Source organism: Passer montanus, unplaced genomic scaffold, assembly GCF_014805655.1.
Source record: "Passer montanus isolate IOZ18808 unplaced genomic scaffold, ASM1480565v1 scaffold28, whole genome shotgun sequence".
Lineage (NCBI taxonomy): Eukaryota > Metazoa > Chordata > Aves > Passeriformes > Passeridae > Passer > Passer montanus.
Genome location: NW_024367483.1, coordinates 4,693,720 through 4,837,898, shown reverse-complemented (window position 1 = coordinate 4,837,898; position 144,179 = coordinate 4,693,720).

Here is a 144,179-nt window from a genome sequence, read left to right as displayed (position 1 = left end):
CATTGCCTCTTGCAATGGAGTACTATTTCCTATTCAATTGAAGGTTTGTAGTATGGGATCTGCATCATATCTTACTGAACTGGGACTAGGGTTCAAATCAAACATTAGTTAAAAGAGATCATGATGTACTGAAAGGAGCTAAAAATGCAGTTTGGAGGGAGTTTTTTGTGGTTGCTGTTTGGGTGTTTAAAGGTCTAAAAAAATCATTAGAAACAAATATGTGTTTTAATGACAAAGATAGTTTTGCCTTCAGTAAAAGCAAAGGAAAAGCTTTGCAAACTAGAATTTATGATGAATGAGTTTGTAAGCAATGACATTTAAATCTCTTGTGAGTGAATGATGTCTCTAATGTTAATAAGGGAGAGATCTTGGAGAAAGCCTGCTAGTAATAAGTAAAACTTAATGAGAAAAGTTATGGATGTGGTTCCTATCCCTGTATTTAGGCATCAGTCACAATAAATTCAGTTTAAAATTCTTTACTCAATGACCTGCAAAGCACAGTTTGGTGTACTCTGTATCTATGAACAAGAAGGTGAAGAGTAGAAACTGAATTATTGGAAGCAACTACACTTATCTTTCCTCTAACTGTAAGCACAATAAACAGTCATTATAGCCCTTCATTAACACATTAATATTATTTATTATTTCTATGTATCACTACACAAAAATATAGCTTGTTTTATATTGTTTTGCTAGTGCAATGTTTATTCCCTGTATCTTGAGTTACAAAATATAAGTGTATTTTAGTAGTACATTGTATTTTATCTATGCAGTAGAGGGATTTTATTGAAAGTATATATAAACTTTATTTCTTTTGTTGGTTATGGCTTTAGAAATTGTTGATATAAAGCTTGGAACCTGAATTTTACGTGCACATGCTAGTCCTTCCATTACTCTCCTTTCTAGTTAAACATTTTCACTTGTTCAATGTACTACAGGAGACAGATGAAATGAGACAATGCCAAAGTAAAAAGAAAGGAAGAAAATTAAAATTAATTAAGCAACAATTCATTGTCTGTTAAAGTAGCCACAAATGGGAATATTTTATTTCAAAGCAAAGTTTAAATTTATTTGCAAAGAGTTTCAGTCATTCAATAGCAGGAAATTAACAAAGAGGGAGCCTGGATGCACCTCTGAAGACTTCAACTGTTCTTTATATGTTTATAGTCTCATTTGAAAATTGACTTGCCGAAGTTCATAAGGAGTCACACATTGAAAATGTAAACCTTCAAGTGTGCCAGACGCACTGAGTAGTGCTGTAATGACAGATTGCATTTTCAAACTAATTTTTTTCTTTATCCTTACAAGTTAAACCTACTAGAGGTATGCAATTTCATAAAAGTTGAAAAAAATTTCAGTTGGGCAATTAGATTAATACAGAATAGTATTTACTTCTATTGAAATATACTGACAGCCTGAAGTTTAGCCTCTCAAATAATTTTGCTGATTCAGGAATTAGATATTGCATAATTTATCAGTTATAATTAAGATTTCCATAGCTGCTCAGGAGATTTAGTCACACTTATTTCCCTTCCATTGAGATGTAAGTCTGAAGTCCCTTAAATAGCATTACAAACTTTTAAAAAAATCTATCAATACCTAATTTATACATATGCAATAGTCCAAACAAGAAAATGCAAATAGATGAAAATATCACACTCATTTGCACTTTCATGCATAACTGTATCTATATTTGTACAAACACAATCTTTCTCAATACACTTGTATTTATTTTATGGTATAAAAGTTATGTACTATCTACCATAACACAATTAAATATTCCTGAATAGCTGGGCTATTTTTCAATTAAATCTCTTAACTATATGCACAGAGCAAGCAGAAATGTTTATTCTGATTCTACCCCTCTACTCAGCCCTAGTGAGGTCATGCCTCAAATATTGTGTCCAGTTCTGGTCTCCACAGTTCAAGAAAGACAAGGAGCTACTGGACTGGGTGCAGCAGAAGACACAAAATTATTAAAGGACTGGAGCACTTTTCTAATTAGGAGAGACTGTGGGAGCTGGGCCTGTTCAGTGTGGAGAAGTCAAGTCTGAGAGGGGATCTCATCAATGCATATAAATATCTCAAAATCAGAGGCCAAGAGGGTGGTGCCAGATTTCTCAGTTGTGCCCCGTGACAGGACAGGAGGTAAAAGCCATAAAAGAGAACTCAAGATGTTTCATGTCAACTTGAGGAAGAACTTTTTTATATTGAGAGCTGCAGAGCCCTGGAATAGCTGCCCAGGGAGGTCGTGGGGTCTCCCTCTCTGGAGACGTTCAAACCCACCTGGACACGTTCCTGTGTCGCTCACTTGAGGTGACCCTGCCTTGGCAGAGGGGTTGGGCTGGATGATCTCCAGAGTTCCCTTCCAGCCCCAACCATTCAGTGATCCACCTTCTGAGTGTTGAAGTGAGACAAAGATGGACTCAATTGGGAAGGCGCAAACCAGAATTTGCAAAATCAACAGAGTTTTACTGGCATGTGTGAATGAAGCTGTGAGGCCTCAGGTACCACTAGATCACAATTGAACTTTTGGAGTACTGACGCGTGAATTACTCTGAACAGACCATCATCAGAACAAAGTGGAGCTTGACTCTCCTGTGGATAAGTGGCATTTGTAGTAAAATCAATAAGAACACAGTGAGTTTCATTTTACATGAGGTGCTTTTGCAGTGCTATCAGCAACTGTTCAAGCACTGTGGTTTCCAGAAGGGCCACTTACAGGAAGGACAACCAGCTATGCTGCCATGAACAAAGAGAGAGAGTGCCTTTGACTTTCCAACTTAAAAGCAATTTGTCTAATGAATTATTCTAAATGGGAAACAATGAAATTACTCTAAATGAAGAGAATAAACAGAAAATTAATGTGACTTGCAATCTGCTGTTGCAAAACAAAGAATATGACTGATAAAATATAATTGTGCATGTAAATGGCATGTAATCTAGCTATATACACAAAATGTGTATAAATGTATAATGTTAAAATTTGTTATAAATTAGTTTAATTATGTTTTACTTGTTCTTCATATATTTTCACAGTTTGAAAACTAATCTTATTCCCTACCAGGATAAAGTCAAGACATTTTTACAAAGAAAATTTGCAGAAAATCCTATCCTAAAATATCTTCAAATTTAGCATATCACCAGAACCATATGTACTGAAACAGCGATGTTCATTTTTCCTAACTTTAATAATCAATATAAAATGTACAGTTTAAGCTACTTGGCCAGAATTCAGGTTTTCAGCAGAAAGACTGTGTTTGCACAACTCTCCCCACCCTTCAGAACTGAAGAAATACCTTTCTATTCTGATTGAAAAATAAACTCAAATTAAGCCATTTTAGTTCTTACATAAGTTTTACTTCTTAAGATTCCTTATTTACATTTTTCCTCATCACCAATTTCAGAGACATCCCTCAAATTTTAATTACTGTATACCTGGCTTTATATGTCACTAAAAATGATATATCTGAAAAAAAAATTGTTTCTGGACCTCTCAGATAAGCCAGAGGAATCAATGATTCTCCCTGCAAGTATGGACTGTGCTTGTGGATCCTCATTTTTATACATATCTTCAATTGTCACTCTCCAAGTTTCCATTAATGAGCCAAGACTTGTCATGTTAGCCAGAAAATGAGTTTTCATTTATTGCTTTGAAATCTTTGAAAGTACAATCATTGACTAATATTATGTACAGGTTTGGAGAATTAAATCTGCCCATTTCTTGAGACCATCCCTGCATTTCAGTTTAGTATTAGTTTCCAGGTATTACTGCTTATCTCATATTTATAACATTTTCTGCATGCATGAACCACTATAGAAATCCTTTTCTTTAGCATTGTTTCAAACATTTTTCTTTTTCCTAAATTAATTGACGATGAAATGACCATGGGTGTGCAAAGCCATGTTTCAAGAAAACAATAAAATTGAAGCTACAATAATAATCTTACAACAAATTTCCAATCAATAAACCACTTTTCTTCCAAGTAACCATTAGCACTAAACTGGCACAGCCTTTATAGTTTTTTATTATAGCTATAACCCTTTTAACTAAGGCTTATTATTTGTTCTTAGTTGACCATTTCTTCTTCCACATCAGTAGAGACAACCTTTTAGTGTGACCAGAAAATATCTCATATACAAGAAATACTGAATAAGAGAAGCTTTAGACACAGCTTGTTTTTAATTTAAAAAATATTCAGCTTTTCAGCTTAACAGATTCACTGGTATAATTTTCATAACTGGAAAAAATAACCTCAAAAACTGGCAGTTTTGAGGCATTGGCTGTTTCTCTCTCTCTCCTGGGAGCCTGTTCCAGTGTTTGACCATTTTCTCTCTGAAGAGATTTCCTCCTGTCCAGTCTGAGCCTCCCTTAAACAACTTTCAGGCTCAGCAACTAAGGCTTCTAACACAGAACATATCAGGAGACACTGATATTGGAAGTTTTCTCTGCATGGTTGATTGACTCTCAGTAGGGTTTGAGAAGGGGAGGGAGTGATGGTGACAATTTTTTGGGGGGAGGTTATTATTTGCTTTTAAAAAGGTGGCCATTAACAAAATTGTAGGGCAGATTTACTTGGCCTGAAATAAATGTGAAGGGATAGCACTTCTGTGAACAAGACTTTTAGCTAGCACATATTATTTGCCTTTGAATATGTGTTCAGTTAAATAAAAAGTAGAAGGTGGATGATAATGTGTCCTTGGTATTATTCAATAACCTTATTACTGGCCTGCAGTACATTAAAATAAAAAAGGCAAACAAAAACAGGGAGCACGTCTGCCTTTTTCATAACAGTGATCTTTTTTCCTCTGTGAGCCAACTTCCCTATCCTCCCCTCTCTGTCCTTCCCCAAAAGGGATAATATGAAAGAAATCATGATACCATAATTTTATTCCAAGTATGCTTTTTTTTTTTAGCACTTCTATGTGATTAGCCTAAGGGGTGTTTTCACACATGCCATGAAAGGCAAATCCTACAAGGACGGTAACAAAAATACTGCTGATTTTGAGGATTTCATTTCCTTCATCCTAAAAGACAAATCTCCACCCCAAATACCAGTCACGTATCCACACACCATTCTGAAAAGCCCCACAAAAGTGATTTGAAAAATCCACTAAATGTGTTATGCTAAAACAATGCAGTTCTATGCCATATCATTTACATCCCCCAATCAATTATAAGTAATAGAAAAGAAATGAAAGGGCAAGAGAAATCTTAAGCTCTCTAATGTTAAACATGTATATTTTTCCACCAAAAATATAAATTGACACATATTTTACTCTCCCATGCTAGGGCAGATGTGATTTCCCATAAGTAATACTGCTTGTCAGGTTTTCTTAATTAAAAAGATAAATTTATCTTTCCTTTACTGAGTTACTATTAAAAAGAAACCAAAACAACCACCCAACAAACAGCTATTCATGTTAATCTGAGTCTGTGTTATCATTTATTTATAAAAGATTTCATAATCTTATCATTCTCTAGCTGGATTTTATTACTTGTTTCCAATATATCTTGTTGAGATAAAAAGAGGGAAGCAGTTATAAGAAAAGTAAACAGCAATAGCAATGTCTTCCACAACTACCAATTTCCAAAAAAACTATGTCAATCTCAAAAGGTGTCCACTTTTTACTGTCAAAATCATCAAAATACATTCTGATTTCAAGCAGATTTTGATTTGGTTTTTAATTTTAAGCAAAACTTTTCTCTTTGTTGGAAGATTTGAGCTTGACAAAGTTGGTGCAGACAACAGGCTCTGATTCTCCAAATTCAGGATCATTCAAAAGAATGGGCACTGGATACAGAAATATTATTTTGCAGCATTTCAGCCCAAAAATTCTATAACAGCATGACCACATCTGTTTTTTATGACTGAAACTGTTTCCAATGAGATCCATACTTAAATAGTCCTGCACTACTCCAGGGAAAGGAGAATTGGATGATAAAGGAATGCCTGGAATTCAGGATGCTCACCTTCTTGGAAGTAAAGAATTTATTATTTATTACTATTATTTATTTAATATTCAATTAAATAAAGGGAAGAAAGCCTGATAGCATAGCTAATCACACATTATGCAACCTAGATAAATTTGATATAGAGATGTACACCTTGCTAAGGCTACTTTCCCATTCATTATCCAAGCCATTATGGCTTTATAGTTTCATCATGAGTAAAGGAGTCACTGATTGCTAGTTTTGGAGGAACACACTGAGTGAATATTCCCTGGCTAAAGCAGGAAGTAAATACTCAAGATACTTCAGGTGTATAAAGCAACGAGAACTTTCCAGGAGTGAATCATGGTTCAAACAATTTTAGCCTTTGTATTAAGGTTAGAGGAGGTAAGTTCAATTACTAGAATTTTAAGAAACAGAAAGCTGGAGTCTATCAGTCAAAAAGTAAAAATAGCATGGGTAAAATTCCCTGTATATTCAGAATTCCCCATAGCTGAAAATATAACTTTCATTATACAATTAAAAAAATTATAGTAGTGAGGCTCAAAAGACACAGTCTTTCTCCCCAATTTGTTTTTTGCCACAAAAAATTTCACCAAAGTAAGAGAAGCTTAATGTTATTTAAAATTATTGAAAGATTTTTTTTTTATCAGTATTAAACATTGGAAAACTCTGAAATATTTATTTTTTGAATGCTTGCCATGAAGCAGAAAGTGGAACAAATATTTTAGAGGCAACAAGCCTGTAGGAATTTACATGAGCTCCTGGACTGTATAATCATATAGATAAATAAATAACTTATGACAAGTTCTAGCAACGTGAAACCTGAGGGAATCTCCTCAGAGGGGAAAAAAACCAATCCAGAGACAGAATTAATTTAACACACAGTGAAAAAAATCCCCACTTTATATAAATAAAAGGTATGGGCTTTTTAGTTAATACAAATGCAGAAGTCTTGGGTTTAGATGCACTGCTCTTAAAACATGTTTATAAGAACTTTCAGTCTCAACAAGGACCATGATCCATTCACAGCATCTGCTACCCTGTTCTGTACTCACTTTAGCTGCTGTAAAGAGCTGACTGCACAGCAACAGACTAGGCATAAACTCTCCATTAATTCCACACCTCAAAGCTGGAAGCAGTTTCATGCCTCTCTTCTCCCTCTTCTTTCCACTGAGTGGAAAGGCAAACGACAGTAACCACTGTGATAAATTATTTTTTTGTTGGGCTCTCTGCACAAAATCTTTTAAAATCCTAAAGTACTGAAGCTCTTTGCTGTCTCTTGTCATGCACACCAAATTAGAAAATTTCCTTTATTAAAAGCTGCTATCATAACCATACTCTGACCTTGGAAATTAAATGAATAATATACTCATTAAAAAATGAGTTTCCTACATGGGTCATTCATTTTTACTGTAATCTTGCTATAATACTGGAGCTGACAAAGTTGCCTGACTTCAGATTACCAGTCCTGTTAATGCTCAACCTCTTGTACACAATTATAAAACTTAATATTAGTAATGAAAGAATATACTTAATATAGATTTTATATGATCATTTTAGTTCCATTAGGAAGCACTCAAAAAATACACTTTCCTAGGAAAATTAGCATACAAAAAGCCTAAACCATGAAGACCTGTTTTAAGTCAGAAAGCTATCAAAATACTGAGGAATAGTTCCTACAAAAAATTTTCATCTAAATCTATACTGACATATTTAAAATTGCATGCCACAAATTCACCTAAAAAATTTAATGTGTTATTCATTAGCCCAGGTATCAACAAGCAATAATTTCAGAAAAAATAATGTAGGAGTCTCAGTAGAACTTCTGTCAGTATCTGAGCTTTCTGGCATCCTAGAGATAGAGGGGGGAAAAAAATTGAAAGACATTCTGTCTAACCATGAAGAAATTTGATCTAATATAGAAGTGCTTGGGTACAACTGAAGAACAATTCCATTCATCCTGCTAATAGAAACAGACTAGATTTTCATCCATATCTGTGGTAAGGACAAGATATAGATGAAAAAATCATAGAGAAGGTCATAGTCATGAACAGAGCGCAAAGAAAAACTGCTGTCTTCTGAGGGCTGAGGCTTTCTGTAATGAAAAACTGGCAGGACTGGTGCTATGAGAGACAAAAGGTTTTGTTGGGATGCAAATAAAAATGGGGAACAAAGGCATGAAAGCAAAAGTTTGCCAAATACTGATTTAAAGTAACCTAATCACTTACATAGTTGCCTCAAGACTCTCCACCTACAATACATTTAGTATTTACTGAAGCGATAGTCTTCACCACAGGAGACATTAATTCACAAACTCTCTTTAAAAAAACCAAAACAAACACAAAATCAAAAAAACCCAAACAAACAAACAAAAAACCCCAACCAAACAAACAAAAAAAGGACCCAATATTCAGCTGTTCAGGTGTGCTGGAAACTATTTACCCCTTCCTCATATGAAATAAGAGGAGTGTCTAGAGTTGCCTACATAATTTTTTCAGTGTTTTCAGAAAACTCCAACTGTATTTTTGTGGTGGCTAAGTCCTGTTGGAAAAATGTGCCGTATCCCACTGGTCAATAAAAAAAAAAAAGAAGGTTACAGAACAGAATCTAAACTAACACAGGAAAGATAGAGAGTGAGCTTTGAATTTTATCAATATAAATCATTATATATATCAATAGATGCTACACTGAGAGGAGAAAAAAATAAAGGAAGTTTATTTATTTATGGGCAAGGACAAAGGGAAATAATACAGATTTGGTTTATAGAAAAGACAAAAGGGAATAGAAATAATTATTTCATTGAATGCAAGCTGAAGAGGTTTTATTCGCAATAAGTAAGCAACATGCAGGATGAGTTGATAAAGAGGATATAGAAGTCCTTGATTAGAAAGAAAAAAAAAGAAGTGAAAAGAAAGAAACAGCGTGATCTCTTCTCCTCTCATTTCTTGAGGACATTTTGTGCTATCAGTTTACATCTTCTGCTGCCTATTTTTCCTTCAAATACAAAGCCCTGAATTAAAGAAGAATGATATTTCAACACTTAAATTATTCATAATCAAGGTGAAGAGAGGATAAGTACAATAGGCATGGGTGATATTTTGCTTGAGAGATGATGAAAAGAACTTAGAACAAACAGCCCCAATTCAGAGAATCTGGTAGGCACATATTTATTAAATTCTTTCAGAATCCAAGAAACTCTTCCATATTTATTTATAATTGCTTCATATTTTGTGCATGCTTGTACATACTTCAGGAAGTTCAGAATTAAGTTTGAATTCTTAAATGATGTAGGCACTTAAAAAACCTTCTGATGGGTTTGACACTTCTAGATTTACAAGGCTGTCTATAAAAATTACAGAAATGAGAGTAATCTTAGAAGCACAAATATGAAGAAATGAAGGGAGCTACATTTGGTGTGTACGACATGGACAAAAGTTCTAACCTTTTTTCTTTTTATAACTAACCAATATTTAAATAATATTTTAATACCATCTCAAATCCATTGCTTTACTTGAACCTCTAGAACCTTCGAGATCTGCTAGAGCAATGTTACACAATTTGAGCTTTATTAGATACCTGAAAAATATATATATTATTTGCAGGATCACAAAGTAAGGGAAGGGGGAAAAAAGTACAATACGAAAACTGCAAAATAAGTAATTTGAAAAAATGCCCATATTATTTGGAATATTATACTTTAGGAGAAAATCCACACCTATACACTGGATTCCAAAAATCTGTATTTGCCACCAGGCCTCAAATCTTATATAACAAAGGGTCTTAAAAATTACACCTAAATCCTACAAATGGCACAGAAGACTGACAACATGCCTAAATTGCCAATAGTCTCCCTATTTTAAATAATGTATAGGATATGCTGCCTTGCACAAGCTGTCTGATAACTGTTAGGGCATGACAACTTGATTACTATTTAATAATATTTATTCTCACTATTTTGGTTCACTTTGAAGAAACCTGATCTGCAATAGCAAAGTATACTTCTCACAGAGGTCAGGGTGGTGACAATGGACTTTTCAACATCCAGGTAGAACAGGGAGAGCCTATAAACTCCATCTACAAGGTGGGGTGGCTACTCAAATGCATGTCAAAAAGGAGTAATCAGGAGTACAAGGATCAGCTGCTGTCAGGAAACCACCAATCCTCAGCCAGCCTTTATTAAACATGCCAGGTCAAAGTTTAGACCTAGTAAAAGAGTTCTGATCAGGAAAAAAAGGGCATTCACTATTAACTTGGTTTTCAATAAGTAAAGGACTTGCAGAGCTCGGTAACAGATGAAGGTTTATTAAAATTAGGATTGGGACATGGCAGACAGGTTGAATTTCTTGTACGGAATGCATGCCTGATTCTTACCATTGTATATAATCTCCAAAACTGGACCCTGGGGGCATGAGTACCATGCATAAATAATGGAGATTTTTTTTTCCCCCCCTTCTCATTTATAAATATGCAAACACTTCTGCCTCAAGAGAAACTGAATAGTAAGTATTAAGAAGACAGACAAAACCAAAAATTATTAAGGAAATGTCTATAGTACAAACCATATCTAAAATGCTCTATTAAATAATGAAATCAGAAATAAACCCCAAAATAATATTATTTGACAAATTATCAGTCCAAGAAAACTTTAAGTGTGTTTGGCATAGACTTGGATAAAAATTTCCTTATTGGTTTGCAAAAATATTTACATCCAGGAGTTTCTTGTCCAGAGTTGATTCCAACAACTCTCCAGGACATTTTAATGACTATTAATCAGCTATTCTGGGACATTTGTAATCAGGGGATTATTCTGTATTTTAAAAAGTTGGGATAAATCCATCAAATGTACTAAAATAAAATGCATAACTTTGGTGTGTTAAGTCCTTTGTAGAGGTCCTAACTAGAAAATAACTTAGTTCATGCTGCATGCATTTGTTCACTGGTCTCAACTTTCACACATTTCAGATTCTTCTCCTTACTGAAGAGGTAAAAGAGAAGTAATTTCTATCACTATAAACAGATTTTTAAGGCAGAACAGTCTAAAACTTTCCCTTAATGAAGAAAATAAATAATGTTTGCAACTTACAACATACCTGTGATATGTATTCCAGGATTTCAATAAATGCAGGAACAGTGAAAGAGAAATCACCACATTTATAAATTCATTGGATATTACCACCAGAATAAGTCTTGAAATTGTTACTTTAACCTTTTTTTAAAAAATGACATTTCTGAACCTTTTGTAAGCCAACAAACCACAGTTTGGGGGTGAAGGGGGAATAATAAAAACCCAAAAGGGTTGGGGCAAGGGGGACATGTAATTTAAGGAAATATATTGAAGACATAAGCATTCACAATTTTCACTCATTGGAAATCAGTGGTTTCACACTGAATCTGAAGATGTATTTAAAAATTAAATATCCCAAGCAAGAATAAATGGCATTAGGCAGTTTTTGCCAATATAGGCTTTTCTAAATTGATTGTGTTATACTCTGAAGTGAAATTTCTCCAGATCTTTACAGAAGTTCACCCATTTCTGAACACTTTAGTAGACAAACTTAGATAAAAAAAGAGAAACATCAAAGCCTAACTTTCACAAAAAAGAAAAAAAATTCAAGGAGTTGGGGAGAGAATTCGCCTTCATTCTTCACACTGTATGAATGATACTGATGCGTTACACAGTTGACAAAATAAAAGAAAGGGAGAAGAAAAGAGAGAGAAAAGAATAAAGCAGAATAAATTCTAAGGAACCTCTAATGTTTAAAAGCCATAAATCAGTTGGAGAGCCATTGATTCTGTGCAGAACCCATCATGTGCCCCTCCACATCTGCTGGACTGATTTAAGAGTTAGATAACAGCTCGATGTTTTACCCCACCAGTGCAGAGTCTTAGGCTGTAAAAATTCTTAGATTCCTTGAAGTCATTAGGTTTGTTATGTTTAAATCCTACTGCAAAGCCATCTACTATTCTTCCATGTAACAGCTGTAACAGAAAACAGAGAAGGTGTCTAGCTCCAATTGTAAGGGGAAATGGGGTTTAGGTCACTAATTCCTTTGAGTTTTTCCACAGTATCAATATGCTGAACAAACTTGTACTAACTAATCAAACAAAACTCTTAAATTATGTGAGCATAGGCCACATCTTCTATTTCAGGCATTGGTACTTCCTCAGTTTGGCTTAAGCCAAAGCCAATGAGGATAAGAGCAATGAAGCAAAATCTGAGGAGTTGCAAATCTTGCAATATGCAGAGATATTTTAAATTTTTAGGTATTTTTAAAGACCTAATTCCAGAAATCACTTTACTCAAAATGTCTCACTTCTTCCATGGCACTGGTTTGCTGTGGGCCCCAGGTACATGAGAGTGATTAGAGACCAACACTGCTGCACCTCAGGTAAGACACCCACCCCCTCAGAGGGAGCTTCATTAAAAGTCAAGAAAAAAATCATGAGGAGTCTGTGCCAAGCCCCACCTTTTCAAAACTGCCATTTTTTTTCAAGTTCTTCACAGAGTTATGAATGAAAAATAAAGATTGAAAATTAGAAATCAAAGTTTTGCTGAAATACATTAAGCAGAACAGTCAGACTTCCAATAAAGGCCTACAGCTATGTGGTACTGAGGCTCTGATTTGATAACATTTTACATGACTAACATAGAAAAAGGTGAGAAATTGCAAAGTGTTCATTTGTAGAGAAAGGTCCACACTTTTCTGTTAATGTTGTGGACATATGTAGGATGTGCAGTAACATTAACACAGAAGGATTTTTTTTTTTTCTTCTTGCAAGAAGGAGTAACCAATAGATTTTCAAAACTCAAACTGTAGACAAGTATCTTCTACAATAAATAATCATCTGTTGTTTGAGATCTACAGTTAACTAGATGTACAACACTTGGTACAAAATGCAAATTTTTACAAAGAAAAATATTTTGATAAATGGAATGTTTAAATGTAAATTATTTTTGTTCAAAAAGCACAGTCTGTTCCCCTGCTTAGTTTCAGAGTTTCACTAAAGAAACAATAACCTTGAACACAAAGTGTGAGCATCAGAGATGGCCTTCATGTGTCTGCTATCCTTTCCTGACATTACAAATAAAAACATACCACATTTACATTTTTTTGTCTTGCCATGCTTCTGAAGAAGAAATGTACACTCAGGCAAAAATTAAATGCAGAAAAAATCCATTGGATACACTGCTGAAAGAAGTCAAGCTGAAGAAATTAGACACTTTGCTTAGGGAGGGTTCTCCCTTAGCATCTTTAAACTGGCCTAACTTTAGCCTTTCTAGAGCTGTTAGACTTACCTGAAAATTATACCTTGAAGAAAAAAATGGTGCCATAACATCCCTGTGAAGTAAGAATTCCTTTTTAAAAATATTAAATACCACAGATATGAGCAATTTGTGGTTCAGTTTCCGTGCTTCAAGGTCCATTTTATTTATTGGAAGAAATATTTTGTGAATATCTGAGTTTTAGAAGAGTAAAATGAAGAAAACATTCTTTTTCTGCAACAAGAATTCTCCTGCTTTCTCTCCGAGAGATTTTTTGTGAAGCACCTCAAGTGCTGTTACAAAGGTGCCAAGTTTGATCAAGCATTTGACACAACTTAAACAAATGGTGTTATGGATTCATAGAGAGTTGAAATGGTTTGCCTCCTTTGAAGGAAAAAGGGTGTGTCTCTGTTGGTAGCAAGATACTTCTAGGTATTGCGAAAATAAACACATAAAAAATATGCTGGTACTCACATGAGTGTTATTTACTGTTCAACTATAGTGAAGAACTGAAATACCCACACAGAAAATACTCCAAAAATGCGAAGGAGTAAATGTATCTACATTTATATATTTATAAAAATAATTAATAGATGGACATATTTCAAAGACAATACATTTCACTGTCAATAAAAACATTTTCACTTCCCACAAATATGTGCTCTACAATCCTTTTGGTGCTTTTTTTGTGGTTGCTGTTGGTCCTTTGGCCATCAAAACAATTCCCCATAGCCTCCAAACACAAAGATAGATTAATTGTACTAATCAATGTTACAAAATGCGCATAGCCTAAACTAAAAAAATATCTTTAAAGTTCTTTTTCCCACACAGATGTATTCTCTGGGTATTCCAGGGGAAGTGCTAAATATTTCACATGCTTGATAGCCAGCCAGTCCCTTTTCTATTGTACTGAAGTATAAAGAAATTCACATTCCTGGGAGGCAAATTGCTATAGAGTCACTACATTTTTTGCTTTTTGAACCTTTTTTCCTAAATGTTTTATGCATATTGTATTTGTTAATGGTGTTGATCTGATAGAGGAGATCCGTTTTATTTATAGAAACATAAAGTTTCAATCATGGCAGTGTTCTCTCTCCTAATTTATTATTACACATCAGTCCAGGTGACCTGAGGTATTAGTTTTATCTCCAAAATCTGTTCCGTTGTTTTGCCTGATGCTGCCATCTCTGATGCTGTACAGTGCCACTTGTGCTGCTGAAAAATTTATGCAATGCCATTGCCTAGAACTAAGCCTACTGTATTTTCGAGAATGAACAATAAATGTTCAAAAGACATCTGAACATGGCACTTCGATACATAGGTTGGAACTGAAGATCTGAGATGTTTTTTCTAACTTTAATGATTGAGTGATTCTAATAAACTTTTTAGTTCTGATAGTTGTTACTTACCATTTTGTGGTCAATCATACCTGAAGCAACTGCAGTACTTACCACCTTATACATATGCACACCAGTTAAAGACCACACAGCTCCAAAAAACAACCTTTCCATGGAATTTTGGCCAGCAGATAAACTGAAAATTATCTATAAGACACTTGGCATTCCAATATTTCACCAGTGCATCTGGAATAAATTTTACCAAACTCAACCCTATGGACTGATTTTGCCAGTGACAGCTTCAGACTGTGGAATTTTAGAAAACATAACTCAAACCAGTTTGGCAGTTCCTCAAAAGAAGAAACCAAGTCCTGCTGCATGTGTTAAATAATTCACTGTCTGCTCATTTTCCTCACAAATTCAGTGGGAAGTGTTTCCATGCTGGAGAAATAGACTTTGCAGTTTAAACCACTAGAACGGAAGACTGTGGTTTGCACTTCATCCATCCACTTAAATATTTTACCAGAACAAGAGAGAGTTTCTGAAGCATCTCTCCCTGTCACCCACGTACTGTGCCTCGTGTCAGTCTGTGGAGAGGCCTGGGAGTAAACAAACTGGATTTCTTACAGACAAAAATAAATTTTTAGATGTGTTACAGGAATACATCAAATATGCTCCAAATGCTAATAGTCCCTCAGTCTACATTCCTGACTATAGATGGTTTGAAGAAAAACTCCTGAAATATATATGAAATTGTCATTAAATTCAGCTCCCCAAAAAATCTGCCATCCTGCTCTGTGTGACTCCGAATCAAGTATTTGCTTTTAGCATTCACAGACTTTTTTCTAAGTCATGAGCTGACTTTTTGAACATGAGCTGGCTAAGAATCTGAAGGTAACAGGAACTAGCAAGAGACTTGCAGAGAAGAAAATAAATATCATAATGGGTCTTCTTCCCCTTAGAGATTCAGCAAGCTAACAAACATAACTTCCAAAAAAAAATGAGGGAGGTACCTTTTTTCCTGCTCCCCATGATGTGACAATGATACTCAAAAGGTAAGAAAGAAACATTCTAACTTTAGTCAGGCCCCACCACAGAAAAAAGAAAAAGGAGAAATCATTCTTTGCATCCTGCAGGAAGTTTGCTGTCTCTCCAAAAAGCTACTCATTTCTAAAAATGGCAGAATGCAACCAGTCATGAGGCAAGGAAACAGCTACAGTTATAGCAGCTATAGCCCAAATTGTAAAGCTTTGTTTGCTTTGTTTCATTTTTATTTGAACAGACTGTTTTAACCAAAATCCTGTATGCATAATGACAGCTGCATAGGCACCATGGACTAAAACAGAGAATAAACAAAAATAAAATTTAACAAGATTGCCCAGCCAGCTCTTTATGTGAACTGAGAATTTTGCGGAGGGAAGAGAATCCTGGAAGACAGAGATTACCACCGAAAAACTGTATCCAAAATTCATATGAGCCAGAAATTTAATTATGTAGGCTATCTCAGTTGTGGCTTACAATATTTCACAAGAATTTCAAGTGGACGCTTCTTTTAATGGATCTGTCCTGACCATGGAAAACCCCTTGATCATTTCACTCTGCATAATTGCTTTTCCTCTACTTGATGAACTGATAAAGTATACATTTCTTTGATAGAGATTTTGTTACACCTTTTTATAAAGCATGTTTAAAATATTGCCATATTTCATAATAATGCTTTTTAGTTTCTTCTTTACAATATTACATTCTTTACAAATTTACAATATTAACATTTCTGAGCACGGAGCCTCTATTGAGATCAGCTGAACCTGTTATCTGCCACTTAACTTTACTAAAGGCTTTTTCTCTGCTTTTGCACCACACTAAAAATCAGTGATTTCTATAAATGCTCAGCTTAGATTTGCAATGTCAGCAAGTAGTCTGTTTTCTTCTTCTTTTTTTTTTCTTTTAACACTTGAGTGAAGGATAGTGTATATTTACACATTTCTTAATTTGTGGTAGGTTTTCTACTCCTCCTGTCTCTCATATCATCTTGCTCCCTGAGGAAGGGGGAATAAATGAGTAAATTAAAACCCTTCAGTAGGGTAAAATACATCCATGCTAGGAATCATTTGGATTTTCACATCTGTCAGGAAAGCTGACAGGACTTTTAACACATTTGTTCATTATCAATAAAAAAAAGAGTTTTATCACTCAAAAATAAGAAAAGAAGGGGGGAAAACCCAATATAAGCTGTTTTCTGACAGGCTTTGACAACTATGAAGAGATAAAAACCTAAAAAGTGAGAAGAGTATTTAGCAACAAAAATAAACATACCAGTTTGAGAAAATTTCACATAAAATTTTCAGTTTAGAAAAAAGTGAAAAGTTATTACTTAAACTGGGAAGCAAAAGGTAAAAAGAAAAGCAGAATGTAATTTGTAACCCTTTCCATAAAAAATTACAGAAATCATCATCAAAATAAACCTATTGAGGTACTACAGATAAAACTAGATCTATCTCTGGAAGGAAAATATCTTCTATTTTATCAAGTTAATGTTCTAAGGCATTATCATCTAAATTAATTATAACAGTTCTGAACACCAACCAGTATAAAATCATGGAGCAATCAAGTTCTTCACATTTCCAAGGCCTCTACTTTTTATGTCACTGCCTATCCAAAAGAACAGCTACAAGTTGTCCCCTCTGGGCTTCTCCTAATTGCAGCATTTCATTCAATGAAACAATAACACAGATGACAGAGGGAACCTCACATTCCAAAGTCAAAAATGCCACATGTCAGCTTCCTTCCTATCCCACTGATTTTTTTATTCTTCTTGTTACTTTTATGAAATACTTCCATAGACTTTTGAATACTTGATCCATCTGAGACCAATGTTTTTACATGAAGTCGAAGCACACATTTATATGCACTTATATATTTTATATGCATTGTATATTAATATAAAATTCAAAAGATATATATTATGCACAAATATATCAAGTATATAATAAAGAGAAACCTGTTGGTTTGTAAAAAAAACAGGGACATAGGCCTTTGCAACATCTTAAACATTCAAGAGGTTTTCTCACAACAGGGGTTTGTTTTTGTAGCTCTTTTCTTCTAATATTATCCATGAGGGAAGATTAATATGGTCACATAGTGTTTCTTAAAAGATCAATTATTATATTTACTAAAAAGAACCCTCAAATCTTGTCGTTGCAAAATTTTACTCTTTCCCAGGTTAACATAAAAAGTAGAAATTTCAAAATATGAACGAATCTAAAGCAGTTATTCTAACTTTACCTTTGTTATGTTACTCAAAATATTTCTGTCACATTGGGAAAAACAGAAAAATAGCAATCTTACGATCTCTAAATTATTATTCAGACGTGGAACTGTCAGATATATCATTGCTTTGGTTAGTCTGTTTGGAGTTTGTTTTTTGGGGGTTTTTTTGGTTTTTTTTTGGTTTTTTTTTCCATGCTGAAACAGGTCTATAGTTATGCACACTGCAAGAAAATTGAAAAAGTGTTCATGTAAAAACTTACTTCTTCCTTTCTTCTGCTCCTACTTGCCCCATTTAAGAACACTCCTAGCCACGATGTTGATTTTCCTTTTACCTTTGATTTCTTGGGTTGCTTGTACTGTACTTGTAGAACCAGTGCTATTACTTCAACTTGTCTTATGATTGAAAGACTTCCATAATAACTTAAAACACCTGTTTTAAACCACCTCTGAAGAAAATATCAACACGATTCATTCTTTGATCAATGATACCAATTATATCCCAAACACAAAAGGCATAAGGGAAATAATTTCTTCACTGGGAGATGTTAAGTTCCTGAAGGTGTTATTCCTGCTGCTGGGACTATTGGGGTAAAGAGGCAAGGAAATGAGAAATAGCTGCTCCTGTAAGCATTACAGCACGAGTAATTGCTCCTTTATTGCTGCTTCACTTGCAGTATATATCCCAAAACATCATTCTCTGAACAGCTGTTTTCACCCTGGGTTTTGATCTATTTAACAATAAAGTATTGTCTAAGATATTAGACACCGTCATTTTTACTATGTTCCTGTTGCACCTAGTTCCAGTTGGCCTAATTCTATTTACATTTAGTAGTCAGGCAGTCTTATTCTCCCCTCTGTAATCTTCTCTTTGAGAAACTTAATGAATTGCAGCTCTTTCAAATCTTTTCAAAAGACTTTGACATTTCTTTTGCAACATTTGACCCTGAAGTAGTGAATACTTTTCATCTCTTCTGACAAAAACAGACTTCTGCATGTTGAAAGATGGGTATAACAAACTGATGTTTGGTTGTTTGATTTAATCCTATTTTTCTAATAAGCAACAAAAAAGGGGAAGACAGCCTTTTTACTCAGCCTAAAGAGTCAAAAAGCAACAATATGTCAAAGCTACAGTGGAAAAGAATTGAGAAGGTAGGTGACATCTAATTAAAGCCAAATCCAACCACAACACAAGTCTGTAACAAACCCTTTCATCAGTAAAATGAAGCTGAGTGAACACATTTAAATGGTGCTCACGGTGGTGGCAGCAAACACATAAAGAGCTTTCCATAGCTAGAAAGGAAAAGGAGACTACTGGGGAGGTTATCAGACAGTCTACCACAGCTGTGGGGCACATGAGAAATGCCAGGAAAGTGTCTGTCCAGAGGCTTAGCAGGGAAGAGATGGCAAATAATATTACTTACAAGCTGGGAACCAAAAATGATTTCTCAGAACTGGTAAACAAGTTTATAGGAGGAGAAGAAAGAGTCTTAAGGAGTCTTGAAAGTAGAATCAAAACACATGACATGTTAAAAAGGAGGGAGACAGAGTGGAAGAGATGTAAGAGTTCTCACAACTAATCCAATCAAAATTATAAACTAGGAAAGGGAGCCTTGTTGTGGAAGTCAGAAAGAATATGAGTGACGCAAAAGTGCCCTTTACAGGGTCAAAAAGAATACAATTACTAAGGTAATTTACATTGTTTTAGTGGATGTTTCTGTTACTGTGTGAACAGTAGTTGTTCGATGCATTCAAAATTCACTTCTGTGAGTGCAGGTAAGCTGAGAGTTTGAAACCAATGGCAGAAAAAAACAATCCTGATTTTTTTGTGCTTGGCTGTGCTCCTCTTTCAGAGCAGCCACAGCTCGTGCCTGTCACTGCACACGCCTCCACGCGCTCGTGCTTTCATACCAGCACATCCAACTCTCAGAGCTGAAGCTCTGCAAAGTTCTCTTTTGTTACTCAGATCTCTTCCCACTCCTCAGCTTTCTGCCTCCTTGGGTGGCACGGACAAATGCGTCGCTCTCTCGGCAATTAGGAGCGCGCAGACGCGGTTTTCATTGGCTGCTATTTTTCACTTCTGCTCTAAAAAAGGTATTAGCCTTTTTTTTCTGCTGGGTAGTTTGGTTTATGTTTATGCATGAGCTCGTACATAGCCGCATATGCTGAGCTAAAAAAGTTAACTCGGTGCTTGTCACTCCCTAATTGAAGCTTAGCAAGAATTGCTAGAATTGGAATATCTGAAAACAGAATACATCTGAAATAAACATGCGTGTATAAAAAAGGACAATAAATGGATGCAGGAGGGCAGTTGCTCTGCTGTTCCATTAACTTGTTCAAAATTTCAATTTTTTTTTTTCTGTGACACAAATGTTGAAAACTTCTAACACTTTTTCTTAAATCTTGAGGCGATGAAGAGGAGTATTTCCCACTCCGCAATAACCAAGAACTATAAAATATTTACTGGCCAGGTGAAAAATCTTTCTTCAGTCCATTTCCTGACTCACTGTGAGCAAAATCAATGCTTAACCTTCATAAAAATTCTAGCACTAAATTTACCGTGAATTGGAAGAAAGTTTTCATAACCACATTACACAACTTATGAAAACCACTTGGTGTGTATGAAGTTGAGGTTCAGTTCCAGTTTTGAATTAGAATGAAGAAATTGTCTCTCTTTTTCCAAATCTTGTAGCAGTATATAGGAATTATTCTTTGGAATTAGTTCAGATCAATGATATTTACCAACTAAGGTGTATAGGCCACAGGAAAAGAATTCAGGTAACTCTGCTCTAGAAACCTCTTAGCCTGGGCAGTGTAATGTCCACCTGAACTTTCAAAGTCATTATCCTAAACTTGCTCAGTTCTGCAATACCTCTGTCTCTGCTTCTCTATCAGTATGAGCAGAAATTCCACCTTGAATGTGAGAAACTACCACTACTCCCATTTGATCTGTACAAATATTTTTTCCCCAAAAGCAGCTTTGCATTCATTAAATAACATTTCCCATTTAAAAAAATGTTGTGAAGAAAAAAAGTCATAGAACATATTATGACTGAGAATGTGTGAAGTATGGTTGATCTAACTTTTGAAACAAAGGTTATTTCTGTTCTATTTGCTTTACATAAAATCCACAATACTTTTGATGCATAGAATCAAATTATGTCTTTCATGTGCTAGAGGAATTACTAGAGCTGTAAGAAGTAGCTAATTGGCAGCTACTGTCTCTGTTACCAAGATCACTAACTGTTGCCTGTACACAAAGAGACATCATGTCCAATGATCCTTATGGCTTCAATGTTATGTTTGTCCAAGAACTCAAAAAAACCCTAAAACAAAACAAAAAAAACCACAACTGCTTTTGGCTCTGTTGTGCTTTGTAGCACAGAACAGAGCTCCAGCAAGATGGGCTTCCCTGCTGTCCCCACCCACAATGGGTAAGACAGCAGTTGCTCTCAGAGCCTGCCCTAAAAATCACTCCCTGCTCCAAGAACAACACTTGATCTTGCCATCCCAGTGTTCCTTCCCCTGTTCTTTCTCTCCTCTCCTCTGTCATTTATTTCTGAATCTTTAAATAATTTTTTGGAAATGAAGACATTTCAAGGAGAGGCTCTGAAACTGTTTTCCCATATGCAAGACTTGTCTTAACCTGGCCATTAACACAGGCTATAATAAGAGATTTAAGTGAGCAAACATTCAGCAAAAAACAGTGTAAAAACATCCAGAGATCCCACTGGCATTAAGGATGAAGGGAAAGGGTTGGAAAAAGGTATCACATACTGTTCTGGCCATGTTTTGCAGCAAACATGACAGCTGCCATGCTGTTTTGTGAGAGCTGTGCCCTTGTCGTGGTATGTTCTACATGCTCTGACTGCACCTCCAGGACTCCATCCCTCAGGGGAAGCTCATGCAGGAAATGCAATATTGTTGAGTCTCGTGATGTTTGAGTGTGAGACAGCAGTCTGTCTCAGCTGGGTATTTGATTCCCTAGGCTCAGATATTTCTGAGATGCTATCTTTACATCTTGTGCAGAGAGGAGAAAGCATGAGCTTGTTCTGCCATGCAGATTAAAGCCCAAAACACTCAACTTCCACTCCAGAATACATCAAACCAGGTGGGGCCTTGACAAGTTAACTGCAGCAACAAAGAACATGCATTCAACGCAAGTAATACCCGTGTCACAGAGGGTAAAGAACAGCTTGCTTGGAAGGCAAAAAGCGATGTGGAGCTGTGTAGGGGATATCTGTTTAATAAACTGCACTGTGCTGATTACTTCAGGGCAATATGGAAGAGGTTGAGGATAGCATAAAGCAAGTCAGGGGACTGTAGTCTCCAGGATTACACCCTCTGGGACAACAGGAAAGAATGGGGAAGGGTAGAAAGGAAACTTACACTATTTCTGTTTCCATTCCTTCTCTTTTGCTTCCTATTTCATGGAAGTGTAGCTGTGCAGTGCCATCTTTGTATTATGGCTGTCATCATACAACAATATTTCCTGAAGGACAAATGTCCTTTTTGAAATTCCAGGGAGTTCTGTAGTCTGTGTTTCAATGATAAAACATACAGCAAACTACTTTCAGACTTTTCACCCAACATATACCTGTCCAGCAAACAGAAACCCCGAACTGCTTGTGGACTTCGTGAATTTGCAACAAAATTTGAATTCTTCCTCACTAATTTTTTTTTCCAAATTCTTTTTAAAAATATAAATCTTCCAGCAAAAAATGACTTTTATATCATATACTCAGTCAGAGTTTAACAATCCACTTGAAATGCCAAGAACTGAGATTTGACTGTCAGACTAAAAAACTGTGTGACTGAAAGAGAGAACATTTCATAGGCAAATTTCTGTTTTTATCTTGAGGGCTAGTTATATCAAAAAAATATAATTAGGACACACCAGGAAACTTTAGAAATCTTATTCTGTGGTCAAGTCTTAAAAAAAAAAAGTTAAGAATCTATGTCCTTGACAGCAGCCCACTCATCACAGTTATCTTAGTGATAATATTTCTCCTGCATTGGTCATTGTCACAGACATCTTTCTTTTGAAATGAGAAATAGAAACCATTCCCCACCTGTTCCATCTCCAGCTCCTTTGGCCAGCTGCAGAAGCAGGTTGGTGGTTTAGCTCCCAGACCAGGAACCTGTCCCACATCTTGTACTGCTGGATGAGATTTTGGAAAAACAGGCATTAGAAACATGCAGTGTCATCATAGTTTGAGGTGTTTTGGTGACTGTACATTTTTGGTTCAACATTTGAGTAGGAACATTTGCAGCCTAGGAAATAAAACCCCAAAGCTCTCTCGGCACTAACCACAAAGATTATTTCACACAAGAATGCCCTCTGTAGCTACTGCTAAAGCTGGCCTGAATGATGGTACTTAAAATACTTGAGGTTTTTCTTAAGCTGAAGCCACCCAGGCCAAGAAAGTATGAAATAACAATTCATTCTCTTCTTGTATGTCTCCCATTGCTAACATATCAGTTCAACAACTTTCTTCACTATGCATGAAGTGAAATGTCTCTCCATACATTTTGGCATCATCATACTCCCTGTCATTGCTGGCGGATTTGTACTGTGCCACAATAAAATCAATAAATGCAACAATAAAATAATGTATCACCACCTGTGATGCGTGTTCAAAACAATTTTATAGTAGATTTACTGCGTAGATTCTGGGTTGAGGAATTTTGCTGAAATATCAAAAAAATGTAGGTGTATTATTATTACACATGACAATTACCAGCATATATTATACATTAATTACATACCTATATGGTATATTACACATGAATTACAAATTATATAGGCAGATATATATACTTTAGTCTTTATTATTTATAAAAAACAGAAAGGTTTTTTTTTCCTATTTTCAAGACTCGAGAAATTACTCTATTGATGGCCTAAGTTTTGTCTGTACTCTGAATAAACAGACCTTATCCATGAGAAAAAACTTATATACATGACCAAGCACGCAAAACATTTAAAATTAATTTAATTCTTAATATCCTTAGACTTATGATCAATATAGTACCTAAAATTACCTAAATATTATTTTTTCTTACATATAACTTCTGAAGATTACCAGAAATTACTTTATTAACTAACATGAAGAACCCTAATATAATTTTAACATAAAGTTATTACCAATTTATTTGTGATTTTGCCAGGTGTTAAGACGTGATTGCAGTAAATTTTTTGTCTGAGATGGCTACTCAAGATAAAATAGTCTTATCTTTTGAGGAGGCTGTTTGATTAACAGGAGTCATTGAGCTAATTACAGTAATTTTGGGGGCCTTCTTTCTTTTATTCTGGATGATTTCCTTATTTTAAAGAGAAATAAACTCCCTTTGGGCATTAAACTGTATTTGCTTTGATGTAAATGTGTTTATAAAGGAAATAAAAGACATTTTATAGTCTGCATGGTGCTCTAACAATAATTTGTTTGTCGTGTTTTGAAATACATATAAAAGTAAAGATCACGTTAATTTTTATTAATATTTTACATGGAATCTTTAAATGAAAATGATAAATGGTATAAATAACAGCATACAATCCTAAAAGCCTTTTATGAAAAGAGATGCTCCACTTAGATTACCTTCTGCAACACTAATAATTTATTTTTCCTTATCATATATATTCAGTAGTTCTATTTTAAGTAAAAGTAGTTGTTCAAATTCAAGCAAATTTTAGCATGAATAATTCAGAAATATAAAATTTGGGGAATATGCTAACAAAAGCTATAAACATTACTGTAAAAACAGAGTGTTTTCACCATACATTTCAACTAAAATAATCCTAAAACAATCATATGAATCATTATATTTCAGAGAATGTCTTATATGAAAGCATTGAAAGCATCCACTTATTTAACATTAAATGATTATTTGATCTTTGGAAGATATTTAGGTTATTGCAATCACTTGTTCTTTCTTAATGGTGAAAAAAATGCAAATACTTAAATATTCAAAGCATAAACCTCTCAAGTGTTACACTTAGAAACATTTTGTATGTAAATTCAGATAACTGGTAATAACATCTTAATATTAGTGCTATGCAAACAATAAAATATTTTATATTCCAGTATGTAGGGCAGTGGCTGCATTACAACTGGTTATGAGTTTAAAGAAGCCATTTGAGTATAAAGCATTTATCTTAATTATGAAGTTAATTAGGTATTTAGAAATGTGTAAGTAGCTTAGTGCAAAAGCAAAAAGAACAGAAGACAATGATCTAAATATTATTAAGGAAAAGAAGGGCTTCCTGAATGACTCTGTGCAGTTTATGACTTGTTTTATAAGTTAAGTTCAAAAAGTTTATTTTCAGATCAGGTAATCTTTTCAAATTAATAAAATTTTCTTGAGTTCTGACAAATACTGAAGGGTTTCCTCATTAAATGTGCCTACCAAGATTATGAAACAAACTGTAAACATTTGAGGTGTTCCTGCAGATTCGTCCCAAAAAAGAAAAAAATACTGATGGTTTAGTTGTTCCTGAGCTGATCCTTCTAATGCCACATCACATACTGTCATTTTATTGCATTTTTCCATTTCCTTTTTTTTCTTCTAATAACTTGCTCCTTCCAAACCAAATCTGAAGCAATTTCTTATTGACCCTTGAAAGTATACATTAAATAAGTGATTCTGCTTTTATTTATTTCATGTTGGTTGGTCTAAAAAGGTAATTTTTGTTGAGTTTGGTGAGGGGAGAGGAGCATTACTGGTTTTCTAGACTAAAGCACTAAAATTTTATGCAAAAATCAATATCCTTCCCACCTAATAACCCTAACATTGTACACAGTAAGAGAGTCTCGAGGGCTCAATGGCAATAAACCCCAAATCTGATCCAAACTTTTATTAAGAATAATACCAAAGTTACACAACTGCAAGTTACAGATACTGCAGAAAAGTACCGCTTGCATAAGTCGTCACAGGAGGTCAATATTCACAAAATTAAAATGACTCTAATGTTCAGCATTAGCTCTGAAGAAATAACTTCCAGATTTCCCTTCTCACCAGTAACAAAATCACCTGTACTAGAGCACCTACCAGTGAAACAAAAATTACTAAAGCATTGCTAAAGACAAGAAACATCTTTTGTTCTTATAACATAATGTATTCAATACAAAATCTAAATTCTGTTGTGTTTAGAAATTTAGGATTATAATTGTGTCTTACATAACAGTGTCAAATTACAAATCTTCAAGTTAGGTTATGCTGACAAGGAGGCATGAATTAATTCTGGTAAACAGAGAGAAACATTTGAACTTAATTGCATTTCAAGGCTATTTTCTACTCCGTAATTGTTTGTTGCAAGAATACACCTTTAATGACTTCTTTTAATTAACTGGTCTAAATTCTTTATTTGGTTACATGGACTTGATAAGATGGCTCAGTAGTCCACTATACATTTTCTAGGCTATTCTTTATAAATGGAAGAGAATTCTCCAACCATTAAACAAAGTTCTTTAGCCCATGAAGAATTTGCATTAAATTGTCTGACGCATAAGAAGACAGGATACATTGATTTCAGAGAAAAATTTTCTTTTTATTTAATTTACTTACAAAGGAGATACTCGACTCAATGTATTCTTGCCTCTAAAGATGATCTATCCATGTTGATATAGAAACACAGCTACGTGAAGAAAACAGCATTTACTCCTTGTGTTCCCTGTTGCTCTCCTTTTTCCTGCTTTTATTGGAAGTCATTACAGCTATTTTGCTTGTCTTCAATTAGATTGTTCTCTAAGACAGCAAACATTAATCTAATGTGAATAAAATACTGAGACACATCCTCTGTGTGACTCAAGGACACTATTGTTGAGCTTTGCCCTGTGTATTCCCTGATATTTTAGGACCGTGCATATTAGTAATGTCAGAGCAAATCCTTTGGAAAAAAGCTTGCTTGTAATGGATTTGACCATGTATCCATAGCCTCTTTGCAACTTATTGTTCAGTGCTCTTATTTTTTTCCTGCTGCAGCACAAAACATAAATACACCAATATGTTGTTCAGTTCACAATGAAGAATCCTTCAAAAAGGTTCAGGGAATTTAATATTGCTTGCAGGAGGCAGAATAAGTGTTGGAAAAGAGCAACTCTAGACATCATTCAAGGAAGAGTTCAACAAGTTCTTTCTAAAGACTCAGATGTACAGCCTTAGAAATATGGTTATTTTGTGCTCTTCTGCCATAGTTCACCCAGGAGGGTCCCATAGGAGGCATTTCTTCACAGGGATGTTTTGTTTTTGGTAGCAAAATCTTTTCACCATACCTTCGCTAACTTTTTCCTGATGAGAAAATGTGAAAATCTCTCGTTCTCAACAAAGTGGGTGTTATGGTGGTGAATTAAATTAGTATTTCTGAGTACATTTTACTTTCAATACCTCAGTAAAGTGCACAGCTGGAATTTTACTTTACTTATTATATCATGTCCCAGTATAACTAATGCTGAACAAAGCTCAAGGACTCAGTCTTTTGAAAAGAATAAGGTCTTCAACTCCTTCATTAGTGTAAAAGAATGTGGAGTGCTGACTCCAAAATGGTAAAATTAACTTTCTAAATGTCATTTCCACTGGGTCTGGGTCACCCCCTTCCTGTGGCTCTTATCCAGAATATTTCTCCTATATGTTTCAATATCCAGCTTTTCTTCACCTTAAATTTCTAGAGGTCAGATTGTACTCATTATACTGCAAAATATATATTACAAAAGAAATTCTCCAAAACCTACAGAAGAGACACCCAAAAACCCCAAAAAAACCCAAAAAACCTCCAAAACCCCAACCAAACAAAAAAAAAAATCCCACATATGTACAACCCAGTTCCCAGTGCTTTTTCTTGTAGAAAAATACCTGATAGCGATACTACAAATTTATTGAAAAATAAGTTTAAGTACCTGTCTTTCAAAGGTAACGGCATTTTGTGTTTATTTCACAGGAAAATCTCCTGCGCAAAAACAAACTCCAAAATTCAAAATCCCAAGTATTAATTCATGTTTGTGTGTAACATATGTAATTATGCAAAACTGTTCTCTAGGATTCATATGTAAGAGAAAAAAATTAATTTAAATTGAAATAAAAAATGTTTTAAAATAAAGAATTTTCCTCATAGTTGTTTCCTAAGTACTTACATGTATCTGGGTGGTGAGCTAGTTTTTAAAAAGTAACAGAATTCATTTTTCACATTTTTAATGTTGTCTCCCTGCTTGAAATGCCATATCCCAAAATTTTCATCTGAATTAGGAAAAAAGCAAAAGAGAGAAGACAGACATTTATTATAACTACTGTGGGACAAGCTAAAATTATCTGAGAACCACTGGTGGTGATCGTACGTTAAAATTCTGTCCTACTGCATTGTAACTCAGCATCGACATGAGAAATTTACTACATGTGAAAATTAGAATGACTTTCAAAACCATATTTCTTCTTTTAATATTAAAATGAAGTTTATCATTGTAGGAGGCACTCTATGTCACTTTAAAGCACTAACTGACAGGTATTAAAAAGAAGCTAGTAAAAATTGCAAGCAAGCAGGAGATGACAAAATATTTTCACAAAACACTGTTTAAAGATTTGAAAGTTCAAAAGCAAAACAAAATTGGTACTGAAAATGACTAAGAGTGACACATAAGGTAAATTTTAAAATAAAGGTAAATTAAAAAATAAAACCTAAGGTAAATAAATAGAATCCGATTAGTTTTGTGATACAGACCCAAAAATAAAACCAACAGTAAATAGATTGCGTTGGAAAAAGGTAAAGAGGGAAATAAATCATCTTTAGAAAACATTTTCGAGGAAAGAAAAGCTGTTAGGAAATATAACAAACAATTGAAAAAATCAGCATTACTTTTAAAGTAACATATGTTGAACTGGTTTGTTTTTTTTTAAAAAGGATGTTGAATTGATAACACAGTCTAGAGAAAAAAAAAATCTTTTTACAGTCATTCATGCTTTTATGCCCATGCTTGTCTTAATCATCCCTGTGAAGAAATCTTTCACCCTCTGCTTGCAAAGAAGTGTTCCCAGATTTCTAATAATCTATCCCAAAGCCATCTTTACTTTTGAAGTAGAGAAAATGGAAACTGCACAACATCATGTCTACACGCAAAGAGTGCATGATAGAATTATAACACTGTTATTTTCTATGCTATTTTAAAAAATATTTTGATGTTTTCATATATTTGTTTTGTGCGATAGCATCACCATACACCAAGGAGACTTTTTACTGAAGTAAATGCAATCATTTTGCTTATCTGTTTGCTGTTTGTGGTTTTTCCCACTCAGTTCCCCTAAGCTATTTTTCTAGTACAAAAATTTGTATGAATAGATTAAATTATTCCTGTGCTTGGGTATTTTCATGCTTGTATCAAAATCCAATTGACAATTATTTTTATTAAATATTGCAGTTATGTTTGTGATTCTTCCAACAGTACACAAAATTTATTCTAATTTCACTTATCTAAAATGTTATCATATTTTCCAGTCCTTATATTATACATCTTGTAAAATATATTAAATGACATCAAATTTTAAATATTGGGCAATTTTCCATCATCATGCTGTATTAAAGCAAAAAAAAATCACACAAAAAAACCCTTCCCCAGAAAAACAATCCACTTTTCTTATTATTTCAATTTTGCAATACTTTACAGATTTAGTTTTTTTGGTCTTAAACAACAGTTAACTCTTATTTTAGAAATTTAGGCCAAATTTCACACCTACATAATTTATCACCTATTAATGCCACAGTGATATATTCACACTACAGAACATTAAAAACAGCCTTTGAGGGATAAGAAGTAAAGTTTCTATGATAGAGTTTTGTGGAACTTTTTGCCAGATTCTTTCATCCATGTGGATTACTATTAATACCTTTGAATATACCAATATATTTTTTGTTGATATATTCACAATATTTTGGCATGTTGAGGGTACCTCTTCACTTTTAGATAGAAACACTGATTTATTCCTATAAAATTTCCCTGGATCAAATTAAACCAACTTTCCTTTTTCAACTAAGTAGTTTTACACTTTGATTAGGGCTAAATAGCCTGAAGTTACCCAAGCGCCAAACATGGTAATTAATTAGAAATATTGATTATAGAGCAAATTTCTTTACATCCAAGAGAAGTCTTTTATTCTGATACAAAATTTGGAGAAGTCTTTTGAAAAAGTTGGTTGAAACATCATGTATTGCATAGCCATGACTTATCTGTGTGAGCTTTGCAACATCCTCTGTAACAGCTTTGTAACAGGATGTGTAACATCCCCACACCTGGGGGAAACCAGCAGTTTTCATGGTATGGAATAAGAGCTTTACAGTGGACATTTGTGGACATTTGCCACATGAGCCAAGCATTTTGACTCCTCTTATGGTTTCCTCTTACTCCCTTGGATATAGTCAGAGAGGTGATTCCTGACCCAGACCAAGGTCACTTGGCTTCCCAATTTCATATGCAGCTGTCCCTGCAAGAAAGTGTCAGCCAAAAATCTACAGAAAGATATTTTGTAAAATTAAAAAAAATTAAAAAAATCAAACATACTAAATATTTTCTCCTGGTTTACTATCTTGAGTGCAGGCTCTGTTCTCACAGCACTGGGAGGGGCACAATTGCATGGCCAGGGGTGAGGAGTGAGGAGCAGAATTCTTCCTTCCAGCAGCTGTTAGCCACCATTTTAGCTGGTGAAATCAAACAGCACCATAAATTAATTCCAATAAGGAATCATTTTGCCTTTCAGATTGATTTTCTATTGCTTCCGTCTGGAAAACCTTTTATTTTATGCAAAACAGGTGTTAAATGCTACCAAATGTAATCGTACTTGTACTGTTACACTCACTATGAAATGGAATAAGCACCTATACAGGATGCAAGGAAGTGGAGATCTGAATTAGTTTAAATTAAATGTATGTGAACAGAATGTATCCTGCATCCATGTCTGCAGCTCATCTTTACAAAACACCACCATATTCTTTCAAGTATGCCAGTTTGTTGTTTATTTTTTTTCACTCATGTGAAACACTTATAGAATAAAGCTCTCCTTTAGAATTGTTGAGCAGTTCTTAAATATTTACTACAATATACTCTCACATTTAGGAGCCCAGGGTTTTTCTGGGCTCTGTCAGATTATCTGACTCTGGGCTCTGTCAGCTATCTGACTCTTGATAGTGACTTCAGTACTGCCTTGCTGCAATTATTGTGGATGACAACCGTGCAAGGATTGTTTACACTGAAGCCATTGCACTGGATATGTCCATTGCTTTGATTTGCTGCCTTGGAAGAAAAAGGGACATACATTGCTTCCTTGCTGAAATTAAAAACTATCGCACTAACTTTTCCATTAGCATTGTGACTTCATTTGTCGCAGAATTGTTTTGCCTCACATTTCCTCCAACAGTTATATACCATATCAGAGAAATGAAATAAATATGAGCCAAAAAAAAAAAAAAAGAGTTGAGGAATTAAATGTTAGCAAGGAATAGCTCAATGTTTGTGTTAAAAATAGTTAAGGCTTAAAAAAAATTGTTTTCTGTTGATATTTTCTGGTAAAATGATTGTTTCCCTCTAAAACTGAATTTTTCTCTATTCACTGAGCTGACAACTGCTGCAGCTTTTATAAGTGGGCAAGTCCTACATTTATAGCCAAAGAACTTCAGGTTCTTGCTTTCATGACACCAGAATTCAGTTAGGACACACAGTTGATCCTCTGACTCTCTAATATATTTTTCTTAATAATTTCTTTGAATAGGCTTTCTATGCACCTGTTTGGTTTCTTTATTTGATGTAGGTATATCTGTAAACTCACATAGCGCAGCTACATCCTGCACTACAAGATGGAAATGAAATAGTGAAATATATATTAAGAAATGTTAATAAACTCTGTATCTATGTGTTATCTTCCATTCCAAACAATTATTGTACAGGCACTGTGGCTTACTGAAATTGCCAAAATAAATAGAATATTTTGAGAAAATAAACAAACAAACCAATCAAAAAACCAACCCCCAGCAAATCAAACAAGACCCTACAGACATTGTTCAGTGCAACACTGTGATTAGCAAATATAGTTGAAAAATAAAACCACAATTTTGATTATCTGTAATTTGAAAATTAAATACGATGTGGAAGTTGTGAAATACAAATTTTTATACATTGTTAGCTCTAATTGTAATTTAGCATCCAAAATAGATTAAAATTGGATTTGTCTGTAATAAAAAGTGATAATTTCATACTGTGTTCACTTCAGAGCCTGTTCTGCAATGTAAATCTTGTTTGTCAGGTCCATACAAATATTCTGGGCTATAGGATGCAGTTACCATCATAAGATAATGGACAGAATGATGAAGGGAGACCTGCAGCCTCAATAACAGAAAGCATGGAAATTCCAGGAATTTATTCCATGAATTTATTCCATGAATTGAACATAAGGAATGAGAGGAAACTGCTTCATACAAGCAGAAAATTTGAGCTGTGAGAGAAGTTTGGTTCTGCTCTGTGAGAACTGTTAGCAAATTCTGTACCAGCCCTGCTCTGCCAGCACTTCACAAGAGAGAAGCTGCTCTTGCTGTGGTGCTCCCCTGTGCACAGCCACAACCACCAATTCCATGCAGACTTTTAGATCTAGCAGGCAGAGATGTAGCATACAACAAATTTCCTCCAAGGACACATTTAGCCCTTGTTTTCAGAAACTCCCCAAGCAACACAGAGTTATTTTCAGTATATTGTCAAACACTGATACGAAGTTTGTTGATTTTCATGTTCCATGCAGCATAAAGGATGCTTCTCAAAAGAGACTTTCCTCTCTGGTAGTGGAGCTGTTATCTGTCACAACAAGGCTGAAATTCAAGTCTGGATACGACACTTTCCTTCTCCGGCATTGCACAAAACACACTCAAGGATCATACATACCCATCTGTGGCTGATTCCAGACCAGATGCCCTGATTCTTCTTGGATATGGTGCTACAATTTTTCCCACATGTAATTGCATGGAAGTTCACTACACACAGTAAATGGAAACAGCAGCAGGGATTAGACCTAATCTTAGCACAACCACTGAAATATAAAATACATTTCTACTTCTGTAACATTGTCTAAAGACACAGACACATCTGAGATTAGAACTAAACTTCAAAAAAGAATGGGGAAAGAGATGGAGCTAATCCTCAGTTATCTTTTTATAATAACTGCTAGGAGAAATGATTTTCTGGAACATTCATACGAGATATGTGTGAAAGAACATTATACATTTTTAAAGTCTCATGGACTATAACATCTTATGGCAGATGCATTGTACCTAACAGCAGTTATTATGGACTGTGAATTAGTTTGTATGGTGAACCTAGTCAAAAAAGTGTATGAATTTTAATACATGAAAGAAATACAGTTTACAGTCTAGGAAGCTATAGCTTGCAAACCAAGAAACACAATTTTGAAACTTAAATTTCAAGCAAAAAAAATTGTTGGCAAAAATTATGAACTAATACTATTTTTAAATGCATAAACAGTTAAATGATGACCAGGCTTAATCCAGTAATTTTATCTTCATTAATAGTAGTGGTAAAGGTGACAATGGAAGATGACATCCAGCTGCACCTGCCTAGATTTTAAAATGGACTTTTAAAACATGGAGTGTGGATCACACTAATCACTAGAGGAAAAAAAAATAATGTCTTGCATACACTGCAAAGCTTTATACTTTTTGTGAAATAATACAGTGATGAAAACTTTGAAAGACTTGTGACAGATCATAATTGTTTACTGAGGAAAAATGATGCCTAGCCATAAGCTTTTTACTGCAGCAAAGAGTCAGGCCAAGAAGCTGTGGATATTAGGGTTAGGCACATATAACTGATGTTTAAATAGTTATCCATCAGAAGAAGCTGCTCTGCAATATTATGGATTTTGCCTGTTGTGATGACATCCAATCAAGTTTAGAAATAGTTCTAGAAAACCTGGGTTTGCTGTGTACAAATAATTGAACCTAATATTGTGTTAATTACATGAAAACAGATGGCTTTTTTCTACAGTCACACTAGTCCTCCAGTAAATCTATATATCTCTCATTTTTTATGAATTCAAAACAGAAAGAACAAAATTATCAAGGAATGCTGTATGAGGGAATATTTTTATTGACATGAGTAAGTAGTGTTATCTGGTTAATTAATATTATTAAAACTATTTCTTTGGCTAATTGCTTTCTCTGTAAAGGATACAGTAAGACACAGTAAGTGCAACTGCTAAGTTGCTAAACTATTTCCAGTTTAAATATATCTTCATTTAATTTGGACAAACTATTGCAGGTAAAAGATATTAAAACTCTAGAACTACTATCTCCCTAGCTCTGGATAATATCTGAAATCATATTTTATAGCAGCTTGCTCAAACAGGTCTAATTTAGTTCTATGTAGTTGTTTCAGGCAGACTATATGTACTTTTCACAGGCCAAAAAACCTGATGTTGTTAAAATTGCCACCTTCTAAATCAATATTCCTCATTCTGCATTCTAACACTTTATAAAAATTAGAGATAGCAACTATTGCTTCTTTTAATGAATGGGAGATATAACTGACTAAAAAAGAGTATTTCAGTCCTCTATTAAAAGCATTATTCCTACAATCTCCTTTTACATCATGTATCATAATTCTGCTAAAACCCCACATGATTTACATGGAGTTTCTATAATTAAACTTGCTGTTGGTTTCATTTCTAGTCTTATATCTTCTGCCAGTCACTGCAATTTAAATTGAAGCTCTAGGTGATGGTTTGGTTTTTTGAGTTTTTTTTTCTTTTTTTTTTTCTTTTTTTGTTGTTTTTTAAATGTGAGCAGGATAGGAAGGTTAATGACACATGGAGTTTTATTCTCTCGGGTACTGGGCCAGGTACCAAGCCTGGATTCTGAAAGCTCATAAGCCCATGCTTGAATCCACTCCTATGCAGAACATTAAGCAAATGTTTTAAGAGTTGTTCCAGCTGGGAATGTTTTCATGTGTCAGTGCCCAGACCATTTATTTTACAGGGAAGGGTGTTATCTACAAGGAAAAAATCTTAGACATGTCATATTAAGTCAAAAATACAGTATGTCTGGAAAGAAGCCTCCCAGTGCTCTACAAGCAGCAACTTAAAGGTAAAGAGCTCCTAAAAAGTAAAGAATATCAAATTAGACATTTTTTACTGATGCTATCAGAAAGGTCCTGTGCTACCAAATGATTTATTTTGAATGTGTATCAGTAGGATTTTTTTAGTTGAATTATATAGCTAGAGTTCAAATTGAACTCTTCTAGTTAAAAGACTAGCAAAATACATTATTACAGCCCTTCTCTCTTAGGCTGGCTCTTCTGCCCAAAGTCAAAGTGAATTTTAAGAAGGTTAATTAAGGCTAAATTCTGACACTCCCCTGATTCCCGGGGCATAAGTTACTAATCAACTTATTATTTTGTTTTCGAATAAAAAATACTACTTCTCTGTGCTCACAGTTCCTGGGAGCAGACATTTAGGACACCCCACACTAGGGTGACACTGAAGGAAAGGAGCTGGTTTTCAGATGTGGAAACTTTAAAAAGTAATACACAATATTACTACAATTATCTAAGTGTAGAATCAGTACTTTATTCTGCAAGCACCAGAAAAAAAACACCTGTCACTATTTTTCTGATAAATATTAAATGACTGCTAAAACAGGCTGAATTTTAATTTTACTATGTTTTCCTATTAAGCACTGGACTTTAAAAGTACAGTTGATAGAATAAGAAGATATACAATTTCAGAATTTTGTCTGTCCAAAGTTTTTTTAAAAAGAATAATACCTCTTAGGTAAGCTAAACAATTTATTTTGTGTTTACAATCCAATAAAGATACTTAAAAATTGTATTCTTCAATATTTATCAAGATCAGATTCATTGGGACTCTGAGCCCTTTGTGAGTTTTTGGGAAAGATATACAAGCTATAAGGGTTTTTTAAAAAGTTACGTAGAAGCCTAGAGCTCATCTTTGTTGCATTTATTAATCTCTAATCCGTACAATTTTGTTAATATTAGCCAGAGACACTTGTTTTTCATTTCTTAATTAATTAATATCCCCTTACATCTTTATCCTGGTTATCATACAATACTTGTTCTCCATTTTAGATGCCCAGTCTGGTCTTCTCTAATCTCCAGAAGAAGTGATTCCAAATGAATCAGGATTTTTATTAGCATCTCTGTTCTTTTGAAGGGCCTCATGGGAAGATTTGGGCTTTGCTGTTCCTACAACCTGCAGTTCTACTGAGGGAAAAGAAATCTCTTGTATGACTGCATAAACACTCAATTCAGAAGAAATTTGACATGCATGCTCTAATTCCCCTGATCAGGGCTGTGATTTTTTACAAACTATCTGATTTCAGTGCTTTCTGACTTGATAGGTGCACAAGTTCCCTCATTGTCAAAGATATTTGCCTGATCTGGCATAATATGGGGCTGTTGTAGTGTCCATATCCAAAGTTCATGATGGATTATCTGTCATCATTAATTTCCTGAGGGTCAGAGTTAGAATCAGGCTTTTTATGTGGTGCTAGTTTTAAAAATCCTGTCACCCTACTTGAGAAAATGAAGAATAATAATTTTGATAACATATGAGAACTGAAAGACCTATTCCAGTTTTCAGTGTGTGAACTCATTGGATGCATGGGTGTAAATTTGTGCAGCAGTTATATTAGAAATGTCTGCGTAGGAATCCTGTTATTATTTAACACCCACATTTCTTGTAAACTAATAACAGGATTTGTGTTGTCTTCTGTACACTGTTCAGAAAATTTACCCTACATCCTCCACTTTACCCTTTAAAAATTTAATCGAGCATCTGTCATTTCATAGCCTTCTCAAAACCCTCTGTGTTGCTGCAAGGAGTCCAGATTATTCCATGATTATCAGGAGGAATGGGTTGCATCTCAGTTTAGTTTGCCTCAACATGAATAATCTCTCATCTAACATCTGAAAATACAATAAATGCACCATGTGTGTATCTGTTTAAGGGGGTAGGTGAAAAGGAAAGAAGAGATAAAACCTATAAATATTTTTTTCTATAATTTCTTATGGTTTGTGGTGGTTTTGTTTTTGTTTTTGTTTTTGTTTTATTTTTTTTTTTCTGTGTATAAAACAAGCATCATCAGAACCTGGATTAATTTTTTCTCCCCAGTGGGCAAGTCTGGATAGGCTTGATCATATGACTAAACATTAACCAGATGAGTGATCTGAAGTTATTTTCTTGCATAATCTAGAGGATTTTCATACTTCCCTTCCAAAATGCTCTCTATCTTTTCACATGTCAAGGATGCCTGAGTTGGCATGGCTGCACAGCCTCTCATTCCTACTATATTGCATATAGCCATAAGTCCTCTCCATGCATATTTCCAGGGTTCTCAAAACAAAAGTCATATAAGAAAGGGCTTCCACTTCTCAACACACTGTGGAGAGGATGTGGGAAAATTATCTGCTGAAAACCATGATGATAATTTAGAAGTCAATGAGACTTAAGTAGAAGCAGCTGTACTACTAGGGTTGGTGACAGGATCCAGAGAGATGAGCAGACACCTGCTACCCACCTCGCAAGATATTGTTAGACTTAATTAGTCAGTGTTGAAAAGCACTTTAAAATCTACTGAAAAAAGGGCAAGTATTATTAATTTTTATTGTAATTACCATAATTATCTCTATTATTGTTATGCGAAATGCACTGTGTGAGAAGGCACAAGATTACAACAAGTGCTTTTCATAGGAGATACAAAATATTGGTTTCAAAATTCTCCAAATTATAGCCATGTCTACGCTGTCAATTTGGCTAATGTCTCATTTTAGTCTTTGGTCCCACTTCTCTGATACTCTCATTCATGAGAATTTGCTCCTGGGCTGGTGTTTGAAGCAAATCTTGTGAAAACACATTGCCAGCCACATCAACTCAAAACTCAGAAGTCCCTGAAGATGAGATCATTAATGACAACTGCCAGCCAGAGGTCTGGAGCAGTCTGGCATGCACAACCAGAGCAGGACCTTGGGGACCATCACAAAAAAGGTTTTGTGGCAAATGCTCGGCCTTCCTTATGTCTGCCTGAGGGTAGAGAGCAAGGAGGGAAGGGGCAGGGGGCACTGACTGTGTTTGGGGAAGTCAAGGCATGACAGGGGGCAGGGTAAAACAAGCAGGGCACAGGTGACACAAGGGAAGAACAGCTTCTGTACCTGGCAGCCTCCCATCACCAGCTTACCTCTCTGCCTCCAGACAACAGGGTCTGCATGACAGAAAGCTGCATCACAGCTCTGGCCAGGAACAGAGAGTGAGACTGATAAACCACAGCCATACACATTTCTGAACATCAAGAACAAAGAGACATCTATAAACAGTGCAAAAACATAAGCTGCCAGGCATCAGGCATCCCCTCTGCACAGGTCAGAGAGTAAGTGCAACTTTGACAGTGACAGTCAGCTACCCAGATGAAAAAAAAACAAAACAACACCCCCCCCCCCAAAAAAAAAAATATATAAAAATAGGCACACCAAATTTCAGAGGAAGGCAAAATCAGCCCCAAAAAAGTGCCCCCCCCACCCCCAAAAGGGGCATTCATTGAGTTTTGAAGTAAAGGACTATGCTGCCTGAGAGTATGCTCACTGGTTTTACAGAGCACCATCCTGCTAGAGAAACATTCACACCTAACATCTGCCCCACACAATCTTCCCTCTCTCCCTATTTTCCCCTGGTGATACTCCAGGCTGACTAAGATATTGTATGATGACATCTCTTCTCTGTTCCCCTGCCTCATAAACAACCCACTGAGGTGCAGGTACACCTCTGCGGCTATCCCATTCTGTGTTCTTTTCCTCTCAGAGCTTGGAATGGTTAGTAAAAAGTCACAAAAGGATCTCTGATTTGCCAAAACACAGGGGAAATTGTATGTTGCGGCACCCAAGCATCAAATACCAGGGCAGCCAGTTATTCCGCTCATGACCTTCCCTGGCAGTCTCTGACTTCCTGCTTCATATAAAGGGAGGGTGAGATCTTTGAACTCTTTATAGGGATGCCACATGCGAATGTAAATCCCCTAGACAGCCACTGTTCTTCAAATCCCTGAAAGGCACCAGGAGAAATTGCTGATGAATTCTACTCATAGATCAGGCGGTCTGGTGGAGCTTTCCAGGCCTCCACTCTGGTCACACCTGTGAAGAAATGATTTCACAGTAGCCAGTAAAATCTGTGGCTGACAAGCATCACAGGTTCAGCAGTGAGCCTTTGTCATTACGGCCTAAGAGAAGGATGCACTCCACCTTGATTGTGATGCTCATCCAGACACAGATTCTTAAATGTGATCCTCTGCACATAAAAAATGCACACACAATTTAACTCTCCCTAGAGTTATGTCCTAGTGTCTGTAAGCAGGATTTCCTCCCATTTTGGAAGGTCTCCAGAGCAGAGGAGGAAGCAGCACACACAGTGATGTGCTCAAAATGATGCCCTGACCACTTGAGCAACAACAGCAGCAAATAAAACAATGGAGTGGCAGCACAGAGTAACATTCAGGACTCTGAATTAAACAGGTTTGGGAAGGGTACTGATTTCTCTTATAGTCCCTGACAATGCAGAGTGGGAGGAGGAAGAGCAAGTCCAACACTGTGTGCCTGTTATCCCACACAGGGACACCCCTAGTGAGCTGCACAGGGCTGTGCAGCAGCTGCTGAGCCAGCCAGGATTAGGGAGAGGAGGCAAGGCCTGCCTGTCAGAGGATTTGTCTTGAGCAGTGTGAACACAAGCTGTTCCATATCTATCACTACAGCAAGGGAAATCTCTCTTGTACAAATTCCATCCCTATGGCCTAAATCCCCTTAAATATCACTGTTTTTCTCCTTATCTAATGCCTCTTTCGCTCAGATTTTAATGTTATTTGATAAAGTTATCAAATAATCAAATATTTCCAACTGGCCAACATATCATAACTTCATGACTCATGCATAAAATTTTCTAACAATTACAAATGAGGGAGTTTCAGCAAAAAAATTCTATTCTTTTTCTAAAAATGAACCAAAAATACCTCTTTGCAGAGGTCTGTATTTTTTATTGTGCTAGTTAATAAACAGCAATGTATATATGCAGAATATATATATATTTATTTATTGTGGGAGGATCTACCTCAGCAATCAATCAAAATGTTAAGTACCCACTGTACCTAAATGGAGTGTTTGTTAAAACCTACCTGTCATTTTCTCCCTGAGCTGAATGAGAACAGGTGCATCTAGGAAGCTCTCCAAATTATCATCTTTTTAAATGTACCTATTGGCTTTCATTACATGTCAAATTCCCATCTGAATTTATATGCCACATTACAGTTTAAATACTATTTAAAATTAAGGTAAGCCAAATAATCAATTTTCTTTAGTTTCTCCTTCCAAACAAGCAGCTAGTCAGGCTTACCAGCAGACTAGTCCTTGCCAGCTAAGGCTAATCCTTACTAGCAGGCTTTCCACACCATCTCATTCCCTTAGGAACTGCGATCATCAAAATGTCAGTGTTCCAGGCTCTCACAGTTGGATTGCCTCCTGCCTGATAAAGTCTTGATTTTTTTCCTCCTGTCTAAAGACTGAGATAGAATTATGAAAACTTACTTATAAGTCAAACAGTTACCAAATATTTAGGCCTGAAATACACAGATTCAAAATTCATTTTTGGGATAAGCTGAGAGAGAACATGGAAACACATCATCATCCTACAAAGTCATTCAGGGTCTTAGGTCTGCCTGCAACATCACACTGTAAAGCACACTGGGCTCCGGGTATGAACTTTCACTTGGACAGTCTGGGGCACAAAAAGCAGCACAAATCAGTCTAACTGCTACTTTTTAATTAAAAAATGGAAAATACCCTTTAGCATCTGCATAGTTGAAACAAGGAAACAGACTTTCTTTAACAAAATAGACAAAGAATCTGAACTGTCTGGTCCTTTACAGGATGATAAGTGAATATTGTCCATATTCCATACCTAGACAGAATTACAAGCAAGGACATCTGTGGCTGAACTTTGTCCATGTAGTCTATGATAATGTCTCTGGAAATGACTGACAGTGATGATTTAACCAGTGAAGATTATTTAGAGAATCAAAACAGGATAGAGTGATAGTTCCAATATTGGCAGCCTTGCACCCTAACTACCTGAGACAAGGATTTTTCTGAGCTAGAAGAATAACTTCACCATGTGTTTGAATTTTCAAAAAGCATTTTATTCCACTAGTTAATTTCATCATTTTTAAAGTGCACTTTGACATATATTACATTCTGGGGCAAATGTTCTGGGATTAATTCTTACATTATGCAAAAAGAAATTATCTCAATTCTGTTTTAATAAAATTATAGAAACTGCAAATTGTCTTTGCTCAAAACTAGGATTCAGGTATGAATTTCCAAGCAGAGAGTGTAACATACTGGAACAGTTAAAAATTAAGTACAAGAACTTGTCAGGACCTTTCAGTCACAGACACATACCAACAAACTACTTCTAGTGTCTCTTTAGGTTATGATTCTCATAGATCAGTCTACACTTCTGTAAATCCTTTACTGTGATAGACATTTAAGAAAGATATAATTGAGGAGTTTTTGCCTTAAAACAATAAAGAATATTTAAGATTTCCTTTTATTTCAATGTACTTATCCAAACAATGTATCTGATTTTGCAAACAGCTATTTTGACTCTGAGGCTACAAGAACTGCATATAAATTTAGTAAATTATATAAAATATTAGGAGTATGTGTCATGTCATAATGCATATTATAACCAGGCTAAACTTTGATAATACATTAAAACAATATTATTAACTTGACAATTAAGAGGTTTTGAAAAAAAAATCCAACTCCATCACATGTTCAACTGTCCTCCTTCTTTGAAGTATTTTCTGACAAGACAAAGTCAGTATAGATGTGCTTTCTGTAACTCTTTGCCATAATTTAAAAAAAAAGTACAAGACTGTCAAAAATTATTTATAGAAGTTTTTCATATTCCCCCAGACTAGTTCTGCAAAGTGAAACTTCAAGGCTCTTTATCATGAAATGAGGTTTCAAGGGGATGGGATGTCACATGTGTTGGCGAATGAAGGCAGGAAAAATCAGTGTGCACCCTAATCTCTGAACTCTTCCTCCTACATTTCCCATATCAGAGTCCCACCAGCCAGGGCAAGTGACAATCCTCACCCCAAAGTCTTTTCTTGTTGAGTTCTGCAGCTGCTTTTCCTCCTGGGTGCAAATCTGTGAAAACCAAAATCCCCTGACTGCTCCTGCCTTGCCAGTCCTGTTTCCACCAGAAGGAAAAGAGAGGAGTGAAACAGCATCTCTGAGGAATTGCTGCACCACACATCTGGAGAGAACAATAAAGAAGCAAGACACTTTCATCTGTACTTTAGCTATTTATATCAATGCTTGACATGTATCTTAGAGCTTGATAATACCCATGTAATATTTAAGAGATTTATTGATACCTTTCCTTATTGCAAATGTCAGTCTATCCTAGAGTACTTCATTAGAGCTTGATTTTTACCACACTTCCTTTGTGTACCCTCACAGATGCAAGAAAGACTGCTTATAACAAAATTCTGGAAGTACAGGCAGGAAAACATGTTATTAAGACTTTTCCTCTTAAACATGTCATTTTAAGCCCATGTTTTACTATTGCATGACTTTGTAGTTTAATTTCTGATTTGGACTTTGTAGAAATATTTATTTTGCCTTTTTAGGTACTAATCTCATGATCTGAAATTTAAAAAAAAATTATGCATTTTTTTTCTTATGGAATTCTGAGAGAAAAGGGAACTATTTATTTGAAATTAAACTGCCAGTGCTTCAAATTAATTATTCCAGCTGTCTATACTAAGTTAGAAATGGTAGTCTGGAATCCTTCAAGGCAGCAAAGCCAATCCACACTCTAAACACTGAACTGAATAGATTGCTAAAAATCAAACCAAATCAAAACATGCTACTCATCAGAGCTGATGCTCATGAAGCATTAGCTGTTCGTGCTCTTGTAAGGTTCACAGACACTCACGTTGTCATGTCTATGAACATCTCTCAGATCCAAGGCTTTGGATTTAATCTCACCATACTTTGAAGAAATTCAGATTTTCAAAGCTTGCCACTTTCAGGGTTGTATGACCTAGTTATGTTCAAGTGACTAAAAACATGCTGCTCATGAACAATTTAGAAGCTTCTGTTGAAAGAATCACTGGAACTCTTGGCTTTGCCTCTAATTTTATTTGCTACAGGGGACCACAAATCTCAACTGCAGCTATATTTGCATACACAGCTTTCTGCCTTGGAAGGGTGCTAAAAATTGTGTCTATAACAACAGCTGACATCCTTGGAAGTTGAGTTAGATTTTGGGTTCTGTTGGTGAGTTAATTCAGGCCATGTGAACAGAAATTTTCTAGTGCTTATATCAGCTTTTGACATACTTGACATTTACTGTTGTACACCAATCTCAAAAAAAAAATTAAAAATTCAGGTTTTGGTCACTTCCAAGAATAGGCCATTGAGACATTGTTCTAGGAGAGGTTTTTTTTTTCCAAAACTTTTTGACAGTTTCAAAATGAACACCAATATAAGCGTAGGCATGGGGTTGTTTTATTACTGCTGTTGTGGCTTTTTTACTCTAAATGCATTCCAAAATATATTTCCCTTTCTAAGACTCCACTTCTTGCATTGCTGATTCAAGTCACGGAGTTATTGTTAGGTTTTTTGGGTTTGGGTGTAGGGTTTTGTGGGTTTGGGTTTTTGTTCAAAAATTCAAAACTGTCCATTTTCATTTGGTGTCTAATCCATTTCTCTCTCCAGAAATAGAAGGTAATATTTGTTGCAATATGGACCTTGTTGTTAGAAAAAGAAAAGCGAAGTAAATCATGTAAAGAAATCAACTTCACTCTTTCTTAAACTGATTTTACAGTTGAATGGCTTCAAATGTAGTGTAAACAAAGCTCCATGACAAATCTATCATCTGCTATAATGCTTTATACAAGTCAATGTACAGTAAATGTAAGTTATGTGGGAAAAGTAGCAACTATTTTTTTTTCTGGAGAAATGACAGGTACAGATGTTAAAATTAACAAATTTATAAGGAAGATGTTTTTCTATTGCCTTGTGCTCTTTGATGAACATCAAAAAGGAATAATACCTGATATTGGTACTTAAACAGAACATGACTAAGTCCTTGTGCAGAAGACTCTAAACTTCTAGCCTGTCCTTATGAAACTGCATCATAACAAAACATGTACATTTTGTGATACTGTTTCAGTAAAAAACTTCTTAATATCCCAACATACAAATCAAGAAAATACTATTTCGAAGAGTAAAATTGAAATAAATTTTAAAAAATAAATAAATGAGATAGCGTAGTATGAAAAAGATAAAATTAACTCAATAGGTATTTCCCTTTTAAAATTTACAGTTAGACCCTAAGATCCTTCAAACCTTATTTAATTTGCATTTCATTCATTGCCCATCTGCTGTATTTCCAATTTCTTCTATGCCATCTGGTTTTCTAATGCTGTATCTACCACATAAATTTTTCTGCATGTGAGACCTCTAAATTGTAGCTGATTGATTAAAACATATTAGAAAATAAATATGTTTAGGCTTCTTCTAAGAGCTAGCTCACTACTTAAAATTAATTACACACCCTAAATCACCCTTGGTAGCTGATAAGGTGAATAATGACTATAGAGTTGACTCCTACAAAGAACAGAAGAAAAGAAGAAGCCACAGCAAAAGACATAACCAGAGAAATCAAAGGAGAGGTCCTAGAAAGGTTATGAAAAGAAAAGATAAATCCCAAAGCAGTCCAGCAGAATGGAGATATTGATGAGAATACATGACTGGGAGGAAATTTGACAGTCCCAGAATGTGTCCTGCAGTGTGATAAGAGAAGCAGAAGCAGCTGGTGCATGTTAAACAGCACTTTACTCTGCAACTGGTCCCACTAATTTTAATAGGATAGATTTCTATTCACTGATGTCTCATAATCTCTCCTTTGTGATGAATCCAATAATTTTGCCTCTTCATACACCCCAGGACTCTTAGACTGTTTTAGTTGTCTGTCTCAGCTGCTGTGATTTTTGTCTAACTGTTGCATGCTTTCCCCAGCAGACACTCCAACTCATTCAATCCAACAGCTGCTACAAACACTTCTATTTTTGGCACAGCAGCCCAACAGTTTCAAGAGGTTTACTCATAGAGTAGGTGGGTCAGAATCTATATTTCTGTAAAATGTGCTACACATCTGATCTTACACATTACTTGGGGTGGGACACAAATGACTCTTCTGTTTTGTAAGGGTCCTGAAAACATTTTAGTTTTGGCTGTTATATTTTCATTTCTGTGAAGGTACTCATCCAAAAATGGGTAAGTCATTGCAAAGTGGCATAAATACATTATTTGCCTGACTGGGCATGTAAATAGGTAATGGGATAGTGAACAGACTTTCTGTGAAGGTACTCATCCAAAAATGGGTAAGTCATTGCAAAGTGGCATAAATACACTATCCCATTGCCTATTTACATGCCCTGACTGGGCATGTAAATAGGCAATGGGATAGTGAACAGACTGTCAGCTTGCTTTCTAGGAGTGTTAAATGAAAATAAAGCTCTGAATTGAGAGAAACACAGTACCACACCAGTAGTTACCCATTGTAAAGATATTTAGGAAGTAAAGGAGCATTACAAAGGTTGAAGAGTCCAGAGATGACATGGAAAAACTTTTAAGGGAGACATTCAGAAGAAGCACTTAATGTAAACATCAACAAAGGGTTTTCTTTCCCAGAATTAGGCCAGTTGCTCTAGAAGGACATATTCAGATCTCTGATTTCTACCTCTATCACTTGAAAAGTACTAAAGCAAAACTCAAAATCTCCTCCTGTTCCTCATCGCAACACTTCACTAACAAATTCCATTTAGCTGTCTCAAAAATGAAGTTAAAACTGCTCATTTCAAACAATTTGCACTCCTAAAGAACATCTTTCTGACAAGAAATGCTAATTACAAAGTGACTCCATTCAGCTACCTTTTCTCATGTTACTTAGCACTTTGTCAACAATCTCTGCTGGAAGTTTTTTCATGGAGAGTATGAGGACTGTTTTTAAGAGCTTTTATTTCCTCCTGATTTCTTCTGTGAAAAAAATACATACAGCTTACAGCAATGCAGAAGTCCACAAAAAATATTAAACAGGATTTTTTTTCACTAAATCTCAAAAAAGTTTAGATATTTTCTTACTTGCAGATCCTAAGCAAGAAAAAGAGATAACGATCTAAATTGCTCCAGGAAAACAGCAATCATCATATGACACCTACTGTACTCATCCTAAAGTATTTTTTTCTACAGCAATCAGTTCATGCAAGGATGCTGACATCAGAGGAGATGCTCATTTACACTGGAACAGCACTCTAAGGCAGATACACTAAAAGCACAATAATTCTGGTTTGGAATGGGAAAATTAGTCAAAAAAGGAAGGAAATATTTCTGCTCAGTGACAGCATAAATTTGCATCATGATGCAACAGAGCTCAGTGTTTCTCAGAGTTTCAACCTATCCAGCTGACATGCACTGGAGATCTTCCCATTATCTGGAATGGAAAAGGGGCAAATTGAAATACCTCAGTGATGCTAAGCTGCATCCTTCAGACAGAATTACATCTGATATTAGGAGACCTTTCCAAAAACTTTAATCATGCTGAGGTGTGTTTTCATTAACGTACACACACAGCTGAAAGTTTCTTTTAATTGTCCCTTGAAATTCAAGTATTAAGTCACAACATAATTTATTATGTAGATTAAATTAAAATACTTTCAGCAAAATAACATGCAAAAGTTGCCAGGCTACTCCATAGTCCATGGATTACAAACCAGCAGTATATTATTATTTTTATTTGCAAAGAAACACCTTGCTTGCAGAGCAACTATTTATACACTGTTACTAAGTGCTTCTTTCAAATTCAAAGCATAAATTTTAGAACACAATTGCTGAGTTAGGTACACAACACTTTCCTATTGGGCTGTGGAGAGACTGACTCTTTTTGATGTCAATAAACTTCAGTTTAATGACTTGGCATTTGCCAAACATTCACCAAATATATTCAGGAGTGGAAGAAAGCAAAAAAAAATTCAGATAAAAACCAAGTTGCAAAGAGATGCATAATTCTATAGGAATTTCACACCTTGGAGACTTGATGTAATAAATACACTTTTGGATTACATTCTTGATTAGATTAATTAAGTATCCCAAACTTTCTTGCACATGTATGAAAATAAGAGGCTTTCTCTTGATGTATTTGTTTCCTTACTCAGAATCATTTACCCAGTACACAGGAACTCTATTTACCCAGTACACAGGAACCCAGTACATATTCATCCTCATCTAAAATCACACACAAATTTAACTTTCACATTCATGTTCCAGGTCAGTTCTGTCCTGATTAATTGTCAGAAACAAATGGAAAGAGGTGCAAGTACAACAACTAGAATATTATATATATTTCTACAGACTTCTACTGCCATTTCCAGAAACACATTCTTTCAAAAACTTCACTCTCTTTTCCAATTTCTATAATAAAATAGACTGGTACAGACTGGAAAACTGAACTTCACTGTCCCACTGGCTCACAGTTTATGATAAAGAGTTCCCAGGACACTGATTAATTGTCAGATGAATCTGATCACTGCATCTGCTGGACTGCAGACTCTTGTCCTGTACAACTGAAAGCAGAAAATACAGGTTGGGGGAAAAAAAAAAAAGCCTTGTTTGGGTTCTCTTCCATCCAATGATATGGATGTGTCATCCAGAACAATTTGCTACTTGCTCACGACTCTTGTCTTGTACAACTGAAAGCAGAAAATACAGGTTGGGGGAAAAAAATGCCTTGTTTGGGTTCTCTTCCATGCAAAGATATGGATGTGTCATGCAGAACAATTTGCTACTTACTCAACTCTACTGATATCTTGATACAGGTCTACAATTTTTACAGGCCCTTGATATGTGAACTAATTTATAAATAATAAATCATATTAAAATACATTCAGTTAATAAATGTACATTTATACATAGAAAATGCTTGCTAAAAACCACTAAATATTAGCAATAAAATTCTATTTTATCATTTTTTGACAATATCTGGATCAAAGAAAATTCACACTATGACTAAACTCCTAATTTTGAAGGCTGAAATGGATTTGACAGTAAGGGCAAATGACACCTGGCACTTGTTTACTCCTGAAATCTCTTTAACAAGATGCAATCTCTGCTGCCTCTAACTTCTTCACTTTTAGAAACTCCTGCACTGCCACAGTGACTACAACATGTTCATAGTTTGTTGGGACCTAAAATCTCTCAGTTGTTGTTCTTCTCACTACATTGATTTTTTTTCTCCCCATATTTTCAATGTCTGTCCCCTCATTACATGAAAATGTCTGCTGTCCTAAAATCTGGGTGATCTTTATAATGGCCAGATTACTCCAGGGGGATGGAAATTTCACTCCTAGCTATCACCAAAATTCAGAAAAAAAAATTTCTGACTCCCTTGAACTGCCTATAACTTCACTGTTATTGATTAGTTGGAATCCTCATGGCAAAGGTTAATTTAACAAGGACACAGAGAGCAGGACTGCATCTTCATTGCCTAGACTAGAAAATAACTGGATTTTCCTGGTTATCACAATTAGATCACACTGACAGAGGCTGCCTTAAACTGGCTTTGTTATCAAAATATGAAGAAATAGGGAGAATGATTGCATGAAAACAGAGGACAAAAATCAAAACATGTTAAACTCAGTGTAAACAGACAGTGCAGTTCACATCAACTCCCTGGCTAGAGGTGCTGAGGGACAGATGTCTGGATTTGGCTGATCAGAATGAAGGAAATTGGCACGAAGAGCAAAATGTCTGAAAAGTATAATGGATCTAGGAGAAGAATTCTGTGCATTAAAGGCATCTATTGGAGGACATCAAGGCCCTCTTTCTTTCTGTCATTGCTCCACCTTATAATCCCAGCTGATATTTAGCAAAGTGCTGCTATTAAAAATTAACTAATTTATTCTGAACATATTCCTTCCTTCATCTTTGTTTTTAACTTTGCTATTAAAAGCTTTAACATACTTTTTCACTTGACATTAAGCTTCCATTTCTTCCCTCCAGGCTTATGGCAGGTCCCCATGTGATGCACAGATATGTTCAAGTCGGTGCACGTTTTGAAACTGCAAATCACAGAATGCAATGCTCTTAGCACATGCTTTCCTTGACACTCGGCTCTTGCACATGAACCAGAAAGCTCCCAGGGCTATTTTTGCCATTGAATACCAAAAAGGTTACTGCTACGAGGGAAAAAACACCAAACCAAAAAAACAACACAACCACCCCCCCGAATTATTAAGTTACAGACAACATAAAACAGAAAACAGTGTCATATGTCGTGGAATGATCACAACTTGTGTGGGAAAACTGTCAAAGCAGTTTACTGAATTTACTGAAAATTTCAGTACAGTTTATACTAAATTTCAAACTTCAAGCATTTCATTTAGTTATTTAAAAGATACATTAAAATGAAAATCATTCAGTAGCAACAAAGACAAAACTATAGTATTCACTGAATAATAAATTTCCTTGGGTGGTTTTCACTAACTTATAGATTTTTTTAATCTTTCTTTAAAATATATTGAAATAAAAATTAAAACCCCCTCAAATATCTCTGAAATCCAGTACCTAAAAATTTATATATACCTGTGCTCTTCCACACAAAAAGATGTTCAAATTCATTTGCTGCTATAATTGAGTTACATCATGCTTCATAAAATCTTGTGATCACTTCAATAACTTTTTCATTTTATTTTAGAAGCATTGAAACAGAATCCCTACAGTACAAAAATTTGGGTTTCACTTTCATGCAGAGGATCCAATACAAAGATAAAAATTAGAAAATTAGCATATTAACAAATTAGCTACTTTGCAGAGTGATTGCACAAATCACTAGAGGATCAAGTTCCATTGAACAATTCATTTTCAATTTGGTGACAAATCATGATATACAATTCCTTTTATATCACATTTTTCTTTCAATCTACCTACACACACAGAGAAATATTCTTGCTAGAAATATGTAGGATCAAGGTTTAGTTGTGCAAGTTGGTACAGGAATAATTTGATACATATGTTTATTAGAGGAAAAAAATGCATATGTTTGTAGTACTGATGGCAAACAATGTGCTTTTGTAGAAAATTCTTGCCATCTGGAAGGGTGTTAAATGAATTCTCTGTTAGGTTATTGTTTTGTTGATAGCCAGAGCACTTATTTTCTATCTTTGGCATTTATTGTTCTTTGCAAATTGCTTTCCTCAGCCACTATAACAATAAAATTTAACACTATTTAAAATATATTCTCACTTGTGATTGGAAAACATTGACAAAAATGAATAAATTAATCATCACAAATTCCCAAAAATCATTAGGATGGAATTTAGTCTCCTATATCAAGGGTTCAGTTGTCTACTAGAAATAGAGCAAGCAAAATTTAGCACAAACAACGTGAAATGTTTATCTTTTGCTTAATAATAATCTTTACAACAGGTGACACACTGTTAATATGATAAGTGAGCCATTGTATTGATTGCAAAATAAAACACAGAAGATTCTATACACTTGCACAGATTTGTTACAGATACCGGTATTTACAGTCACTCTTAAATATTTCCATGGAAATTAAGAAATTATTAGGGAAAATAATCCTATTAAGGAAAAATTAATAAGTTAGATAAAAAAAACAAGTCATGATATATGGCACACACACCAAAGTTTTTCACATGGGCACACTTCAGACCTGAATGTGAGCTTTGACCCAGCACAGCTTGGTAGAACAGGCCAAATTTGGGATCTCAAGGAAAATGACAACCAGGTATATTTTTATTCTTTATTTTCTGTACAGAACACACAAACTACGCTGCTTTACCATTTTCCCTCACAGATAAGCATGGTTATTTAGCTCTTTGTGGAATGATACAACTTCAACAGCAGCCCCTTACCTAAGCCCTTAATTTTAAGCACACCATTGATCTAATTGGAACCAAATGAACATCAGCACATTTTAGCCTAAATGTTTTAATAAATCCTTTGTTGCTAAACAGAGAGTTTCTGCAATGAAGTAGACTACCAGGAAAGGAGCAATATAAATTTACATCCATCTATCTGTAGATTTGGTCCAACTTAAGTCGGACCAGCAAGAGCTGGATTTAGTTTTCCACCCCTCCTGTTAAGTTTTCCACCCAATTATGCAAGGCGTTCTGATGTCTCAAATCTTAGTGTAATAAATCAGATTTGCAGTTTGATTACAATAGAGTGGCTTCAAATATAATAAATTATTTCACAATTAACAGAGTTCATTAAACTTGGTGTGTATTTCACCTAAATTTATCTGTCCATGCATAGGCATTCTCACCTCAGGGATTCACTGTAATATCATACTCATAGTATAACCAGTTCACATACAATTCTTTCTTTTATTAAGTCAGATTAAAAGCACGTGTACCATTTACAGTTGCGGCTTCTGTACACTTAGGATTTAAAATAGATTATGTTCTCCTTCAATGACAAGTAGTTATTTTCTAAGGCTGTTTCCTACTCTGAAGTGAAAATGCTGTAAAATACAAGTGGACCAATAAAACCCAAAGATACAGTACTCCTGCATGTTTTCAGGTGAAGAGTAGCATGTGCAATATCAGCAGTAAAAATATCTATAATTCTACTATGTAATGCTATTATATGTATTCAAGATATAAATGATGTCCTACTTATCTCTTTTAAATTAAGACAAAAATTGTTAATGTTCTAAAAAATATTTATAGACTGCTAAAATTTAGAAAGTTATACAACAAAAAATGGGGTTTAATGAAATTATTTTATGTAGTTTTTAATTATATTCTGAAATGGTATAGCTCTTACTCTGAGAAGAAGGATAATCTGCTATGCAGCTACAGTAATTTTATATCTGTCACTAGATATAAGAGAACTATTCAAATCTGTCTGGAAAAAATTCCCTTTTGGCAAAATTCTAACTCTGCTCTATTCCTATTCATGCTGTGAAATACATGAGAAAGTAGAATAAGGCAAGAAATTATAAAACAAACCACACAACCTTGTATTTTGAAGTTCTTGGTCACTCCTGTATCTGTACAATTTGTTCCTTGAATTTATAAAAATTTATATTCAAAATACTTTTAATAAAGATTAATCAAAAAACCCAAATCTTCTACTATCCTGAAATAAATTCTGAAATATTTTTGGGGGGATTATTAGTTCTTAAAATTGTCTTGATTTAAACTATTCATTAGCATGAGCTTGAAGAGCTAAAAAATGGGTCTATAAACAGCCTGTAATTGTTTTACATGAAATATCTTTGGGGCTACAGAGTTTTCCTCTAAAAAATGACATGCCCAGATCTTATTACTATTCAAAATATATTGCTCATATAAGTAAATATTAACTCTATTGAATATTTTCTGTCCCAAGGTGATAAACTCTGAGTAACCATTACTACTTGGGACACTCGATTTTTCTCCCCTCTTTAAAGCAGGCAATATGGTTTTCAGTCTTCTGTGTTTCCCAGTTGAGTATTGAACATTCAGCCTGGCCATGTAAAAACAGACAATACTGTAGTCCATGAGCAAATCAATATGGCTGGTCTAATACGGAAGAAAAAATGCTTTTTCAGCAAGGACTGAGAAAGAGGGCAGCCTTCACACATCCAGAAGAATGGAGGATGTGGTCAAGTCACTGCCATGGATTACCTGTCCAGAAATTAAAATCAGTTTCAGTCATCCCAAGATTAACACACATCATCATCATCCTATTGTTAGTTACCTGATTTTCCATAAACCGTGTCTATTTTGGACCAGGAATTCCAGTCTGAAGTGAAACACTGAGTTTTATTTTCTTATTGAATTTCTTTAGTGTTTTGATGTTGTTAATTTGCATGTGAGAATGAATATTTTCTGTTACAGTTGAAGCATAAAATCTATTGCAGGACAATTTCACTAACTCTCAAAACTGAAAGCAAATTTTCATTTAATTTAGCTTGAACACTAGCTATGATCTGAGCAACTAGGGGCCAGATTCTGCCTAGATTCTCCGTAAATCATCATCAAGGCAAGGTTCCAACTTTTCTATGTTAATTCAAGGTAGTTGAACATCTATTCAAACATTTTGTGAGTTAGCAGAAGTTGCCGTTGTAATAGGCATGTGCTAGAGATTTACACATCTGAGCTGCAGAGAAAAAAAATATTTATATTTTAAAGCAAAGATTGTCAAATTTTCATGTCCTATTAAAAATGAACATTTTGGCCATAAAATAATGAAAAAAGTTTTATTTAAACTAGGCAACTGAAGAATGGGGAGTTACTTTCTTATCTCTGACTGTGGCTGATACCATATGCTTCAGATACCTGATAAGAAGAAAATTTGTTTGTGCAGTTTTGATTTCATTCAGTTGTTTAAACTTCAGTGCCAATAGGATTTATTTCCTCAGTGGTGATAATAACATTTTCATACCAGAGGTATGAAAAAATCCAGTCACTCCTTCCAGTTAGGATTTTCTTATATCTGTAATGTGAATTACATTACCTGTCCATCTGCCTATTCATCTAACCTTGTTATTACTTCAGAATGTTTTCAGGATTCATTATACTTGACTACTCTCAACAATTTAGTGTCAACTAAATTTTTTCTTATCTGAAGGCCTTTCTTCACTTTTCACATGTCATATAATTATCTAGAAAAAATGTGACATGAGAAATATCCTAACAAATGTTAGCCTTTAGATGAACTAAAGGTGTGATTTACACTCACATTTTCTGGTGTCTGCTTTCTATTTCGCATTTTTAATCATCACCATTAATTTAGTTCCAGTATTTGACAGCCTTTCCCAAATTAACCCATAGAAAGATTTAGCTCTGAAACAGTTAGATTATTTGATTTTTTTTAAACACAATATATGGTCATCCTGTAAGAGTTTTAAAGACACCATATCTGTATCTAAACACAAACACAAGACATTTCTTACGTTTTAAAAATGATAGATTTACCTCTCCTTCCTTGGAAACTTCTCACCTTTCATGTATATGTACAAGTATACACATGTACACACATACAAAAATTCAGCTTTGCATACTTCAGATCAAGGTCACACAGTGCTTCTGACAGGAAGCATGCAAGTCCCGTCCTCTCCCAAGTTTTTTAAGATGAACCAAAATCATACTACCCAATAGGAACTCCTGACCATCTCCAATTTAATGTAATATTTTACTTATCCTTATTGACATGGACTCAAATATGCCTGTCCAACAATACACAAGGCAGATTGAATTATTATAGCCATATAGTGGACTGAAACATGAATTATTGATGATAATTGAATGTTTTAGTGGGTGTTGAACTTCTGAAGGTAGTTATTTAATCACCTTGTGAGGCAGGTTTTTAGGTGTTTTTACATTTTCTATTCAGTCTCAATTTTCTTGACTTTCACTTCATCCAGTGTACCATAGCAAGCTAAAGTTTTGTTATGTCTGAATATTTCCTACAATGCAACTACAATTCCTGCCCAACCTTTTGCTACATACTATTTGTACGATACTTCTGAAGGAAATCCTCGTTTGAAACTTGTCATTTAACCATTTAGTCTCTCAAGTTTTAATCATGTCTGTATGCTTTTGCTAATAGACTTAATCTTCCCAAATCTAAGAATTTCTAGTTTTGCATTTCACTTTGACGCTTATTTATTAAGGGTTAAATTTAACCTGTTATTTACTCATTTTTTCTACTTGAACATCCAGTGTTGCATTTCCAGGTTGTTTTTATACGTGCACAGTTTATCCACCAGTAAGATAAACTTAATTCTATTGTGGCCATCTCAACTGCTACAGGCAAGCGTTCTTTGAACTTTCATGAGCATTTCTTTATAATGCTATAAAATTTAAGGAGTTGTTTCCTTATATAACTTGATAAGAAAACTGAATAATTTCCTTTTAGTCAGAGCTTTCTAGGAATGATAATCAAGTGACATTTGAAGCGTTTTTAATGTTTTTTCAAGTTCCTTATTGATATTGACTTGTATTCTCTTGAGCAAAATTCAAGCTAGACAGGACCCTCTGTGCTTTGGAAGCTACTCAATATGCAGTACACAGATGGAAATATTAGAACATTTGACATACAGTGCTCTAGATGGAATGATTTAAGTCATGCAATCTTCAGAATGCAGTGGAAAAAGCAAACCTTGGAATATCTAATTTGGTTTATACTGCTGGTAGAACAGCCAAAGTGATGAAATCCTTTCTTTGTTTGCAATCACCTTAAGCCCAGGAAAAAACTACAAAAAAAAAGGGTGATTTTATAAATTCTATAGTATGGTCAAATGAGATTTGTTATTAGTATGTGAAAAGCCTTGTAGGCCATCCTACACTCAGACCTTGAGATGAATGAGCAGTTCCACACATACTAAACCTGAGGGATGTCTGAGCTCACCCAACATAACACACACACGAACACCCCCACATTTCCACTGCAGGGTATGCCATACAAATATCTATAGGTGCCACAGAATTCTGTTCTCATTACAAAAAGTTCTTTGGATTACTACAGCTGCACTAAGGGAGCACTTCAGACAAAATTTGAAAATAGCAGAGGTCACAGTACATTAACAAAGATAAGCCCCATGAGGTTATTATCTTTTTTTTTGAACTGCAGCCTAACAGGACATACACGAAGCTTAGATCCATTTCATAATGAAATAACAAGGTTGTGTTATAGCTGCTCAGAGGGAACACTTCAAATGTGACCAAACTGCTAATTCTGCTATAACTGCCCAAAGTGCCTAAAGGGCCATTTAATAAAAATAAAAAATAAATTGCTTCTGCCACTGAATAAATCCCCAAACATACAAGGTCTGAGGGCAGCATTTTGAAGGAGAAATATTTAAATGTTAGAAGCAAAATTTACTTAATAAGATACATTGGATTTTCATTTGTTTATAACAGAGCTACACATGCCCATCTCAAATTATGATATTATGCAGTTAAAGTAAAAAGTTAGTATCATAAAGATAAAATCCACAGTACATCAAAACACAGTACATAGACACACTCCATTTGGAAATCACTTTATTTATTACAGCTAGTGATAATCCCTATTGCCAAAGGAGAAAAGATGCTTTCCATTGAAAAATTTAATTCTGTCAGTTCCACATTGCAGTTAAAGCATAAGATAATAAGAATGATTACTTGGAAATTTAAACAATCAAACTAAGTTGGTTCACTTTTTTTTTTTGAATATTGGAAAACTACAAAACCTTCTAATGATCATTCCACTGCTGTCATCTGACACAGTTTCTTACATGGTAAAAGGCTACTTAGTGCAGGACAAGTGTAGGCCAGATTCTGCTTTGATTCCAAGTTAATGCAATTTTAAAGTACTTACACATAACTGATTAAACATGCACAATATTTGTGCTAAAAATTCTAGAATTTTATAAATGAATCCCTGTCCTTCTCTGTAGCTGCACTGACATTTATCAAAATTAGTAATAATAGATTAAACACAACCTGGTGATAAACATCTTACAAGTGTCTATAAAGAAAGTAGTAAATAAAAAGAATGCTTTAAACATGCAACAGTGTTGTTCAGTGTTCCCATGAAATACACACAGATGTGTTCATCCCTTCCTCTTATTTTCAGTGTCATAAATACTATACAGTGGTATTTTATTATGTTATAGTAGCACTTCTGCTTTTGACAAAAGAGATTATGTGTTGTGAATACATGTGGAAAGACAGCAGCCACTCCAAAATCACCTCATATATTAAAAGCTATGTTTTGAAAACTTATTCTCAAGTCCCAGTTCAGTCATCCAGCAAAAATGTTTGCCTTTTTTTCCTTTTGACTGTTTTAATTATAAGGTATTACAAATATACTCACAAAAAATAGTCACAATTATGTTCCCTTCCAAAACAAAAGGCAATGTGATTAATATGAGCACATAGAGAAGAGGAAAACACAGACTAAAGCATCTTTTGATGTAGCAGTCCTAGGGTCTGTACACTGCATGCTGAGGAGCTCTTAAATTCAAAGAAAGGAAGAAATACCATTCTATTTCTCAAAGATTTTGATAAACCACATTTTGCCCTCTCTCAGTTCCTTCCCTTTTACTGCTTCTTCCTACAGAAAAACATTATGCTGGATTTGTGACACAATTTTCATGACTGCAATGCCACACATAGGATTATGATTTAACCAAAGGATCAGGGAGAAAATAAGCTGTGAGGGGAGGCTGTGAGCTTTTCTGCTGGATTAAAGCACAAATCTTCAACAGTAGTGCAAAGAACATGAACACTCCTAACCAAGATTGTTGCTTTTACTATGAACATTCTCACCCAGACTTGCTCCACTATGACAGCTCACTTGATCACCAGACAGACAGATAAAATTATAAATACCACAGACAGCCTGAACTCACCTATGTTTGTTTTTTTTTTTTTCCCTTGCTACATTTTTTTGACCCATCTGACAAAGGATTGTTCCTGCTCTGAAGGACAGAGAGACTCCTTCACCTGCTAGTTCTTACTTTATCTTGATATCAATGTACAGCTGGGATCTTCAAGCACCTCCCATCCTTGTACTTCACTGCAGATTATAATCTGGATTTCAGCACTGGATAACTAATAAAGAAACCATAACAAATTACCTGTCTGCTTGTATCATTTGTCAAAAAGTAACAATCACACAGAGATTTAAATATTTGCCTCTGTCTTCTTTTTAAGAAAAAAATAAATCTGAAGTCTTCATTTGAAAGTGAAAGTAAGCTGTTCTCACAGAAAAGAACATTCTGTGTTATGAATACCTGTGCAAGTGGTTAGAGAGATTTACACATCTCTTATTCTCTTTTTCAGGATCGAGAACAGAGGAGCTGTGGGTTCAGAGACACTTTCCCAGGCTGTTACAAGAAAGAATAGATGCTGACACTGAAAACTAGTGCTTTATAAACTACAGCATTTAGGTTTAGTATGAGTTCCCAGAACCTGCTTTGTCAGTGTCTCATGCAGAAAGGACAGCACAGTTCCACTTTTACTGGTATAATCTTCATGTGCAAATGGCTGCTTATCACTATGAAATAGTCTGCAATACTGAGAATTTAAAAGGTGATGTCCAATAACAAGCTGAGGGGTTTTTGCCATGTAGGATTACAGGTGCAATGGAGTAGAGGAGGCTGAGCAAGGTGATAAAAAGGAGAAAAGAACCTATGCAGAAAAATGGAGATACAATGCAAAGTTAGATTTCATAACTCATATTCTGAAGGCTCCACAGTGATCCCATCCCAAAACATTTCTGCAGTGTCAAGTCAACAGCTGGAGGGCATTTGTTTGGGGTATTTTTATTAGATTTAAGAGGCAAAATTTAAAGTAGCTGCTTTGTAAACTTTCAAGACTTCAAACCACCCAAAGAAGGTAATATCAATATGGCACAAAACTGTCTGCTTTTTACTAAACTGCTATGGGAAACTTTTTTGGGGAAGTCACCATCATTAGGCAGAGCAACAGTACGAAAAATTAACAACCCTTTTGTTAAATTCACATTTGGAAGAAATTGCAGTTCCAAGGTAATAGAGTCAGTTGGAAATCATCAGAAACTGTGAATTGCAGGAAAGGAGAAGAGGGTTTTTTTTCTACCCCTTACCTAGTACCAAGGAAAGTAAGGTCTCCCCAAAGAGATATTCATAGACTAGTGCTGTGAAATGAGTCTTGTTTGAAAGGAGGTAAACTACTGTTAGAGCTCCTAGGGACATTCTAAAAACCTCAGACAAAAAAACTCACAGTTAATTCTAAAGGAACCACCAGCAGAAATACTAACCTCATTTCAAGTATCATGCAGTGCATGGGTGAGTAGGAAGGAAAAATGGAGAAAGAGTAAATTATTACCCCTTGAAAATTATTGTGAGCAAGATACACAAGTTGACCTCCTCTAAAAAGATTCATTGCTTCTACATGGGGACAGATATTAGAACAATAATCCTGAGTTTATGCACCTCAGAATTCCAAGATCTTAAGAATTTACTAAAAAAACCCAAACAAACTGCAACAACAACAACAAGACATAAGAAATGAAAACTTTCCTGTGAATAGGAATCCATGCTTTATAGGAATTTTTCATTTTGGTTTCAAGGATTTGACTTACTCCCAAATGAAGAGTCCACAGCAGCTTTCCTCCAGAAAGAATCTCAAAGTTATCCTGTATAAACATTTAATCACAAGGGGTTCTAGAAGTCCAGCTACAGTAGCTCAAAACAGCAGCTAATTTGCTCCAATCATGACCTTTTCCATCTTATTGTACACAGATATAACATAAATGCACAGCCTAAAGGCTTTTACTGCATCTTCCTCTTCCCAAAGGTTTTGGCAGCCCCAGCTCAGGACTAAAAGGGGGGAAAAAAAAAAAAGGCACAAGAGAAAACAAGTGAACATTAACAAAGTCCACATTCCTTCCCTGTGGTCTGCTTTTAAACTGAGGCTCTCAAGATTGGCTTCACCTGTAGGCAATACATTACATCTGTGTTGCAGACTTACCACACCCCAGAATTTCCCCATCCATCCATCCATCCATCCATCCATCCATCCATCCATCCATCCATCCATCCATCCATCCATCCATCCATCCATCCCTGACCCACAGAGTGGCTTGTCCTTGGATCTGTTTCATTCATTTATTCATTTCATTCTAACCTTGCACTCCACCCTGGAAAGGTGTCTGACCATTCCCTCCCCTGATGCTGTCCCAGCCCAGGGGCTGCTTTTGGAGCTGAGCTCAGGCCATCAGCAGTCCTGGCCCAGCCCGGCCCAGGCCCCCTCCCTTGACTGGGGAGGGTGGGCACTGCACTGTCCCCAGGCTTGGCACAGCAGCCCATGATGTGGACCTGGCACAATCTGAGCACTGTTCGTCCCCAAATCATCTTCTGTCATGGTCTGAAAGTGCACCTAAATGACAACATAAAAATTGAAAATAAGAATCTGTCAAATATCAGATTTATCCCTTTAAATTTCAGATTTATCCCTTAAAATGAGGAAAGGTCTAATGTCCCAAAAATATTGCTCCGTAAATCCCTATGGATATGTATCTGCCTCATTCAGCAGCTGGACTGACAGGAAACAATTTTTCCACTTTCTTTGGCATAGTGCCACTGTCATAAAACTGATAAACCAGGATTTCTTTTGTTTTATTTTATACTGAACCAAAATTGCAGACCTAATAAAAGCCACACAGATGTACTTCACAGGACGATAGTGAGCCAGTGCACCATTCTCCTACCTCCAGGACCTTGAGGGAATGCCACAAGCTTAAGCTGCAAGTTAAATGAGGACAGTGAATTCATCCTTGTCTACTCTAACTCACGTGATGCATTTCTCCTTGTACAGCTATTTAAACTCCTGTACATCCATTGACTTCAGTAGATTTCCTCCAGAATCACAGTGGAGAAAGGCATATCTGGGCTTTAGGATTGAATGGAAATATCAACAAATGCAGTCACTGTAGCCAGTATATGATGAAAGATTTCCCAAGGACAGTGTTCAAAAATGGGCTGCAATGGTTCATTTCATTGTGGTGTAAACTAGAGGGCATTCAGCTGGCATTAGGGTTGAATTTGTCTGTCAGATTTAGAAAATTATTCAAAGAAAGATGACGTGCAATTGCTGAAAGACATTGCTTGTAACTCCTGAGAAATGGAGTGATGCTGATCTCACAACAATTTATCTGAAAGAAGAATCTGATCTGTAACTTCCACAGATAATAAGAAAAGCATCACCAGTAGCTATTATATTGCAGCATTTGTTCCCATTAATTTGATGAAACAATTCATTATAGCATATCAAATAAAAAAATATACCAAAAACTCATATTTTAAAGCTTAAATACTTCTAAATAGACTTACAATTCAATTCATGGGAAGAAATTGTAGGCAGATTTGACGTGCTAGTTAAAAGGTAATTCCATACAGACAGCCTAATATGCCATTTAAAACACATGCTCTATAGGCTTCAGTAAGACTGGGTTTTGAAACAGAGCACAGGTATTTTGTTTTTCTTCCAATTAACCTTTCATGTAGATATTTGGTTGCAAAGCTCAATATGTTAGAAGAGTTTCATGTCTAGACCAGGGTAAAATAAAATGGCAGCTAATGTATATTTATATATTTAGAAATCAGTCTGGGTGAATCTTATGTCAAATCAGTTGAGGAAAATATTGTGCTGCTTTTGGGGCTAATAAGATTGATTCCAGGCAATCATGTCTTATGTTTCATTGTAGAATGAGTTGTTTGTCCATGCTGAGTCTTTGCACAAAGTGTATGAGATGCTGACACAATCAATAGTCTTTTCCCTACAAAATATAGTTCAAAGGCTCCATGCGAATAAAATTATCCTATTTTCTCAAAATCCTTCCTAGCGTCAAGTAGTATAGCCACAAAGGGATTCCAGCTGATTTTTAACATTGAAAAAAAACAATTTATGAGGGCTCAGCAGACCAGCAGGTAGCAGAGAAATGACACGCTTTTTCCTGAAACCAAATTGATTAAAGTCAATAGTCTCAGATAATTTAGGGTAACTAAGCCCTAACTTCTTAGCAATAATTCTTGAACAGGTCTTCACTCCTGAAAGACCAAGTAACATCTGTCATCACCAATAAAATGAGAAGGAGGGAAATCTGTTTCTTTTTGTTGGTTTTATTGTGGGTTTATGGGTATTTTTGTTTGTTTGTTTTCTGATGGCAAAATAAATAATAAAATAGCATAAAAATAAATTTCCTCTAGTCAGTTATTTTTAATGTATGCGCTCACTTTTTTCTGTCTATACTTTGTACTTAATATTTTATTTTGCTGTAGTATTTTTTAATTACCATTTTGCTATAATTTTTAATTAGACATGTTGTAGAGTAACTTTTGATCTGAAGCAAACAAGGGCTTGCTGATATACCCCCGTGTGCATCTGGGCTTTACTCCTTTGTGAACATACATGGGCTGATATTCCAAATTAAACAGGTCAATATTTAGTCTAAGTCTAAATCCATATGCTCCTTTTAATGAATATATTTTTGTCATCTTAATTACTAAAGCATGACATGATTTGTCCAATGAATTTTTTTATTGATTTCATTAAAAAAAAAGGTGATAAAGAATCATCTAAAGAAAGTTTCAAAGCTATTTAAAAAATAATACAGTTATTTAGGAAGAAAAGGAAAGAAGGAAATTTCTACCTATGGAAGATTTGATTTGTTTGAAATTTTTTCTTTCCCTCCTAAATAAATTTTTCATATTTTCAGTTCAACAGAAACATAAAATTAGACACATGAGTTCATTTTTATACATAGAAATTATACAATTTTTCACTGCACATAGTGATGATTGTCAGTAACAAATGGCAATTATGTCTACAGCTGAAACTATTTTAATGATTATGGGATGGATACTGTATTTGGGAATTTAATTTTGTGCACAGGTATAGCTACTCCTTCTGTATTCTTATATTTTTCTAAATAAATAGCAAGACAACCTGGACTGAGTTTGCTCAGGGAGAGAATATTTCAGAGACCAAACGATTGAGCAGGCTCATATCAAGATGCTTTTACTAATAGAGCCTTGAATGGGACATGAAGAACTTCTTAGAATTAAAAGGGAAATGGGAACTCTTTGTTGGAGCTTAAAAATCATTGATTTCCTGAAAGCGAGGACTCATTGGGCAGGGGAAAATTGTACATAATCCATTATTACTCCAGTTTTCTCTTCCGCAAAAGATGAACATTCTCAGTTGAAAAGGCTAAATAGTCAAACTAATCTTCTAGTAAAAATTTTTAAAATATTTAGCAAGCCTTTGATTTTCCAGGGAACTGGAGACATAACTTTCTCAAAGCTTTGACTTGCGTATTACAGGAGTTGCAAAATCATATTAGAAAAAAAAAAATCATTAACATTTTAGAAGCTCTTTCCAAATGAATTCCAAGGCCCCAAACAAATTCCAAGGTCCCGGGATAGTTTCAAACTTAAAATAGGCTTTCTCAGTAGGTGATGTCATGGTTTAGCCCCAGCCAGCTGCTTCTTCACTCCTCCCTGGTGGGATGGGGGATAGAATCAGAAGAGTTAAAATGAGAAAACTTGTGTGTTGAGAAAAAGACAGCTCAACTGTCAGATCAAAATCCATGCGTGCAAGTGAAGGAAAACAAGGAATTCATTCACCACTTCCCATGGGTGGGCAAGTGTTCAGCCATCCCCATCACTGGGAAGACAAATGCCATCACTCTGAGCCTCTCCCCTGCTTTCCTCTTGTTCCCCCACCTGTATACCCTGAACACAATGCCATTATGGTCTGGGACATCCCTTGGGTCAGTTGGGGTCACATGTCCCTTCTGTGTCCCTTTCCACCTCCCTGTGCTTCCCCACCCCATTCGCTGGTGTGGTAGAGTGAGAGGCAGAGAAGGCCTTGGCACTGTGTAAATGCTCCCCAGCAGAAACAAAAATATCCCTGAATTATCCATGCTGTTTCAATTAAAAATCCAAAGCACAACCCCATACTAGCTACTGTGAAGAAAATGAACTCTATCCCAGCAAAACCAGCACAGATGATGAGTACTAGAACTAATATGCATTAAAAAAAAATCACCAAAACTCAAACAAACATAAAAAGACCAAGCAGAGCTAACACTACTTTTCATATCCAAGCTACAAAAGCTGTGTCACTTCACTTTCAAAAACAAAATTACACAAGACAGCTTGAGCCAATCTAACACCTTGTCACTGCTCCCTACTGCATGCTGTCTCTGTTTACCTTGCTTTAGCTGCAACATATATCAGGCCTCTCCATGAGGCAATTTCAGATGGTTTTCTGCTGGGATAACGCAATCAGTCTTTTGAGCAATGATCTTGGGTAGAGCCTAAAAAGGAGCAGAATGACACCATGTGAGGGAGGGAGGAAGAGCTGCTCCTGCAACCACAGAAGAGGAATCCTCCCCATCTGGCAGTGGTGGGACCAACTTGGGATCTCACATGACTCCAGATGGAGAGGTTTTGGCAACTTTAGTGCTTAGGATTTGCAAGCTTGAGAGAGACGTAAATAGGTATAATGATATTGATATAAATAGTGATGTAATGCTATAGATATAATAGATATATTGTTCATTCTGATGACTAAATTATGTAGGATTTGTCAATTTACTGGCTGATCCTAGCGTACAGAAAGACCATCAGATATCAGTTTACAATGCCAAAATTTCAAGAACTCCTGAAGACTGCTGCTGGTTAGGAGTAACATGGCACTGCTGAACTCAGAAGTATAAATTGTTATTTCTTATGAGAGTATAGTAGAAATTGTGCTGCCTCTTCCATCAGCAAATCTCAAAGGGCAGGAGCCTCCTCTGTTTTGTAACCATCAGGCTGTCTCAGGTGCACAAACAGTAGGTTGAACTATACTCTTGCAATGCCACAATTTACAACCTCTGCTATCTTCCCACAGATCTATGAGACCCAGCAGTGGAGAAATCATGGGAGGAATTAAATTTAAAAATGTGCTAGTAGAAAAAAAATATTGAAGAAAGGAGTATCTATCTGTATATATTTATGTCTAAAGAAGTCTTTAATTGCTAAATTGCCAACATTATTTTTTAAGATTATCTAGAGTTTATGTAAGTGAAAACGAAAATAATTTATAAGATGTTATGCAAATACTGTATTTATTATTAGTGAAATCACAGTTTTATTGAAGTTCTATTGGTACAGGGAAGGTGAAATCACTAAATTCATATGACATTATTTAAAAGCTCTTAAAAGATATATGAAGGATTTCACGGGAGTTTAGTTTCAGAATTTTAAAATGTTCTTACAGTATAGAAAAGCTGCAACAAGCCAAGATAGAAGATTATACCAAAATTGATTTCACTGAAGAGGTTAAATCACAGGTTCCCATATTAATTTATTTACCTCATATCAGCACAGCTGAGGGTATACCTCTTTAGATTATGTCAGATCTTGCATATCACAAGAGCAAAGCCTCTCTCATAGACCAGAGGACTGATCTTTTCAAAAATGCAAAATAAAGTAACGTGAATATGCCTGGGCATAGAGTGGGATAACGAAGGCAGCAACTGATGATGGAAAAAGTAATTGTAACTATGCATTTTTTCACTTTCTCAATGGCTCCCTATTAAGATATTTGCATGCTGAAATGAAAGTAATGGAAATAAAGATACTGAAATACAGTCAGATTCTCTAATGCGTCCTCATTTTCTGAATCTCTTTTTTTGGGATGCATACACAACATTCTAGAAAGAAAAAAACAACAGCCCAAATACTTGATTTATAAAAAAAAGAAAATCTAATTTTCTTTATGCATAATGGCCTTGGTCCCATATAAATCCAAATAATGTCCCCTGGAGTATAGTGCAGAAATATTTCAGAGGGAAGGTCACCTTTCATATGTGAGTCTTGGAGATATACATAAAAAAAGACATGAAGAAATCTCCAAATCCACTGCCTAATCAACCATTTTGCTTCACAGGAACAATCGTGTCTGAAAATCACCATGTCTATTTCAGTCACCAGGTGGATGTGGCAGTTACCAAAGGCAGAGCCACTTCTCTTTCCCTCCATGGAGCTCCATAACATGCAGCACAGTTTCCTGGCATAAAACTCCAGAACATTATGACACAGACATATTTGTAAAAATGAAGTAAACCCCACTTTCCAGCTGGGAAAAACAATTTCAACGTTTTCAGAATTCTACAAAGGCTTTTTTCCTCATTTAAAGCTGTAAATAACTAAGTACACATCCATCTTGGCAAGTGGAGGCTTTTGCATTTTTTTAACAACACCTGCAAAATGAAAGAGAAGAATGACAAACTAAAGTATGTGTGGGTAGATCACATGTTAGAGGAATGGTTTTACATCCACTATATGATTTTTAAGAATTGCATTCATTTTGATTTAAAATGATAAACATTTCTTTCAAAGAAAACTTTGACAGAAAATATCATTTAGATTTCCGTGTTCTAAAGTTATTTTACTCTGAGCTACTTCTCTGCAAAGTTGCTGCATTGTACAGTAACGTAAACTAAAATATTTATTATATGCAACTGATAGTTTGTGACCTATTTCTATATAGGTCTTCACTTTGTTCACCTATCACCTTAAGGTATATCAACTTTTTTTTTCCTTTTATCTTTCACTGAACATGCCCTAAACTAAAAGGCACTTATATAAATCAGAATGATCAAGAAATGTGCTTGAAGTTCAACATTTTTAGCATCTCTGACATAGTTTGTCCATATTAATATTAAAATGAAACTGTCTCGATGAACTACAATTCAATTCATGGAATAATTTAACTCCATAAATATTTTAGCAGACACATTATTAGGTCCCATATGTAGCTTGTGTATTTGTGTAATCAAAATAATTGTAATGCTCTAGGAAAATCTGTGTCCTCCTGAACTGAATGATTGGTCCTACTTAATGATATATTTTATGTTATGGATATATAATCATATTATTTTGTCCCTTAAAAGCAAGGTAAGAATTCACTGCCAATATGCAATTCCTTTGATATTTCAGTAACCAAAATCTGAAACATAAATTGTTCCAGATGTTTAGCCCACAAAGTTGCTCTAAATCTAGAGCATGAAGTATTAAATATTCAAATGGAAAATTTCTGATGTACTAGACTGGGAGTTGAGAGATTCGGGTTCTGCCTGTTTCTGTGTCACTTCAGATGCTTTCCTGATTTTTTATGTTGTTTGCCTGACATGTCCTCTAAACATATATGATGAGTCATGCTAGCTCATCAGCAAGGAACCCTAATGTGATTTATTATTTCTTATTCCAAAATGAGCTCCACATCCGAATGTTACACAAGCATCTCAGATATAAAAAAAAGCAAACAGCCAACATTCAAAAAAAAAATGCTGCAAATGTAAATCAAAATGTGATGTCTGTTCAGATATCACATTTTATTTTACGTTGTCATATTTACCTTTCTTCCATCATCCAGCATGCAATCAATAATTAAAGTGATACATAGACAGTATTTTTTTGTAAGTGAAGCATTAGCCCATTACACTATTTAAACTTAATTTTAAAGTCTGCCACCACTTGGCAGACCTGCTTCTTTCTTTCACTAACTTCAGGCTCCTAAAAGTGATTTACTTCATTTACTTCATTTACTCATCTATGAACAAATATAAACTGTGATAATTGCGAGGATACTCCAAGGAAAGAGCATGAATTCCAGAACAAAACAGCAGGGTAACAACTCCTAAGTATCTGTCCTGCTTAATGTCTTTGGCCATAAAAAGAAAACATTACAAACCAGAAAATGTTGATATGGGATTCCTTGGTTTTTGCGCAATCCTTTTGGTTTTACTCACATTCCACATCCTTTCCTAAATCTATCCTCAACTATTTAACACTTACAAGTGCCACAGTCCAGTTCCAGACAGCCTACATAGTCATAGGGACATAGAATGCTTTAGGTTGGAAAGAACTTTAGAAATCCTCCACTCCCAACCCCTCTGCATGGGCAGGGACACCTTCCACTAGACCAGGTTGCTCAGAGCTCCATCCATCCTGTCCTTGAACACTTCCAGGGATAGAGCAGCCGCAGCTTCCCTGGACAACCTGTTCCAGTGTCTCACTGCCCTCTCTACAAATACCTTTTTTCCTAATATCTAATCTAAACCAACCCTCTTTCTGTTTAAAATCATTCACCCCTTCCCTTACCACTGCAGGATGCTATAAAAAGTCCCTGTTCAGCTCCCTTTTGAGTCCACTTCAGATACTGGAGTGCTGCCATAAGGTCTCCTCTGAGCCTTCTCTTTTCCAGGATGAACAGCTCTAAGTGTCTCAGCCTTTTCTCGCAGGAGAGATTCTTGAGCTCTCTGATCATCTCTATGGCTTCCTCTGGACTCACTCCAGCAGGTCCACATCCTTCCTATGCCAAGGATCTCAGAGTTGGATGCAGCATTGCACCCAGGCTACTCATGAGAGCAGAGTAGAGGGACAGAGAACTGCTGGTCACACTTCTTTCAGTGCCCTAAAAAAGTCTCTTCAGAACAGGAAAACCTTCAGCAGTGACAACCACCCGAAATATATCATCTTCAGATGAAACCTCAAGGGCAGAAGGGAGGGACAGCTGCAGTTCTACCGTTCCTTCAATCATTGTGGAAGATTCTCCTCACCTAATTTATAGTCATTCCAAACCTCCTTTGACTTATTACCTTTGTGGGGTTTTTCTCAGGGGCTGCCTAAGAAAGGTCAATTCCTGCATCTGACAACCAGCTGTTCAGCAACAGACAACAAATGAGATGGGCTTAGCTGGCTCTTGCATGAGTTATCCTGGATGTAAACCAGAAGGGAAGAAAAATGGCTGTAATTGGTGTGCATAAAGCACTTCTGCCCATCTATCCTGAGTGGTGGAAAAGGAGGGAGGAAAAGTCTGTCCGTCCTGCAAGGCTGAATTGTTCTCCCACCTCCTTTGCCCAGCTGAGGAACATCTCAGTGCTGCCAGTGCTGCATTGCAGATGGCAAGGGGAATATTAAGCTGCCCACTTCTCCTCCACATGTTGGATAGTGAACTTAAGCCTAGACCACCTCAAAGTACCTCAGCAAGACTGTGTGTTGCACCCATTGCTGTAGGCTCCCTCAGAATGGATTTTAACAAAAAATGCTGCAGTCACTGCTGCACTCCCATCCTGGAAATATTCATACTGGATCTGTGGCAATGAGAGGTTTCTCAGAAGCTCTAACAATTGTTTTCTTTATGTACAGCAGCTGATGGCTCGCCTAATCAATTCCCTGTCAAACACAGCTCTGTGAATGGGATCTTACTTCAAAAGTCACCAGGAAAAATCTCTCTTACTTGGCTTTAAAGTTTCTCTGACAGTGAAGGCTTTTCTCTGCATAGTATCTCCAGCACTTGTTACACAAACAGAAAGTCACTGATTGATAAGACTTGACTTATTAATTGTGCAAAGGGACCAATTATAACAGATTATTAGGATGAACTTCGTCCCCGAAGATGTTAAGACTAGAATCACAGGAAGTCAAATATTATGACAACTATTCTTTTGGGTTTCGATAGGAGCTTGAAATTTATTGAAATAAAATATCGATGGCTAGACATGCATATAATATAATTAAACGTATTAAAATAATGCAGAAGTTCCCAAAATATGAGTCACACTTCCGAGCTACTAACAAAAGAAAAGAACTGCTGCTGCTGGAAGGAGCAGTTGGCAAAAAGAGTTGGTATACAAAAGCAACCCAAATAAATAGATAATCTTCTCAAACAAGAAAGCATGCAGCTGGATTCTTCTATCACTTTATGACTAAGTAGCATAATAGGGATGAGGAATGTGATACAGAATTCTTTGCTTATACTTCAAAATCTTAGGAATTATTTCAAATACTGAAAAGATGTTGCTGAGATGAAAGAAACCCGTGTTCTGTATTACCATAATGTATCAAATTAAAAAGTTATAGGTTATTACATGTCGTAATTAAAGTGAAACCAATCCAACAGCTCATCTGACAACTTGTAATTGGATAAAATATCACTAATGTAAACTGATTTCTCTACATGTAAATCTTAAGTGTGCCAGAGTCACAAAGCAGTGTGGTTCCAGAAAGCATGTTCAGTCTGCAACACTGTGACCACCTAATGTCAAGGAATATACAAAATATTACTCAGAGTACCATGCTGTTCTGATGCAGAGTGTGCATTCACACATTTTTTAAATTAATGAAATAATATTAGTGCATATGCCTTGCCAGTGCTGGTGTTTCAATGGCTCAATATGCATTTTTCTTTCTTTGTTGCTGCATTGCTTCTATTTAGGTGACACTTCATGGGCACACAAGTCCAAAAAGTAAAAGTTTTTATGCATAGAACTCTGTGATGGACAACCAAAAATATATTATCTCTAGGGGAAAATACAAAATGAAAGCTAGAAGGATGGAAATATAGTCAGAATGTGGCAGAAATTTATTGAATCTTGCCATGTAATTCCTGTCAACAATTTGAACATACATTCCAATGGTATAAATGGTCCAGTAGCAGCATCTGGTTTTAGCTGTTTTACTCAATAGGCACATAAATGCATTTCTGAATACGAAATTATGAATTTTTTCCTCTTATCTTTTCTCATATGCAAATAGTTCTGAGAAACAGGCTGCATTCTGAAAATAAAATTTATTTAGTACCTTGTAAAAATTCTCTATAAAATGTGAAGAGTTTAATTAATCTTAAGAGGATTTATTAATATTTTATTAAGTATTTTTCTTTCTCATTGCTGAATGTAAGCTTTAGTGACCATAAACCATTCATCTGAAAGAAAAGCCTTAAGGTTGCATATCCCCAGTTTTACTCTGACTTACAATTTTATCAAAATTGAATTTGAAGATTTCTGAAGAAATTGCATGGAGACAAATATAGCACAAACTTTTATTATAAAATGATAATGGATATAGGATAATCTTATCTCATTCATCTTGACGTTCTTGTACCTTTTTTATGTTCCCATGTATGTGACAATTCCCTTTTGTTATTGCTGTTGCTGTGAGTAAGACAATAGAGGTCACTGCTGACGGTGTAAGTTGAGAGTTGGCCTGAGGTTCCTTTCTTGAGGAGACACTATCATCTGTCCTTTTCAGAAAAAAGGAAATGCTGACATTTTGTAAACAAAATCAACTGGCTAAGCTGACAGCCCCTACAGTGCTCTGTATTCAAAGATGCTTAAAAGCTATTATCTGATGAACATTTGTGAAAAAATGAATATTACGATATGTAGCATTGTTTTACCGTTTCAGTGAGGGTATTTGCATGTGGCAGAGATGGGGAGGTTTGTACACAATGTGAAGCTGACATGTTGGCATCACTGAAAAGATAGGGACTAGTCACTTTTGAAAGGTCATTCTTCAAAGGAAATTATTTTTCTCTGTTATCTCACACAAAATTGTTTAGTTTTCAAACTTTCCAAAGGCATTCAGATTTCAGTATAATCACAACAGTGCATTCCATTAACTATGAAAAAGATTAAGAATGACCTTTCATCAGGCAAAAGACACAGAAAAACTGGCAGCTTTATGTATTTATTTTCAATTAGATATAAAAATGCAGCAATGTTCCAATTTTCAGCTACATTCTTGCACAAAGGCAGGCATTTCAGACTATGCAGGTACTAAGAATGTGTGAACACAGAATGAAAAATAAATGCATAGGAAAAAGTGAGAAAAATTTAAAGAAAGAAATGAAAAATTATTGTGCCAGCAGTAAGAAGATATAGTGTATTTAAACAAACAAACAAATCAAAGAAAGTAAACATCTATTTATGGTCACTGCCTACAGAACTTTCCCTTTTTTCATCAAGGTGTTTCCCGGTTTATGCCTTTTTTAGGTACATGTAGTATTCAAGTAAGAAAAGCCAAGCCTGACCCACAAATACCCTTTATTCGTGTTCCATCAGAACACAGGCTGGATTAGTCATGGTATCTTCACAAAGTTTATCAGCTGGTCATAAAATAGAGATTTGGTGAGGTGTGGGCTGAGGGTTCCCATCTTGGCACCTTGATCTGGATGACCTCTTCTTGCCCCCCAGGGTTTCTTTGCAGTTGATGCCTGTGGTACAGTTGCAGTTGATGCCCTTGTGTTCAAGGGTCCCCAGGACAAGGGAAGAGATGAGAATCTTGACTCCATCTTTCAGAAGGCTGATTTATTAAATTATGATATTATATTATATGAAAATGCTATACTAAAACTACACTAAAAAATAGAGATATAAAGGATCCATCAGAAAGCTGGAAAGGAATGGAAGGGAATGAATCATAAAAACCAGTGACTGTCAGAGAGTCCACATAGCTGGACTGTGGTTGGTCATGAATCATAAAAACCAGTGACTCTCAGAGAGTCCACATAACTGGACCATGCTTGATCGTTGAGTAGAAACAATTCACATGGACCAATCACAGATGCACCTGTTGGTAAACAACCTCCAGACCACATTCCACAGCCATCAGATTGTTACTGTTTACATTTCTTCTCTGAGGCTTCTCAGCTAGAATAGGAGAAAAATCCTAGCAAAGGATTTTGGTAAAAATATCATGGTGACAGATGTCTGTCTGGGAGAGGATAGGAACAGAGTGGGAAAATGGAGGAAATGGTGCACACCCAGCTTTTGTCACACAGCTGGCTGGTCACAGCTTCCAATTTCAATAGTTGCTCTCAGCCTGCTCCAAAACCTCTCAGATAGCACTGGGTACTCAGGCAATTAGCTGTGGTGGCATGAAGTTCCTCCTTGGCAATATTCAAAACTTCATTATGCTCTACAATCAGCTATCACTGCAGCAAAGACATACTAAAGGGTTTGGTTATGAAATCCATCTGGATCCCATCAGATTCACCTCATCCAGTGTGCAGCTTTCTCTTCCTTGTTAAAGAGTTCAGCCATAGGCAGGGTAAGGAAATTCCTTGATTAAAATATTTTGGGTTGGTTTGTAGATCCAAGCTTTTCTGGAAGAGACTATACAGACATTCAAAGAGAGTATTATTATTAAATAAATTTCAGTGAAGCAGTGGTCAAATTGAATCTTGAGGCACAAAAGGGTCACGTACCATGATCTGAACGGCAGGAATGACCCTAAATCTGATCTTGTTTGATGAATACCCCCCTGAAGACCATCAATGGCCTGTGAAAGGGGCTCTGTTCATTGTCTTTGGGTTCATGCAAAAGAGTGATGATCACACTCTGTGACAGGGGAGCCAATGCCAGCCAGGTGGGACTTGTTCACTGTTTCACTTAATCCTGCAACAGGCTGAGATTTACCTCATGATAGAATCATTCATCTGAAGTCGTCATTCTTTATCAAATTCTAAAAAATCAACTGTGATATACTGTGAGTATTTTTCATTATTATTATCATAATACCAGTTTGGGCAGAAATATAGGATTACAGCTGATTCAAAAAGCAGGAAAAATTCATCTCATCTTGAGGGATTTGTTTTATAATAACTTCCCTTCTTTTCTGACAGATATCCAACAGAGAGGAATTCAAGTACTTTTTAAAGGATGTCTGTCAAAATTAAACTGATAAAAGCAATACTGAATTAGCCTGTTTCCTGGATGACCTAACTTTATTTTTTCTTTTGTCAACTCTGCCTATTTGTAGAGTACTGAAAAGCTGTTCTGACACTGTGGTTGTGTTAGTATTGTTAGACACATGCAAAAATATGTGATTTTCTTTGTAAGAACATTCTAACTTGAAGGACTGGAATTCAACCTGTTTATACAACACAGAATTCTAAAGGAGATTGGTCCCTGGAGTATTATAACCAATGTCAATATCCTCATTATATTATCATCCAGCACTAACACAAATTAATTGTGATTTATCAGAAAAAAACCACAGATATACAAATCCTATATCAGACTTTGGAAAATTTGGTTTTTGCATATAACCGTAGAATTTCAGAACTCGTATTCTAAAAGTTTCTGCATCAACAAGTGTACTCAGTAGAAAAGAATAGCTTAAAAAGAGCACAAACATTAAAAAAAATTCCCAATGTCACTATCCCAGCAGTAGCCAGACACCTTCTATATAAAAGGAACATCTGAAACAGATGCTGGTTTTCAGTCTGGCTTTTCACAATTTAAACATAAGAGCTTTACTTCAAGGAAGCTTTTGTTAGAGACTTTTTTTTTTTAATTTAGTTAGCTTATTTGGTGGAGAAAGGGGGGGAAATTGCTTGAAATTTGCAGGTTGAAGTGAGTGACAGTGCTAGCAGCAGCAAGGCCTCATAGAAGGTTTTGTGTGTGCTCCAAAAACAAGTCAGAGTGGATTCATGTAGGGTCCTGGCAGAGTGTGTTCCCTGGCAACTTCTCTTTGACTACAAAATAAATAAAGAAAACAAAATGCAGTGAAAGCCTTTATATTTTTAAATTCCAAATCAGTTTTAAACTAAATTTCTATTGTTGTATCAGTCTGCTTTCTCCCTCTGCATACATCAGCATTAGGTGTACTACTTAGGATAAACAAAATAATGTGTTCAGCCATTTCAGAAACTCTGTAGAAAACTTTTTCTGTTAAAAATACAGGTAATAATGAATGGACTCTGATGTGCCCTAGAGACAAATTCCTTGCTTTGTGCCAGACCTTTTGCTGTAACAGTTTGATATTTCCTCTAGTGGCACAAAGCTGGCAGGGCTGGATGGCTCCCTGCCCTGGGCTGTGCACTTTGGGGCACAGTAACCAGGACAGAACATAGCTCTGCTCTGCCAAGGCAGCCTTGGTGGGGTGTGAAACATATCCACTGGAGGTCTCAGTGGTCTGGGAGTGTCAATAATAGCAATAGTAGTAATAATAATAATAATAATAATAATAATAATAATACATTCTATCTGAAAAGACAGTTGAAATGAAGGCCAGCTTCTTGCGTGACCCCCAGCTCTAGCCAGACAAGAAATTATCTCATAGCACATTTTGCAGCGTTCAAACATTTTTATGCTTATTGGTAAAAGTGTAGCATAAAATGCTCTTGCAGCACTGCCTAATCTTTTGTGTATATGTTAAGGTACAGAGACTTCTGCCCAGACATTTATCAGTTCTCCCCTTTTTCCTGTCTTCCTTTCTTTCTTTGTCCAGTTGAACTGGAATTTGATGATTCTTTAAGAATCCATGTCCCCAGTCAGGATTTTGGAAATGTGGCTTAATCTTATCATAACACCAAATTTTTTATTTCTATGTCCTTGAAATACACTTTTTCCATATTACCAATTGGAGAACTCCTAGTTAATTCCATATTGTGCTCCACCAAAATGATTCTGGAAATATTACAACTTCTACCTATGTAAAAATTTTATTTATATTTATGCAATATTACCATTTCTACTTATACACAATTTCCAAATATTCTGAAACCTTTCCCTCTTCTAATCATGGCTTCTTTTCCATTAAAACAGGATTGACGTGCCAAATTTCCCTCAAAATGCCTATTCTATTGATCTTTTATTCAGAAATCAAATAGTTATGTTCTACATATACATTCACACACACACAAGGGATTCAATTACTCACTCTTGCTCCTAGTTTACATATTTGTGCAAAATAAGTGGTACATATGAATGAGTACAATTGGCAACACTGATTTTCATACAAATAGATGCACACACACACAAACACACACACAAAAAAAGGAGGATCAAAAAGACAATACTTACAAAAAATGCAGGAAGATATTACCAAGGACACAGCCACCTTATCTAGACTGATATGAAATGACCCACCAGAATTAGCTAACAAACACATTTATAACAGTAATCCTAGTCTAGACAAGGTCTTATAATTTAAAAGAAGATTTTCAGAATCATCTAAGAGCTATTAGTGCTCTTAAGTCTCAAGATGGGATCCCACAGGCACCAGTTTCAGGTAAGAGCAAAACATGACAAAATAGTTTAAAGAGGTCAGTCATGAGCAGACAAAATGAATATGATACTTTTAGCTTTGTGCTAAACTCAGTAACACAGAAAAACCCCACCCAAACCCAAGCCAAAAACTGAAAGATTTAAATATCATTAGGAAATTGGATTTTTAGAAAATTCTTGATATGTGTAAAAACTTGTACCTGTATTGAAGACAATTGAAAACAAAAAAACCCCAAAATTCTTATAGGAGATTTTTTTCCCTAAAATAGATTAAAGCAAAAATCCACCTGTCTAAATCAAGTTAAGACTAAAGAAATTATGAAAGACAATTTTTTTCCTATAAGTAAGTTGCCAGTGCCTGACAGCTTTCCTATTGATTTTTATTTTAGAAACTGCTTAGTTCTCCTCTAGCAGTCACAGGTAGAGAGAGATCTTATTCTCAGGATGCTTCCTAGATGATTTTTGCTTCTACATTATTTTTTAAAAAGGAAAATGTATCAAGGAAAGCAATTCCTATAGGCTGACACCCACACTTACAAGAAAATCTGCATTCTTGCTAAAGTAAATGACACCATCAGAGATTTCTGTTTCTGACATGACCAGGAGAGATAAAAATTACTTTATTTAAAAAGAGACTACTCACATTAGATGGACATAGAAGATGATTCAATCTCCCCTCTATAAATGCATCCCCAGACACACTTGATTTAAATCTTACAGAGGATGAAAGAGTTATTGAAAGTTATGTTAACCACGAGGTTTTCTTCAACACCTGAGGTAAAATGTACAAAGCACTGTTGAGTTTCAGAAAATCTGGTAATTTTAATAGTAACTGAGACTAACAAGTGCTGTGGTTAAGGATGGGTACAAACAATGCGCAAAAGGAAGGAACCAAGACAGAGTTTGGTCAGGGTTTATATCTCATCTTTTTGCTGATCTCATGAAAAATGAGCATACTAGACCATTTTTTTCTGTCAGAAGTTTCTTGCTGCCACCTTGCTTTATAAAAGTACATTTATTTAGTCAGGCAGCTGACCTCAGGAGAAGGAGAAAAGACTTGTATAAATCCAAGTGTGAGGCAAATATTCCTTCTTATATTCCATAAAATATTTTCAACAAAATATTAAGTGGGTGAACTTCCTCTCAAATTATATTTTGGATAACACACTAATTTCATTGTGGTGCCCTTCACATTCCATCAGTTTATGCTATGTTGAATAGTAAAACATTAGGCACAGGTCATTTATTTCAACAATAATCATCTGTGTAGCAGCTGAAGAGAATGTTACTTCTCTAACAATAGCACCAGGATAACACATCCCACTTCCCTTTCATTTGGCTACTGAATTGTTGCTCTGCACTAAAAGGATTAAGCATTGCATAATAATTGCAATATCAAGATAAATGTGGCTAAGGCAAAGCACATTAAGGCCGTTTCAAGGCACATTTTCTCATTTAATCCTTATACAGAGACTCAGAAGCTTGGCTCTCGTAACACATAAAAAAACTGGGAAAGATTTTGGTGCAGAAGATATAAATGTAAAACTTGCACTATTGCATGTTAATTCCAGACATGCAAGCAACCTAAAAATAATTTTTGAAAAAAAAGAAGGATTAATAAAAAAATATTATATCTTATTTTATTTTATATTTGGGCATCATGTGTAATTTGAATATAGTATCTAATTTGACAGAACTGGAGTATTAATTGCAAACTTTTTGATCAGTCATCGGTTCCCAGAGAAAAGCACTAGTAAAGTCAGAGGCTTATATATTCCAAAATTTTGGATCTTGCGTAGCTTATTTTACAAAATATTTTCCTGTGGCTATTTTTGCTCAAAAAAACAGGCCTTTGAATTTTATTTAAGTTTTTATTTGAGCAAAAATTACTCCTGCATCTGAGATTTTCAGTAGCGTCAATATAATGATTATATCATTGATAGGTTATTGCATTACCTTTCCAACACCTTTTTACCTGAAAAATCCAAATTTTCTCATGTTGGCCCAAGAGCTACATGTTGTATTGTTGAAAAAATTGATTGTGGTGTTTTTGTGACAGAAAACCCCACTTTTTTCTTGCAATCACATCATGCAAATAGAAAACCAAAAATGAGGAACCTGTTGAATCAGAATTTTTGCAACTGGATACATGACATTTGATTCAAATTTTCTTTAATTAAAATGACTGTAATCTTAACTTACTTAATCCAGTATATGTTTGAACAAAAGTATAAAACACAAATGTAGCAAAAATTGTCAAATGAATGATACATTAATAAGAGAATATTAGCAAGGTGACAAACTTGTAAAAATCACAATCAGTGTAATTCTGAACTATTTTTTTCAATTTTTTTATTCAAAATGCTAGATTAAAACTTTAAAAATCTACCACATAGGAATACAACATATGGGAATGCTGGTCTTTTTGGTCTTTTTTTTACCTGTTAACTATTTCGTTTTATACACTCGTGAATATTGTTTTTTGCTGCTTTTTTATTTCTTTCTGAAGAGGGAGAATTCTTTAGAACCTGGGGAATTTCATTGATACAAAATTACAAATTTGGTATGACTTTGGAACTGTGATAAAATCCAATAGAGACCAACACTTCTGTTAGCTAGGAACTTTGAATGTTTGATATTGTTGCCAGGTCTTTGGAAAATATATTTCTCTTAGATCAAAAAATTCCTCTCCCTGTAATGCATCAGCGCTGAATAGCTTCACTTAAAATATTTGCCAGGTGCTTCAAATATAACCATGAGCCTTTTATTTTCAATACCTCTGCAATACCAAAACCTTCCATAGCCAGTGCTGCATAATTTATTTCCTTGTATGTCAGTTCTGAAGAAAAAAAAATGTTGATAGCAGACGTGCTAAGTCACCTGTAGGAATTTTAGGGGGTTTTGAGGAGGTTGTGGTGTGGAGAACTTGAGAGTGAGAAGACAAAAACAGCACCTGATGACAAGACCATGGTGAGGAGCCCAACAACAGCAGGGGACCCAGGAAGGACTTGCCATCAAGAGAACTCATGGACATTGGGGAGTTTGCTACAGTGCAGAAAAGAACAGCACTGAAGGACTAAAATGAAGTCCAGGACTTGCAAGAAGACACAGTGGGTAGAAAGAGAGGAGTGTATGAGCCCATTTTACTCTGATCTGGTCAACTTTAAATTTGATATCTTACTTATTTTTATAGGAACAGTTGACTTGCTGATTTTAAAATCTCTTTTTTCTTCCTTGGGGATCCAGGACATCTAGTTCTGTTCATCTCAAAACAGGGACAAGTTTCCCATCTCAGCAGGTTGCATGTTTGACAATTTCTGGAGTTTTATTTCTATAATATTTTAGCCTTACTTTCCACTTTATCAAGGAGACTATCTCCTTCATAATATAAATCCAGGAAGCAAAATACTCTTAAGCTGTTTGCCAGGACTTTCAGAAAACTGTTCTAATGGTGCAAGATGGCACAGAGACATTCTTCTGCTAATTATTAACTGTAAATTCTTTGGGGAGGTGGGAAGGAAGATGCTAATATTAAACTATATCCATCTATGATATTTAAATATATATGCTGAATGTGGGCTAGCCTTTTATTTGGTGTGGTCAGCATAATTCTTCTGACTTCCCTCCAATCCATCCAACATGTACAAGTTGATTTGCTTGTTCATTAGTTTTCTTTTCCATGATTACATCTGCCAAAGACAAACTCCAACCAGCTTCCATGTACTGCATGCTGGGTTATTCCCTATTCTCCAAGACTGGCCATGTAAACCTCTAAGCTTATATATCCATCAGTTTTGATGAGAAGTCACACAGACATAGAGGTCCTTGTGCCCAAATGTCTTTCTGGAGCTGGAAGAGATTGTGTGTTTATTCTTATCGAAGTCAATACTTACCAAACTCTACAGATTGAGACAATTTTTTTTTCAGAGCAGCCCTTGTCACATTCGTCAAAGTAACCAACTACTTCTTCACTCTTTCATTCATCTTTTTCTGTTTTCCAGACTTTTCATTCCATTGTAGCAGTTGCAGTGGATCAGAGCCATATGGCTCTGACTTTTAACTGCTGCAGCAAGCTGCTCTACCACCTGGCAAAGGAGTGATACAGACTCTGCTCCTTATTTCCAGAAATTCCGTGTCTCCTTTCACAGTGACTAGGCGTCTCACAAAGCAGTGAAAGGAAAGAATTCATCTGAACCCACTTAACAGAAAACATACACATTTTTATATTGATATTTATTGAAAATATGTATCTTTGAAGACTGCATGCAGTACAGGAATTAATTTCCTTTTAATGTCTTAACAGTGCAAAAGTCAAGGATAAATGTAATGATGACCAGAATGTGCTTTGTAGATTTTTCAAGTAATCTTGCATCCAAAAGCAGATGTGCCATTTGATCTTCAAATACCACATATTTCAGAAGATCAATAGCAATGTCTTAAAAAAAAAAAAGCCCTCTTCATTTTATTTTTTTTTATTTCTAAGACAGTGTAATAGAACCAATGTTTATCCCTTCACATCCCTTTAGCTACATTCCCGTATAGCATGCAAAGGTTAGACCATGTGGTCTATCTCAAAATATTCAGTAACGTTTACACATTTTTTCTCCCTTTACTACTTCTAAGTGAAATGCATGTGTCATTAACATTTGTACTGTAACTGAGGAGCAGCTTGAAGATCCATATGAAAAAAGAAACCCACCAAAAAAGACCACAAGAGATCTTAAAAAAAAAAAGTAATTAAATATAAGCTCAGTATCTTTACTTGAGGGTGCACTTTGCTGCACATGGAGCAGTGGTAAGCTTCACAAACATCTTAAAATATATAAAGTTTCTCTACATGTGTTATGATACCAAAGCTTCAAATTCATCAACACCAGCATTTTGTGGAATTGCATTTTCACCCTTGGAAAATCTGGCTGATCCTTGTTTTTATATTATGCAGATGCCTTGGGGCTTATATATTTTGAAATTCATTGGTCATAACCTAAAGTAACTGAGTAACAATCTTATTGATTGAAATGCATGCCACATGAAGAGGAACTATTTGTTTGTTCTCAAAGATTCAACACAACTGTCATTGCTTGTGTGTGCAAGAATACTTGGTGAGGACATCTTCAAGGAGTTGAAGGTGAGGGTGAAAAAGTTCAGTTAAGATAATTCCCCACATTAGACCATAAGTCACTGACTGCATATGTTTTATAACAAGCCATTTGGGGAAAGGAGTTAAAAAAAAAAAGAAAGATGAAACATGGAAAGACAGAAAAAGCACTATGGAACAGAAGGAGTGTGAGGATAAATAAGGAAGGCAGGAAGGAAAGAGTACAGTTTCAAGAAATGGAGAATGTTGGCTTGCCTGTCAGAAAGGGAACTGTTTATGTTCTAGAGTCGTGGTGAAGGAACAGAATATGGACTCTGCTACAAGCAGTTTCATATAACCACATAAAAATGACATTACAGTGACTTCTTACCTCTCCAAGAACCTGGAGGTCCCTAAAAGAAAACCTAGTGAGATTGGAGTAGGGGTGCCGGGCAAGTTAAACTTCTAAGAAAATTATGAGCCCCAATGATTCTGATTAACAACCCATCTTTCATTACTGCTTTACCATGTGCTACTAAAGGCCTTTTTAAATTTCAGCTCATTGGATTGCTGCCAAGTTATAGCATGTTTTAAAGGGGACTTTGACTTGAGTGAAGCCAAACAAACTGAGAAATGTAGAACCCTCTTTAAGGTACAAGGGAGTTGCATTACATGCTGCTGCACAGTGAATTTCATCAGCTCCTCACGATGTGCTAGTGTTAAAGGACACAAAAAGAACTCAGGGGCCTTTTATCCTCTGGAATCCAAGCTAAAATCCAGTATCTTCATGACACCAAATAGAAATAATTCAGTAGCATTTAGGAAGTGGATACTTTTATCTGCTGTTCTGACACCTTCTGGTCATAAGTAGCCTTGACTTTCAGTCCTTGTTGATTTGAAGGGGTTAGACACTGTCCATTTCCACTGTGACAGAGGACGAGCTTTTTAGAACTTGGTATTAGTCTTCAGCACTGAAAAATGCCTATTTTAATGATGTCTCAATGGAATGGACTAGGCAATTAAAAGTTTTTGCTGAAAATCCGGCTATTAAATTATTAACACATGGAATTCACAAGGAACAGTGTTATAAATTACCCTGTCCAGCACCTGACATTGACTTCATATGCGCAACAAGTTATTGTACTGTATCACTCTTGACTCTGATGCTTTCATTGTTAAGGAAGACAACTCACAAAACAAAGATTTCCCTCTTTTGCTCCACTTCAAATTTCTTCCCTCCCCCATCCTACTCCCCTTTTCCAGAAGCATCAGATTGATCCAGTGTACAAATGCAACACACAAAAGATGAAGAGAGCTCAGGAGCAAATACTAAATACCTGACTCATTTACACTTACTTATTAGCTATTTAATTGGCAATTTAATAACTATTTAGCTAATTTCAGTATTTGTGATTTCTGTTGTGAACCAAATCATTGTCATGGTTACCATGCAGTTGATACACTACACGCACACCCCTTGATTTTTTACAAATTTTTACCACATCTGGGAAAGAATATCAACAATAATAGATTGGTGTTCCAGTTCAACATACAGAAAATCCCCCAATACAGAAATGCTTCTCAGGTGGATTATCTTCTAGAATCTGGTAACTACCCCACTTGCCATATTCAATAAGCAAATTATACATAACAGATGATTTTTCAAAGCATTGTATAGGTTCCTTCAAATGAATAGGCCAGATATATGTTTGAAAATAATGGGGAAAAAATGCAGTATGCCCAAATGACAGAAGAGGCTATTTGTATATTAAAAGGCAAGAATAAAGTACTTATGGGAAGCAAATGAAAGTTCTGCCATAACTGGGCAAAAGTGGGCAATGATAAACTAAGTGTTTTTTGTAACATCTTGGCACTATTATCAAAAGGAGGAAAAAAGATGCAGTAACATAAGTTAAGGATGCATGATGGTCACTGAACTCTAATTATGGTGTGCTTTTTTTTCCCTCCTTTTTTCTCCTATTTAGGCAGAGAGAAATGCACATTACAAAGGAGAAGAATATACATTTAGAGGATAGAAGTTAGAAAATACATGTCTAAACATGCTGATGCAGGCAAAATATTAGGTGCTCATGCACCTCTCTGTTAGCATAAGAGTTTGGTTTGGATTTTAAGAACAGATTAGTGTAAGTATTTTAAAGGAGACATACATTATTTACTCCATTCAACTACAGCTTTAAATTGTAGAACATGAAAGCCAAATGATTTTTTAACATCTCGATGTCACTATAGCACTGACTTATGGTAGCAAACTGACAGATGAAAAATATACCCACTTGCCTGAGTCAGTGAAATAAGGATATGATAAATATTAAAAACTGTAGCAACTTCACATAGGCATGCGTTTATGGGTCCTTGATCAGAAGGGAGGAGAGGAAGTAAAATCACCCATTTGATTATTAATATGATGTTTCTATGACAATACACATTTTGAAATATAAAAGGAATAAAACCTTCACATTCAGAGATGGCTTCAAAGTGAACCTTATTCTTGTGTGTCCAATAAAAAGCAGATGCAATATAATTTAAAACATAAGCTTGTGGTCTTGCATTATTATCATAATCAGCTGCCTTAAGAGACTGTGAAGGGTTTTAATCATCCAACATGAAACAAATTGGCTCCTTTATTTTCTTGCTGATCAGTGCTTTTCCTTCCAGTGTCACTACCTCAAATGTTTAAAATTTCTCCTTGCTATTGCTTAGATTAGTGCACAAACCAAAAAGACAAACCATCGCTTTCTGAGAGGCTTTCTGCTGGTTTATGAGTTCCAGGTTCATACTTTGATGTAAGGAGATGCTTGACTGTCATTTTCTGGAGGTATCCCACTCTTTTTTCCTGGTATCATTGTTCAGCTGCAAATGCAGTTAAAGAATTTTTTTTACACTCCTTCCTCAGACAGCAAAAATTTGCTTCAGTACAGCCACTGTCTTGTGATTTTTTTCTAAATTTCTCAGCATTTCTTCATACTATGTTGTTTCTAAGCTATGGTTTAGTTTTGTGGCCTGTGTTCTCATAGCAGTGGAGCTCTGAACTGGAAGTCTAGGAAGGTTCATAGATGGAAGATATGCCTGTCTTCTGAGATAACTTCTATATCCTTCATTCATGTCCACAAAGATCCCAACACCATTTTATTGGATGGTCATATCCTCAATCTTCTTTTTTTTAACTCTTAAATTTTCTCAGTGTTTTCAACTTTTTTTTTCAGGGGTCTTGCTAAGTTACCTTTCAAAAATCCTGAGGCAGACTTTTACAAAATAATCCATTGGGCAGCTTTGTCAACAATGTGCTTCTTTTTCCGGACAGTCTTTCTTTGAATCTACTGATTACTCAAAAACTAAGAGTTCCAAAACATCTTCATTTTTGAGAAAACAACCACTGGCTTGTCACACTCAACATGAGACAGGCCTTTGAAATAATATCCAGCTTATCTCACATAGCTCTGCTTTTGAAAAGAGTAGAAGACAGACCTGAGGGCCATGTGGAGATTGATCTCATTTTTATTTTAAGGGTGCATGAAGAAAAATTAGTATGCTTTGTGGTCTTGAATGTAGTTTTCTGAATACCATGTAATTCTGCACTAAAATTTTGACATGGAGATGCAAGAAATTCTACCAACAATTTAAAAAAAAATCTTTTTAAACAAGATGGTGTTAAAAATTTCATAGAAATTTTTATATTGAATATATGTCATCTATCAATAAAAATATCTTCTGAATGTAGGATGAGACAAAGTTTTTTTTGGTGAAAATAGTTTTGTATGTGCATATTTAGTATTTCAGCACAAATGCATTCTCTCTTACCAATGGTTAGTGGTATGACAGTTTGAAGAATGTCAAACACATTTAGAGAAGAGGGAATTTGCCAACTTCACAAAAGTGTAAGTTTGTTTTGGCAGAGCTCCACACAAATGGGCATGAATTCACCAGCTTTGTTTAAAAAAAAGTCACCTAATGAATCAGATATGAGCAGGTCAATGGCTCTTCCTTTTTTGATAAAAATCCAAGCTGCCACTGGTGCCAGGATGGCTCTCACCTAAGCAATCTGCCACCTAGAGGTGGAAGAAAATGTTCAGTGGGAGGGTAAGGAATTTTATGACTCCTACTTTGGAGTCATAAAATGATGTTTTCCTCACAACCAAAAGACTTATCAAAAAGTGAAATACACAGAACAAGAACTGCAATGTGCATTGAAAGAGAGCTGATGGACAGCATACAACAATTCCTGCAGATCATATGTGAGTGTAACCAGCTCTTTCTCAGATTGCTCATCCTTCATTAAAACAGCTGTTCAATAATTTGATACGTATTACAATTTGAATATTACCCCTATCAATCTTACTTATCTCTCTGATATCTAACTGCTGTGATCTGCACAATGCAGAAGCTGAGCTATTGTTTGAACAAGAACAGGTCTGGTTTTGAAAAAATCCTACATTGGCACCTTTCCATGTTTTTCAACTTCTCTTCATTGCAGGAGTACTTACATAAATCATAGAATCATGTGATCAACTAATGGACCACATCAAGGATACATTTTAAATACAATCAGCTAAAATCTTCCTCTGTCCTGTCTGTCAAGGTTTTCCTTTCAGAATGCAAGCACTCACATGTGTTGGAACACCTGCTTATTATTAAATTTCATAATATAATTTGATGGGAAATTTTTCCAATCATATTTATTATCCACAGAAAAGTAATGTTTCTTCTCCCCCCACTTCTCACCCTAAAGATGAACAGTATGACAGATAGATAGACCAGGATTTAGTCTACATCTGGAATAAAATACAGCAGCTGCAAATTATTGCTGCTAAAATTGTGTTGATTACACGAAACCACCTCAATGCTTAAAGTAATAAGTAGACATCTTCTCTTCCAATCTAGAGGGATATCTTTGCAAGCTGATCTGTCTGTGAAACCTCATGGACCATGCTCAGCTTCCAAAACAGATAGCTAAGACACTGATAACACACACACAAATCCTAATCCAAATTTGCCCCAACAATAATCATGTTAAAGAGCACTTTCTGTAAATAACCCAGTTAGACGCACAGCTACTCCAGTCAATACTACCTGACAGAACACTCCTTTCAAGACACATGGGGAAGTAATCATTTGAGCCAAACAAATTAAAGGGAATTAGACATCTCAGAAATCGGTAGGAATTAGTGTTCGTACCATTACTGTTTCAGGGGTTTTTTTCCTTCAAGTGTTCTACATTCAGTGGAAAAGGGGATTTATTTGTCAGCCTACAGCATCAAGGTTCCTCAGTCTGTGAATATCTAACAGAAGATTGATTGCAGCTGGATGTACAGACTCATTAGAGAGGGATGTTTAAAGAGAGTCATGATGAAAAAAGTCACTCAGAACAAACAGTAAAGCCAGTGAAAGAAGGATGTTAACAAAATAACCCACACAATGTAATTATATGGGCACAAAAATTAGAGGATCACAAATACAGAAATTACTTTCATGTGTTGACATTCTTTTAAACACCAGTCAAATTAATCCCCAATTTCCAACTAACTGTAGAGCTTGTTGACACCAGGTGACTCTGTGTAAGCCTAGGTGCTTTTGCCTGGCCAAACAGAGGTTAATACCCTAAGGCTGAAACTTTTACATCCACAGCAAGACTTTTAAAATCATATGAAAGAAATTATGCAGAAAACCTGGGGGAAAAAAAGGTAGAAATAAAAAGCAACCAGCATTTTCAACACATTCAGTACATTAAATTTCAGTAGATGATTACCAGAAAAGCTAAAGAAAGGGATTTTAAAATGTCACTCAAGATTTGAATGATTTTGCATGTTCTGCATCTTTACCACTGTTTAAAGACTGAAAAGTACCTAGGACATCGTACAGTTATTTTCCCTACTTAACAGAGTTAATTATTTAGGTCTGGTACCCTTTATCTTATCATTATTATATTCTTGAACACTTTGAATTCATGAGACCTCTCTGGTACAAGGTCTCTCTCAATAGGAGAATGTCAAAAATCAGCCCCTACTTAATCAACATTGAATTACTAAAGCTTTATTCTGTATTGAAAACTACCATTTCTGGAATCAGGAGAATAGACAATGAAGGAAGAGACACCAGATGTCTCAGAAAAAAGTAGCATTTGTCATGACCAATTTTTCAAAACAGAAAATAAATGCAAAATTTGGCAAGACTGGATGTCATTAGGCTTGTATAAACCAAGGATTTATGAACTAGATGGGCTAGTGTAAAAGTTATGTAGCTAAAACCTAGATCACAGCTAAACAAATCTTACAATGCAGGAGGATTTGTTAATTTGTGATTTTTGGTCTTTCTTGCAAATATAGGAATTTCATAGTAAGTAAGGTGTCTGAAATAATTTGGGTACCATGGCTGCCTGTATTATTCAGGAACTTGAAAATACAAACTATTTCCTTCTGCCATAAAGTCCTTCATAAAATACTGTAGAATTTACTGTGCCTATTATGATTGTCTGTTTAAAACAACATCAATATAATTGTAACCATTTGGAGAACTGCAGGAGACCAAGTTTTACTGAGTGTCCTTTATTTACACATTCTGAGAAGCTAATTATAGTCAAACTTCATATTAAAAATACCTTGCATTCCCCACTTAAAGGTAGAAAGGTTCAGAAGGCACATATGGGCGTGTCAACAACTATAAACATATGGATAACAGTTTCTTCTCAAAGTTATTATCTGAATCAGATAATAACTCTTAGAAAAATGCAGGTTTCTCACTCTTTAGTTATTAAATAGTTGTTAGCCATTGTCTCAAACAGCAATGCCTTTCATCAGGTCTGCTGTGTACTATTAAAAATTGTTGGGAGCTCACACTGAGGCAATTACCCAAGGTTATCTACATATCCATCAGTGAACTATTGGACCTCCCAAAACACACTCTCCCATCCTCTTAGATTAACTGTGTCAGGTGCATTTGGCTAATTTATGGATGTTTCCTAATATTTGGTCTTCTGTCCAAGTGACTCAGATTTCCCTGCCTTTATACTCAGTCTTATCCCATGGTTCTTTATTATCTCTGACCATCACCAGCAGGACTCTGCAGCATCATCTAGATTACTGACTAAAATATCACACAGCAAACAAGCTCTGGTGTCTGTGAACCCTAGGTGATAAGATCCTCCTCAACAGCTCCATCATGATATCTGTCAAGTTTTTAATCCATCTAATCAATTCCCTATATATATATGTGTGTGTATATATATATATATATATATATATATATATATATTTATACTTATGGACTTTCATATCACATAGTATCAAGGTGAATGTCAGAAAAATCAAATACTGGATTAACACATTTTCTTTTATGAATCAAACTTCATCTTGGTGGAAAACTTCAAACTTCTGTCTAACATTAATTATAATTTGCCCACTCTTTGTTTTGATTACAGGCCTCAAAATTATGTTTTCATTTTATGTGTCAGGAAAATCTTTCTTGTTTGTCTACATTCTCTTGTAGTACTATTACAATAGTAAATAATTTTCTAATTTTTGAAAAGTAATTTGAGATATTATTGATTCAGATTATTTCACAGATGATTCTTTAAGATAAATTTATGTATGCCTATTTATTTAAAATTTTCATGGTTTGGTCTTGAAATTTAAACAGTTATTGGGAAAACTTTTTATTTGACTCCAGAAACAAAAGGGAAAATAAAAATGAAGTTTTATGCTACCATGCCTACCCCTCATCAGCCACATCTGAGCTACAAGTATTTAATTTCAAGATGAAAGGAGAAGCTTGTCTTCAATTTAGGTCCATAATTCAATTTCTGCAATATAAGTTTATGATAAATTTGTATGAAAATTGTGCATTTATTCCTTTTTCCAGCATTACATGGGAGGAGGAAGTGGTAATATTCCCAGCTCCTTTCATAGTGCAAAATTTAAAATACATTCAAGATATGGAAGACACTGTAAAATAACAGAATATATTTAAGTCCAGTCTTAACCCCTCACCACCATAAAAGAGCTTTATAAATTTTATTCCATGCCTTTGGATCTAATAAATTTTTCCTGTTCTTCTGCTAACCAAAATGACTTAGCAGGTGAGAATAGAAAGTATCCTCTTCCTCTCCCCTAAGCAGACATGAAACAAAATATAAACCAGTGATTAGATCACTACCTAGAAAGAAAAAAAATGGAGTTTGGACACTATGTCTTCCAAAGAGACTAAACTTTTGCACACATGTGATGCCTATTCTGACTAGGTGAGACCTCTTGTAGGATTTAGGGGAGCAAACATCTATGTTAGAAGCAGATTTAACTATCTAGATCAGCACCAAAAGACTGAATCAGTTTTAGGTCTGAAATGAAACTCTGCCCAATCCCATTTTACATTAAAAAGTAGATTATGTATCTGTCTATCTTATCTCCCCGTTTTTAATCTGTGCCTCCACATTAGGCTGTAGCTTTACTCTCTTTGAAATCAGTACTAAAATCCTTAGCCTGTACTATTAACCTGCTAAAATTCAACTAGGCCAAAAGAAGACATAGCAATTTACACCTGATTTTTGGATCCTACATTATCAAGAATTACTATTTTATTAAAAATGTTCTTTTCTCTAAGTATAAGTGGTTTTAGATACATATTTTGCCTTGTAATCTGAAATCAGAAGAAAGGCATTGATTATGAAGCCACAAGAATAAAGATCACATTTATCTCAGATGTAAATTCATTCATTTATATTTGGCTTCTTATGCTCTGTCTCAACAGTTTTTTAAAGAACCTCTCCACTGTCTTCCATGTTCCCTAAGAAAAGCATCATTTTGTGAGCAGGGGGTAGATTGCTTCCACACAGAACAACTAGTGAAGCCTCTCGAAATTGCTGATTCACAAATTGTAGTGATTGAAAGTTAATCTCAATTATAGTACTGAGGTGTATTGTTGCACAGTGTGATAATGGTATTTGCTGCCTTAAGTGGATTTTGATTCAAACACCAGCTTCAAATAAAGAAAAGAGAAAAAAAAAGAGAACCAGACATTTACTATATTCTCATTGTAAACCTAGTAGACAGGGGTTTTTTTTTTAATATTTACAGAAGGTACAAGGACACCTGCACAGAGAGCAGAAACTTGTTTAATTTTTCAAGGTATTTTCTTAAACTGCAACTTTAAATATTTTTAAGAAGGAAATGTTACCATACTAACTTGAAACTAGTTCATAGTCATATAAAAACTATGTCTCGGTTAATTATTTGTAGAAACAGAAAATTGTCTACTGATTACTTGACAGTTGTTTAGAGCGGTCAAATAGAGAAAATAAAAATAAAAAAAAACCTATGCCCTAAGCAACATGTAGTTTCTAACTCCAACAGAAAAAATTTTAAAAAGGAGAAATCTCCAGAGCAGTTCTGTAGTATTTCCTTGCAAAATAAGTGTTAAAATTAACAAATAAGTGTTGAAAAGGCACAACCTGGAAATAATGCAGTACTATGAAGTTTACTACAATAGGAAATGTAGAAAATATTGCTGCACTCCAGATACAGTACCTAATTCACAAATCCCCAGATTAAATGGTCAAATAACCTACTATAAAGAACAAGCATTCACCTATTTTTGGCCTTTTTCTCAGAGATTTTCTTTTGCAGTCACTGTCAGTGAAATAACACAGTTCTTGACATGTCTTTGGTTAAAATAATTATTTTACTGGAATATTTTAAGCTGAGCATGAATCAAGTGTAACTTTGCTTTTTGACATTCATTAGAGCACATTATATTATTCATCTTAAGCACTGCCAGCAGAGCCTCCTCCTGTCTTCCAAAGCATCCCTGTCTTTCCACCTTCTGACTGAATTTTTCCTCCTCATAAACAGATATTTGGTACTTTTGAACTCAGTCCCAGACAGTGACAAGATAACTTGTTTAGACCCACGGTATCTCTCTGAAACACTACTGCCACCATCAATGCTCCCATACATTAACAGGCTTTAAAAGAGGAACACATTGTAAGTGAATTAGTAGAAATTTCAAAAGATGGATTTGTCTTCAGGTGAGCAGCCAGTGTACTAAGCACTCTCTGAATTTCTCTGCAAATAGGAGTTAAGCAAGAGAATGGAAAAAGAACATTTTCAACCAGATTAATTCTGCTGGATACTGAAGTAGCTCCCAGCAATCCATCAAATGAGGCTTCATTTCACCACATGAGGATCCATTCCCACGAATACAAATTTAAGGTACTTTAAATGTTACAACAAGGAGAATAAATTTGCAAAGGACAGAAGGGCAAATCATGGTCCAGAGAGAGAAGTGAGCCAGGTGTTTGAATTCCTGCAAAGGAGGCCTAATTATCCAGAGCAAGGAGCTTGTCTTAAATGTCAGCATTCATAAACCTGGAAAGTCTGTGACTGAGGAACTCTTTAGAAGCTCTGCAGATGAAATGTATCCAGAAAAATGTGTCTGGAGAACTAGATGTCATTTTAAACAGAACAATATAGCTGGGGGGGTAGGGGAGGGTGGGAGAGAAATGCTGTTTATAGGAAGTTAAATGCTAGAAAGTCTAATGAGTTTTTTTGGTCTGTTTTGATTTGTTCATTTTAATACCATTTTTCTATTTTTTAAGGAATAGCAAACAAAATAATAAGTCACTAAATTCCATTGTTCTTAACAGAGAAGGATACAGAATTGGTATTCCTCTCTGAAATGAACATATTGTAGGTGATTATCACTGCCAGGCTGAAATCTGCATTATTGCTATAAGTAGATACATGTTACCTTACCACCTTCACAGAAATTGCAGATAAAGAGATCCTATTTTACAATTTATTTAAATAAAGAAGCATAAGGGTCTAATATAGATTGTGTAACAAATATCAAAATTAAGTACAGTGATGCAGCCTTCACTTGCCCTGCTTTGCTAAGCCATGACATTGTTGGGAAGTGAGTCACATTCACAGATAGAGTCAACACAGGGAAGGTCAGAGATCCAAAATGTTTATGCAGAAAGGCAATGGAATTCCTTGCAGAAGTTTTGACATATCAGAATCCAGATCCTTTTCCTGCCTTTGTCAAGGATAACTTCCCTACGTTTTAACTTTGTCAGTGAAATAGGGCAGTACTAGGCTGGATCTTCCCAATTCTTTAATTGTAATTATAAGACTAGAACAAGGCCATTTTCTTAACCAAGATGATGTTTGGACAACAGCTAGAGGGACAGAATGCCCTTTCTGAATATTTACACCTACATAGACTACATAGGAAACCTAATGGAGTTTGGCAGCATTTTCTCTGAATCTGGCTGTACCGATGCCTTTGGTAATGCAGCAGCTTTTGTGAGGATACAATGCTCAAAAAGATCTTATCAGCCCCTGATGATGCTCTACTGGGCACATGTTAATTCTGATTTTCAGAGGTTTATACCTCAGCCAAATCAAAAGGAATCTTCTTAGAGATAGAGAAAGTCTCTTTGACCCAATGATTATTCTCCTGACAAATTTTGGCTACCTACTGCAAAGCCAAAGAACCACACTTCAAAGAAATTATTTTTACAAAACTCTGATACTGGCAAAGGTTCTACTTGGCTTAAGCTAGTGGGAAAGTACAATTGTAAACTATAATGACACAAGGTGGGCGTACATTTTTATATCAGTTAACAATTCACTGATAATGGAAAGTTTCAAGGTGCAAAACCATCTGCAATTTTATGCTCACCTTCTTAAAAAAAAAAAAAGGGTGGGGAAAAAGTTAACTCCAGGAATCTTTTAGTATTTCCTTTTCTCTTTTGATAGCTTTCCATTTTCACTTTGGGAATATTTAAAGTATAGTCTATGTTTAATCTCAAACTGTAAAAGGAGGTTAAAGAATATTAAATAATACAAGCATGAAATCAAATAACTGGTTCTTAGTTATATGAAAAATCAGTTCAAAAAATCCCACAAATTTTTAATTTCAAAAAAACCCCAAAATTTCAATTCATCCTCTACCGTTTCTTTCTTTCTTTATTAATGTTATCACGGAAGCTCACAATCTACTTTCTTGACACCTGTACTAGTACCTTGGTACATAATTTCACCAGGATCTGCAAAATACCTTCTCTCAAAACTGCCAAAAAGTTGAGATCCTTTCCCTGTTCGTAAACATGATTTTTACTTTATGCTGGCTCTGATCCTTGCCAGACTGCTGCACTACTCCATTCACTTCACTAAAATGGCATAATACAAACAATTTGGGCTGGGGAAGGGTTATGAAAAATAGTAGTTTCCTACTCATTTAGTATATAAAAGAAACCATCACAACTGCTGAGCATGTAAGTTTAGGTTTTTTACATTTTTTCTGAACTAATTAAATTACAAGTTAAATTATATGCATTCACTTGTAGATAAATACATTTATAGAACAAAAAAAATGAAATTCAAGGTAAAAACAGGGTTATGTTTTCCAAAAAAAATGTTTCCCAGAAAAACTTGAAGCAAGTACTTATTTCTACACTTTGCCAAAAAATGCTTTCATATCTACTTAAAACATGCAAGTTGCACATTGTGCTAAATGACAGCTCCTAAGAACTTTTCATATTTCTCACATTCTCACTACACATTTTCTCAAATTGAAGTGTGGCAAGCCTTTTTACTTTGCTAGGTCTTAATTTCAGACACTTTATTTGCAGTGATGAGTCTGAAGGATTTGCATTTGACATGAATATCTAGCGATGGATGCAAATAATCATATGTTCATCAGCCTGAACCAATAGTAGCAGGCACAGTATTATGAATTTACCGGTTTCTGCAGTCTCAAATGAAATATCTCTGTGCTGAAGTTGAGATTATACACTGTAAGAACCACTAGGGATGATGAATGCTCAAGTGAGCACTTGCTGTTGGCCTTGGACTGTGAAGCTGCAAGAAACACTGATATGAACAAAGCTAATGCAATTTCTGCTACTTTAGGAGCATTCAGCTGTCTGCTGATGTGAGCAGAGAGTTGATGGACACAACAATCTCTGGCTACTTGCTCCCAAGAGGCAAATAAACTTTACTTGCAGTTCTTTATTGTCCTAAATTTTTAATCTGAGAGTAGTGGTATAGTCCAAGAATCCCCTGGAGGATAATGATTGAAAGTGAAAAAAGTACAGCAAGTTTATTAATTGCTCAGCCGAGCTGGGATGGTTTTTGTTGTAACTGTTTTCTTACATACAGAGTTTCCAATGAGTAGAAACGTGACAGATGTTTACAGGAGCTGAACAACGCCTCTTGCAATAGTTTAAAATTAAAGAATTCATCATGAAGTTGTTCCCACCTGAAGTACAGCAGCATTCTCTGTGTCTTTACTTATGGCTCATAATCCTGGCAGCTGGAGGTTCAAGGTTCAGAGGATTAGTCCCCTGTCAAAGTCTTAAGGGAGTGTGCTCCTTTCAGCAGCACTAGAGAATCTGAGAAAGTCCAAATCCTAATTGCATTTAGGACCTCAGCATCGTTATCTTCTTTCTGAGGAAAGAATAGATGTCTCAGGCTCCCACAGGTGAGTCCCACAGACAATGCAGTCACACAAACAATAGTCCCACAGACAGCAGTCACCAGGCTGCAGCACAAAATCCATGCTGAAAAGGCACAGAAATCATTCAGGCTGTCTCTCGCGGAAAGGAGCCCTGAGGAGCCAAGCTTTCACAGTTCCAGCACCAGCAGAGCCTGGCTTATCCCTTTTACAGTCTCCCAGCAGTCTTCATTTGTTATAGGAATGGTTCATGAAAGCAATTTGAATTCAGAAATATATTAACCTCCATGTGACTGAAAACTGTACATACATCATTAGAAACATTTTTGAAAATGTCAATTCTTTGTCAATCATTGTTTTGTACGTGCATGGGTGTGCTGCTGGTGTCTATCAGATGTAAGTGAGCAACTGATAAATAAATTATTTCGTTTTATCACTTTCCCCTATAGAAGGTCTGTCTTGGACTGTGTTAAGTTTTAGCTATGGAGCAGATTTGTGGGGGCTATTTTTTCACATGGTTTAATTATTGTTCACAAATTATAGGTATGAGCCATGAACCAATATAGCCAAAAGATGACGATGCCTTTTTGATGAAAGAGGAGATTAATTAGTGCTTGATGACTGCTCATGCAGCTATATCAAAGTCCAGTTATTTTTAGGATTTCAGAAAAGGATTTCTTGTCCATTGGTTTGGAGATTTTTATTCAACTAAACTACGAACACTGAGCTCTTGTGTGACTCTTGCTACTTTGACAATTTTTCATTTTTTTGTTTATTTTCATCCTATTTCTTTCTTTCTTTCTTAAATATATAGGTGCTGTTAAAGCTGGAAGGACAGAATATGAACATAAAGACACAATAAATTGCAAAGTGACAAAAACAGAGTGGAGAAAGACCATCTGCAAGCCAGGAAAAATTTGGCCTTAGTAAATGTAAAACATACTGACAGAAAATAAATAGCAGAGATGTAGAATGAAAAGATACGAACAAGCTGCAGGAACAAGTAGATTTTTGTTTACTTTCTTTTCTTAATTCTGTTTTAGTAATGCTTTTTCATGTCACCAAATACTACAAATCACAGGTAAAAGTGGTTTGCGTTCATAAAAAGTTTTGTTCTTTACATTTTGTGAGAAGAAAATACAGAAATAACAGAAGAGTTCACAGATTTCAGTAGTGGTTGAGATCTAGAAATTCATTCTTAATCCTGCAATATTATTTGTAGAAAACCAAAGTGCACAGTTAGGCCACTTTTATCAGTGTGTTATTTTTTTAGATATAAATAGCTTTCAGAAATATACTGCATTTGCACAAGTATTCAGAAGTTACATATAAAAGGAGGTTAGGCGTTTCCAACATCATTCCATCTGTACATCCCAGGTCAGCAGGAAGAGTGTTCAGCCACCAAGTTCATCAATTTTGTGCCTATTATACATACTTGACAAATTTTCTGTGATTTCTGTGGTGCTGTGATAAAATGAATATACTTTCAGTATGCAATATATTTATCTCAAATTTATTTACAGCATAGGCGCTGGCAAACAGCTTTCTGATGATAGCAACATTTTATTCAATATAGCCTTGTGAAAAAGGTTAACAGCTTCCAGATAACTCAGTGGCATTACTCCAGCAGATCTTGCATCCCAGGGGTTTATGAGTGAGTTTAGTAGATTTAAACTAGTACTTTTTCCTGGCCTTTCCAATATGTACCTTATCACACAGATGCCTTTCTTAGGTGTCCTCACTTACATGCCCTTAGTCATTTAGGCTCAGCATTGCAGTCCCTGGAAGTAAAGACCCTAAGCAGCCTGATAGTGGTTTCTCCTAATGCCACTTTACACCCTTCTAATAGCAACAGAGCCATAAAAATGATGTAAATATAAATTACTCCTGTTTTAATGCCTCTTTGTATTACCAGAGTGATGTGAAGTGCCCTGCTCACAAATGAGAATGAGGCCTCGGAGCCTGAATTGATGTAACTCTCATGCTGATGGGTGAGATGGGAACAAAGCAAGCAGATTTAAATCTCTCAGTTTTGCTCAGGGCTGGTTTAATGGGCACCTTCTTGTACTTTCCTTTGGCTCCTTGGGCAGTACATCAGATGCCTTCATGCTCAGGCAGCTTCTGAAGAGGATGGATGAGAAGTGTGATGAGATGAGGAGCGTGATGAGATCTTCACCTTTTAAACAGGTTGTGATTCCAGCCCAGGAACCTCCTCCCCTACCACATATCCCAAGAGTAAAGCTGACAATGAGGAAGTGCAAATATTCTGCTGCTGAACCCAGGGTTTGCCTTTCCAGGAGCTATGAGATGGGGAGGAAATGTAGGGCCTCTGTGTTCTCCTGATGGTGAGCTGTTATTTATCCCTGAGGGATAAATCACTGTTACCTTCCTCAAAACCTATTCTATTATTACTTCTATTGAGAGAAATTGAGTTCTTTGCACTACTAAGAGTAACACTTTGGGCATATGTGTTACAGCACTCATTTTGCCAACATTCACCCTGTGTGGTTGCTTCTTGTTTAAACATTTCAAAGACAGACAATATCTTTGGTCGAAAGTGTTCTATAGCAATATCAAAGGATGGCTGAGTGACTATTGAGCTGTAAATAAAAAAATGCAGGTATTTTAACTAAGTAATTAAAGATTTTATATAATGCAAATCTTTCCATTCCAAATACAAGTTGCTATTAAATGTTTATTAAAGTCAACCACAAACACATAGGAAAACAGTAAATTTTGACACTTCCGCAAGTAGTGAAACTTTTTTTTTCAAATCTCACATATTTCAAAAGCTTCATACTTGTAAGTGTTGGTGAAATATCAACATGTATTTTGATTATCAAATCTACTTCTGCAGTGTAAATATACATAATTTATTATCTATTAGTATTAGCCATCATTATAATCCCTTAAGAGATAAAAGCCCAGATAAATCAAGTCTGGCAAAGTAACGAACAGATACCATCACTTTCTCTGTTCAAACAGAATAAAGAATGATATCACATCACTCTAATGCTAGAAAAATGTTTCCTCTGAAATTGCCTGTCATAATCATTCTTTGAAACTTTTTTTTTATTCATAGCAATGCCCAGTGGTGTCACCACAATCTGCCTGGCATGCAGAGAGCAGCTCAGGAATCAGGGAACTTCTGTGCTTTCACCACATTCCACAGCTTTTACACAACAAGTTCAATATTGCAAATTAACATGGACTGTTTAAACATTGTAACTGAAAAAATTGGTTTCACACCAACTAATGTTATCTTACCACTCTTCTTTTAAGCCGTCACAAATCAAGAGACAACTATTCGAGTACATTATTTGGGAAAAGAAGAGCTCCTTTCTAAAAACTGCTGGTCTCAGTTCAATAATTTTAAAACATTGTTTCCATAAATCAAGTTATCTTTTCTTTTAAAAATGGTAGTAATTTTAGTGGACAGTACTGAAAGTTATTTTGTTTTTTTAAAACATTTTCCAGGGGGCTGCAATTCTGTCACTGTATCATGCAAAATATGCTGGAGTTAAATGGAGTCAGTGTTCTTAAGGTTAGGCGAGTGTTTAATTAAATCAAGACATGAGGTACAATGTTGCAGTTTGCAAGGCTGTGCCTCATAGGTATGCTAGGAATGCAGTGTTCATCTTATTCGACTATTTAGGCACAATTCTAATGTAACTACATTTATCCATATTAACAGTGGCATCCTAACAATATCAGATTCATGGCAGGGGAACAGCAGTAATTCCTGTGCTCGATTAGAGCAGACTTGGGTCAGTCTCATTTTTCCATATTGTATTAAATGTCTGAAAAACTCATAAAATATGCTTGTCTTTGTATCTTTGCAAAGACCAGAAAAGAAAGGCCACATTTCTATTTTGTGACTGTTGGCTCTTCAATCTGATCCAGAGAATACTGTGATGAACATTTGGGCTGCTCTAAGAGGTATTTTTATAATAAAAAGTAAAATTCAATATAAATGAAACATATTCTGAGATTCTAAATTGTCTGTGTCTCTAAAATGCCTTGAGCATGAAATGTTTCACCTTCAATTTTGGAGATAGTATGTAAAATATTTAGGATGTAAAATGAAGACTAATTCTGGTTACTGACTGCACTACTTAAACAATTTACTATCTGATGTCAGTTTTTAATTGGTCTCTAGATATGTCAGCCTGTATAATGATATGGTAAAAACAGGAAAGTGTCAAACATGGAGAGCTCATCTGGAGGGGTTTCAGGTCTAAGGCCTTGACAATGCAAACTTGTGCATTAGTAATTTATGAATCTTTGAAACTGCTCTTTGGCACCAAGGCCAACTGGAATGGAGCAGACACTGCAGCACATTTGAAAGACTCTGAGCCTCCACAGCAGCCTGGATGCCTCCAAAGTGTCATTTGAGAACATTTCCTGGCCCAGGCTAATGCCTGGGCTGTGCCTGGGGATAACTAAGGAAGGTGCTACATGGACAGGACCAAAACCTCGTTAGAGACAGGTTACAAATAGCATTGGCAACTGAGATTCCCATGGCCAAGGAGGTTCCCTGGCATTTTTTAAATTGCTCGTATAATAATATAAACTTTTGCCAACAGCTTTACTTAAAGCTTTGAAGAGAACAAAGGAGATACATTTTATATGGACATGTCTGAACCAATTGTTTAATAAAATTGCTATTTAACTTCTCTTTCATAAAATGTGTAAATTATATTCCTTGGTTCTTTAATTTTAAGATACATTTTCCACTTCTATAATTGTCTTAGCTTCTTTTTGAAATTTTCTCAGGTTACTGACTGTTTTATTTTTTAACTGGAATCAATGAGAAATAAAAAATTATTCTTGAAGAATTACTTCAGTGCCAGAGACAAACAAACAAAAAATCCCAAACAAACAAACAAGAAAACAGAAAAAATCAAAGGAAGGGAATATGGCTTTCATACAACTTGATATCTCTTTCAGACTTTTTCTCAGTTATGACATTGCAGTTGGAATTTGAGTTCAGTTCAACTCATTATTTATCAGAAATTCAAATTTTTTGCAGAGTTTCCATCTTCCAGATATGGTTACATTTTTTATTCTTAAAAATACAGGTTTACATTATGGCATACTAAAAAATTCATTGTTCTTTTGCAGCCATTTTGCTAACAATGACACATTTGTCCTGTTTATTGCATGCTAGTCCTCTGACCCTTGTCCAATCCAGAGATGTTAACAAGAATAATATTTTCTTCTAAATAGTTGTTCAAATTTTAAATTGTGTAAAGAAACAAACACAGCCTTTTCAGTCCCCAGTAGAAATAGGCCTGGAAAATTTTTTAAATATTAAAAAACCAGGGATAGAACTTAGCTTTTCTGGATATGACATGACCGGTTTATTTCCTTGTGACAGAAAATATTTGTTGAAGATAGAAAAGTTATATGTATTAAAATATATGTAAAAAATGTTTCTGTATAAAAACTATATGTAAAGCCTCTCCATTTCCAGTTTCTACATCTTGAAGCAATAGCACTGATATCAGCTAGAAAGCTCACAAGAATGTGTTATATTTCACACAGTTAGTAAAAAAGAAGGTTCAATCTTGTATTCAACCTAATTTCCATAGCAGAATAAATTGAGGACATTCTTCAGATTATTTTCAAACAGGAAAACACATAAAATCTATACTGAAATCTGATATTTATTTTAATAGTGTGTTGCTAAGAAAATTACCTGCTGGCATTATTTTTATGAGATATTATGGAAAATAAATTCTACTTTTTTTTTTTTTTTGTGCAAATTGCAAAGCAAAACTAAGAAAACCACAGGTTTTGAATGTGTAAATAAGGGCTATAATTTCACCACATGTGCCACACCAGCTGCTCCACAGGGGAAGGGCAGCCAGGGGACAATCAGGACAGGACTGAGAGCACCCACAGCCAGCCCAGAGCTCGGTGTGGGTCAGCCAGTGGGGATGAGGAAGAGCAGAGGGCAAGGCAGATGAGTGGGACAGGGGCAGAAATGAGCACAGGGGAGGGGGGGCACATCTTTTTCACACAACACTGAGTCACGTGCCAGCACTGACCTTGAGCAGGCAGCAGAGGAGTAGACATGACCTTGACTCGGGCAGCAGAGCCTTCGGGGTGTATTCCGGATCTCCAGAGACAGTATAGAGAATACAACCCTATTTTAGGAGGGAAAAAGGCTGTGGGGATGCAAGCTGTGTCATGTCACTTGCCCTGTGGTGCATCAATTGGTCACGTGGTGCTTACTGGCACAGAGAGAGCCTCCAGTAGTTTGCTGAAAAACTTGCACAGCAGAGCTCATGCTTAGCCTGTATCACAAAATGTACAACCTGGCAATTAAAACAAGGTCTGTCCAGGTCCTTGCTACAATTTCAGTATGCAGAGCACCTCTCTGATCCATTGAGCAGATTCAATTCTAGCACACAGCCAGGAGAAAAACCTGCGAAAATATGAGGTAATCATTCCATGGATTTCTTGCAATTTGTTACTTGTGGGATTTCTGCTATCCAGATGGACACGACTGCACTGTTCGTTTCACATTCACTTGGCAGCTTACCTAAGGTGAAAATAGATATCTCAAGATATCTCACACACCTCAAGAGATGGATGTGTTGACAAAGAGAAGATGCTGAAAGGTACAATACCTTTTCATACCTCCACAATCTGTGATTTGTCTATTTTTGTCTCTGGTTTTGATCTTCATTGTCATGTACCATATTGAGCAAGAAGATCAGCAAAGAGCAAGTGGTGCATGGCTTTCATCAGCACATATCTGCAATTTGTCAGTGTTAGCATTTCAGGACTCATCTCTCCTCCAGGTTAATCTGATTAGACTGTGTGTCAAAGCTTCCTGTAAGTCAGCTTGCTGCTAATAGACTCCAGCCAAGGAAGACTTCATTCCTGCAAAGTGTTCTGCTTCTCTTTCAGCTGGAGTTCCAGTGTGTCATCATTGACATCAAATCAGTTTTCTTCTCGTCTGGATAAAACTCAATAATGTGCATAAATAATCACATAAAACTTGCCAGTTTCCAAAGCAGAGTTTCAGTTTTAGACAAAACTTGGCATGGTTTTGAGCACACAATTCTCTGAACATTTCCATGTTTTTTGTTTTTTCTGTTATACAGCTGTTGTGATTGGTTTTGGGCAGATTGAGCAACCTGTGTAGCAGTCAGCTGAATCACAGCAGAGATTTAAAAGTCACTCCCATGGGTGATGAGCAGGCAGAATGCAGACCTTCCTAATCCCCTTTGTCTTGGCTGGCTGCTGGAACATGGTGCTGGGTCACAGCTCATATGGGAGATGATCAGGCGGATAACGCTGCCATCAGCACAATCTGCTCCTTATCTGCTCAGAAGGCAGAAGGGCCTGTTCCCCATATGCCCACTGAAGCCTACCAGAATGAGAAACCCCTCAGATATGAAGACATCCAGCTCTTGTTATTCAGACTTTCTCTTTCTCTTCCAGGACTGACATACTGCATGAATTGCACTCAAATTTAAGAGGCACCCTGCAAAAAATAAAGACCATATGCATTCAATGATAATTTATATCTCAACATATCTTTTATGGTGAATTTTTGCTTCCAGTAATTAATTTCATTCCATTTCAGAAAGCCAGACACAGGAAGATTATGTTCTTTAGAAGTGATTACCTCCACAACAATTGCATGCCAATTCAACAAGTTAATTTTCCATCAGTACAGTAATGTTTATTGCACTTGAAGCTTGCTGTTTGCCAGGGACGTACAGAGATTCAGCTGGTTTTGGACTAACCAATACTCCTTAGGCATTCTAAGTCATGCCAGTTACTTCCTTTGGTCACCTTTGCAGCATCTTATATTTGGTTAAATCACATCTTTATGAACATAGTGCATTATCCTCTTACTATAAGTACGGTATAATATCTTCTTCTTTTTTAATTAAGCTTACAATTCCTTTTAACTCTTAACATTATATATTAAATCCTTAAAGTACCTACAGGAGCAATAGCATTTTTTAAATGTAAAATTATTTCATTTAATGAAAATAAAAAGATACTGTGTGATATAGAAAAATGATGAAATCACTTTGAAATGTAAGATAGAATTCTAGAAACTATTGTTAATTTTTGGTGATTAATTGCTGAATTTATACCAAATTATAAAGCAAGAAGTAATTACTTTTCTATATTAACTGTTCTATATATGTGTGTGTCATTTTTCCCAGTGTGGGGCTGATCTCATTCTCATCCAGATCAATAGTAATTTTTCAACTTAGTTCAATAGGTGTTAGATAAGCTTTTCTGGGAAAAGTACTTTCCACAAACCTATTGAAACAGAGACATTTTCCATATAAAGAGATATCTACATGATTATCCATTAAAGTAACAATGCAATTCTTATATTACAGGTCATAGTTCTAAGGACTTGCACACAAAGAAGCTGCCTTCTCTTGAGACATATCCTCTGCTTTTTTGCAATGCCATTTTCTAACATTTCCTTGGCCTAAATGTACAAAAAATTTAGCAGCAGGAGTCATAGTCCTAGAAGCGTAGTGAACATTTTAGGGTTTTAATGGTGAAGTACTATTTTGCTTCTCAGTGGAGAAGCCACTTCAGTATATTCCACCATTAATTTAAAAATTAATTCAGATCAAGACATCTTCTCTGAAGGACTCTTAGTTGAAGCTATAAACTGGGGGCTTGTTACATCTGTTAAGAAAATATCACTTCACTTTCATCAATTTATTCTTTCATAAAGAATATTTTTAGACTTTAAGGAAGAGAAAGGGAACTTATCTCTATGTATCAGTCATCTCTTAGCATGTCTAGTACATGGGTTTGTAAAGCAGCATTTATCATAGGTTTGAGTTAGAAGGAACCTTAAGAATCACCCACTTCCAAACACCTGGCCCAAGGCAGGGACACTTTCCCCCAAACCAGGTTGTTCAGAGCCCTATCCATCCTGGCCTTCAAAACTTCCAGAGATGGAGTACCCAGAACTTCTCTGGGCAAGCCCAGCTCTTTCAGCCTGTCAAGTTCTTCTATCTACCTTTACGCCATGCTAATATCCAATCATAGACCCGTGTGCTGACCTGATAGTGGACTCGAATACAAGACTTTGGTAAAGTCACTACCTTAAAATGAAGATGTAAGACTCAAGAGACTGACAGATCCTTCATGATGTAAAATATAAAAATATTTGTCGTTGGATTTAACTATAATACAATCCCAGTCTCTGACGCTTAAACCTCAGGAAGTTTTGTATCCAATACTAGGTGGGTGATCTGGTTTTGTTTCTTATGAGTTAAAAATTAAAACACTCCAGTATCTCTTCCAAGATGAAAAGGGTGGGTTATAAAGTGACTTTGGCAGGCACCTGGTGTACAGATAAGGTCAACCCACCACATTCCTTCAAAACTGGAAGGCTATTTAGGACAGTCTGTCCAAACTCCTCTAAACACACCCCTGAGCCCAATCTAATGTGAACCACAAGTCTGAGAAGTTATTCTTGGATTACTGTAGCACTTTTTTATCCAAAAAGAGGGAGAAATACAGTTTTCTTTGTGTCTTAAATAATATTTTCAACTCAATTCAGTAACACTGAAGCTTCAATTCAATTTTCTCATTAGCACCCTGACTCAGAGGGGTAGGTTCAGTTGTTAGATCAGGAAACTGTGAAACCAAGGATTATGGCTTTGTTTATGGATTAACTACTCCTGTACTTAGTGTGACATGAAAAAGGCCTTTGTGAAGTTAATGATTCATCCAGTGATTTCTGAATCACAGAACACCACTGATAAGTACCTAAGAAAAGACAGTACCAGAGGATGAAGGAGTATTCATTGTGTAATAAAAAGCAGAGTAAAGTGCAGTTTGGGGGCTTGTGTAGTGATAGTTCTGTTGATACTTCCTCTTCAGTGCCGAAACCCAGCTCCATAATCTATAGCTCCTTGAAGGAGCATTTTTTTATTTGGCATTTCAGTTTTGCATTCAATTAACAGGCCATTTTACCCTGAAAGCCAGACAAAGCCTAGGCATTGTCTCTGGAACCTGCAGGTTTTGATGTGATAAATTTGATCCGACCTCCATTCCCCAAGCAGCATTATCCTTCTGAAAACAAAACAATCCAAAATCACGTACATGACAGAGAGACATTTTCCTCTTATAATAAAGTGCACATCTTAAAGCTTGCTGAGATGCTATTTGGCTTTGTGAAAAAAAACCCAACACTGTAGCACAGTAGGCATCTCAAAGAGAAAAGGGACATTGAAGGGAAGAGAAAACTGTCTACAAAATCAATGAGACGAAAAGATAAACACTCCAGCGAAGAACTGAATGTTCAGTGTGTCTTATACAATTCTTTTAATATAAAAACAGAAACTGACATTTGATTTAACTGAGGAATTAGATAATTCTGACTTCAAAGGAGGAGAAGAAGATTGAACTGACAGATGAAATCAGCTACAAAAGGGTGTTCTTTACCCATCATCAGTAGAAAAGGAACTGAGGATTGAAATCCTTTCCCAGAAATCACTGATGACCAGAAAAACCCAGTTTATTAGGAACATTTTGATTTTGAAAGTGCCCTGGTGTAATGCTTAATCTTATTAAAAATATTATTTACTTATTTTTCTTTTTTTTTTTCTTTTTCCTAAATTAGGATTGACACCCCCACTGCTGTATGTTCTTGTCTAGTTCTAATTCAATCTCCCTGTTCATTTCTGTAATTTTCCAAAAAGCATTCAGCACCTAGCAGGTATCTACCACAAGATTTCTTTACCTGTCTCTGAAAAATGAAGAGTCTTGAAATTCATGAAAGTAACTCAGTGAGCTGTTACATTATCAGAATAATTATAAGAAAGTTGGCATAAGAATCCAATTTTTTCTATGCATGGCAGAAGTAAAGAAAACTTAAATTCCCTGAGACGTTTGATTTGCTGCAGCTGTAATGATTCTTAGCTAGAAAAAAAAAAGTACAGGATTTTTGTGTTTGGCATCTACTTAGAAAACAATAATGCTACTTCAATTTATTTTTTTTTTAATATTATTGAATTTCCAAGACTTATATGAGCAGAAACAGGCAGGAGGGAAAGACAGATAATTTTTTTTTCTTTATTCTGACTTGTGGGTTTATTGATTTTACTTTTATCTAAACACATGTACTTCTTTTGATGCAAAAGAAAAAAACAAAAAAACTTCCACATAATCTTGGGAACTGATGCAGTGATTTAAAAAGAGCTATATTTTAACACATGCAAGAAATAATTCTATCTTAATTTTTCAGGAATGATGGCTAGTTGGCTTATATTTTCTATTTTCATAACAAGCAAAGCACAGAATATGTTTTTCTTCACAGTTTCACTGATATCTGCTTTGTATGCATCACATCCATGCATCTTTTTGATGTGTCATCTTTCTCCTCCTTGTCAGAGGTGAATAAAGGACCTGGCCATAAGCTTAATATTAAATATTTGTGCCAAGAATCCCTGCTCTGATTTCTGAGCACTGGAGTGACTAGTCCAAATCCAGGTCTTTTGAAAAGCAGTGCTGATTGTTCCAAGGCTGCAGAGTGTCAGAGCTGTTTGCCTGCCTGACACTAAACAGCAGTTATGTTTTCTCCTGCTTCTATTAAAAAATAATGAGATCAGAAGGACATAAAAAGCTTTGTTGTTCTAAATTGCTTCTAAAGTATTTCCAGAACAGGCTATGTGAGAAAGCCTTTTAGCAGCAGAAATATTGCCATTTGAGAACCTAGAACCCACTTTCCAGAGGTGGTAATGACATTTCCCAGAAGAGAGAAAACAGTCTGAGGAAATTTTCCTAATTAGATGATAGATAATGAGTCCAAATTGTTGGGAGATAATTTGTGTGGGAAAGGTAATGAGGGAGGAGAGAACAATCCAGAGGAGGTACAGAGGAACTCAGATAAAGCATTTCCTCTAAAGGCTCTCAGAAGTTCGAATTTGAGATCTTGTATTATCTATGGGATGCAGGAGGCTTCCCACAGCTCTTTCGCAATGGAAAATAGTTGGGGAGTACTTGATATCTCTATCCTATCTTATAAAGAAATAATTACTTCCTGGGCTGTATTTTGGGCACTAGAGAAGAAGAATGGAGTGCTCAATTTTACTGATTAGAAACAGATTTATTAGTTATACTTAGAATTATTTTCAGCTGCTTTTACGAAAAGTATCTGACAACAAAGATGGATGTTAGACTGGATATGCATATATTCTCTAATAAAAATCCTACATATGATAATAATTCAGGTTTCTTTAACCTTTAATTTCACACTAAATAGATAAGAGTATTTCCTTCTTTGGCACTGAGCAGTTTTACCAACAGCAGCAGTACAAACAGTTCAAAATTTTCTTCGTGTTAACCTGCTGTCAAACCGGAACAACTCTGGTCCATCACCCGGTCTAATTCATCCAGTGAAATTAATATACAATATTTACTCACAGCAGTTCTGAATTTTGTATATTAATTTTAATTAGAAAATCAGAAGTGAAGACAGATTCTTCATGATGCAAAGTGAACTGACCACAGTAATTAAGAAAACTGACATCTTATGCCCCATGTACATGTCACGGAGGATCACAGAGAGAAATCCTCCTTAAAATAAAACTGACAGAAGATGCTGTTGCGAAGAGAATGTAATAAAAATCTAGGAAACAATGAAAGAGCATTGTGCATCCTTCCCAACAGGAAGAAGCTGGTTCCTGCAAATCTTCAATTATATCTCAAAACATAGTTCTTCAAGAAGAAGCACCCTTTGAAAGATCCACAGAGGATGTTTCTGGGGGAAAGGATATCTAAGATCAAAGTTTTGTCTTCTTAAGTGAGTCTAAGAACACAGATAAGAATCTACAGGCAGAACACACGATTAGAAACAATCCTGAAGGTAAAGCAAGCCACTGCATTTTGTTACGGGTGTTAATTCAGCCATTCATGACAAAGGAACTAGGATTCTTTTCAAGCATTTACAGATGAAAACCAAATATCATGTTTTATTGCACTGTTTCTGGTCATCCTGAAAGTCTCATGGGGTTGCAAAAATTGAAACCATCTGGATCCATGTTTAAGGAATAAAATCTCCCAGATTAAAAAAAAAGAAAGACAGATAGATAGATAGATAGATGGATAGATAGATAGATAGATAGATAGATAGATAGATAGATAGATAGATAGATGGATGCATGGATAGGTCTTTGAATTAGCAGTAATTGGATGTTTATTTTTATGATAATGAAAGACCAAGTTACATACAAAGGATATTACTCTTATATTTAGTTTCAACATTTTACTACCAGAACAGGCAGCATGAACTTATACAGAAGCAGCGTTTGGCTCCAACAATGCTGACCACTACTGAGATTTCCAGACAATAAATAGGAACATGGTTTCTGCTCATAGGATGAAAAATGCAACTCCTTCTTTGCCTGGCTGATGACTTCTATTTTGTCTTCACACAAACATGAGCATTTTCATGATGTGTATTTTTACTTTTTCTCAGTATGGCATGTGCTAAGAATTCAGAAGAAATGAAATAAGAATTTTAAAGAGAAGAGTATCACAGAATAGTTTGGGTTGGAAGGGTCCTGTGGAGATCACCCAGTCCAAACTTCCTGCCAAGGAAGGGTCACCTCAAGCAGGTGACACAGGAACGTGTCCATGTGCAATTGGAATATTACCAGAGAAGGAGAATCCAGGACCTCCCTGGGCAGGTGTTCCAGTGCTCTGCCACCATCACGGAACATTCTTCCTCTTGCTGAGATGATGCTTCTTGTGTTTTATTTTATGGTCATTTTTGGTCATTTTTTCACTAAGCACCACCAAAAACAGTCTGGCACCGAGCTCTTGGCACCCACCTTGGAGACATTTATGTGCATTGATGAGATCTCCTCTCAGGCTTCTCCACAGGAAACAAGACCAGCTTCCACAGCCTCTCCTCATCAAAAGACATCTAGACAAGGATGAGTTTATTAATTTCTGTTATTTAATTGCAAATCTTATGGTATTAGGGAAACTGCTGTAATTTTTTCGAAGTTGAATTCTCACAGAAGAGCTTATTTTTATAAAAACTCGAACTGTTCATGGAAGAAAGCAATTTTACACCTCTTTTTTTTCCCTGTGTTCCAAAATGACAGTTCAAAATTGTTTGAATCTTGATACATAAAAATTATATTTAAAATATCATCATATTTTAAAGTGTATTATTTTGTTTCTTGTGGGGAAAAAAATATCATATTTTGATATTTTAAATTTACATCCTGAAGGGAACAACAAAAAGGAAGGAATTCATTGGACAAAGATTTCCAGGGGAATTTGAAGGAGCTATGCAAGTGGTTCCAAATGAAGTCAGGATTCAGAAGCCCTGGGGCTAGCAACTTCCAAAGAGGGTGAGTCTATAAGAGATTCAGGAAACTCGAAATTCCTTTCTTAAACTGCATCAATTCAAATACAGGAACAAATACTTCAAGATAATTTCATAGAGCTCTATCAAGGAAAGCTATTTTCAGACAGATTAATTTGGGCACATAATAGCACCAGAAACACTGTTGGTAAATCAATGATAATGGCAATTATGCTGCCTTGACTCTTGTCACAGTTCACTACCTTTTGTACAACTGCAATATGTCAGTCTCCTCACTAAAACAACTTTCACTGTTCTGTGCCTTACTGACCAGAATTGTGCTAAATATGAAATGAAAATAGGGTCCAGGTGGAAGTAGAGAAGTGGCTGTGGAAAAACTCCAAATTGTGTTGTTACTAAACAAATGACATTATCATAGCGAGTAAGAATATAACAATAGCTTTTGTTTCTGAGGATTAAGCTATGTGCAAGTTTGTTACTATGCTGATGTTGTGTATCTACAGGATTTAAAACAAATGCAGCCTTGCAGGATAGCCAGTGAAAATCACTTGTTCCATGCTCTCACTGCAGGATGCAAAACATTATCTACTCATAAATATATCTTACATACCCAACCAGTTCCCAACATGGGTACAAAATGATCTTCCCTGTTTGGTGTATAAGTTTCTTTGTTTCATTTTCAGTATTAAGAGTCTAATTTGAAGTATACATACTGTTCCTAACACCAGCAAATGTCTACAGCAGCAGGCACAATTATAGAAATGTATTGAGAGAAGGGTGTTTCAGAGCCAAATTCACTGCTTCTTAAAAATGTCTGGTTGCTGGATCAAGGTTTTATTGAATGCATCTCTCCTCAGTATTGAATTTGGGGACAGCATAACCTATGAAAATAATAAAATGTTGTTTACCCATTAATGGCATAAAGATTAACTGACCAGAAAGGAATTTCCTTTATGGTTCTAATTTATTCTGAAGTAAGAGCTGGCACTTTCAGGACAGCTGAAGCTATGGCATGTTCTGTGCTCTTCCACAGATCTGATGCATGCAAATAACCATAACAGCATGTGCTGGATGCACCATGGTTGCACAAGGAGGATGCAGCCTTCTGCATCACGCTCAGCTGCCCACATTCTCCTAAAACCAGGAACATTTGGTCTCAAGCATCTGAAAATGGCATATGTCCACACAACAGGTTATGTCAGAGTGAAAAGGTACCCAAAGATACAAATGGGCTGCTCCAAAACCATCAGCAGCCCGGCTGCAGCGTTCAGTAGCTCACTGTAACTGAAGTTATCCTTTTTGTTTCCAGACATTTCCTCTGAAAGCTCATAGAAAATCAAAGTGTCTCAGAGACATTGGCTTCAAAACAAACCGTCTCCTCAGACAAAGATCAATATAACATAAAGGAAGGAATGAAATCTTGTTTATAGGTACCAAAGAATGAATACATATTTCTGTCTTTGCTGTATTTAAGGCACTCTTGCCAAGTTCTGAAAATCATTTTCCTTCATTACTGGTTTGGGACCGAGGACTAATCATTGCAGGTTTTGTGCTTCTAGCTGGCAGAATCCTCTCTAGGCATCATGGGTCGAGAGATTTTATTGTCCTAGTTCATACCTATTTCACCAAAATGTCAAAGCTTTTGAAAATAATTCAAAAAATATTGTGTGATAGTTGGAGTACTGTTTTATTTGTATTTACTTCTGTTGCAGTTTGAAAGGCCAAACAACATTTGAGGTTTTCCATATTAACAAATTCAACATATTTGGCCTGGATAACAAGGAGCACAAAATAAGGCAACACTGATTATGGCCTGGCAGATGAAAATGCCTTGAGCTGCCTTCAGCTAGAATAGTAAATGGTTGAATAGCCCAAGGCTCCGTTAAACAAATGACCAGCAAAACCTGTCAGCACAAGTAGGTGACTTTTATTTTCAAATAATTAAGTATAGCAAAATAAAAATCACTGGACAGGTATGAAACATTGTTTTCTTGATATCTTCAAAAGACCCAGTAAAAAAGGATTGAAGAGAAGGAAGAAGAAACAATGTATACCCTTCAGAAACATTCAGCAGCAAAATAAAAATTTTGGGAAAAGAATGAAAGCAAGAGTGAAAAGAGTGATTTTTGTCCAAATGTCAGTCATGTGTTAAGAGAAAATATAATAACAAGTGTCCAAACTTCAGTTTATTTTTAACTTCAAGTCTGTGAAGGGGGGAGAAGATCACACTGTGAGATAGAACTGTTTGCTAGGAAAAGAGTTAACAATCAATCTGCAATAATAGTTTTCATGGGCTACAGCTGAGAAACTGCTATCCCACTTGCAGCATGTTTTCAAAAAAAATCTCATTATGTCCTTCAGACAGAAGTATTGTACTTAAAACCCAAGACTGAACTCTTGGAGCATATCAAAAAAAGTGCAGAAAGGGGAGTAGCATAAAAAAAGGATGGTTGGATGAACAGATACACATCTTTCCTTTTGGTCCTTCATGTGTATCCTTCTATATCAAGTACATACTTTCAGACCAAATGGAATTTCAGTCTTCAGTCTTTCTGTCCAGTACATAGTTTACTAGCTGCTGTTTTTTGTTTTAAGGGAGAGCAAACAAATGAACTGACACAGAGCAGAATTATGAATTTTTTATTCATTGAGGGTAGTGGTCAGCTTAAGATAAGTAATTTTGCATGAGAATGATCTTGTATTGCTCTACGCCTCTTAATGCTCCCAAACTGTGAAACACAAGAAGGGATATGCAACCTTGTTTCTTTCATGTTGAATTACCTGTCTGGTTGGGGAAAAGCCACTTATTACAGACTTTGGCTCTTTGTGTAGAACCCATGAAGTATTTTTAAAAGAACCAATTAATACTTACTGAGGGCAACATATAATTTGTATCATACTACTAATAATAGAGAAAAAGAAAAAAAGAAACTAGAAATTAAAAATAAAATAAAATAATCATTTTAAGTGGGCATTATTCCATTGAAAGCCTATGATGACATTTCTAGACTTTGTGTTCTTGTGTTATTAAAGAAAGTGTTTAAAACAGCTAGTAAAAAAATATGTTAAACTTCCTTTATTACCCCACCAGCTTTTATACTGACTTTTTTTCTTGCCACCTATTTTTCACTGTTTATGCCCCTCAAGAGTGATGCCTCAAGGTCAAAGTAGTGCAAATTCATGCTCACTTCACACCCAGTTTTGCTCTTCCAAGCAGTTCTGAGTAAGCTCCAATTCTATTTCCAATTTGTCTCTTGTGGGAAGGATGTTGAGTGTCATTTTTTTTCTCAGTACTGTGATGTGAAATAGATATGTGCTGTCATGCTTCTGAGAGATTTGAGGAAAGGAAGCAACTGATTTTTAAACCAGACTTGTGCATTTATTACCCATCAACATGAAAGTCACAGGGAAATAAATGGGAAATTACAAGATATTGCTGTCCTTCAAAATGCTGAAAATTCCACACACTCATCACAAGAATTTTGTGGTTTCCACCCATTTAGTTGGTGTTTTATGAATTCCTGACTTTTTTTTACCTAATAGCTATTTGGGGCAGATACTGTTTTGCTTATTTTTGTGCAAAGGCAGTTGTTTGGTTTGAGCTTTTTAAGAATTTTTCTCAGGGCACTGTTCATTTATTAGGTGTTTAAATGTTGGAACTATCAGCAGCCATATGCACAAGGGTGATGGGTACTTTCCCTTTTGCTTTTAACTCTACTTCTTTCTCCAGTACATGTTCTTTTAGGCATTTTGCTCTTAAATGACCTCTGTCTGTCTTTCTCCAGGAAACAGCACAAACAGGATTTCCTAAGAAATGGAAAAATTATGTGAATATGGCCCAACAATTCATTCAGTCCAACAGGTAGGAAAATCATCACTCTCCAGGGTAATAAAAAGCTGCCTTTTGGCTTCTGTGTCAGATAATGAAATGACTCTAAAAAATCAGTGTCAGGAAGGAATCTCATGGGATGTTCATGAATACAGATCTCAGTGTTCATTTTTTTTTACTGACTCCTTTTAACAGCACAGCCTTATGCTCCTTTAAATATTTTGGACAGAATTTACTCTAAATCATGGCACGTAAAAAGCTAAAAAAGGATTGAAAAGGAGACTTCAGGGTATTGGTAGGCAGCAAGCTCAGCATGAGCCAGCAGCATGCCCTGGCAGCCAAAAAGCCTCCAGCACCCTTAGCAGCATTAACAGGAGCACAGCCAGCACAGCACTGCCTGAAAAAAACCCAAGCATTTATTACTATATCAGGGAAAGAGGAGGGTTGGCAATAGCACAAGACAGTACATTCTACCAGCAATTTGCTTTCTCAAAAAACCTTCTGCTTCTAAATGTTGTCATGTAAGACACACCCCATGGATCATGTCCTTCCTGGTGCTCTGCTTTGCTGTTTCACCTGGTGCAACCTCTGTCTTAGTTGATGGCATTTTAGTTCAAGAGTTAAATAACAAGTCACATTTACATGCCATTCTCACACATGTTCTTTACCAAATGAGCAACAAGAGCCATTGTGATACAAAAGGCAGTCATTTCTGCTGTTAGCATATATAGGCAACAAAGAAGTTGAGAGTATTGGCTCTTACTGATTTTATATTTAGCTAGATCATCTTGGATAGAATGGAAAGAGAAATTTGAATAGATAGAAGGTATAGCAATTGCAATTTGTATGTCTTTTTTTTTTTTTCAAAGACGTAACATTTCTCATAAATAGAATATTACATAAAAAGAGTATGAACTGATAAAAGATAGAAAAGCTTTTTCCTAAGAGATTCAAACAGAACTATCATGTTCCTATGGTTTCCAGCACTGGCTTTTCCAGATAGAATGTATGACTGAGACCAAAAAGGGCCCCAGAAGTATCTACACAGGCCAGTGGTGAGCTCAAAAGCCATAGCCTAATCTCTTAAGGAGAAGTTAGGACACACACATAAGAGTTCCTACCTAAAATATTTTATATTTTGCATTAAATCCAACCAAAAAGCTCCAAGGACTGAACTCGGACAGCTCTTCAGGCCTTACTGGGAACCATCTCTGGTCATCTGGCTAATTATGATTATAGTACAGAAAGTCCTTGCCTTTTTAATCAAGTGTAAAACTCACAGTATTTTGCAGACATAATTTTCTGGAAAGAAAAAGAAGCACAGTCAGCAGTGATTGCCATTCAAACTAAATGTGACACATGGCAGGAAATATTCTGGCCATTATGAAACATCCTGACAGCAAAGATATCTGAAAATTTTTGTAAATCCAGGCATGCCATTAAACATATTTGTGATAAACACAGTGAAACAATTACAATTTTCCATTTTAGAAGTGCTAGTATAATTTCTTTTTTCTTTTCTGCACTGTCAGGTTACAAAGTTCATCTTCTCAAACTATTACTTTGCAGTCTGGTTTTGGAGTTAAATCAGAATCTAGTCACAGTGACAATCTCACCACAAAATTTTTTAAAGACTGTTTTAGCAAAGGTTCTTAAGCAAATGTTTAGCTTGAAAAAATATTAGAAACCATCATTCTTTCCAAGAACCTGTATATTGTAAAATAGTTTTAAGGAATATATTCTTGCAGAATGACTTCTGCCTCCTAAAGACATGCACATATGGAATGATATCTTATATAAATACCAGATTTGTGTGCACAGATGCAGCCATGTGCGTGTCTGCAAACTCAGATCAGTCTTCAGTTTTCAAAAATTCAGCATTGGAATTTGAGCACCTGATTGAACCTTTCCTATTTCTGACGTGCAGGGTTTCATTTCAGAAGTGGTTTTTTTTCTAGACCATTGTTTCCCAAAAAGGTGTAGTGGTGACATAGGTGCCTCTTTCCTCAGGTACATTTCTTTCTTAGGAATAATTTCATGGATGCAAAGTCTAGTTTGCCCACTTGAATCACTGGTACTGAGAAAGTGTGGAATGAAATACTGTTTCTGGAGTAGTTGTCAGTGACCCAGAGCCCCTTGAAAGACTCTGAAAAGACTGCCCAGAAGCTATAGTTTTATCCCAGTATAAAAAGACAACTTCCTGTTCACACCATTATGCATTCTAGAGCTTCTTGACCTCTTCCTTGTCACCTCAGCTCTTCAGATTGATATGATTCTATGGGTAGAGAGTTGGCTTTCGTATTCCCTTACAAATGGAAGAATGATTCCATGACTTACATGTGCGTGGCAGGGCTGGTGGTAAAGTAATGTCTGAACAGTCAAGTAAAGAAGTTTCTTATTCTCCTGTCTCCTACATCCCTTTGTGAAGATGATCAAGACAAATCCATTTTATTTAGCTGTCTAGAAAATAAGTTTGTTATAAAGCTTGGCCAGAAATAACATACATTTGTCTATTGTTTCCACATTTTTCCCATTTTCCTTTACCTTTGCACTTCTGCTATTTTTCAGTTTCCTAAATCCTAAACATTACACCATAACACAAAAGGAGCTACAAATGTTCATACTCACATGGTCATCTGGTTGTATTTCTAAGCTAAAAGCAGGTGATGCTACTAAATAAGAATAGAAAATTGTACTATAACAGTTTCAGGAAAGTAAAGATGTGGGGCATTAGGGAAATTCAGTGGACAAGGATAGAACCTTGCAGCTGTATGAGCAGGAAAAATTATAACAAGCTTTAGTGAAAGAAACACTAAACAACAGCCTTCACCAAGGAACAAATATTCTGAATGTTGCATATCAGCAATGAACAAAGTCACACAACAGATTATCCAGGAGTTTAACAACAATGAAATTAGCTTTAGAATCTCCAGAGCTTTACAAACAACATTATAATAAAAACAAAAAACACAGATAAGGTATTTCTGCCTGCATATAAACAAGCAATGTTATACTATTTCTTTCTTAATGTAGAAGTTATGATTTATTTGTAAAATAAAGATAGAATCCATATTCATGGAAGTGCAAACACTGCTATGCATATTGTGAGAGAGAATTTGTTTATTTAAATGGTAAAAAAAAACCCAAACAAACAAAAACAAATCTTATCCATGTAAGATATAAATCTATATTGGTAACTACTCAATATACCACATGCAACCAAAATATCTGAACCAAACAGAATAGTCTTTGATGGTCATGCCATCCATCTTTGTGGGAAGATACTTTTTAGTACCAGATCCTGTTGATTCTCACTTTAATGACATTTCAGGTAAACTAATTCAAAATGAAATAACAACATCATCAACCAGGACTGTCTTTTAATGTCTCTTTTGTGGTCCATGTTAAATCTTTGTTGATCTAAAAATATATATAAAAGACAAAATTTGTGACCAACTTCCATTTCCATTGACTGTTGGGCAGTTTATCTTTACTCACACAGTACTTTTCCCTCAAAAGCAAAGTGAAGGTTAATTAAAACCTATACAAAACCCCCCTTAATTCTTGAGATCTTGGTAGTTATTCCAACAGAGCAAACCTGATACTCAACAGTAGAACAGTGTACAAAAAAACCCCGAAATGTCATTACTTGAGTGCAGTGTACTAATTAAATAGAGAATTATTCTTTCCACAGCTGTTAGTCCAGTACCTTTCAATAGGACATTCAGCTCAGGTCTTGTAGAGAGAAATAGCTACCTTCACAAAATATGATACTTAATTTCAGAAAAAAAGTGATTCAAATATGTAGAAAAAATTAACTCTCCATTTGTATGATTATTACCACAGGCCTTCAATGACAATGAACCAAGATTATTGGCAGAAGCTTGACTCTAGCTTTGAATTATTTTTTTAATACTAATCAGATAAAATTTCTAATTTTCCCACCTTTTAATTTGAAATCTGATTTCTTAGCTGTGAGGTGGCATTTAAAATTTTGTCTTTCACCTAGCTCACTAATGTTAGTAGGTTTAAAGTGTTTCAAAATAAAAGAATGATTATCACTGGAAAATGAGACATGTTTTTTACATAGTCATTGTCCTTTTCATTTGCTAGACAATCTCATTGTGATATGATCACATCTTCTCTTCAAACTTTTCAGGGACACGAGATCATGTTTGTAAATGCTTTCCATTTCAGTGTTGTAAAGCCAAGTCAAAGATACAGGGATAAAGAATATCTGGAAGCATAATAACACTCTCAAGGCACTAAACAACAGCAGGATAAGAGATCTTAGAATATTAACTGTTTTTCTTCAACCCAGCAGGAATTTTTTTTAAAGGAGCCATGTTCTAAAAACATACATCTTGAGAGATTTTCTGGCTGAATTTTTAGCCTTTTCTTTTTTTCTCACAAAGATTCTTACAAAAAGAATATTTTCTAGGACACAAAAGATAATTGAAAACTAAAAACTAAGTAATTTGTTTGACCTTGCAGAAATCTTGCATTACTTTTCCAGAAAACCTGCTTTGTAGGAGGTTTTCACTTACCTCATTACATACAAGGAAAGAGGCATCCTTGTTGTGAATTTCATTTATATCTGAAAACATAATTCATGATTTTCTAGCAAAATACTCTCTCCTCATCAAATCAGGGTTATAGCTGACATTACTTGTGCTTCCCCAGTTATTTCCCTAAAATAAAAATTTGTAAATGATTACAGGAAGGTTGTAGCTAAAGATGTGTCCACAGAAGCCAGGGAAAAAAATGAAAAAGCAGAAAGTGAAGCAAATCAAAATTAAGTGGAGTAAGCAGGCTGCAGTCACAGTGAGTCTTTCAGTTCTAGACTGGAAATTAAAAATATTTTTCTTTCTTTCTTTCTTTCTTATCCATGGATTTTGATGGAGACTTACAGGCAATTTCATTTTTTCTTTGCATAAAAATGGAGATTAGAACAAATCAAATTAAGATAAGAGGAAAGAAGTCACAAAAGTAGTTTACAGTTACTGCTGGTTTTGTCTCCTAGGTTAAAGAAATCGTTAGGTATGAAAATATTATGGTGAAAAGGACACAGTTCAAGTGTAATGGAAAAGAAAATTAATCTCCCATGAATTTTGTAACACAACTTCTGAAAAGTAGAGTTGCTTAAATGTTTCCCCGCTAGGTTTCATTCCCAATACTACAAAAATATATATAGAATATATCTTATGTCTTTATAAGTCGAAGTCACATAATACTATTAATAAACCCATGTACTTTCCTTTATATACTTTAAAAAGCAACACAAGGAAACAGCTTGCTAATGGAGAAAACAAATTCATTATATTTTTAAGATTTTTTTCACACACGCACAAAAAACAGTCGAAGTCACATAATACTATTAATAAACCCATGTACTTTCCTTTATATACTTTAAAAAGCAACAGAATGAAACAGCTTGCTAATGGAGAAAATAAATTCATTATAGTTTTAAGATTTTTTTCACACACAAAAAACTCTTATTCCTTTAAATGTACTTTGTTTCAGAAAGAAAAAAATCATGATTTTAAATCTGACAGGCAAGAAATCATACACAGCTTTCAGGACCTAAAATGTTACCCAGTCTGGGGCTGTATAGAGATCACCACCTCCCTTTTGAGGTGCTCCATGTTGCAAAGCCTGGATAGAGTCTAAACTCTAGCAAAAAGCCCCTGAGGAGCATTCACCCTGTTTAGGAAAAGTTATGTGCAGCATGGAATGTTCTCCAACAAGAGGCTCCATTTGTGATAAAAATTAAGTCTTTTTTATAACACATCACTTTGAGCAGTCAATAGATGCTGCTAATTTTGATTTTTCACCTGTAAGAGCCAACACATGATCATGTTTTCTGTTATTTCAGAGCAATTTGATTTTTCCAGACTATTTGCCACTTGCTCTGATGATAAATTTTTGTTGCAGTTCCTTGTTTATGCACCTCTTGGTGGTATCTCTGGGTGCCTCTGGCATTTAGATTCCCACAGTTGTCATTCACAGTTTCCAGATGTACTTTTCAAGGAAGTTTCTGATTCACAGAGCTACTTCCAGGTCCCAGCTTCCAAACTGAGAGGCCTCCTGCTGTCACTATTTTTCAGGAGATCTCCAATAATTTTACCTATTTAACCTGGCCACCTTATTCCTGCTCACATCAACATGTTCCAGAGGGCTTAAGGGATATCTCTGAAGCATTTTCTGCTGTCATCACTACTTATGTAACCCTAGCAAGGTCTGATCACCTAAGACAATCCAGAAAGACTAAGAAGACAGGAGAAAACTGAAAATATTTTAAATTCAAGGTGCACAGATTAAATAAAAGGAAGTCCTTCCCACACTGAGCCATTATTACATATTTTTCTTTTCTTTTCAATAAATAATTCAACCCTCAGCATTTGATACTGAATTTTCATAAATTTGAAAATCCCACTGAACCAGAGAATGGCCTATCAGAAAAAATCTGTGTCAGCAAGTTTGAAGAATGAAACTTTTTTCTTTCTATAATCATCTGAGAGTTAACGGATGCATGTTTGACAATTTGCAGACAGAATAAAAGACTAAGGAAATGGAGAAGCAATTGGTCTAACCATGCAGTCATTTACCCAAGCAAGCTATTTCCATTTAAATCAAAAAGCATTGCTTACCTGAGCAAGTATTTCCCACCTACATAACAACTTGCAAAAATGGAATCGAAGTCATCCCAGTAAAGTATTACTTCTGAGCAAAGGGAAAACAGATGAATAATCTTTCAATGAGATAAGCAAAATTTTAACCAAATTTTATATTTGACACTATATTAAATGTATCACAGAGCAATCCTCCTGAGGAATCAACATTTGAAATAATCTCTAGGCAACAGAGCACTTTCTTCTTGCTGTAGTTATTGTAATGTCTGGTTTTTGAGTTGCAGTTTGTTTGTTTGTTTGGACAATTTAAAGAGCTGAGTTTGAAACAAACTTTTCTCCATTGTGAATTCTGTCTAGGATACGATTCTATCCAGTTTTCTTGCCTTGAAAAATCTACTTAGCAACATAGCTGGCATAAACATGTATATACCTTTTCAAGTTTATCTAAGCATATAGATGTTCACCTACTGAAGAGTCTCTAATGCTACGGGAAAACCATTTGTGTTCAAACAGAGAAGTAAGGAGGGATTTAATAGTGAATTTTGGCAAGAATGATGTTTCTTTTTTAATAGAATTCCTACAACAGTCACCTAATTAAGAGCTAGCTTGAGACAAAAGGTACTAATATTGAAAATATGGAACCTTAGGAGTTTCAGGCATAGGAGCATTACGATATACTAGCATCGAGGGATGAAAGCATATTCTTTTCACTGTCTTATTTTCAGGAGGTTCAGTAAACCTGAGGGCTGCTTCTGGCAATTCACCTGGATGCCCTTTTTCCCTTTTATCAGTTTCATTGTGTTTTACAGAATGTACAATGGCCTGTGGTGGCATAAGATCACCCACAGAGCCTAAATCTGAGTCTAGCAGTGCACAGAATGCACATATGCAAGGCATCAATCTCAGGAGGGACAGAAAATAACTTCTTCAGAATTAGAAGTAGAAAGGCAGATTGTGACATTGGCCTGCACTGGAGGGGGTATGAAATGGTATTTTCTTGTGGGAAAACACTCTGAGCCTTCCTGATTTCCATAGGAGTTCCCAGTTCTTTTTAGATGGTATGCTTATACCATCATGCCCTGGTATTTCAGTCAGCTCTTCCCTATATATCAAATCAACCATAACATCAAAGGCAAGTAAGAACAAAGGACAGCCTGAAGTGGTGTCACACACACAGGTGGCAACAGATCCTTTTTGCCTTCTTCATTCCTGTGGGTATTCAACAGGCCCAGGAACAATCTGTTGTTTCTCAGGTTCAGCTACACAGGTTTTTTTATAAAATAACCCAAACTCTACCTACTTGGAAATAAACCACAGCAAACTAAGTCACCATGAACTTTTTTACATCTGTTCAATACATAATAATGAAGTGCAGGCTCATGGAATTTCCTTATTTTGCCAAGTCATTAGTTACATTGGCAAAGATGATTTCAGGGAAAGGAAGTGGTGTTGGACTGAAAATGATGTTTACTCTCTGGTTCTGTTACAGTGTTTTATTATTACCAAAGTGAGTTCCTAAGCCTCAGATTTCTGGTGTCAGAAAATATACATGGACAAGTGGGATGGAGGAGTGCCTGTTGTTCCTTGGGAAAATAGGGTCTTGCTTCCACTGCTGAATGAAAGTGTTGAGAAGAAAATAAGGCAAATATGCAACACCATGGAACTTCATGTTAGCAAATTCCAGAGATTTAAAAGCTGGCAAAACCAGCTTTTTCGTACCTTAAACAGCCGTGCCTTGCTGGTGAAAGTTCTTGACTTTAGTAATGGTGCTTCCCACTCAGCAAATCAGTCATTTGTCATTTTGTGGTAAAAAACCTGATAGATTTTCCCTCAGAACACCAAAAAGACACACACACGCAAAACTGATAAACAATAAACAGGTGAGAAAGCAGGTACAAAGTAAAGTGCAGAACAAGGAAACCATGCAGTTGTAGCTGCTACCACCTATTTCAGAAACATAGAGGTGGAATCCATTGAAAGACAGCTCTGAAGAGCAGAGGAGCTAAAAAAATTTGCAGGTCTTTAAAGACAACCTTCTCTAAGCACAGGAATAGTCCATTCAAACTAGTAATATAAATAGTAGGCATTATGAGTTGTCATTTGATCTGTAAATTAGTTCTAAGAGAATGGATAATAATTACCTTTGTATTATGTAAATAACCAGTCTAATCAAGGGAATGACAGAAATATGGAAAAGAAAAATAAAATCTCTAAATCTAAAGAAAGAACAACTACTCCCATTCTACAAAGGAAGAAATGTGGACTTTGGATAATGTTACACCCTGGCTCTTTTCTCCAGAATACTCCCCAAAGAAACAGAGTTAAACTCTTCTAGCAGTAAGTCTCCACCTTTTTCCCCAAAATTTGCTCTCACTGCTGTGTTCCCCACCACCCCCATGCCCACACCTGAGCTTCTCCACCCTTCCTGTGCTGTTGATGTGACCATGGGTGTTCTCCCAGCTGTTTGTCCTGGCCCAGTATCCCAGACCACAGACAATCACTCCACAGTTTTACACAGCATGCCTGCAGGTGAAGTGTGGCTCCTCATCCCAGAACTCCTCTTGCACCCACCACTGTTTTCATAAGAAGTTCCATCAAACAAGTTATTTGCACATTCAAACTAACTAAAATTGACTGTGTGCTCTTTCCAATCCAAATATGATGAAATATATCTGATTCTGTAAACATCTCCTAAACGTGTTGCCTTTTGTTCAAATGCCTTCCAAAACATTTGGGGTTTTGGGTTTTGATTAATGGACTTTTTAGATATCTGGTTTAACAGTGACAGCTGAGACAAATTTTTTTATGCATTGGACCTGAGAAAGTTTAGGAGTTGTATAAGACCTGTTGATAACATATTCTTTAATAGATTCTGTCACATTATTTTGCTATAGGACCCTACAAAAGCAGACTTAAATGAGCACAAGATCAAAACTTCTTATATGATGGCTATTACAATATTATTAATAAAATGATATATTCTTATTTTTGAGTCCCAGGAAGAGCATTTTTTTCCCCCCATATATTCTATACATCATACATGTTTAGATGAAATATATTTTATATTTCTATAGTTTCAGAATTAAAACGTGTCCTTCATCTGAGGAAATTTGCTCTAAAGGAATTTATCAATAAACATAAACACAAAAAGCCAGCCACAGCAGAACTGATACACTCTTTGGAGCTTTTGTCTTTAGATAACAGTAACTTATCTGGATTAAGATTTGATTTTTAATAAAAAAAAAGAATATTGGAAGAAACTGTTTGAACAATTTAAACTATTGAGCTATTTTTTTTAGCTATTAAAAAAAATTCATCACAGAACTCAAGAGGGAAAGCAACACAGAAATTTTGTAAGATGGTTTACACTGGGGAGAGGAAAGAAGAGGGGCTAAGAAGTTAAAGATAGAAGAATGACGTCCTTTGACTCATAGACCTCTTCCTCCAAAACCCATATATTTGATTCATTCAGTTCCCTCTCATCCAGGGAGAAGATAATGTTCCATACTATGCAAGCACTATGAGCCCAATAATAACATCCATTGTCCTAACCAAGCTATCGAGGCAGATGATGACAGGAGCAGGAGCAGGAAGGGAACAGCACTGTACATAAATCACACAAGACTAGCAGAGAAAAACAAATTATTGAGGGATTTGTTGCAAATCCTGTGCACTGACTTCTCCCAGTAAGGGAAGGATGAAAGCTGGGATCTTGGAACTGGTTCTGATATTAACAGAAAGGGCAAGAGAGAGAGGTACAAGTCAAGAAACAAGGTGCTGCAGAAGTTCCATCAATGGAGGAACAAACTTCAAGGAGTAGCAAAAACAACAAAAAAAAAGCTATTCAAAGAAACTGAACTGTTCTATGTATAGCATGATAGCTAGAGAGTTTAACAAAGTGTTGGAAGAATAAATGTTTTCCCCTAAAGCAGAAATGTCAGTGTATCCTCCCTAGACCTAGCTGCGTGCCAAGAGCTTCAGGAGTTCCAAGAAAGTGCACGACAGTATGCAGTCTATCATTTTAAATATAAGAAGGGATTTTCAATCACTGTGGCCCAATATTATAATCTGAAGGTCAAAAGATTATAAAAAAAAAAAAAAAAAGAACATACACTACTTCAGGTAAGAGGTCTGAAAAGGAAACAAAGGGAGTGCAGAGAGAAAGGAACAGCACTACATTGATTGTTATGAATTTTCAGTATGAAATACCAGTAAAGAAGAAAAAAAATTATCTTAGAAATTCTCTGTGGCAAAAGTACTCTGCAAGGCATCACACAGATAGAAGCAAATAGATGTGTTTGTTGTGAAAATAGTTTACAGCCGAAATATTAACACTGTATTGTGTCAAAAGCATTGTACAAGTTATATGAGTTAACAGGAAAGACCACAGATAATTAATTTACTCTGGATATTAATACAAGACTAAATATTCATGTATGCAAATTATTAATATTTAAAAAACATGTTATTACCTGCTTAATTATCATAGATTAATCAATGATAATTAACAAGTGATTAATCAATGGATCTCTATAGAATTGAAAGAAAACAAGTTCCTACCTGAAAACAAGAATGTAGCTAAGCAAACTTCCCAGAAACAACTGAGTGTACAGAGATGGTGTTTGGCAAGAAATATAATTGACCCCCAATCCACAGGTAAGTATGAAGACTGACATCTTTCCATAGATTTGTGGAGTGGAGAAGGCACGGCAGAGGCACTGCCAGAGCACCAGGCAGGGCTGAGATCGCACAGAATTATATCAATAATTCTGAGAGCAGGGCAGTGGAGACCCTCATGCCAACAAAAGCTTAGTGCATTTAAATGTGAAACTCAAACTACATGACCCAAATGGATGTCAAGTGTGCTCAGTGGTACAGTACAGTGGTGACTGCGACTCATTTCTCAAAAAAGGCACAAAGTGTTCAATTTCCAGAAAAATTTCTATTAAAGAAAAAGTATTCAGGTTATGCCATAATATCTGCTGAAGCAGCAAAATGGCTTCAGATATTCAAAATAGGTGCAGGTGCACAATTCAACAGCTTCCCTTTGAGGTGATACAGATGGTGCTTGGCAAAAACTCTGGCATGGGGAGGCCAGGGGTCAGGCAAGGCCAGCTGTGAGCACACAGCAGCTCCAGGATGCAGGCACACGTGCACAGTGAAAACACCAGCAGGCAGGGAAAGCACTGGGTGTTGGAAAGGGGCAGCAGCTGACCAAAATTGCAATTGCTCTGGAGGAAGAACACAGTCCTTAGGGAACTACACCAGAAAAATTTGCAGCTGTGATGAAAGCACAGAAGACCCTAGGAGTCAGTGCCAAATCAACAGCAGCCAGCTTATACTGCACCCCCTCCTTCTGACCAAAAGGAACAAACAAAAAATGCTCCCTATGCAAAATACAAATCAGGAGGAGAAACCTGAGTGGGTCAAAATCAATCATCCCAGTGATGGCCATAGCAAACAAAATACAGAAATCATATTTTTACACATCCAAATGTCTTAATAATAAACTATTTTATGAATACAACAGCCACCACTAAGGACTGCCATAATATGACATTCAAGTTGATATTCAGTGTATAAGGTGAGCAGGTGATGCCTTGGCAAATGAAGCTGAATTAGAGATGCAGCCTGCTAACCTGCAGCACATCATTTGGCAGCTGCTTGTTCTTCTAAATGCCTTTTGCATCTCATCTGAAGAAAAGGGGGATTTTCCAGAAGGAAGCATATGAGGAGCTTAAAGAACTGCACAGAGTGAAAGTCATAACTGACAAAATTCCAAAGTATAAATTCACAGGTCAGCAATATAACAAAAAAATTCATAGTACTGCCTCAAAGTATTATATTTGCTATATACAGCTGAGTCTGCACTCATGAAAAAGCAAGAGGGAATCACACACTTCAAAAACCTTTTAGGAAAGAGAGATCAGACACGAAGCAAGATGAAGGGAAAAATAATCAGTCGATTTCCCAACACATCCATAATTTTTTAATATTTTGGGAGAGAGTAAAAATGCCCAGTGACATGAATTTGTCATGTAAAACTTGACATTTGCCACAGCATCAACACTCAATTAATGAAAATACCTAGAACTTGAGCAGTTTCTGTATCCTGTGGTCCAATGAACATCATTCTCTCTCCAGACCTGTGCTCCTTAGTTTTTGTTGCTGCTATTCTACACATTGTATAGAAAGCAAAGGCTGAAGGCAGAAATAACACTCACAGTGAGCTGCTATAACAGTGACCTGGTATACTTTGGGGTAAAAGGAAATCCCAGAACAAATTAGCTTTGTTAGGATCCTCCTGCAGAAAAAAACTATTACAAATGTGTTTTTCAAATGTATAGAAGCTTAAAACATTTCAAAGTCAGGAAATTTACAGAATTGGGATTCTGCTGTTGCATAATTACTTTTCAGAATCTTCATCTCTACTATATTTTAAATTTAACCCCTATGCTTCCTAGATTAACGAAAATAGATTAATATGTCAGCCCTAAAGAAGATTTTCAAGCTTGTAAAATCCCATTAAATTAAACAATCTTTTCCAATATATATCACAGTGTTAGTAACTACAAAAGGAAATATCAGTTGCTATGCAATAGATTTCAAATAATTTCAGAGGCTATAGAGATTAACATAATCTTTCTGAGCAAATCCATCATTGAGGGTAGCCTTAAAAACATCTGCTTGAGAATAAAAATAGGGAAAATAGTAGTTTTTCAGTAAAAGAAAAAAAAAAAGGATTTTGAGGAGAATTTGGTTTCTTCCAAAGGAAAGGCATGGATTCATAATCAGCATTTTCTGGGAAGATGAGGAAGTTAACAAGGAATAATTTTCATCTACAGCAAAGACATATGTAGGACATCAGGATAAATATTTTCTAACACAAAATGTTGAAATACAAAAACAAGTCCATAGCTTGGAAAAAAAAAAAACCCACAGAGATGGGTTAGATAATTTTTTTGTCATTGAATAGACTAAGATAATCTCTTGAAGCAATTTTGAATCCTGTGTTACTTTAATTCCCAGAAGAAATTCTGGGTTTGCTACATTTCTTTCATTTAATAATTAATCTTTTAATAAGTAATTTCTCTTTATGTATTTGGGGATTTTTCCCTGCAACTGATTAATGTTCCCCGTTTTTAGCTATATATTGAAGCGGAGATTATATTAGAGATAAAAATACATATTTTGTGGCTTTTGATGGTTTTTTACCATCAAATCACTAATAAGTAATTCTACTCCTAGGTTATATTTAAATTAGAATGAATTGTCAGCCAAATCTCAATCCACTGCTGCACCTTTGTAAAACTGTGTAGTATTCTGTACAGATTATATCTACTCATCTTTGAGTGCTTCTCAAATTTTCACAATTTCAGTACTGCAGTCATTCAATCTGAGTGTAAATTTATTTTAATGAATTTATTTTAGTGATATAAATGTATATCTAGTCATAGAGCCTTGCTACTGCTGATCTTTGTTTTTGACATGCCACAGTACTTTGCCGAGAACTGACACAGAAGAGAAACTTATCGAGGCAATTTTGTCTTCTTTATTTTCTTTTCATATGTAAAACTTGTAGAGACTTGAGAGCAATCTCACTTGCAATAAAATTCTAGAGAGGAGGATATAGCCACAAAATAAAAAAAATTTTTGGAGTAGTCTAGGTAAGACCTTGCCTCCAGAGGAAAACAGAGAGCAAACACATCCTTGTGCAGAGAAGGATGACACCAAAACAACCAATTCAGCAAGAACAGCTGTTATCCAGAGTGAACAGCAGAGTCGACACACAGTCTAAATCCAAAGGAAACAAAATGTTAAAAGAAACAAAAGTGTTTGCAGAGCCAAGGCTATTTTTCAAGACTGTGAAAGAAAAGAAATGGATTAATAGTAGGTTTACTACAAATCATACTTAATGCTTTATTCTTCCCTATATAGAAGATTCTCTGGAATATGATGATGAAGCAATTGAGTGAAGGATTGTGCTATCTGTATATTATGTAGAAAGAAGAATTTAATGTTCTATGAATGTATAAGATTATTACCAATAGAATACATGACAGGCTTAGGGCTGGTACAAACAGTACCGGGGCATGAATAACTTCTGTGCTTGTCACAGGGGCTGGAATAGCCACAAATAATTGCCAAACCCTAAAAAACATCTGAACCACATTCAAAAACATGCTGGTTCCCAGCAATAAGGTCATGCTGGTTTCAGCAGTCCAAGGATATTCAAATTTTACAAATTCTCAAACACTATTGCAATTAGCCTGGAGAAGAAGGGAGACATAAAAAGAAACATTTCATGTAATACCTAAAATTATGATAACTTCAAACAATGTGCTACAGAATGGCAAATCCTTCAAGATTGAAGCCTAATGAAATCAAAGGTACATAGGTTTAAAACCACTGTTCACATTCAGTCAGCCATACTATTAACTTAGTTGGATATTTTTCATGTTGAATAGATTCTGCTCATAAATGTCACCACAGGGATATTTGTTCACCAGAACATGTGTTAGCAATTTCAAACCTTTGAGCAAAGGTCCCCTGTTGTGGCACTTCTGCTGCATTCAGGATGTCAGTGGGTTTTGGGATTGCAGCTAAAATCCTGGGTGGAGGTGAAGATTCATTTACCAGTTTTTAATAACTCATGAAGAAAGGAAGAAAAGACTGGCAGAAAGAAAGAGCAACTAGCTTTCTGCATCCAGTAGAAAGTTATTCCTTAATCCAGTGGACACATCTCAGTAGAATATACCAAAGTCCCTTACCTCAAGCACCTTTCATTTTGAAGCCAAATGACCCAGATATCCCACCATAAATTGGAATTGTCATTCAATAATAATAGGTATAAAAAAGCATAAGACTGTATAACAGTTACCACAATGCATGATTTGTCTGATTTATTCTTGCTGTTTTCTAGTCAGTGTGGAATGATGAATGCTTTCTTTTCATTATTGTCTGCTTGAAGTTATGCTTCTAATTTTCTCTCTCGACAAAAGGTGAGAATTCATGTTTAGTACAATTGAATTATCAAAAAAAAAATCAAACATGATTTTTAACTATAGATGAATGTATTATTCTTCTTTATTCTCACCTTCTTTCCTCCTGTGAATCCCTGCCAGCCCTTCTTCCACAATGACAGCACCTTCTTTGCATGAGCAAAATACAATAGAATGAGTTACAGTCTTTTTTTTTTTTTTTTTTTAGGGGCATTTCTAGTTACAGAAATACTTAAAACAACTGTTTTAGACTTAGGGTTTAATCTGCTGTGACGTTTATGTATTAAAAATTCTAACATGAAAGAACAGGGTGATGTTTGGTCCTTTGGTCTGTCTTTTCTAGTGATTTCACTGGATTATAAATTCTCTCACGAAGATTATATTTTTTTAGTCAAGTGACCCAGTAATTTGAAAATTATCTTGTCTTACAAATAATTTTACTTCCGGCCTATATGTGATTTCACTGGGTAGGCTTCATGCAAATTAGGTCAGTGCAAAATCTGTTTCCAAATTCTCCAAGTCAACCTAACTAATGATTTTAGTCCTGATCTTTTGCTGGGCTTCATGCAATGAATTCTCAGCATATACCAAGCCCCAGCAGTATTAGCACTGGCTTTGGGGCTGTACTTGTTCTTCAAATCACTGTGCACTACTGCCAATTAAATTCACTGGACTGAAATCAAGATGGCATTTCGGGAAGTTGGTATGGTTTTCTGTGCTTCAGAAACCAAGTGAGAAATTCTGAGAAGGGAAAACAAATGAATAGAATGCAGTGTGAGCAGCAGCAGTATTCATGATCTCCTCCTTCAGTTTTTCCCTCAGTGTTTCTACAGTGTGTCCAAACTCCCACATAATCCCTCTTTGACTTCAACTTTTCTGCCAATGCTCCCAGACCATGACATCTTTTATTTTATCAGTTCAGTCTCCAATTTTTGAAACAGAATATAATACTGGAGATAGCTTCAGTTTTAAAGGAAACAAAGAGAAATTATTCCTGCCTTCCTAAAACAACCTCAGTTACCCCTTTAAAAGCAAGCAGAGTTGGGATTTGTCTGCATAATGCCAGAGTGGCTTTGGTTCTGCTGAAAGCTGCTTACAGGACAGGTAACATTGTGTGACTGTGCCTCTCTGCGTGGCTGCCAACTTTGTGGGAAAGGTTGCCAGAGCTGGTTTGCAACAAAGCTGGAGGAAAGAATCACGTAGATGTCAAAAGTTTAGGGGACATTTCCACTACAATTTCTTGAAAGGGAATACTTTAAGCTTTTCCTTGATTCTTCTGGTACAGTTTAGAAGTTTTGAACCCCTGTCTTAAAATCAGCACGTTAGTGCTGGAAGTCCCCTGCACATTTCCTAAGGTGTTCCTATGCAAATACATTGATAACTTCATGTAATCAATTATACTGTTTGCCTCAAACATATACATTTATTTAAAAATGATAATACACATTTATTACTAACTAAAAAATATGTAGCAAGAATTCATTGCATCTTTCCAATCTCCATATCCATCCCAGCTGTTTTCCAATGATCCATGTCCACCATAATCTTTCTTAGTCTCATTTGCTCAGTCCTAGGCACAGTATTACAGCATGAGTTACTCTTCCTTTTTGCTTGTAGGACGAGAGATAGCTATTGCCTTTTGATCTACTTTTACCAACTGCTTCTAAAAAGTTATTCTTTCAAAAAAGTTCCCTTTTGGAAACCATAATAGAAGTTAAAGGTTCCACCTTTGGCATGATTTAAACATCTGTAACTGCTGTCACTGCATTAAGATGTGTGACTGCCTCTGCTATTCCCTAATTGATGTCCAGGACTATCATCTCTCCACCAGAGAGTGACCCCAAAACATGTGCTGCTAACAAGAGGCCCTTATTTAAGCATTTATGTATTCAACTACATATCTTGCAGGAGGCACAAATACAAACAGCATCATGGCTTCTAGAAAGGGAGATCTCAAGAAATTTCTTCTTATTCTTTTAGTGAAAGAAGTCTGTCTCAAGATATAATGGCCAGGTGTGAGGTTAAGAAACTAGAAGCAGGCATACAAATGGATTACAGCCACCTTGTCAGCATCTGTGATGTCTCACCCTTAAGGGGAATGGAGCACTCATCATTCATAGATGCTCAGGGTTGAAAGAAAAAACAGAAGTCAGAGGGTCCCCAATAACTCACAAAGTTTTGTTAGCAAATTACACATTTGGCATGGAAATTGTAGGTTAGTCCCTGAGATGCCATATAAAGGGTTTGGATAAAGTGGTAGGGCAAAAGGGAAAGAGAGTAAGGAAGAAAGAAAGGACTTCAGAGGGTTATGGTGGTCTTGTTGCCCCCCTACAGTTCATGCCTACTTCTTGAGCTGATGCCTTAGGTTTTACCTTTTATATTTTTCAGATTCTGTACTGCTTTAGTGTGTAGTTCTAAGTTTCTTATTAAAGGATGGTATGCTTTCTTTACAGATTAGCTAGAGAAAAAAATTCCTTCTCTAGCTGGGGACTAAGGGCAATCAATCCAAATTTCAGGCCCAAGAGCATAAACAACTGAAGAGAGAAAAACAAGGAGGATGGGACTTCATAACCTAAAGCTATAATTGGAAAATTAACTCCAATATACAAATGGACCAAAACTTATAAAAGTGAGAGACCCTGTGACCAGTCATTCATTTTTGTGACTATTTTTGTGACCACTTTGGGTGTTGCCCTGTCTAGGCTCTTGTACTGCCCAAGGTGTATCCATTGAGGCCTTTTAATAAATACCTACTTTATTCTTTAACTCTGTCTAGCCTCTGTTCTAGGTCAGCCTTTACCAGGCATGAGATCTCATTCCTGTGCCTGTACTGTACTGTGTTGTGCTTATCTGTAGGAACAAGAACAGTGTGTTTGTCCCAGAAAAGTGCTGCCCTACCTCCCAATGGCTCCTTTCTCCAGCTACATCCTGCTCTTTCTCACAGTGTGCTATTACTAACAATCCTTGCCTCTTGGTGCCAACAATTCCTGTTTGGCCTCACAGCCATCCAGCTATTGCTGTTTGAGACATACACAAAAGTCCCTTATCTTTTGGGCTTCTACAACATCTTAACAAGATACATTGGTATTGAATCGGTATTGAATATCAAAGAGAGTGATGATGCTACCACAAGAATTGTCAGTCTGGACTTTTCATATGATGTATCTTGCAGGCAGGTAATGTGTTTACATACACACTCCCACATAGTGAGCACACCATGCTTGTAATGCAATCCTGGAATGTAACTGAGGTTATATGCCAGCTTTTTAGCAATGCACACTATCACTATGAAAGCCATCTGTTAAAACTGTGGTAAGATTATAGGCAGTTAAACTGCTAAATGTTATTCGTCCGTCTTTTTTAGTCCCCTTCTGTTCACTGAGACTCACTGGAGCATGTGCAGGTGCTGTAACTCCCCGATACAGGAGGTACTGCAATCAGACTAGTCTCCTATCCGGTTAACACAATCACTGTGTCATTTCTCCTAAGAATTTTCCTTGAGTCTCAGAAAAATTAAGAATGATGCTACCTGCAGATTTCTAGTCCCTCCAGCAATGGCCAGCTCAGAATTTGAGAACTTACATGGCATTACTCATTCCAAATGCATGCTTGCTCTTCAGGTATGAAAAAAGACAAATCTGAACTGTTGGATATCAATTCTGCTCATCTCATTAACATTTTATTCGTATGAGAGTTCTTTAGAAAGACTGATGTAATCTCCTTCAAGGAACTGGGTGACCATCTGCTAATTAATCAAGGTAGCTCAGCAAAACCAAATCAGAAAGAAAGCAGCACTGCAAGAGGAAGGCAGTGCAATTCAAAACCAGCACATTGTGAGTTTTCTTCTCTGTATCTCAAAGAAAAACTCCAAAAACTAGAAAATAAAAGTTATGCAGAGAAGTAGTAGCTTTAAACTGAGTGATATCTTTAAAAACCAAGGGCACTTATGAAAATTGTTGCACCCTTCTCACCCAAGAAACTTTAGGAGGTTTTATTTGTTCCCTAAATAAATTACACTTGCAAGAAGTCATCACTTTTAAATGTTCAATCCATCCATACTTAATCTTATATCCATGTTTCTGTTTGAATTCCTCTACAAGTTATGTAAAACATTGTTAACATATAAAACATGCTCTCTTTCAAGATATCAGGCAACCAAACTATGAGGCCTAACACAGAATCCATAGTTTGTAGGTAAGATATCAAATGTTACATCATCAGAACAGGTTGTAAAATATAAAGCCACATATTTTGAGTGTCATAATTAAGCACTTTTAACACTACTAGCAAGTTTTGGGTTTTTTTCCAAAAACTCAGTATTCCAGAACTGAAAGTTAATGCAAGTCTGTACAAAATGCATTGAAAGCTTAGTTTTTAAGTTCTTAATACAGATTAAAAAAAAAAAAAAGAAGAAGAAGAAAAAAAGAAGAGGTTGCTTGCATTCATCTTCCTTTTAACTATGGAAAGAAAAGAAGCTAATTTCAGATTGCTCTAGCTACCTCTTCAGGCACTGCAAACACCAGCTTTGCTTCAAATGTAGTCTGCAGATTACTTTTTACAATTAGGTCTTCAAACAGTTTGAAGACACTTCCACTAGAAACAGACCAAAAAAGGGAGGTTATATCTACATTCTGTTTGAGTCCTGTAGTAATGAGACACTTACAAATGTGAGTCACTAAAACAAAAGAGCATTTTCCATCATGGTCACAGGATTTTCACACTGACCTTGCCAGTTGCTACAAATCCAAGGCCCTAATCCCTCAAATTTTAACACACAGTCTCAATTTCACTGTTGCACATTCCATTGAAGTGAGTAATGCTTTTTAAAGTGGGAAGCAGATGCATAAATATTTACAGGATTGTTGACTAACTCTGCACAGAACAACTTGTTAGATAAGGAGAGAAGGAAACAAACTCTCTTGTAGTCACATCTAGACACAGAAAGTGGTGACATATTCTAGTAAACTCCTGAGAAACATATAGTGACACATCCAAGTTTTATAGAATCCCTAAAAAACCACCAGACCTGTTTTCTGACAACACAAATAATAGGCTCAATATTTGCCTGAAAAGGACATGTTTGGAATCTGAAAGTAAGCACTAGAATTGAACAAATGGCATATGCAGACGGATTGGCAGGGTCTGTCTGTCCACTAAACTCCGTGGAAGATACAGCAGAGGACACAGATTTCCTGACTTTGTACAAAGATATTTCTTTATGTAAGATGAGTCAGATGAATTCCAACTCTTTCAATGATAAATTAAATTCTTATATATCCTATAATTTTTGGATAAGAAAGTAGTTCAGTAATCCTGGGCAACTTCAATGATTAATGTTTGTGATGTCTATACATGTACCTCTCAAGGGCAAATTTTCTGCATGGTTCATTATTAATGGAAATTGCATGCCTAACTCCCCATCCACCATGCAGAAAATGTACTTCTTTACAACTATCCTGATACAAAAAGTAGGAAAATATTTATTTTCCTATTTTAAAATTATATTCAAAGTATCTCTGATAAGAAACTAATAAATATGCAAAACAGCTGGAGAGAAAAATAAGCAAAAGTGGAAAGAGGTTCTAGCAACAATTTATTCTCAGCACAATAAGATGATTTCCAATACCTTAATGTAAATAAAAGCATTCTTTAAGGTTGTATCTTCTTATACCTCCACAAGACCGAGTATATTTTCTTTGTTTCTCCCTTAGTAATTATAGAAGGTTATATAATGCATATCATGTACTTAAAATTATGATTACAGAAGCAAAGAAAAAAAAATGGCAATCTTTTTAAAATGTTACTGAAACATGAGAGCCTTTATAGACAAAGAAAGGTTTAGAACCTCAGTAGTTTATTAAGTCTCAGTGTGAAGGAGTCCCCTATATTTAAAAATATTAATTGGATTGGACAGGTTCCCCTTCAAAATACTAGTAAGTGATTTAAATGTTTATTTTCTCAATAGCACTGCTGAAGTCCAAACCAAACCTTCTCACTGCCTTACATATGAAAAAAGTGAATAAAACCCCCAGAGAATCATAAAATACCTCAAGTTAGAAAAGACCTGTAGGGATCATGACATCCAACTCCTTGTGCCTTACAGGACCCCCTAAAAGTAAATCATAAACTCATAAATCATAAAAAGAGTGTCATCCAGATGGTTTTTGAACTCTGACAGCTTAGTACTGTGATAGCTTCCCTGTGGAGCCTGTAGTAAAATAAATGTGAGGTAAGTGGCACGAGGTAAAAGAATGTGTCATTTAACTGACAGAAACTGCAATATCACAGAACATCTATCACAATATTAAATAGCACATCAAACATATGGCCTGGGAAAAGAGGGGTTTTTTTGAAATTAATAAAATATTGTTTACAATAAAAAATACACACAAATATACCATGAAAAAATAAGATAAATGACAGTAGAGGGTAGAAAAAATTCCCCAAAAATAATATTGTAAAAGTAACAAAGAGCGAGAAAGTGGGATACTCCAAGACTAACTGGAAGCAAACCAGGGATACGATTTCCTTATGGAGGAGGGGACGGGGGAATGATGTGGCAATGCCCCTGTTGTTTCAAAGTAGTCAGAAGAGGCAAAGCTAGAACAGATTCCTAACAATCACTGCAAACTTACTGCCTACCTGATCCCCAAGCTACTTCCAGACATTTGAGCATCACTGCCCAGAGGGTGATTCTTAAAGCTGCTAAGGATGATTCTGTTAGATGCTAATTAAGGAGCCTCAGTGTCATCTTAATACTCTCCTATGGAGTTTCCAGCTCTGATAAGACTAGGTTAAACCAGATGTTTTAGCAAAATCAGGGAAGAAAAAGGTAAAGAAAAATAACTTGAAACTCTCATTAGGGCTTTGTCTAACAAAATCAAGTAGAATGCAGTAAAATGTATAGAAGTCATTGATCTAATCTAAACCAGAATAAATCAGTAACCTGACTTTTAATAAGCCAAGTTTCTGGATGGTCTATGGACGTTATGTTGTGTTGTATAAACTACGCAATCTTGAAAATCCCAAACAAATCCTAGGCTGGCTTTATCTTCTTCCTCTGTGGACATCCAAACACTGGAATTATTTGCTTTCCCTTTTTAAGTAACCTCTGGTTATGCAATACAAATGAGAAAGTTTGGTCATAAATTCCTCTAGTTTGGAACTCAGCACTACAAATCATCTTTACTTCCACAGAAGACAAAATTAATTCAAATTGTTTATTTTGACTAAACCCATATAGTTATTTTTCATCAGCATTTTTTTAACAGAATTAAAATTCTGTTTGTGACAACTTCTATGAAAGTACTAAGCAGGATGAAATTAAACAGCAGCTCTAACACTCATGTAAAATTTAATCTGCAAAAAGTTGAAGAATCTGATCTTTCCATTTCAATTTCTATACCGAAAAGTAAGCATGGTGGTTGAATGATGACGTAATCTGGTTTGATATGGAAAAGGTAAACATTTCTCCCTGTTTCTCTTGAGTGTTCCACAGTTGGGAAAGTAGTAAAAAAATACTGAGAGTTTATTATTTTATCTAATTTTTCTCTCTACTACTCTTTGTTAGAACCTTCTTTGAAGTATGGTCTCTTAGTTATGTGAATTTATTTTTTGGAACTAGAAGATTGTTTGACTGAGAGACTGTAAATACTTATGCCAGATTCTCTGCACAACCAGTCCTTGGTTATCTAGAGCCTCCATTCAGATTAACACTGGCCACATACTGGATTTCTGGCTGCAAAAATGTTTAGCACATCAATATTTAAAACAGTCCACAGACAGCCCACACCTGTAGCATTTTCCTTTTCTGACTGAATTTCCCACGTACATCCCCATCAACATTAGGACTTAAATTTTTTTAAATCCACACCCCAGTCCTGACCACTGCTTGGTCTTTATCTGGTGCAAAGGAAAACACTCCTCAAAGGTACAATGGAAAAGAAGCAGCAATTGTAGAGCCCATCTTCTCCTGGCTCTGGTTTCCCACTCCCCCATTAAGTTCAGCCTGGTTGGTACAAAGGGCTTGAACTCCACCTAAGTGGGATGAGGATGAAGACTCCAAACAAGCACCCACAGCTACAGAAATCAGCATTTTCTCTTTTTCCTGACATTTAGGGCCCTGGAAGCTTTGCTTTTCTGCAAAACCTTTGTCTCAGCATCAGCCCTGGCCTCACCCTGAGCCCAGGGACACCTCTCAGAGCAGGTCCCAGCACTAACCCATGTCCCCAAGTGCCACATCCACACATTTGTTAAACCCCTTTCTGAACACTATTCTATGAATGAAAAAAATGTACTGAATTGTGTACTACATCCATGGATGCATCACAGATAATGCAGAAGAAATTTCTCCGCAATAGTATAATTTCGAAACTGTACTTGAATATTTTGTATAGTCCTTGTCTCTTTCACTAGAACTAAGAAACTGTGAAGGAAACCACTGGGATGCAGGGAATCAAAACTATTTTTCACTCAAATAGGTAAGAAAATTTACATCTTACGTAGGAAAAAAACTTGAAAATTAAGAAAATAAAGTATCAGCGAGCGTAGTAGCAAACCAGATGAATTTTCTTTTAATAAACCCCTTTCTGCCACGTACCACTGTATGACAGTGGCTCTAATTTTTAGGCAATGCTTCCTAATGAGGAGCCCCTTCATACTTGTAGGGCTCCTAAGTAAGAAACACTGGATACCTGGTTTCAAATGCATAATTTGCCCCAGTTTATTATTCTTAGCTTTGGAAAGTAATATCAGTACCAAAATCAACAGGAACTTTTATCACTGAACACTAACAAAATAAGTTTCCTGACACTGATTTTTTAGACTACAGTGCTACTGTGCATCATTTGTAGGGCTGGAATATTAACTCAACACATTCCTTCCACATGCTGAGATCCTCAGATGGGGAGCAGAGAAATTCTCAAGAAACATAAAAGAGCAACTTCATAGCAAAAAAGTAATTAAACACTCAAAACCAGATGGGAGAGAAGCTGGTAAATTGAAATGACAGCTTGATCATGGACAAATGTACACCAAAAGAAGAGAGCTTAGCAATTTCAGAGAAATTTCTGATTGTATAAGCGTGAACCTCAATGAAATCGTGTGGAAGGTGGATGATACATCTGTGCATCGCTGACTATGTATTGCTAAGCCTTTTTCAAGTGGGACAAATAGTAAATGTCAGCTGTATTATACAACAGCCGCATTCAGGACATGCTTTAACAACACTCTTCCATAACAAAAGGTCACAGAGACATCACTTCAAAAAGGAGGCCCTTCTTAAAACATTGTAGAGAAAAATCTACTCTGTCGATAAAATAGACAAGCAATCGAGTTGCACAGTCCAGTGTGAAACAATGGTGCCTTGTGCACCTATGAATGCAAATGTTAAGCATTTAAAACCAGAAGTACATTTGCATAACAATTATTTCCTTCACAAACCCTCCCCCCCCCAAAAAAAAACTAAAGAAAACCCCAAAAACAAAACAAAACCAAAAAAACCCCAAAACCAAATAAAAAAAACAACCCCACAACACAACAAAAACAAAATTTATCCTTCACAAACCCTCCCCCCCCCAAAAAAAAACTAAAGAAAACCCCAAAAACAAAACAAAACCAAAAAAACCCCAAAACCAAATAAAAAAAAAAAACCACAACACAACAAAAACAAAATTTTAAAAAAACAATTCTGAAATAACTTATATACCCTGGGAGTATTACCAGGGAAGTACAGAACAACTCAATTGCTCAGTTTTGGACTATTTATTGTATCCGATCCAGTGAATGTTTCTCACTATTATCTGTTACTGAATTCAAATATCTCAAACGTAATTTTATTACTTTAATGTAAGGAAAATTTATCAGGCTTAACTTCTCAGTATAAATCACATACTACACTGAGGTCACTATATTTCAAGACAATGATTTTACTTCATATTACTGTATGAGCACTTTCATGTCAAAATTTATGCTTCCAGAAATCTGAATTTGAAAGAAAAAGAGTTATATGTACATTGCAAGGCTAAATTTTCTTCATGAAAAATCTGTATTTTCCACAACAAAAGGAAAAAGCATTCCACATCTTGACTTATTAAAATTATTCTTAAAATTGCAATCCGAGATGTTTTTCTATTGCTGATTTAATGAGGTTTGTTTGGATTTGATAGAAAAGACTTATGGGCATATCAGCTGGTCCACCAAGTGAACACAGGTGTGTGGCAATACCTTGAGTGTCTGAGAAAGAGAAATTAATTTAGAAGCAGAGAGAGAATGTGTACCCTAAGAAGTATTTTGTAAATTCCACAGTGGAGTGGCAGTCAAACCCTGCTGTGAGGACTGTCACAATTTCTGCAGCAATGAGAAAAAGAGAGATGAGAGACACAGAAGGAGAGACAACGTCCACCTGAGCTACAGATCCTGTTTTCAGGAAATAAATGACATTCCAAGCCAGGGGATCACAGAATTCCCAGTGTAACTCAAAGGGGGCTTTTCTTCATTCCTTGGTAAATTGAAGAAAACATATTTTGCTTAAACTGCTCTGTGCCACAATATCAAAGCTTCCACCCTACAACAATCAGCCAGGATCATCCCATTCCCTATGGGAAGAAGCTGAGGTGAAAACCAGCATCAAGCAATGTGCGTTTTTCTTATAAATATTCAGTACTTTCACTTTAGCCTTAAATTCTTCCTCTGTTGAGCTGTTATGGCCACACATCTGTTATTTGTTTCCTCTGAGTGATATTTGTTATAATTCTGTATATTAGTCTTAAAACTCCTTGCCAGTTTGCAGGATTTTAATTGACTTTCCAAGTCTTTGAGCTTTCCAAGACACTCTGCTTCTGGTCAATTGATAGTTTTCTCCAAAGAGGGTCCCAAGCAGAACTTAGTCACAACTTGGTCATGCAAAAAAAACCCAAAAGCAACTTTCCAGGTCATGATGGCCCAAGCAACACAGTGAGAAGAGGAAAAAAGCTTAAGCTAATTTCATTAGGTGAAGTAGCAAACTGTTTTCCTATTGAGTCTGACATGAATTTGAGCTGCTACATGAAAAAATCCAGGATCTGATAGTTCTTGATTTTCATGTGTTGAAAATAAGGAGGCGTTTAACTCATTTATAAAGTCCTATGGTCTGTGAAAAAATAAGAAACCAAGGAAAAACATATTTTGAAAAGAAATTAATTTAATACAAGTAACCTTCTGAACTAAAAGTTCAATTCACAATGAAGAAAGAAAATTTCCTACTAGGTCCCACAAAAATCTTTGCAAATCTAATGCTTTTTTTGTTCCCCCCTGAATTTCTAAAAAGCACCAAAACCCCATTATGCTTTCAATAATTAAATTTATACAATTCAATTCATTTGAAGAAATCCTTGTAAGTAAGGATAGGGTTATGCCACCAAGCAAGAAAACACAATAAGAATGGCTCTGCAGAACAAAACCATTCATTTTGAAAATAAGCATATGGGTGCAGGGGGGGTTCCTTAGACTAACTGTAGTCTGGTTTTGTGTATTTAAAAACCCGTGAGGTGGTGAAGTGTGTAAACTGTATTCTCAAGCTCGCATTGTGATTTAGTTTCATAAAGAAGAAATCCAGCTTATATAATGCCATGACCACTTTCTGAAGCTGTACAGATCACAGTAACTGTGGATGATCTGGAGGTTCACACAGGATCAAAAATAAAACAAACCAAGGTGAACACACCCTAATGTTTCCAGACAGTCAGAATTTAAAGAAAGGTCTGTATAGTTTTAAGTACACGAATGGTCTCAAAGGTCTTAGAAGAGTTTGGCTGAGTTTGTATCTATATGCTTTGTTAAAATATATATTCAGTTGGCTAAAATGATTTTTAAATTGCAAGTGCCCATGTAGAATTTTATCCTAAATTATAACTTTTGAAATTCGGAAACATCCTGCCCTTTCTTAATATTTATGTAGAACATTCAGGTACCCAACTATTTTATTTCCCTTATAGTTCAGAAGTACTTTCAGGACAGAGGTCCTAATAAAAACAAGTGTGGCAACACCATCCTAATCTTCCCTCAAAATTGTTAAAGGCAAAAAACATCAAAATATTTCAATTTCAAGACACTCAGGGAATAAGTTTCTTTTACTTCTCATTTTTTCATAATATATAGACTCAAGTCATATCACAGCCATCAAGGAGTATAGTCAGGTAATTAGTCCTGTACAATTAGTTTCAAAATGGTAACATTCTGTTGGTGAATGTCTGTAGGTACAGCATTCAAGTCTCCAGCTTTGCTACACAAAAAAAAAAGTGTTAGTGTTTACTACTGATCCATATAGCCAGACAATGAGACTATGGGAACACTAAAAAATGGAAACAAAGAAATAAAGACTGAGAGTGAGCCATTTCACATTCACATTTGGAAGTGCAAATTATGGTCTTTGAAGACAAACAAAACACTTTTATTGGCACAATTCGAAGTGTCAGACACTTGATTTCCATATGCTATGACACAATAAAAATTGTAAATCTTCAGCCTTACTCATGACTGTAATCAACAGTGAGTGACTAATGATAACACATTAACACCACAGTTTCAACTCAACTGACTTTATATGATAATTTATGTAGTTCAGATAAATGTGTTGGCTAAATGTAAATCAATTGTTTCGTGGAATTAGTCAAAGACCTAATGCTCACTGGAACTTGCAAAGTCTTGTCTGGGTTGCTTTTCAGAATACTGTCAAAAGGATTGTCAGAAGACCTTACATATTTTTATCAAATTAGACTGTCTAACCCCTCAAAGAGGTGGTGGAGTCCAACAGTCACAGGCGAGAGAGGTTAAAGAGATTCCTTAAACAGTATGAACTGCAAAATCTCACACAGCAAATATATATCCCTATAATCTCTGGAGAAAATCAGGCCAAAATATACTAGTGAGTGTAGCTCTCGTAAGGTCAAACCCCTGGAAACTTTTACCTTTCTAATTCTGTTACTGTTCTCAGTATAAAAGAATAATGAATCATGTACTTAAACTATGTAAAACTTCTGGATGTGATAACCTACACAAAAACTTAGATGAAAAGTTGTGCTTTTGTAAATATTTGGCTGTGAAGGCCAGGAAATTCATGAACATGCTTAAGCTAGGAGAGAAAAGTAGACCTGACTGCTACAGGAAAATATAGACATCTTAGCAGCTGTCCCAGATTGTTCTGGTGCTTTCACTGACAGAGTCTTTAGGGTCATCTTGAAATAACAGAGGTTTCAGTCTTGGTCTGTCCCTGTATTTTGTTAACATCCTCAGAGTATGCTTGCAAACAGGAGTCACAAAAGGAATGTCTCACATCAGCCCAGATTCTGATGAGTCATTTAGTAAATTTCAGTCCCATTCACAATTCATCATCACTTGTGGAAATGTATATGAAACCATTATGAAAAACAGAGAGAATCCTTACTCTGTCAGCTTAATCTTCATTAAATATCTGAAATAAAAATAATTATTTTTAAAAAGTTTAAGTGCAGGATTCATAATGTTATAGTTATAATTAGTTTTGATGTGATGAAGCATTTTCATATATTACTTGAAGTATGAATATTGGAAAAGTATCCAGTCTTACATTCTATTTTCCACATATAAAAGATGACTTAACAGAACCTAAGAACTGAACACAAAGTTTCTTATTTTATTTCTTCAACTTACCTTTTATATAGTAAACAGTTATTGTATACTGTTAAAGTGAAATATTGAAATTATTTAATTAACCTTTTTCGACCTCTGTAAAATGCAAAAGCTATAAATATGGAGCAAATCAAATTGAGTTCTGCTGTAGGCAAGAAACCAGCCTCCAGTGGATTGCCTGCTGCTCAGATAGCATTTGCTAATTTCAGTCTTTATACTTCCACAGAAAAAACTGAGGGTACACACTCCGTACAGTTGTGTTTAGTGATTTTCTATCATTTGGTGTTATAAAAATGATTCTGGTCTTAAAAAAGGAGGCATAGCTCAATCCAATTAATTCAGGCAGAGTTAAATCTCTGTTGTAAGTGAAAAGTTTCAGACAACTAAAATCCAGAAGAAGAATTTTTTAAATGACATTTTGTATGTGTGCCTACTTACCACTATTTCCATACACAGCCTCTAGCAAGGGATAATTTTCAGCTCATTCTAATCTTATCATCTGTCACTGGAAAAATCACTGACAATAGGCTACAACACAGTACTGATATTAATAAAAAAACCTCAGGACCCATAATTTAGAGCCATAAGAACCAAAAATCGTATTTTACATGTCATTATTTTAAAGTTACTACCATCTTCTAACAACTGAAGTATTAATGGCAACTGAATGCACTTGCCAAAACCCAATTTTGTGATTATTAGAAAATTTAGATTTGCTTTAACAAGTACAAGCACCTTGAAAACCTTTTTATGGTTTCTTTTGCTCCTCTGTCATAAATATTTTCCTTTATAACTCTTGTATCTCAGTGCTTTAGAAACTTGAATTTTGGATGCTAATCCATTAAACCTTCTGTACTAAAGTTTTTTAGGGCTGCAACATAACTTTTTTAAAATTCTTAATTCTGTTTTTTACTTAGGAGCAAGCTCTGATTCCATTGTCCTGTATCAAAATGACAAGTGATATAATAAATCACTTTACAGCATTGCTATGTTTTCAAAGCATTAAAAACTATGCTGTGTTCACTTCTTAATATGCCATGTTAATTAAACAACATATTAGCGGGTCTAGAATGACATTTCATAAAAGAAAAATATAGAAAACTTATAAACTTTTTATTCCATGTATTTCTGTGATTCACATGCATTTCAATGTGATCCTGAATAACAACATTCTGCTTAAAAAAAAAAAAGGTTTATTTACATGCAAAATAATGTAGCAATTACAGTAAAAAACACCTCTCACCTACTCACTCACTGAAACAACAGTTCAACAGACTGACAAGTTGTTGCATTTTGCATAATTCCTTCCAGTTTACTTCTTTTCCAATATATTTCCACTATTTTTCTTCCAAAGATGGGTGAAGTCAATTCCATAGTTTAGCCAGTAACAAGCTGCAATGTAAGTCATTATTTACCTTAGTAGTCATAATGTCTGTGTCTGTTTGTGATTTATTGGATTAACACAAGAGATTCACACTCCTCAGGGTAAAAAAAAATCCTGGAACTTTCACTGACTTCATTCATGATGATTATACTTCTGAGATATAACAGATTTGAAGTGTTAGGCAAATATTTCAGAAGAGCAACTACATCAAAGCTAGTAAGCTAATAAAAAAAAAAAAGTAAATAACTGAATCCTAATAAATGACCAATAGGTATACAAAGACATATTAACAGCACTAAAATTGAAAAATCAAAGGCTTAAGAAATGCCAGGATTCAGAATTGCCTATGCAACTTTAATTTGTCCTCATTCTGCAGATACATTATAATGAAGTATTTAATTAAGATTAATGTCAAAGGTAACCACTAATTCCAAGTGGCCAATTTTCATTACACAGCTCTGCGTGTTCTTAGTCCAGTTCACACCGGCTTTAGGATGTCTGCAGCACTTCACATTTCTGGAGATAAGACTCCTTGGTATGAAGTTAGGGACTGAGAAAATGAGCATTAATATCAATTTATTAGCACTGTAAAAACATTTGGTCTGAGTGACTTACCTAACATCAGAGAGGAACTCTGAGGCATAGTGAAACATAATCCAATTCTCAAAGGCCTCATTTAGTTACTCAGAGACCGTCTTTTCCCCTTTTGTCAGACCTCTGCCATATTGAATACATATTTTCTAGGTTTTCTTCAGTTAATGAATTAGACATTCTATCTATCAGTGTCTTCCTTCTCCCCAAACCTATGAATCATCCCCAGAGCCTCTTCTTGGGCTGTCTGAGCCCAAGGCCTTGTGTTTGGTGGAGGAGGGGTAGAACAGGACAACAGATGGACAAGGCAAGGAAGAAAACAGAAGGAAGAGCTGCCAGGCAGTTTTAGTTCATCGTATAAAAATGCAAAAGCAACATAAAGTTTGTATAACTAACAAGTTCATTTCTTTTATTATGACTATTTCTTAGCTGTAAGATCTTTATGTACAGTAAATGTACGTATTTCCCTAAATTTTATGGAAGTGAATGAAGGCGAAAAAATGTTCTCACATTGATATCCATACAGACCACCAAAAGGCATAGAGCCTTTAAATCCACCAGACATCTTTTCATTTGAGCTTATCAGTTAGGGAGTGGTATAGAAAATTACTGTTTCCTAAAGAAGACAGTAACTTCATAAATACTTGATCATGAATCTCAGATATTTACTAAAAGCAGATGCATTATGAAAGTGAGATACAATGAGTTTCGGGCCCTGCAAAACAATTTGGATACCAAAATTTCTCTCTTTTATTTAAAGTCTGAAGTTTTGTTATTATCCTTGTTTCTCTCATCTATTAGTAGCTACCCCTTTCCATTCCTCTGGCTTCTCATCTCATGCTTTCTAAGTTGTACTATTTAAATCTTGATTTTTTTTTTCTT